Source organism: Phodopus roborovskii, unplaced genomic scaffold (genome assembly GCF_943737965.1).
Source record: "Phodopus roborovskii unplaced genomic scaffold, PHOROB, whole genome shotgun sequence".
Taxonomy (NCBI): Eukaryota; Metazoa; Chordata; class Mammalia; order Rodentia; family Cricetidae; genus Phodopus; species Phodopus roborovskii.
The window spans coordinates 15,932,420-16,037,845 of NW_026126540.1; the positions used below are offsets into that span (position 1 = coordinate 15,932,420).

Consider the following 105,426-nt stretch of genomic DNA (forward strand, 5'->3'; position numbering starts at 1 on the left):
ACTCACAGTTGGAATCTGCTAGGTCCTTCCTCATCCTGGGCGGCTTGCAACCTTGACATGATGAGGGGCTAGGATGCAGGGAATGAAGATGAGAGAGACACTGAAAAAATGACAGACATGGACATAGAGAATCTGAGGTCAGATGAAATGTGTACACTATTAGGAGTGACATCACTCATGGAGAAACTTGGAACTTGTGTTCATTTATTACATACAGCACCTTGGGATGGAGTTATCTAGTCTAGGTAAGAGCTGCCTCTCTATGAGCAGACTCAGGTTATAACCATCCAGGAAGGGAAAACTGCAGTTACTCCTTTTTGCACCGATTGCAATACTTGCATCCAGACTTTGCTGTTTCTGAGATTGAGCCTTATGGGAAGGATTTATCAGTGTTTCATAAGCCTTGGCATTGACATGCATATGTCAGATCATTCACTCAAGACTTCATTTGCTCTTTACATATTCACTCAAGGCTTCTTAGGCTCGCAATATTCTTCTGTAGAAAATTAGAGGATGCATAGCGTTATAGCCAAATCCAGGAGTATCCTAGCAACAAAATGCTAAGCACTTTCTTTGCAGCAAGCTAATAATGTTAGTATTTTCATACATGAAGGGAAGGAAAACCAGTGCTCTGACAGAAATGACAAAATTGATAGAACCTGTTAAATGCCCACTAAGTGTTGGACTCAGGGAGACCCTGAAATTCAAGTCAGTGTCAGCATGAGATCAAGTACCTTTTTTTTTTTTTTAACTTTAAGGAAAAGGGAGTCATGGATCTTTATTTGAAAGAGGGAGTAGAGAAACATTGAACAAATGGGTTAATTGACAAGTCCTTCCCTCAAAGGCATGAGAACCTGAATACTCACAATCCTTTCAAAATAAGCCAGATTGATGAGCCATGGCTTATGCCTTTAACTGCAGCACTTGGGAGGCAGGGATAGGCAGATCTCTGAAGGTCAGCCTGGTCTACAGAGTTAGTTTCAAGACAGCCAAGGCATCATAGAGAAACCTTTTCTCCAGGGGGAAAAAATCATAATGGTGGTATAAACTTGTAACCTCAGCATTGGGGAGAGATTAAATATGTTATTGCAATACACTATTCATTGAATTGATGCATGCTATCAACTTATAAATTAATGTACAAATTGACCTTTGCTCTTAACTGAAAATGTATTAAAGACAATATGAGTTTCCATTACTAAAGCACTTCAGAGAAAGACAACCAGTCTTGTACATACAAAGAGACGGCCTTATTAAAGGCATAATTTCATACGGTTAGGAATGACAGCAAGTCCCAGGGTCTACAGGATGAGTCAGCAAGGAGGAAGTTTGAAGATCAAGACTAGCCCCAGTTCCAAAGGTCTGAGAACCAGGAAAGCTGATGAGAAATTCTAGTCCAAAGACCTGAAGGTGTACATCTGGGAAAAGCTAGAGTTCATGTGTGTCGAAGGTCAGGAAAAAAACAGTGTCCTATATTAAATGAAACCATGTGCGGAGAGATCTGATGTCCAAAGGATCGACCTTTTATTATTCAGACTAACCGCTGACTGATGTCTAACCCACAAATAATGGCAAGTGTCTTTATTCAGCCTATCACTGCAAATAGCTCCAGGAACAGCCTTACAAAAACATCTAGAATCAACTCCCTGGCTCTGTTCAGGTTAATGCTTAAACTACCTACTGCAGGGTACATTTGCAAGACTGTTGTGGTGATACTATGGTGAGTAAAAACCAGGGCAGTGAAGAACTGGATGTACAAGTAAAGGCCTGCCTGAGGCAGAGGGGTGGGCGGGGCTCGGCTGTACAGGAAGCATTTTCTATTTAGCTCCGTTTTCCAGTCAATCTTTAATTTACCTGAGAAGTTTTGAAAGGGGGTTTCTGAGAAAGACCTAAGACACCTACACCTACACCCCCGGTATTCCAGCCATGATGCTACTGGTGGGGCTTTCCACAGTTTTGACTGCATGTGCATGCTTTGTATGTTATATAACAAAGGTGTGGGTATGAAGAAATAAAAATGAGGAATGTCTAGGCAGAACTCTACTATGCCCTGTTCCCTAGCGTTCTGCTGTTTCTCGGAAACAGTTCTGTCATTTTCAAAGAACTCACAAAGGCATGGTTGTGAAGAAAATGCTAATGAAGACCCCCTAGAAGAACATGCTTCAAGTTTATCCTGAAGTCTTTTGGAAATGTTATTTAATCATTTTATTTGTCTACTCCAGAAAAAAAAAAAATTCTGAGGCTAGTTCCTTATTGGAAATATTAAATTTCAGGCATAATGTTTTCACTTGCAATATCAGTGTATAATACAAAATCTCTTTAAAAAATCTAAGTGCTTGGTTAATGTAATTATTATTGCCACTCAATGTCAAATGGTTCTTCACTCCACCTTCAAAGACATTAATTGTGTGAGGGGACTTGTTAATTGGTCTCCTTGGACCTCACTTCCTTCTGTTGGAAAGTGAAAGCTTGGATAAAAAGACCATTATCGAATCTTCCAGCTTTTATATTCATGATTTTTACATGGCCTTAATGCCAGATTTTACCCCTGCCTCCACTTGCTGTCTTAAGAGATACTATGCTGCCCTCATGTGGTCAGCCACGAAGTAGCACAAACTACACAATAAAAAATATCTTTGGCCAGTTTAGTCTCCAGATCATGAATCAATCCTTTATAACAAAATTAATGTGGAACATATATTTGCAAATTTCTAACATTTCAGTAAACAATAAAGGTATAGATTTTCACAAGGAACATAACATTAAACTATGAATACACTAATGTTATTTAAAATAATTCATTTGGTTATATAAATATATGTTTCATATTTGTCAAATCTGTAATATTCAAACCATGAGATTAAAACAGTTGTGCAGTGTTCTGAGAGACAGATGAGACATAAGACCAGCATCAAGTTTATGCTGATTAATTCCATTTCTTGAAATATTTTAACATTGTGTTATCCTCCAACACCTTAAATTTGTAACATCTTGTTCTCTTATACTCCTTTGTTTCTGGAGACATCATCAAGGAAATGGCATAAATGCTTAAAAATCTGATGAGATAATATGTGGTAACTAATAACACAATGCCTGTTGTGAAAATTGGAGTGCAAAGTATTAAGTTTTTATTTATTTATCAAATTGTGAACAACATTCATGATTAGCAGTAATGAGAGTTAATGGAGACCAAAGGTCTGATGCCACCAATAAATGACAGTTTTCTTATCACTTCAATTATCACAGTAGGGTAAACCTGTGGGGGGGGTAGGAGGAACCCAGGGTAGGGAGGAACACTTCTAGTCCCTCAGTTTGACATTTTATAACCAACAGGAAGTTACATGGGATGATTTCTGGAACAGGTAAACAGCAGCTGCAATTTTAGTTCTTAAAAAAAAAATAGTTGGTGGCTTTAAAATACTTATGTCTTAGAGAAACTACAAATCAGATGAAACTAAGAATCAGATGCCAGAAGAGCCTCTGTGGGTCCAAACCCTGATGGGTTGCCTGAGACACTCTTCATTGTCTAGGGAAATGTGTCATCTAAAATACACAGACAACAACAAGGGATTTAGAGAGGCTCCCCTGGCTCCTGGCTCCTGTTTCCCAGTGATTCTGAAAGTCTTGGTTTCTGAACCACACCCACCTCTTACCCAGCTCTGTTGAATCGCATGACAGCCTCTCCCTGATTCAGGCAGCAGTCAGAAACTCCCTTATCAGAGGATGTGTGCTTCATGAAAATCTTGAACTTAATTTGATTGTGTCAGTTCCTCTGTAAGACACAAAGAACTGCCTTTTCCTTCCCCAGTATAACTTAGTGTGTCTGCAGGTGCCATCAGACCTTCTGAAAGAACTGCCACAGACACAGGATCCTGCAGGACAATTTCATATAACATTCTTTCTCCCAAAATTCCAGGGCAGAAAACACAGTTCCAGAACTTTGGTTCTTACTATCTCATTTTGTTTTTCTATTCTAAATGCCCAAATCTTATGTCCTTTTATTTATGACTATAAAATTAATAATAAAAAAAATCTCTCAGTATTTTATGGATCAATACAAATATTCAAGGGAAATTTATTAGGGTAGAATTATTATGTTTATAACATCATCAAAACTCACATTCCCCTTATATTAAGGATAGACATCTCAGCATTATATAACTATGAAATGTTACCTTTGACTTTCTTTCCTCATCCCTCTTCTTCTCTTCTTCTTCTCTCCCTTCATGTATGACCCCCCTTTTCTCACAGCCCTTTTTCTGGATAATATGGTATTTGCACAGGGAATGGAGGTCAAAAATATGTGATACTTGCAAGCTCTATTTTCAACTGAAGAACACAGATGCCTGCTAAACCAGAATGCAACATTAATTAAATGACAAATACAGGATAAAAGACACCAGAATTATTTTCTTGAACAAAGAAAATATCACTTGTTTGTATTTTAAAATAAGAGAGAGAAGCAGGGGAGCTCACACTGTTGTGGTAGTCAATGAAGCTAAAGTCAAGCCTTTAGAATACCATCCCCACCATGCATACACACAGCAGCCTAAAGCTTTCCTCTCCTCACATTTACTCAAGTGCCTTCAGAATAAAAAAAAAGGACTGCAGTTTCCATAGAAACCCCTCATGATTTCAGGTGTTTCGCTGGCATTTTCCCCCCATTAGCTGTTCAGAGAAGAAGGTATCCATTAGGCTTTTCATTAATGCTATTCTCCCTCTTTGCTAGAGGTGGGCTGTAGAAATCCTACATTCCCCTAGGTTGGCCTGCATTTCTGACAACCTGTCTTGCTGCCTTTCATTGTGCTTGAGAAAATGCCAAGAGCAACTTTTGAAGGATGGCAAATCCTACCCACTCCTGGTGCCCATCCTAAAGCATTTCCTTCCCTTCTAATCAGCAAGGAAACTAGAATATCACTTCCCTAGAAATTCATATGAAATGCTTTCTTGTTCAGACTTTATATCATCCATCTAGAATGTTACCAAATATAAGAGAGTAAAGACAATTGCAATGACTGTGGAGACCCCATTCACACCAATAACTGTAGTGAGATATTCACTTTGTCCCCTTCTGTGGCACTGACCATGCCCATTTGGGGGTGGAGACAGGGGCAGAAGTGACCTGGGGAACTAGGTCTGAGCCTGGGAGCACTTCTGACACCAGATATCATGGCTTAATAAGGATCAGGATAAACAAATAGGCCGAATAGATGTTTATTCAGGGAGAAAAACTTACAAAATAGACAGATGAACACCAGCAGGTTACTGGTCCCAAGGATGCCTCCAGATGCTCTCCTGTCTGCTGTCCTCATTCTGCCACCAAGACAGGGCTCCCAGGCCCCTCCTCAGACCTAGTTTCCCAGGTCACTCCTGCCACTGTCTCCACCCCGGATGGGCATGGTCAGTGCCACAAAAGTGGACAAAGTGAATATCTCACTAAAAGTAACAGCAAAAATAATAAAAGGACCTGTCATAGTGTGATGTTTAGTATTAACTGTCAACTTGACACAATCTAGAATACTCCAGAAGGTGTGCTTATTGGCATGCTGATGGGAGCTATCTTGGTTGATTTAATCAAGCTGGGAAGACCAACTCTCTGTAGGTAGCAGTTTTTCCTGGTAGAGATACTGGGCTGTATGAATGCAGGGAAGTTGCTGAACACCAGCCTACATCATTTCTCTCTGTTCCTGACTAAGTGTGATGCAACAGCTACTTCAAGCTCCTGCCTCCTGACTTTCCCTCCAAGATGGACTGAATCTTTGCACTTTGAGCCAATACAAAACTTTTCTCCTTGAAGTTACTTTTGTCACTGTACAATTTTCCCAAAGCCACTGGAAAAGTAATTAATGTGCTTGGCATTAGTAATCATCTGTGTGTTGATTTATCATATAATCCCAGTACTCTAAGAGAGGAAGATGTGTTATGGAATACTGGTTTAAGATGCATTACATTCATTTATCCTGTGGAACATTTGCTTAATAATTTGAAAATGTGTTGCATTCTTTTATGTTGCATTTGTTTAACTCTATAAAGCTGTGTTACTTTGTCTATCTAAAACACCTGATAGGCCTAATAAAGAGCTGAATAGCCAATAATGAGACAGGAAAATGATAGACAGAGCTTCCAGGCAGAGAGAATGGTTAGGAGGGGAAATCTAGGCTTGAGATAAAAGGAAGGAATGCAAAAAAGAGAGGAGGACCCCAAGGGCAAGCCACCCAACCACACAACTAGCCACCCAGTAAGGGGGGGGGGAAGATATATAGAATAAAGAAAGGTGAAAAGCCCAGAGGCAAAACATAGTTAAAGAGAAACAGGACACTTTCCGTTAGAATAGCTGGCTAGAAACAAGCCAGGCATTCATAAGTACAAATAAGTCTCCCTGTATGTACTTGGGAAGTAGGTGGCAGTCCCTAAGGAGAGAACAAAATGAACTACAAAGATGGAAGAAAGTGAATTTAAACCAGCTTGGACTACTCAGTGAATCCCAGGGCAGCATTAGGCTATACCATGAAACAGGGTCTGAAAAAGTAACAGATTAGCAAGAAAAACAGATAAAATAAAATCTTTCACACAGACTCTAGGTAATTAATTCTTTAAAGGAATATTGCCCTCCCCATAATATAGGTGACAAATTAAACAGGAAAAAAACAATTCAACACATGGAGGATCCAATTACTCACATGTATTCTCAAATGTCAGCTTCTTCTTTTCTAAGTTATGTGCAAGCATTGAATCATCCATGGCACTCTACACAGGTGTGGTAGATAGAGAAACAATGACACAAAGTAAAAGTAGTGACAGAAGTAAGGTACTCGCTGGGGATCCCCAAAGCACCCTGGTGCTGTTGATAGGCAGCTGTGGGCTCAAGGGAAAACAGCTCAGAAAAAGCTCAGAAGACAAGCAAAACCTTGAAAATACTCCTGAACACTATAAGGAGTATTCTCCTCTGAAAAGTGAGGCTACCACTTCACAGGCTGGTGTAAAGATCTGGTGATGGACAATTTTCTTTCTTACCAGTTGTCTCATTATGGCAGACTCAGTGGTGCCAAGGCTGTGAAGGAACCCAAAATTCTTGAAATCATGGACACATCAAATAACGAACCAATATGTCTTTAAATTAACAGTCCTTCCAACAATGACTCCACTTTCACCCTGTATCATCCGTCTCAGATTCAATCTATCTCACCATCTTTCTTTTATTTTGATGTCCATAATATGCCATTTAACTTCAGTGGTCATTAATTGCAAAGTATAATGTATAGTGGGAAGGTGTAGGGCTTTACGAGGTATGTAAAGTGACAATGAGAAACTGACTGGTGGTGTGACAAAGACTAGTGTCAAGTCCACAGATTCCAATCTCAGACACTAGTGATGGACACATAACCTTAAACAAGTTGCCTAACTTCTCAGTCTTACATTTCTCATCTTCAAATGAAAATGGTAATGCTAACCTCAGTAAGGACTTACTATAAATGAGAAATTTAGTGATTGATTAATCACTATAAATACTGGTGCATATTAAATAACATCAAAAGAAGACAAAATAATATCACAGAAAAGGTACTTAAGATTGAAATAAAATTATTAATAACTAAAGAAAATATAGAAGATTCCAGAGAGTAAAAAATACAGTGAATATGAATTTGAATATAACAAAGTTTGAGGAAGCATTAAGGAAATTACTAATGTCGTAGAAACATTAAACACTGAGACAGACAGAGGGAGAGAGGGAAAGAGAGAGAGAGAGAGAGAGAGAGAGGAAGAAAGAGAGAGTATCACTGATGGCAAGCATTACATAGAGGCAGGGTAATTGGCTTGCGAGACAGTAGTAGCTGGTGGCCCACTTCACCACATATCTGTGGTCTCCCTGCTGCATTGTTTTTCAGGCTTAGCCTCTGTGATAGACAAAAGAGGTGCTCTGCATGGAGTTACTAAGGACTCTGCTAATGTCACATTCTAACTCTTTTGCCTAGCCTCTGCATCTGCACTCATTGACTCCATAGGAAAATACATCTCGAGAGAGGAGAAATGGAGATGTTATTGCTTTGAGGATTTTACCCAAACCTGAGGACAACTGAGAAGTCTTGCCTACAGATTGCAGAACCAAGTCTTATGAACTTCATATGACTGCAGCTACATGTTGTGAGTGTCTGAAACCTCAGCATTGGCCCTTAGCCATCACAGCCCTGTCTGCACATTTCTCAGTCAACATAAATGAGTACACAACATACAGCATTGTGAGTTTTACATTTGGAGATTATTTTTATATTCAGTATAGGTAACTAATACATAGTTGAAGGAACTTTCAAGTGCTATAGTGCAAATCTAAAAGGCTTTTGCATGCAATGCTGATGCTGTACTGAAGGTCACAAGGAATGGTCTTCAGTATCACCTTTCCTCTAAGCAAGGTGGAACCAGAGCTGTTTGGATGCGTAAGTCCCCTAGGGGTCTCCTTGTTAAAGTCTTGGCCTCTGAGTGATGCTGCTAGAAGACAAAGAACACCCTAGTGAACATTCTTTAGGTCATCATGAGCATGCCCTTGACATTTTGACATTACTGTCTGTCTCCAGGCTCATGCTTGCTACCACATCTGCCTTGATCTTTTATCTATGAAAAATGTCCAAAGGAATGAAGCTGACTGCCCAATCTTGGACTGAAACCTTCATAAATAAGAGCCAAAATAAGCTATTTTTCTTTATATATTGGTTGTGTCATGTATTTTGTTATAGTAATAGGAAGCTGGCTGGCACAGCGGGGTTATCAATCTCAGAGAAAATTCTGTCTGCTTTTCTGAACATTTCACCTCTGTTTATAGCCTTGTTTAAGGAGTGGTTGCCAAGGAAGAATACTGTCTTCTCTAAGTCACAGGGATGGCTACAGAAGTTGTAATAATAAAGGGAAAATAGAGACCTCTTTGCTTCTGAAGTATTATGACTATTAACTCAAGTGATCGTTACTTCTAGCATCCACATTAGCACTCTTACACTCCATGAACCTGGTTCTCTGGAGCCCAATAAAATCTATTTTAAATAAGGTTTCCAGATGTCTTCACAGTAGATACCATGGCCCTCTTACCATCTGCAGACCTGACGTCTGATTTACATCTTTAGTTTTTATTAGGTACAGGGAGTAACTATGTTCTCTGATGCAAAATTGGTGATTAAAAAGTATGATCTAGGCATTTAGAGAATCGACAGGGAGGTTTTCCACACACTCCATGGTAAAATGATGTTCCTCTGGGAAAGTTTAGTGGTGCAGATGCAATTGAGATAAGAAGCCCACAGATTCCTGCATTGCTAACCTCAGCAATGCTTTCCTGGGGATCCATCCTAGTGGTTCACTCATCTCGATGCACTCTCTTTCAATACTATTAAACTAAAGTTAGTTTTCTGGTGACCATGCTTTCTGACAATCATTTGAAATAGAACATTTACATTGCAGTGGGCAAGCTATAGATAATCACTGTAGTTAAAAGAAAATTAATTTGAACTAAATCATTAAGTTCATGTAAACAAATGCATATTGATAGAATTTCCACCAAATGTTGTTGGTGCATTAATGACTAAAGGACTGAAGCCTTTGCCTCCATGAAGCTGGAATTACAGAAAAGTGCTACAGATCAAATAATAGAGATGTTAGGAGGCAATGTAACAACATCAGAAGAGTGGGGTGCGGCTCAGGGGTTGAGAGGGGAGTTCTGTTTAAAGTAGGGCACTAAGGTAAGCCTGGGGAAGAGGGGACATTTGAACAACGGCAAGAGAGAGAAGAAAATGAACCATAGGGTTTTTCACGTACATATAGGGACAGAAACTAAGGCAGAAATGATACAAGACCTTCTCATTTCCTGGAACCTGGTCATCAGCAAAGGATCTGCTTTTCAACAAGAGAAAGAAGAGCAGAGAAGGAGAATGGGGAGGGGTGCAGGGGGAGTGCATGTAAACAGAGAGGGGAGAAAGCAGAAAAACACAGTAAGGACTCACTCCAAAACCAGAAGGTGCATTTCCTGTTCATGTGCTCATGCCATTCTGAGTAGCAGTTGCCTTCTCCCTAGCATTCCCATTGATGTGTGATATTTGATCAAAGATTTTGAAGCCACCTGGTCTCCTTAAAGGAGAGCCCTGGCATACTCCACTAGAAACCCCTTAATCTGACATGTTCAACCAGACTGAGATTGTGACTATCTCGAACCAGTTGCCTTTGTTCCTTCTGCACTCTGTTTACCAGCCCTGCGGGGAAGGGAGGCAGTATTTTTTTTAATTGCAACGATTAATGAAAGCAGGTGGAAGAAAGTGTAGTGAGTGGGTTATGAAGTAAGTTCAACAAGAGGAAAACAGCATAATAAAACAAGAAAGAAAAACAAAAAAACTACCTTAACAGTGGAGTAATTAAAGAAGCACATAGAATGTGCCCAGCATATAATGATGTGTTTAGAAGAATTACTTCAATTAAATTTCATCACAAACTTCAAAAGTGGATGCAGTTGTCTGCAAGCAAACAAGGGCCACACTATTACAAAGAAACTTGTGCAAAGAAACTTTTGTGCAGCAGTACAACTTTGTCATGTATTTGCAAGCCCCCATAGAAGAAACGCTCAGTATAAATTCGCACACATTACATGTCTACACAAAACCTGCTGAATGAAATTTACACACATTTACACATGTTGTACAAACACATAATCAATTTGAAATGATTGGAAGAAAAATAATGGGCTCAGTCCCACAATAGTTGGTATCTTAACACTGATGTATGTATCACGCCTTGGTCTCTTTCCTACCAGTTAAGAGGCTAACCCCAGAAGCTCAGTAACAACACAGTGTCCGTGATGATCCTAAAAAAGCATTAAACAACCAAAACAGCAGGGACCCCGGCAGCTTCCTACTTTTGGGCTTGCGCCCGATTCCGGCGGTAGGTGGAGCCAAGGAACCGAAAGAGAAAGAAAGCAGGCCGTGCTTGGAGGACCTCGGGTGCCGGGATGAAGCCACGGTGGGCGACCCTCTTGCTGCTGTGCTGCTGCTGTCTGGGCCGCGGGGTTGCCCGGACCTGGCCACGGAGCCACCAGCGGGAGGCGGCCGCCTTGCGGGTACCAAGTTCCCTCCTCTACCTGTCCCCTGCTCCAGGGCTCCTAGGGAGGCACCCATGCTCCAGGCACATCTTTCCCCAGCAGCGCTGCTGCCTAAAGCTTTGATTTCTCAGCATAGAGATTTTTTTTTGTGATGCGCCCCAAAGCACCAAAAAATTGTGTCCAAAGCAAAGCTAATGGAAACTGCACCCTCGGGATCTCAAAGCTGTTCTTTCCATTTCTCCTCTCCCATAGTAAACCTGTCGCTTAGAAAGCTGCCTGCGGGGGGCGCTAGCTCCCTCCTCCAAAAACTGGAAGTTCAAATGGCCAAGAGCAGGCTCATTGATCCACAGACTGCTGTGCTGGGTTAATGATTTCCCTATCCTAGGGACTCTGTACCGCATTACTGAAATGTGGTGGAGACTGAGGTAGAACAGAAGAAAACATTCCAATGTCTTTAATTCTGGTTGTTCATAAACAATTTTCATAATAATCCGTCAATGTTACTACAGCCTTAAAATTCGGAAACGGACCGATTAGCTGACTTTGGATACATTTTTCCCAGTAACTAGGGAAACTGACTGGTATGCAGACTCATACTTGGCCTCAGTTCCTGTAGCTGATGCTAACTGACACATTTTTAAATATGAAAAGATGTCATCACGATTTTTATTAGAAAAGAAAACTCACTTGTCTAAATCAAGACTCAGTCTGAATTCAGTGAAGCTGCTCACTGGAGGTGTATGTAGCTGGTGTTTCTTCAGTTAGCTTCTTCTAATGTTGTTTTCTGAAATTTCCGTGGGACTCCCTAGCTCTGCTCTCTTCTTTGGCTTTGAAAGCTCCAGTAGTAGAAGACTTGGTCTTCTTTGGCTCCAGATACCCTTGGGTTTTCTCAAATCAAAATATGTGCTTTTTTTCTCCTACTGTCACCTCTGAGCTCATTTATTGTTACCAAACCCAGGAGCACCATTTCTCACCGAAGTCTTTGGACTGTGTATTACTGAGTCCTGCCCTTCCTTCACTTCATCTCCTCATGAACCAGATACTGGGGTGTGATAGTCAGTGTCATGGTTGTTGACAATGTGTTCCTTGGTTAAATAGATGATTGTTTTTTAATCTTGAGTATTGGAAGCCAAAATAAAATAGCGGGAAGAGCAAATTAAAGAAAGAAGGGTACATTTGGCTCACACTTCCAGGGGACAGTCCATCAAGATGGGCATGTCCTGGTGGCATGAGTGTGTAGCAGCTGGCCACACTGTATCAACAGCCAGGAAGAAAAGGAGCGTGGATGCTGTGGCCTTCTTCACATTCTCATTTTTATTCTATTCAGGACCCCAATATATGATGTAGCACCTCCTTGGTTTAGAATGTCCTCTCCTCCTCAGTTACCCTAGTCTAGAAACATCCTCAGTAATATGCCCAGTGGTTTATTTCCATGTTGATTCCAAATCCCAGTAAGTGGACCACTGCGATTAAAAATCACAGTCACTGATAAAACAGAATTTGTTTGAAATTGTAATTTTCCTTCCTACTCATACTTGACTTATAGGGCAGTTGTAAACGAAACAGATATCTACACAATGCAAAACTTAAAGAGAAATGCAACCAAGAGCCTATATGGGGAAGTGGGAGGGTGGAAGTTGAAGAAAACATTCCACATCTTAGTGTAATTTTAAAACTTTGGGGTAAGAACACTACGAAAAAGTTTCCAAGCAGTCCCTGCCAGCAGAACTTTGCTTGATAAGGTAGATGCCCAATTTTCTGAGCATTTAGTCTTTAATTATAGTTGCAAACTGTGGGCACTCCTGAATGACACTGGCTGGAGAGTTGGGTACGGTGGGCTGTGTTTCTTTTGTGATCATGGGTACTAAGAAGGATCTTTCTGACTGTATGGATTAAAATACATGGTAAGTAAAATGCAGCATATAAGTCTAAAAATCTTTATTTTTACAAAATAGTTTTAATTATTGAATTAGTTGATTTGAGACTATTTTCTTGCAAGGCAAGTTGTGTGTGGAATATAGAAGCTTTCTTTGTTTCATAATAAAGTAATTTAAAGTACAATTGAGTAATGAAGCACTGTAAGTTCCACAGAATATCCCATAAATGAGAGCTCATAGCAATCCCACCAGACAAGACTCCTCCTTGGTTTATTATGGGATGCCCTGTAAGATACCCCAGAAGGGAGGGACAGCATACTCCCACAGGGTGGAGTTAGTTGGCTTTTGCCTCTTAGCTGGGAATTCTAGGTATGAGCATTAGCTGGTAGTCTTTACTTACCCTCTTTACTTACTTTCATTTGTGTTTTCTGTTGAAGGCACACCCAAGACTCAGCTTTTTGACACTGTGACAAAGGACCTGAGATGACCCACTTAAACAAAGGGAGTCTTTGCTTTTGCTCAATGTTTCATTCCATCCATAGATGGTTTTAGCTTTGAACCTGTAGCAGCCAAGAACTCCATGGAGCATGTGCTAGAGGAGACCTATCCATCTCACTGTAGCTGGGAAACAACAGGGAAGAAACAGGTCTAATCACCGTCCAATGTAGTTAACATTGGGTTAAAAGGCACTCTGCATTCTTACTTTATAAGGTGAGGGATACTAGATACCATGTTGGATCAAACAAAAGCTTTATTTATATTCCATTCAGAATGATAATGACATGCCACTGAACGTGTGGCTTTATGTACAATTTGAGGAACTTTACCCCAACACTGTAATGGCTCATGCTACATCTTAATTAAATTGTGCATGCATCCTATCTTATTTACATATATGTAGATTATTACAGCATTTTAAAATGAGTGATTATGTTGAGTGAGCCTCAGATACCTGGATTATCTCCTCCAAATACACCTCATCCATGGCTACATGAAAGCTATCATGAAGAGGTGACTTTGAGGGTAGGTAATATGGCTCCCCAGATATTTTCTGATGATTTTTAGCTTAAACCACATAGTGTCTAAGTGGAAATATAGCAAAAATTTAGACCAGATTATGTTTGTTCATTTGTCCTTCTTACCATCTACTTGTCCAAAAATTTGTGTCATTTATTCTGTGTTAGGAGCTGGTTTAGGTTCCTTTACTGAAAAATAACATATGTGGAGGACGCTAAGAAGTTATACTGCAATGACACATCTCACAGTAATATGTAAGCTGGGTGTGGCAGTGCACACCAGAAGTCACAATACTTAGGAAGCTTGAGACAAGCTCATGCAATTATATATCACTATAATTCATTCCTAATAAAGTATGAAGTACTATAAGTTACAAAATAGTTTCTCTCAATTAATGAAACACATGTAAACCACCCCCATTGTAATAAGGAATAACCTAATTCTCAGCTGAGAATCCTGAATTCAAGGTTTATAGTTCCCATATCTTGAGAGAAATTCCCAGCAATGATTCCAAATTGAGTATAGGCTTTGTTCCTGCTTTGATTTTTCTGGACCCACTGAAACCTAAATGATCTCCACAGAAAACATTTTACATGCATATGTGGAACTGATTTGTTGCACACCACACTTTAGGATTTTCCAGTGAGGATTGATAAAAGCTTAACAAATAATGAGCTCAGAGTGCTGAGGGGAAAATGGCCTTACAAATGGGCAATGGAGTGAGTTCATGTAGCCCTAGTGACTTGACAGGCTGAGGCAGGAGGGTCATTGGAGTCATGGAGTTCAAGGCCAGCCTTGGTGTATAATGAAAACCCATCTATGATTTTTAAATAAACAAAAATGAAGGACATGTACATTCGGCATGTGCATCATGACAAATGAATGTCCTTGCTTATACTAATATGGACAAAATGTATATGTCCCTCCAACCTGTGTCTTACAGGTTGAATGGCTGCATCCATGCATCATGTGCTGTGTGTGTGACTTTTGGAAAAGCATATACCCATTTATGCCTCAGTTAATTAATCTGAGAAGAGACAATGAAGTGAGTCAGTACTTCATGCAGAACTAGTAGTTCATAGAAAGAACTTAGACCAGTACTTCAGTTTAGTGTGCTTGGTAGCCGAGAACATCCATCTTAGAGAACAGAAAGCCCAACCAACTGGTCCTCAGAATTTTCTTCCTTCTCTAGATACTATTGAAGATATGAACAGGGAAAAAAAAGAAATGGTGAAATTTATGTATTTAATTTATTCTTATTAACAACCAGCAAGAAAATGTCCCTAAGCATTCTTCTCTTGGGGTTCAACCAAGGACCTTCCCAACACCCCATGGGTTCCTAGCCTTACATAATTTTAAAAAGCACTGTGCCTGTCAACTATCATAAACAAAACAAGCTTCTGCCACTTTGTTTTCCATATTTAGAAAGCTTTGGATAGTCAAGATACTTGAAATAGAATGAGAGGCTTTCTGATTTCTCAGGAAAAAGTTGGTTTCTAAAGAATTTTAAAACTTCAGCCTAATCTCCATTTGAGACCAGTTTAGGGTTCTTATCAGCAGAGTTGTCTTTTATCACTACCAGGGTCAGCCCTTTCTGCTTCTGACTTTCAGTAAACATCTCTTCAGTAATTCCTCTCTGATAAGGGCTTGGAAGCATTCCCAACAATTTAGCTAGGCCAGTAAATCTGCAAATTAGAATATGTAAGGGACTGCATAGGAATACCACACAAATTACATTTTAGTTTCAATATGTGATCCCCATAAGCATGTATGCATGCTTCATACATGTGCATGCATGCTGAAACACATATACACACACCCACATGAATGCTGGTACATAAATACAGATGGATGCATACCTATGAACATATACATATCTATACATTTATGCACCCATGAATACAGATGCAAGGTTAACTGGCTGAAAGTTGTAGAAGCTTGGCTGTCAGAAGAAACTGAAAGGGTCAAAAGACAGGGTTTTTCAGAGTGAGGATCTTATGAAGCAGTGTTAATTGTGGTTGTTTGAAGATGTGTGGTACCTACCAATATCCAAAGGGCAAGTTTTCTCCTATTTTTGTAATAACTGGAAATTTCCCTCATGTTCTTTAGCCTTAAATTCTCTTCCACTAAGGAATCTGATGTAACACTGTACATCAATCAATGAAACCCAGCTAAAAATAAGACAGACTGTAGACAACAGTACTTATTTTCCCATTGCATCTGTTCAAAGGCTTTTATTTATCAGCTCTAATTTTTCTTTATAAGGTCTGTCTGATTTCCTCTTCATGGCTTCCCTCCTAATGTGATTCTGATTGAAATCTAAGAGCAGGGGTGCAGATCTGCAGTAGACTATGTGCAATGTGTTTGTAAGGCCTCAGATTCTACCCAATGCCAAGGTCTCTTTAAAGGCTTAAATCGGTGGTTCTCAACCTTTCAAGTGCTTTGACCTTTAATACATTTCCTCACGCTATGGTAACACCCAACTGTAATATCATTTTATGCCTCCATCATAATGGTAATTTTGCTACTGTCATGAATCATAATGTAAATATCTGTGAAAGGGTCATCTGACTTGCAAAAGGCTTGTGACCCACATGTTGAGAATCCTTGGCTTAGATATTTTAGCATTATATGTTGTTTTAGAGGTTTAGAGGTTACTGTGTACCTGCAAACCATTATATCCTCTGTTGCTTTATGTTAGAATTTACTAACTGACCTTTGGCCTGCTGTCTGTCCTAAGACACAGACTTTTGATGTGATACAAGGCATATGTGGACTCAGAGCTGCTGAGGCTGTAGGAAATTTGCTTCAACAGCCAAAATTGAGGGCCACAAGGAGAGAGCCTGGAAAGATAATTCTGGAATAAAATAGAATTTTAAAAAATATGAGTCTTCTGTTAAGTAAACTACAATTGAGTTCTAGTAGGAGAATAATACTCTGAGATAAACTGTCCTGTTGGTACTGTTTTATTTTTGATGCATTATCAAATTGTTGGCAATAGCTCGTCTTCATTTGTAGTGCTATGAGAAGTACTTGCTGTGTTGTAACCCTGGAAAGGTGAAAGCATGATCTTTGAATGATGTTTTCTATAATCAAAATGTTCTGCTTCTATGGTAAAGATATAGCTTGGGGATGTTTAACTGAATACTCATTCTTCCAGTTGTTGAACTATAATAGTCCCAACAGCATCATATTTAATTAGTCTCTGTCTTCTGGCAGTGTAACCAAATTTGTGAGTGAAGACAAAGGGGAACAGAGAAGATGAAAATGTATCTTTAAATTGCATTTCAATGTTAAGATGTTTATTTCTATTTATTTCAAAATCAAGTGTGTTTATGTTTATGCACACAGGTATGTAATAGAATTATGATTCTTCAGAAGCTGGTAAGGGAGGAATTTTCAGTGTTACCAGTGTTCAAAGGAGAAAGGTGAAATTAGTGGCAAGAAGGAAGTGACGCAGAACATTTTGTTCTTGGCAGGACATCAGCAATGACAAGTAGACTGTCCCTGGCATGGCTGTAGAGAACTATGAAAGGGTAGGAGTAATTGCAGGTCTGATAAACAAGACTGACGTGTGGAATTCTGCAACTAGTATCTGGTTGAGCAAAGTGAAAGTTGATAGGAACCCATGCAGGAGCTGCTATTTCTGCTGCTTCTGTGAGATCCATCTTATGGGAGTTCTGTCCATTGCCGCCTCTTCATTGACAGGTCTATGAGTTTAAAACGGATCAATATTATATTGTCCTTTTTTTTCATTACTGTTACTATAATTACTTGGCAACCAGATAGACTTAGCTTTACAACCACAAGCAGCTATCAATTCAAGGTAACTCATAGCTTCTTAGGGAAGAAGATCATGTCCTGTTGTCTCACTTTATTCTGTTAAAAAAGATTCATTATGGTGATATACTTTTCTGTGCTAATAAGTATACCATTTTTTTTTTTTGTATCTGCTCCACTTGATCATGATGTATTGTCTGTCTGAAAACTGTGGTGTTTGATTTGATCATTTCACTAAGGATTTTACATATATATATTTAGGGGACTTACTTGTGTATAGTCCTGTTTTCCTGGGATGTTCTTTTCTGGTTTAGAATCATGCTAATGTGGTCTTTTTAAAGTTGAGACATATTCTTCCTCCTTGCTTTTTATAAAATCATCGTTATTTCTTTCTTAATTGTGTGGAACTTACTACAGAAGCCATGTGGAACTATAGTTTTACTTCTGGGTCAGTTTTCAATTACAATTTTAATGCTGTGAGTTATAAAGATGATTAAAGTTTTCTATTTCTTCCATGTTCAGTAAATGTGTTTCTCTTCTCAAGTAGTTTTTCCATTTCATGCAAATTATAAGACTTATTATCAAAAGTTGTCAAAATAATTAGAATGCCATAAGCACTGTAGTCATGATCTTTTCATTCCTGATATTCATAATTTATGTCTTATTTTCATTGTTTGCCCTCATCATAGATGCATACCTATGAGAGAATGGAATGAGGAGAGTGCCAGAATCAACTGTTAGACTGTAACATAACACTGACTTTGAGTGATATAGGGAAATGGGGAAAGTTGTGAGAAAAGTCCTGAATTTTTCTGTTCAGATCAAGGGATGTTTGAAGGATTTTAGAAGTCACCAGGTGTCTGTTACTTAATTTTCTATCAGGGGGTTCTTTGTGTCTCCCCTATATAACTAACCTTAGTGCTCAGGCATCAGCTGTTGGGTTCCTGACAGTTCAGCCACCAACAGCTGAACTCCCACAGATGGAGGCATGTCATGCTTGTTCCCATGGCTTCCATATGCTACAAACATCATACATTCTCCATTCCTGCCCTGTCTTCTCCTGCTTAAAAAAAAAATGGTCAATCTGTCTTATGACTGATTTTTGTAAATACCTTTGCAGTTACCATTCAATGGCTTATGATGTTATTTATGTCATGCAAAAATGCCTATAAATTCATTTCTAATTTTCAATGTGTAAGTGCAGATTACATTCTAAGCCTTACTTCACCAAAAGTTAATAACTAAAGCTCAAAAGAATTTATACAGTTCTCTGGTTAGAAGTCCTTCTAGTCATGTTCAATAAGAAAGAATGAAGAAATACTGTGATATGTCTTAACCATGGCCTTGCTAAAAGCAAACTGATGAAGGGTATTAAGAGAAAGTCATATGGAAATATCACATACGTCATTATTAAAAAGCAGATGGTCGAGGATGTATTGTGTTCCAGGGATGTCTTCAAGTTCAGGTGACATAGTATTAAGTTAGACTGATAGATGTGCCCTGGTTTTGCTTATTGGTTTCTGAGTTATATATACACTCAAGTGCATAAGTGAACATGTACACACACTACCATGGAGAACAGTGGTCTTCTGAATTCCCACATAACCTCCAAGATTATCCATTGTTGGGGAATATAAACATCTTCATAGAAAAGGCAAACATAAGGTTGATTATGATGAAATACAGAGTTATAGTTAATTTTTTCTTCCATGGAAATAGGAAATCCTGGTTTTCTTCTGGGGAGACCCACAGGACCGCATCCTTTCTCAAACCTTCTCTTCCAGGTGAAATAAACCTGGATCCAACCTTGACAGACTTGGACTTTTTCACTCATTTATTAACTTAGGCCTTATCCAGGCGTCCTTACTCTGCATGAAGAAAAACAAATATGTGAAAGACACATTTCATATTCATAATTATTTAATTACAGTGTGTCACCAGTGTCTAGTGCTTGTCAATACTTGAAAAAAATATGTGTGTGATACTCTCAGCACGTGTGGGGAAGAAGAATTACAAATACATAAGGTATACTTTGCTCAGCCTGGAAATCAAGTCTGTCTTTTGTAACCCAAATACCTCCAAGTTAGTTATACATTTATGTCTACTGAAAAAGTATTTATAAGAAATTTGTTTTCAATCTTTCAGGAAAGTCTTAACAGACATCGCTACTTGAACTCTTTCTCTCATGAAAACTCCACTGCCTGCTATGGACTAAATCAATTTTCTTATCTGTCTCCCGAAGAGTTTAAAGGTAAGGTCGGAAAGTACTATTGATTAATTTCCCAATTCTAACTTCTTTCTCTAGTTAAGGAATGATCCATTGAAAATCTTGTAAATTGTGTGATGATTAATACTTTTTAAATGCCAACTTTGAATTGTGTACCATGTGTTAAGCATGAGGAAAGTGAATTAAGGATGATTCTCTGCAACCATTGCTGAAGGACAAAATATGATTTCATGCACATCTGTACAGCACATCCATGCAGCTGCAAGCAAGTTGTCTCCTCATGTTGGCAGTTTTCTAGCACCAATTCTGTTAAGAATATTCATGGTTTTATGGGTAGTAATAAAATAAACAATGTCAATTATGCATATTTTTCATCCCTGGCCTAGTTCTGTCAAACATGTCATGTTACATCACCTCCGGTTCTACTATTGAAATTTACATTTACAGCTTTCAGGAAAATGCATTTAATGTTACAGAAAAAAAAGAGGAAAAATTCCAATTGACAGGTTAGCTAGCTAGCTACTCTGTTGATTTTTTTATGTTTTTTTCCCTTGACAATGTGCTCACAATAAAAATAATAAAGGCTCCAGAGAAGCCCTTCATGTAATGAGTTCTCCATTCTGCCCTCTTCTTTTTCTTCAGCTATGTATTTAGGCAGCAAACCAACCTGGTCTCCCAGATACCCAGCAGCAGGACAGACACCCATCCCCAATGTGTCTTTGCCATTGAGATTTGACTGGAGGGACAAGCATGTTGTGAATCAAGTGAGAAACCAGAGGATGGTAAGCTCTGCATCCATTCGTTCTTTGTTGTCTGAGCATTAGAAAGCAGCTCAAGTTCAAGTTCAGTCAAATTTGCCAAGGAATCCATGGGGTTTTTGTAGGTAAAAGTCGCGCCTCAGTTATCCAAAATAGAAGAGAAGGCTCTTGGAAGGATGAGAAATAGATATCCAATCCTGACTTTTTTTTTTTTTGCATTTTTAATTTTAATTATTTATTTTTTATTTTACATGTCCAGTTCCCTCTCCCTCCTTCCCTTCATCCCTCCACAAGGTCCTTTTGTGCACCAGAGATACATCCTGGTTCCACTCTCTGAGGTCCCTTAAACTGCTCAGTCCTTCTAGCTGAGACCCATATTCAGGGGGTGTCTGAGTCAGTCCCATACTGGATTCCCAGCTATCAGTCTGGTGGCCCGTTAGCTCCTCCTTGTTCAGGTCAGCTGTCTCTATGTGTTTCTGCAACCTGGTCTTGTCCTCTCCCTCTGCATCTGGATTCTAGTTCCACTCAGCGTTTAGTTATGGGTGTTTGTTTCTGTTTCCGACAGGTACTAGATGAGAGCTCCATGATGGTGGATAACTTAATTGTTGATCTCACTATCCGGGAAGGGCATTTATGGTAGCCTTTCCACTGTTGCTCAAATTGTTAGTTGGAGTCAGTCTTGTAGGTCTCCAGACCTTTATTTAGGTTCAGTTTTCTCTTCCAACCAATAATGGCTCCCTCTTTTATTCTCTCTCTCTCTCTCTCTCTCTCTCTCTCTCTCTCTCTCTCTCTCTCTCGTCTTCTATTCCTTCCCTGACTTCCTCTCCTCCCCTTCTCTTTCTCCTACTTCTCTCTCCATTCCCTGCCCTCCCCCCACTTCCCATGTGCTCTGGGGACTTGTAACTTCCCCCTTCTGTGAAGGACTTTATATGAATCTCTTAGAATACACCTTATATCCGAGTTCCTCTGGTGGTGTGAATTATAGGCTGGTGAATCTTTGCTCTGGGTCTAAAATCCATATATGAGCGAGTACATACCATGTTCCTCTTTTTGTGACTGGGTTACCTCATTCAGGATGGTTTATTCAAGTGACATCCCATTGCCTGAGAATTTCAAGATACCATTATTTTTTTTTTCTGCAGAGTAGTATTCCATTTTGTAGATGTGCCACATCTTCTTTATCCATTCTTCAGTTGAGGGGCATCTAGGTTGCTTCCAGGTTCTTGCTATTACAAATAATGCTGCTATGAACATAGTTGAGCACATGTCTTTGTTGCATGGATGCAGATCATTTGGCTATATGCCTAAGAGGGGGATTGCCGGGTCCTGTGGTAAACTAATTCCCATTTTCCTGAGGAACCGCCATACTGATCTGCTCACTCGTCCATGGTCATTGCCCTCAGCACACTGCCTCAGGAATACATCCGAGTAACCATACTAAGCAAACCAGGAATCCTGTGGACTAACAGGTGGAAAGTCAACACAATTACTAGCTGTGTTAAGTGATTCAAAAGTAAAGTGCAATAGTAAAGTGAAATGAGATTGCCCACACAGTGTCTGGATTTTTAACCTCTACTTCATCCAATGAGCTCCGTCAGAAAACCTGGTCTGCATGCCTACTCCCTATAAGGCCATAACCACCCAACCTTTATCCTTAGAAGTCCAGCCAGTATAGTTTCAAGGCTACATATACTTATTGCAGATCAGCTCTGTCCAAAGTCTGATAGTAAGCAGAAAATGGATATGGGAGAAATAGATCATGTCACAGTGTGTAAGAGCTACGTGAAGCATTTTACAAACAGATAGAAAAAAACTCATAAATAAGGTGATACTGTTTTTTGCTTGTTGAAGAATCAGTAAATATGTAAGTACAGAAATGTAAGATAAAGCAGTTCAGCATGAAAAAGATCTACAGTATGCTTTTTGATATGGATACTGAGAGGGAAATTTTTGGAGTATTGTGAAGTTATGGGTGCAGAGTTATCTTAAGGCACAAGGAAAATGGTAGCACTGTGTGGGATGGGTGTAACGTGTAATGTGTACTTGGCCGCCTAGTTTGTAGAAGTTTAGAGTATGTACTACTACTACTTACTACTACTACTTTTTCCCCACATTTCCTACTACTATGTATCCCATCATCAGCACAGGTAATTTAGCCCAAAAAAGAAAGTCAAGTCTACAGCCACAGGATGTCACTTACAGGGTGACATTAGAAAAATCAGTAGATCCTCTCCTCTCCCTATGGAAAGGAAGTGAAGTGCTTTGCACACTCCACTGTGCTGGTCTCTATCTGGTTAGAATGTTTTTTTTTTCCTAGTACTCAGGTTTGATGTTCACGGTTGTTTATTAAAATTTACTACCATGGCATTCATGGTGATGGTAAGAAGTGGGCGTGAGTCCAGTTCTTCCCAGAAGGAATTTACATACTCAACAGTGGTGGGATTTTTGTAGGAGCTGCCTCAGTGGTTTGACTCATGCTAGCAGTGGGTGTGGTGTTCCTGGTCATAATCACATTTGCAGATCAGTCCATCTTCAGTTGGTGACTATTTTCCTGTGCTGCAGGCACTGAGGTTAGAGGATTAAGACCACTTAAAACCACTGTGTTGCTTAGAGCATCAGTCACCCCATAAGGACAAGCAAGACTTCACTTTGCTGGTTCTGCAGTACACGCTCTTATGGTTAAGCCGGGTTTTAAATCTCTCTTCCCCTCCTCTTTCTCTCCTTCCTCCCTTTCCTATGGATTGTGCAAACTTTTATGTGGCTCTTATTCCATCCTTGGGTCTCCTTCTTTTCCTTAGAAGCAGTTCATTTACTCTTTTCTGAAATACAGTGATTCATAAACTGAAGTTACTCACTAATCATAAACCAACCAGTGTCTCTAAATGTTTTGTTGGTCTCTCTTAATTCATTAGTCTGGATAACTTACTTAGTAATAGTGTTATTACTGTTTTAGTTTAATGTTCAAAAGAGAATTTTAGTTTCATTTTGAAATTTTGAATGAATGGTTGTTATGTATGTAGACACTGAGTGTTAGTTTATACTACCCCTGTCTTTTTGGTAGTGCGGAGGATGCTGGGCCTTCAGCGTGGTGAGTGCAATAGAGACGGCTTGTGCCATCCAAGGGAAGCCTTTGAACTACCTCAGTGTACAGCAGGTCATCGATTGTTCCTTTAATAACTATGGCTGCAGCGGTGGCTCTCCTCTCAGTGCCTTGAGCTGGCTAAATGAGGTAACCATCTCAGCTTTCTGAGTCGTTGATTTCCTCTTGTGTTCTGGGTACACAGAATCCAATCACTTTCCTATATTTAGAAAGGTTCAGTGATCAAAAATCTCAAAGTTTAACTGACTTAATCAGGGGAAAGGTGCACAGCAGAGACTCAAACCAGGGCCAGCCAGGTTTGATCAGGCCTGTGCCTCACTGAGGTATGCCACAGACCCTGAAGATACTAGAAGTAATGGTTTCCAGACAAATTAGCCATTGATATATCAGTGAGTAAAGATACCTTAAATACATTTTCAGAAAGAAATTATTAAGATTTCTTCGTTTGTCTTAGTAGGTAATATTTATGTGGAAACCAGTCGCATAACTTCTCAGAAGGATTAGGACATAGATGTCCTGAGTGACTGTTAGGAGAGACACCACAGGCCAGCCAGAGTTATAACTCTTTATAGACAAGAAATAAGCACTGAAAATTGGAATCATGTCACCAGACAAAACTGGATGCTAAGCTCTTGACCTTCCACTTCAGGGCTTTATCCCACTCTAGTTTCTACATTTTTTTCTCCCTGACATTCTTGCATATCCAGCATCAGTGGAATAAAATAAGAAAATAAGGGGCCCTTGTAAAAGTCATCAAGTCAGTTTTGTCCAAACCCAAATGCCCTCTCGTTTACAGGCAACCACTACACACAATAGTGGCTGCTCTAGACACATTATAGAGAGCAATGATTGTGCTTCAGTTCTTTGAATAAGCCCAGCACATTTGCCTATACAGACAACTGTATGGCATCATGAGATGCCATAGCAAGAACATTTGGCCACGTCTGGTCTTAGAGCTTTGGTAGCTCAGTATTAGGTGCCTTGGGAGGAAAATACATTACCCTAGCATGTCCATAGGAGAAGACTGATGAAACATTGTTAACATACGTATGGTGGTTCTAGAATAAAAATGTATAAGGAAAAAAATCAAAAGAAGTTAAAGATCCATATGTTCTCAGATACATGGTACAAGCACCTAATGATTTCAGCTAGAACCTTAAGAGCAAACTATATCCATAGGCTGCTTGGGTGCAGCCTGACCTCTTTGCCTGCACTGAAGTAACCTCTACTTAACATTTAAAACAGCTGGGAGTGATCACTTTGTGACTGCTTCCTCCAGACACAGGTGAAGTTGGTGGAAGATTCAGAATACCCATTCAAGGCAGAAAATGGCCTGTGTCGATACTTTCCCCAATCACAATCTGGAGTTTCAATCAAAGATTTTTCTGCATATGACTTCAGGTAAATGACTTATTTTTTGTGTCTTTATTTTCTACACAATATGTACTGTTTTCAGAATTGATGACATGATTGAAGGCACCCTTGCCCTTATATACTTTTGGCTCAGCACTAACTTCCTGCTGAAGAGTTCAACTGATGGTCACAATGGGGTGCCATAGAAGCCTCCTAAAGAGAATCTGCATATTCTTTTATGTATCATCACACTAAAAATAAGAAATTTAAATGAATAACTTACAAATCAGTTTAAAGCTATAACATATGTCTACAACCATTCAGAAAATTCAGGTGCTAAGACATAGGAGCTTAATTTCAGTCTTAATATTTGAGTCTGTCCAAATTCACATTGCATTGCTCACATATTATATAACAAGAAGCCTTTTGGATCACTATATTCTGGCAATTCTAAGTAAGCAGCTATTGAAAACCCCAAGCCTATCACATAAAAGCTTGGAGCTAAGACTGTAGCACTGAAGATAAGTTATGTAGCATGCATGCTGCATGAATGAGATGGGGATGCAGGGCAAGTAAACTCTGCCAAAATGGAAGGAGTAGTGCTGGAAATTAAGAAATGGTGTAACTTTGGATGAGTTCAAGTATAAGTAATCATTAGAATCACATTAAAATAGGTGTAGAATAGGAATGTTATAAACAGAAGAAGCAGCCTACTCCTGGTTGCATTGATAAATGTGATTTGGGTTATTGTGACATTATTGAAATATAACACATAATAAAAGAACTCAGTTCAGACACAGGTATAGAATATCCTGTGATTTTTCTGATGATTGATGTGGATGGCATTTATCCATGGGAAATAGGCAATCAAAGTAAAATTAGATCCCTGAACAAAGTATAACCCTTTAAATCTAGGTATAAGTGCCCAGAGCACTAGAGACTGTCAACACAGCTCCTATTTGCAACAAAGCCTCTGGAAAATGACCCTAAAAACCAGAACCTTTCTTCCATAACTGGCTACACAGGGTTCTGACTACAAGGACATTGGCCACTGTCTCCTTTGGGAGTAAGGTAATAATACACTTCCTGAAATAACAAACCATGTCTTTATAAGTTGCCAGTTCCTGGGGAGTATACCTGAAAAGGTATTCACAAAGGGACCCAGACTTGCACAAGTAATTAAATTGCATCAAGGGAATAACTATTTGCTAGGTGGTTACATGGTAGTAAGTTGAAAATATGGAAGAGACAGAGAATCATATCACTCTGAATGAATTGGAGAACAAGTAGAATAGAGAAACAGAATACTCTAGTGCTAAGCAATGCCTACAGCCCAACAACTTCTGTATTTAAAAAAATTTCACAGAATCAGACCTCAGAAAGATCATGAATTGATTGATTCATTCACTCATTCAGATATCTACTGGCTAGTGTTTATTGTTGGGGATTGGGTAATGAGGAACATGGACAAACTCCCATCCTTGTGGACTGCTCTTCGATGATTGAGACAAACAAAACAAATAGGAGTATTTGATATGTTTGGTTATGGACTTTTAAATAAAACAGTGGAAAGAGAGAGCGCCTGGAACAGTGGTTCTCAACCTGTGGGTAAAGACCCTTTGGGGCTCAAATTATACTTTCACAGGTGTCATCATATATTCTGCATAGCAGATATCTATGATTCATAACTAATAATTTTAAGCATTGGTAGATGGGACAGATTGAATTAAATATGAGACTACAATTTTAATTTGCTCTGGGTTGAATTTTAAAAACAATAAATACTCTCACATTATGAAAACTTTCTAGATGACATGCAATGGTTGGAGAAAAGCATGCCAATGAATGTATCTGAAAATACTGACAGGAAAAAAATTATGATTTATACTCACCACAACCTAAGGAGCTATATTAAAGGGTCATAACATTAAGAAGGTTGAGAACCACTTCTTCAAGGAAAAGGAGAGTATATAGACCTAAAAAGAGCTGCCAGAAGGAGCCTCACTGAGGAGTGACTTTTGAGATAATGTACTCATGAAAACAGCATTATGAATATTGCTCCAAACAGAGGAAATGTATGCAGAAGTCCTGAGACAGAGGCCTGCTTAGCATGCTTACAGAGAAAGGAGGAGACAATGTGGTCCAGGGAGAAAAGAGTATGGTCAGCATATGAGCACTCTCCAGGGGACTAGAAGAGTGTGAAGGTGGGAGTCAGAGCCCATTCTTCTCATGGGGTCTTGGTACTATACACTTCTCTATGGGAAAATCTAGGCTTTTAGGACTGAACAACTTGACTGATTGAGGCAATAAAGTCTAAGTCAAGAAGAGCTGCAAGGAAATATCAGAGAAGTTGAGAGATATAGGCAGTGGCCACAAAAGTCTCTGACAGTGTGAGAGGAAGGAGACAGCAGGGAAAAAAATTTGGCTTCAGCCAGCATCATCTGTAACTTGAGGCCAATGGCTGAGGAACTTTGGGTCAGGTAAGATACACACGTCCAAGCCTCATCAAAACTGATTTTCATAACTTTATAAGAACCTTTATCTGAAAGTGTCACTGAGGTAGAGTGGCCATACTGCCATGATTCCTGGGTTTATTACAAGTTATTATAGAGTCTGGAAGCTAACAAAGAGCTAGAGACTCATTATTGGAAGTAGAGGTGTACACTAAATTGCTGAGTGCTGGAGATGGTGGGTCTTCCTTGGTATCTGCCTCAGCTATTATGGGCCAGATCTCTAGTGTGTCTGCTTCCATCAGATGTGTGTCTGAGACTCCAGGTCTTGTGGTTATGGACTATAAGGCTAGGATGAAGATCATGACTATTTGACTGTAAGCCCATTCATCTCCCTCTATAGTTCTAAGATCACAAACTCTAATATTCAGTTCTCAAAACATGTCATTCAGTACCCAATGATCTACCCAAACCTCCACAAGACAAGGTATAGAAATTAAAAAGAATCACTGGGGGGGATTAAATATAAACATCACCTAGGTTTAAAACAAAACACCATTATGCTAGGCATCTTCCATGGACTTTTTCCCTCAGAGCCAGGCCTTGTATGACTCAAAGTGGCATGTGAGAATAGCTATGCAGATAAGAAAAGGGAAGGAAGTGTCTATGCACTGCAGTGGATCCAGACAGAGGACATGACAAACTATCTCATCAAGCTCTCAGGAAGAGGAGATAATATCCACAAAATCGCCACATGTTAGAGAGAGTATTTGCCTTAAACAATAAACCTTGATGACAATAAAATTTAGGAGATTTCTTTGAAGGCTATAGATTTTATAAATTGTTAATTTGTGGACTAAAACCTAAGCTCATGAAATCTGGTCTGAATACTTAATGGTTCTCAGCAATGCGATTCATATGGGATTGACTGGGTTGGGGTGGGGTGGGGGACAGATGCTGTTGACCACAGAGTTTAACTTGGAGAAAGCTACACCTATGAAAAACGAATGATGACAATGTCGCTTGATCAGATATCTGAGATCAAATGGAGCAGTTATCTGCTGGCCATGAAGGTGGTCTAGCCTATATGTAATTTGCTAGTACCTTCTCTATCTTTTCCTCATCCTGCTCAGGCACAGATTGTTACTAAATTATTTCAATGGCTGAATAATTGGTACTGTAGAATGGTTATATGCTGAGGCTTCTCTGCCTAAATCCTTACCCTGTCTCCTGGTGTCTCCTGGTGTCTTGACACTATATTATTGATAAGAGGGATTTACTATGTAATTTTTGTTGTCTTAAGTAGATGGAGACAGTCATATTAGGGCAAATATAGAGAATATATTTGAATTACAAAATATTCAAAGAATTTCAAAACAAAAGGAATGTATTATGTACTACAACCTAGGCCAAGGTGAACTAAGTCTTGAGTAAGATAGAATGCAAAGGAAAATTATAAACTGCATGAGATTTATTATATTTGAGTACATATGAGTTATTATGTATTCATGCTAGACATGCTACAGAACATAAAGCCTATCAAATCCTATAACGTATGGTTGTATAGAATATGGTAGATGGTATAATAAAATATGCATCTGGGTTTTAACCCAGAATCGGAGGAATCCAAGGCCTATCTTTGGCCATGATGCCTTTTTATGCCTTACACCAATATCTAATAATTACTGTTCACCAAACATTAGAGCAGAAATTGAAAGTGTACAAGCCAAATCTCAGGTTAATATTTTGGATGACCCCCTTGTGTAAAATGAGGGCACGGTTTCTATTGCAGTCAATTCCACTGTTAAGCTTTCAGAGTGACTTCCATCTGTGGAGTAAGTGTTCTCTGGCTGGAAATTGGCTATAGCAGCTGCAGTAAGGAGGCTTTTACTCTGAAAGGTGCTAATCCTTAATAGTTTGCTGTAGCAATAAGCTACCACATGCTATCTTTACGGCCAGAACAATCAAGTACCATGGTTTCAGTATCCTTCACCCACAAGCTGGCCTTTAAAAAATGTAAATAGTGTTTGGGCACACACATTTAGGATAATGTTGTATAACATTAGATTTTGCTGTAGACAAAAGTAAATGTAACAACAGTTTGCTTTGCGGTCTTGGTAGCGCAGCACCTAGTTCTCCTGGCATCTTGTTATTTCTTCTGATTTTTGTGACATCTCTTCCAGTGTTTTTCCGAGTCAACCTTCTTTGTATTTCCTGTATTTAACTTTCACTAACAAAAAAGTGGACATGGTTGTTTGCCAGATATTCATCTCTTGGAGGTGATGATGTATTTACAAATACCAAAACCTTTACATGTTAGTTGATAAAAGGAACTCTGTGCTCTATCAGGATGCTTACCAGATTTTAAAAAAAAAAAAAACAAAACAACAAAAAAAAAAAAACTCATTTTGTAGCTTCTTATAAGCCAGAGTCATTCCCATGACAGTTCTGGCCAGTGAGATCCATGCACACAGAAGTGTTACTTCCTGGAAATCTCAACAGAGACATGGAAATTCTCCTTCCTGTTTTGTGTTCCTTGAAATACTTGTTAAATGGCTGGAGGGCCAGAAACCTTGGACCAGGAGAAGACCATAGAAGTGAATCCTTGCTTAGTATGGGATATGGAAAGAAACTGAGATCCTAACACCCTCAAGTTCCATAGAGCCCTGGACCGTCAACCTCTCTTGTCTTTTAATGTGTATGCGTACATCCTTTGTGATTGCTACCACATATACCCCCAATTTAAGACAAATTTAAAAGATCGTTTCTTTGCTTTTACCTTAAAAGTTAAATGCATACCTTCCTTCCACAGTGGCCAAGAAGATGAAATGGCAAAAGCACTTCTGAACTTCGGCCCTTTGGTGGTGATAGTTGATGCAGTCAGCTGGCAAGATTATCTAGGGGGTGTAATTCAGCATCACTGCTCCAGTGGGGAGGCTAACCATGCAGTGCTCATCACAGGATTTGATAAAACAGGTAAGTCTGGGTGCATCAAATCCCTTCCCAGATGGAGCTCTGAACCAGGGCTGAGATGCTCTGTCTGCTCTGCCTCAGAAGCCTCTTGCCCATAGCCTTCAGGGAACTGTGTTGGCAGATCCACCAGGGTTTGATAATCTCCATCCAGCACCCCCCAACCCTATATGAGTGGGGGGTTGTGCTTTGCTGAACATTCAATCCTGTGACTTGCATATACAAGGCCAGCACTTTGGCACTGAACCAGACCCCAAACTGTAAATGATAAATTTAAATTCACATGAAGGGAATACTTTTGGGGTAACTGATGCTGGGAAAGAAATATCTGATAGTTTATCATATGTGTGTGTGTGTGTGTGTGTGTGTGTGTGTGTGTAACATATCATCTTCTAATTCCCTGGGAATGAGTTTATCTTATCATATCTAACTCTGTATTAAATAAAATGAACTCAGACAGATTCTACTGTGTAGAATGAGACAATAAGCACAATTCAAATTTGCTAAGCTATGTAGACAAAATAATTTAAAGAAAGTAAATGTAAATTCTTGTTTTACATTTATATTTTTCTCATAGTACAACTCTATTTTAAATACAGACATGCACATGCTCCTAATCAATATAAGTTTATCGGGGTGTCTTAGCATTTTACTTTTGTAGGAAATACTCCATATTGGATTGTGCGAAACTCCTGGGGAACCTCCTGGGGAATAGAAGGCTATGCGCATGTGAAAATGGGAGGTAATGTTTGTGGTAAGTCATGAACTTGTGTTGAAACTTCTAGGATAATATGAAGGGCTTTTTGAATATACCATCATGACAAACCTGAAATCTTTCAGTGGGTTCAGCGCTCTTTTGTAATATTAAATTTTTGCTTACCCTGTTAATAAAAAATAAAGTTTTTCATAATGCACTCTTAAACCAATATTCATTTCAAAGTAAAAGTTGGGTATATGTATTAAAACAAAACTATAATTTAACAAAGACAACTACTTCAAAAAGCATATTATACACCCCATTTAGGAGACTGAAGTTCTCTAGAACCATGCTCTACTTCAAATTTATTTTTTATAATGTATAAATTCCCCTATTGCTTAAGACAGTCAAGAAAGGCTAAGGATGTGTGTCATGCACAGGATGCTCAAGGCCGTGAGCGTGATCTCTGACATTGCAAAGGCAAGAGTAACATGAAAGGAAAAAGCAATTAGGAATTATTTTTTCTTTGTGTGAAAGTATGAAAAATCTGAGTGACCATAACACTTGTTTTTACTTACTTTGCAACCTGTCACCTGCAAAATGATTAAAAAAAAAAAAATGCCTACAGAAACTGCAAAACTTACCAGTACACAGATGTCATTATATTGTATTGTATGACAAGCCTAACAAAAACAAATTGGGAAGAACTGGCTCAATATTCTATGCTGATGCTGAAATCTATATTCAGGATTGTAGTGTGAGATTCAGTCTGGAAAATCATCACATTTTCTAAATCTACTTAGAATTAAGCTAAGTTGCATATAGAAACACTTCTTTTCTCATTATAATGAGTTCTAACATTGTGACACACAAATCTTCTCAAAGTGCAGGCCCTTCAAGGTTGTAACAAAAGTAGAGTGTAGCAAAATTTAAGTGTAGGTGCTTCCTTTAATCTAGTGATTGCCATGTACTTATTCCACAGCATAGAATCTATGAAAATCGTTAACTATCCTGTCCTATTAGACAGTGAAATGGTTTCCACATTGGAAACAGCCAATGTCACAGAGTACAGCCAGCCACCTAGGCCCCCGTTGCTCAGTGGATATCATGGCTGCTTTTGTGTCACTGGAACTTAAAAAAGAAATACTGCTGAGGATGCCCTCTTCTGCTGACTCTCACAGTCTCTTAATGTGGCTAGTATGTGCACAAAATTAACTGTGTTCAAAGCTCTGACCATGACTTGGGCTTGGGGAGCCCAATGGAGACACTGCAAATGGTGGTTGATAATTGCCTGCATTTCACATTGGCTTTTCGAGCCACCCAGGTATTTTCTTTCCTCTACCTGCTTTCACAGTCTGAGCCTTCAGAGACCTTCCTGGTTACTGGGTCCAAATCCTTCCTGAGCATATACCCAGTGTTGTCCACATTATTCCAATAAACAGTGGCAAAAGGCAGTGATTATTCCATGATACAAGGAAATTTCCTGATTATGGGTCATTAAAATTAAACCCAGTTTTCAAATGGGCAGTAAGAAAGCCTAAGACATTTAGGATTCATTAATATGTAGTAAACTTCAAATCTATGAGTTTAACTATTTAGGTTTTTTGTTGTTGTTGTTGTTTTGTTTGTTTGTTTTTTGGTTTTTCGAGACAAGATTTCTCTGTGTTGCTTTGGAGCCTATCCTGGAACTCACTCTGTAGACCAGGCTGGTCTCGAACTCACAGAGATCTGCCTGCCTCTGCTCTCCCTCCCAAATCCTGGGTTTAAGAGTATACACCACCAACACCTAGCTAAGGTTTTTATATATTTTAAAATAAATTCTTTATGCTATTTTTTCTTTTAGGAAATATATGTCAGGGTGACACAGATTGTATATACATCCATTTATTCAGCTAGCAAGTAGATTGGGGTTTGTTTTTTGTTTGTTTGTTTGTTTGTTTGTTTTCTTTTTTTGAAACAAAAATTTTAAGTATCTTTTCTAGTGTTTGCCTTTAAGCGTACCTTGCTTTTACTGGCAGCTGAATATAACCATTAAATTATTTTGTTAATGGATACTAACTCATTCTAAACATAAATGAAAATTAAATTTTGTAAAGCAAACCATATAAAGAAAATTGGTTGCTATTAATATCTTTTTTTCTGTTTTACTTTTTGCCTTAGGCATTGCAGACTCTGTTTCTGTTGTCTTTGTGTGATCATGCAATATTTTGGAGTCATCATGAGACACCATAAAAATGAAGCTCTTCATAGTAAAATCTAATATAATACTTAATTCTAAGCAGTATTCACTGTCAAGTTTCAACAACTGCCTGCAAGAGTTTCTAAGTGCAAGCTAGCATTTTTGTAATCAATGGTAGGTCATCCCATTCTTGCAGAAAGATGGACAACGAAGTTCATAGGAATCACCTCCTCCCTCACCACCTCCATCACATGGGCATGCAAGGAAATTTGGAACAGTGTGGAATTCTGAGAACTTGTTGGGGTCAGAAGTCGCATCAAGCCTTCCATATCTAGAAGCAACTGGGATTTTTGCTTTCTTTTTTGTCTTTCTGGCTGTTTATTGTAATGGAGTACTTTGCTCAGGTTGGATCAAAGAAATGATCAGAATTTGTTTTCCTTTGTGACTTATAGTCACAAGCCATAGATGACCTCATCTACTAGAACTCTCAGCCTAAGGTGGTATGTATCTTACAATCACAGCAGCCTTATGAGAGGGAATGCCATCCTTATGGATTTGAAATATCAGTTGTTTTACTTCAGCAAATGGACCTTACCCTAAACAGTTTAACAACTATGCATAAAGAAGAAATGTGAAACTCCCTTCTTCAGAGAGACAACCCAACTGAATTTAATTGAAGCACATGGCATCTATGTGATAGGAAGTAACCTATGGCACTTCCAGTGAGGAAAGCTTCACTGCCAAGGATCCAGTACATTTAGCTTCTTGCTTTCTTCTCTCAGTAGAAGAGAACGAAGTATTTTCCACATATTTCTACCTCCCTTTTTCTTACTGTAAAATTCCCATATGTTCCTTGTGGTCACCTTCCAGTTCAAAAGAACTCAGACCCATTGTTGGCATTCCATTTCTATTCCCGATTTCTTATTTAAAAAAATTCTTTGACATCTGCTAGCCCCACTCACTCTAATGAAGGACTAATGTGCCCTTCATTAGAATACTAGAATCAAAAACAAAGCTCCATATTCTTCTTCCTGTCCCAGGAAGAAGCAATCTCAAAAGAATTTCCAGAGACTGGAGTATGAAAAAATAGCAGAAGACAGGTCTTAATATTTTGAATAGAGTACTCTAATTATTCAAGGATTCCAGAAAGGAATTAAGTTCAGCTATAGTTTTGGTTACTGACTTTCAATATATTATCAGTGGTTTTCTGATACCCAATTTCAAATGCAAAAGAAGTTTTAAATCCTCATGATTGTTACCTCTCAAGTATTCTGTATTTTGATAACATTTATAATAAAAATCAATATTTGACTTTGAATTAAAAAGACCTTGTTTATAAATGTGTGGTTTATAATTTACCATTATTTGTGAGTACTAATAGTTATTAAAATTGATATTTATATGTTTTACATTCACTGTCATCTTCCTTTTTATGTCCATGAAATAGTAATTCCAGGAACCCTGCAGGTACCAAAGTCCATATTTGCACAAGTGTTATACGCACATTGTCTTTTGTTTGGATATAATCTAGACATGCCTTCCTCTATACTCTTATTATTCCTAGGTTAGCTGTAATACAAAGAAAAATGTGTGCTATTATTATGTAGAGAATACTGACAGAAAGTCTGTACAAGTACTGTATTTCTTCTTTCTCAGTTTAAAAATTGGAAAGTAGATAAATCCATAATGCAGAACCTAGGACACAGATGGTCCTAATTTACATGCATACTAAGTAGCTAAGCATGATCTTTATGTTATTTAATTGAGACTGATTTAGAGTGTGCTTTCAAGAACTTCCTACTTCTGAGAAATAACTTGTTAATTCTAATCTTGAAGCCTTAGAAAACTTAGCACAATATTTTGCAGTCGTTTCCATATCAGCAACTTAATGAAATGCTGTTAGCAGCCAAGCCAGGCTAGAAAAAGGATGACAAAGACTCAAGTCTAATATAAATCCTGTGCATCATGTTATTGTTAGGAATGCATGTTTGCTGTTTAGTCAGTTGGCCTATTTAGTGGGTTGGAAAGATCTTTCCTCCCTAGAAAACTGTCACTTAATTCTATAGCAGTTGTGTGTGTTAGCACTGACCACACCCCAGTGCAGCCATTGTGACAGGGAAAGATCAATTTTGTCGCTCTCAGGGCCCATAGCGTAAGGAAGAAAGTTGTCTATGACAGCTAATACTGACACAAAATAGAGACGAACACTTCTGGAGTAGCACATTCCAGGAGCTGGGTTCCTGTGCTGTATTTCTTAAGTGCCCTTGAGTTCTGGGCTGGTGAAATAATAATCCTATAATATCCCTCAGATCAAGCTTCAGAAATGTTTCTGCTCCTGCTCAAGAATCCCAACAAAGCCATATTTTACAAGCAATGCACAGCCAAAACCTAAATATATTATTTGAAGTTTTATTTGAATAAATTTTAGATGGAATGATAGTATTTATTGCACATATAATATAAACTAAGTGCTCAATAAGCTTTATAAAGCATGACACAGTGAGGTAATAATTATATAAAGTGGCTCTATGAGGTAAGTATCAGGGTAAATTGATTTTTAACAGGAATACATTTTATATATTATGATGCTAATATTTTATTGAATTATTTCTCATCATAGTACTTAATTTTACATCATCACAATACACAAAATTATAAAATTGTTTCTGAGATTGCACCAGAACACCACATCACTGAGCTACATGTATAAATACATTACTCAAAACATGCATTCATAAAAACTTATAAATTAAAAGACAGACTAAGAACACTGTAGGGTTCCCAAATGTTCAGAAGAACTTAATCCGATTCATCACTGCTGAAGTAAGAGCTGTCACAGTACTCAGCTGTGTAAAGGAATTTGTGAATGATTGGATTCATCTTTGGTATCCAGTGTCGGGGAACCAGGTATGTTGAGAGGTTAAATAAATCCACAAACACTTTGTACCTGTCACTGGAAACATGCATGCAATCTACATGTTAGATTGTTGATATGAAAAAATGTTCTAATTCATAATTTTTCTAAAATATTTCCCATACACAATTAATATTCAATCTTCTATGTCATATATAGCATATATAAGTTGGCTTGTAGGTAGCATTGGTACTAACATTATGTAACTTTTAATCACATCTCAGATTAATATTTATAAATAGCTGAGTGTTTGCCTCAGACCAGAGTGATCCAAATTAAACCTAGATTGAATGTGAAATTTTTTTCATGTAATTAAGCTTGTACCCTTAGTTCTTATTTGTTGAAAGAGTTAATTTAAAAACAATGTTTATGTGCATGTCTGTATGTGGGTAAATGCATGTGAGTGCAGGCACTGGGGAGGCCAGAGGTGTCATCTCCTGGACCTAAAATTACATGCAGCTGTAAGCTAACTTACTTGAGTGTTAGGAATTAAATTCTAGAAGAGCAGTAAATATTTTTAACTACTGAAACATAGTTCTAGGCCCTCATTTTTTTTATTGTAAAAGGTGTTGCATAAAGTAATATGCAAAGTATTTCCTAATTGCAAAGTAGCTGTCATATGACTTCTATGAAGACTTAATCAATTTAAATATCATCTTGGCTTCATTACAAATATTTAAAGAGTGGTTTTCATATGAAAGTTGCTTTTCTGTTTCTTAGTCAGCTACTTTAAATGATAGTTTTAAAATAGCAAAATCCGGTAAAGTTTTATAAAGGAATAAAAATTGCCTTTGAAGTTAACTAAATCTGGTTTGGAATTCTGCTTTAGTCACTTATAACATATGGTACCATGGATATGAAGCTGAAAAGTCTAATTCTATGAAATAAAATCTATAATACTCCCTCTTGCCAGGACTTTGTGAGAATTAAAAGATATGAAATATTAGAAACATTGTCCAGGTTAATCATGTCCATGTAAATATGCAAATGTAAATAAATATCTGTTTTTCCATGGTCTTAGGTGACCCCTGTGAAAGGGTCCTTGGACCTCCAAAGAGTTGTGACCCATGTATTAAGAACAACTGCTCTGCACAATTGTCAGTTTGGCAGCCATTGATCCCAGAACACCTTTTTGTCACAGGATGGAATGATGAGTTCTGTAGCTGAGAATTTTATACAATCACCTCGAGTTTTCATAGGAATATTGGTATTTAACTAAATGTTTTGTTATCATTTCAGACAGAGGGAAGTGTAACTTTTCCTGCACAGACCTGTAAATACCAAGATTTGCTAACTTCCACAGGGTTGGGAGGTCCCATCTTACCTCACAGTTGAGCGTAGGTACTGATAGCCCGAGGATCCCCCAGTGCCAGTCTTGGTGCCCAGCATCCTGTGCACCATGCACACATGATTATCTAGGCAAACATACAAATTTACTGCATGAATATCTTTCTGCCATTAGCTCCACAGTGTTCTAAAACCAAAGGGTTGGTAATGATTATTGCTTCAGCAGAAGCTGACACCTTATCACTTAGCCAGATGGAAAGGTCAAATATGAACACCAGAGAAGAGCATCGGTTTACCTAGCAACCCTGTGGCTTAGGCTACATGCCTTCTACTTCATTCTTCATTGCTTTTAGACTGTGAGCACAGTAACAGGGAGACAGGGCCACATAAGAGCTTTCATGAGTCCTTTACAATTTTTTTTCCCTGTGGGATCCTTCTTCCAGGAAAAATAATTTTAAAAAATTGAAATTATGCACCAGAGGTCATCATGTAAAGTTACAAGGAGGGATGGAGAACCTGGGGCATGAGGCAGCCCTAAGGAGTAATTAAGGAAAAGAAAATACTCTATGCTTTCTCATATTCTGGCCTGGTCTTAAAAACACATACATGAATTTGCAAAGGTGCCCATGTGCAGGGTAGAAGGCACCAGACAGGAAGGGGGTGCAAAGATGAGGTTGGTGGCAGTGACAATGTAAGGTAAAATGATGTGTGAGTACGTAAATATAATGAAACCCATTAATTCAAACCAAACCTAAAAATTAACTAAACATTTATGAAATAAAATACAGCAAATCATTTTATTTTTTAAAGGCATTGGCATTCAGATAAAGACATTTTTATATTAACAATGACACAAATTTTACTTTTCCTTTGGATTGTAGAAGGAAATAAAACATGTTCTCGATCCCTGAAATGTGGTAAAGATACAAGGGGAGGGCAAGGGGACCTGGTGAAGAAGTACTTACATCTCCATTTGGTCATGAGTGTGTCTATATCCATAAGCGAGGTCAGCAACTGGAAAGGGACCTGGAATCGAGGCTCCTCCCTACAAAAAAACAACAGTAGGAAGTCCTACTGAATGAGAAAACCCAATGCTGTGTGTTAGCCCTATTCAGTTGAGTCTTTAGGAGCTGTACTACCTTTGGATTCTCCTCTCAGTCTTTGTTTTCTTACCTCAAAATGGGGAGGGGGGACACTATTCAATGCTCAGTATTTGTGTGAAGTCTAGAAAGTTCCATGTAATATGTATAAGGAAACCAGCCAGAGACTCCTGCCTAATACTATCTTACTGGAAAAGAAATATATACAGTATCTTAAATAGAATGCTAACAAAAAAAACATGCTTTTCAACAGATACCAAAACAAAACAGATAATTTCTATGGCCCCTACTATGCTTGAATTTCTTTTATCTGAGCCATCAACATTCTTGATACACATTTTACTTAGAACATCCATTTATTTCAAAATGAGAAAGCAAAGCTAAAATATCTTGTTTCTTCTGATTCTGAAGAAAGAGATCTGAGAATATGTGCAAAATTAAAACTTTCAACTAAAATAAATTCAATAAACAGTCCCTTGAAGGTTGTTTGGCATTGCAGTCCTCACTGGGCTGAACCCATATTCATGGGCCCTTAGGAGAAGGTGAACAAAACACCCAGGGGACCCTGAAAACATTTTAGAGAGTAAAGAAATTTTATATGAAACCATTGGCCAAGAAGACAACTGGTTATGAGACGTTCTCAACTGACACTTTTCTTTTAGTTTTTAATTGCATTTTCTTTAATGTAGGCGTGTGCCAAATTATGTGCACTCCATGGCTGGAGCATCTTTGGAAGCCAGGAGATAATTGGAGGGAGTCAGTTTTCTCCTTTACCATGAAGGTCCTAGGAATCAAGCTCAGATTTTCAAGCTTAGTGGCAAATACCTTTACCCACTCACCCTTCTCACTGCCCTCAACTTTTTATTTGATAAAACAGACAAATCTCTGAAACTATTTTTAATGAAACAGTTATTTCATAATTGGACTTCTAAGAAAAGATTAGCTTTGGCCTTTTGGGGGCACTTAATGACTGAAACCCTATGCTTTCTGTCATTAGAAGACAACATGTATTAGGTTGTGTGCACATGCGCATAAACAACCAACTGCATGAATAGTCAGACTTCTCATTTACAACAAATATTTTCTGTGTGTTCTCCAAAAAATGAATTACTGTATTAAATTTTGATTGCACTTTATAAACCATATCCATGGCCATATCTACTCTTCAGTTTCCTTTCTATTTTCTTTTTTTAAATTTTCTTTTTACCTGTAGAAATATATCATCAGTGCTCCCTGGAGTGCACGGTATGACAGTCTTCGTTCACCTGTAAGACATGCAGCAAGTTTTCAGCGTTAAAATCTCTTTTTTGCACAAGGCCTTAGCATGCCCTAGGCTAGGACTTTTTACCACTGAGCTAGAGTTCACAACAAGGCTCATCTACTTAGGTAATTTAAGACAATCGTGTTAATTTGAATTACCATCTTAAATAGTTAAACGCTCTGGGTCTTTTCAGAGAAAATAAACTGTTGTTTAGTTTAAGGTTTTTTTCCTTAGCTTGTACTTAGTAATCTATGATTCTAAAAGTAAATTAATACATTATATATATATATATATAGATTTAATATTATACATATATATGTATTATTGTACAGTCTCAAATGTGTTCAGTGATATATTAAGACAGCCTGATTTAATGAGTAGGTCACTCCCATGATACAGGTATTTTCCAGTTGAAACAATACAGTTCTTCACTATTCAAAAACTAAACAATATTTACTTTATTTCCCATTTGAAATTGTTTTGTTGTTTGTTTGTTTGGTTGTTTTGGTTATGGTGGTTCACATTTGTAATCCTAGTACTCAACAGCTGAGATAGGATCATGGATTTGAAGCCAGCCTGAGCTACATAATAATATCCTATCTGAAACCAAACAAAAAGTAATTTTTTCTAATTCACATAAAATTAGTTTCCTTGGTTGTAGAGGAAATGCTTCACCCCTCTTTATAAGAACAAAGGATTAGCCATGTTCTATTGAGGGTTTATAGATAATGGAGCCTAGCAACTGTTTCATGCTACCCTCATTCCACTGCTACAGTCTGTACTGTACAAAAAAAATAATAATAATTACATCTGTATTTCTTGTTTCTAAAATCTTTTTTGTGGTACTTTACAATAAAACTTTCCCTTGGTACCCTTACCCACAGCACTTAGTATAAAAATGTTGGCTAGTGTCTTGTAACTATAGCAACCTAAAAGCTTGTTAATGAAGAGCTGTCAGACAGAGTATTTATTCACGCCTTTCTTCTATAAGTAGGAAAACAATTTTTATCCATTTCCCCCAAGTTAGGCTTCATAGTCAGGTGTATAACACTCTATTATTTGTTCTCATGCATATACCCTTGAGGTATAAGACCCTTAGAACAATACATCTACCTTTACTTAGGAGATGTTCATGGTGCTTTTCATCAAACAAGCATAGTAACACCTCCTTCTGCTTCCGGTACTCAGCCATCTGTTCCTCTTTCTCTTCAGACTCTTCCTTAGCCTTAAAGGAAAACATTGCTTTAATATTCCCAAGAAGAGAACAGATTGGTGTTTTAAAATGTTTCCCTTAGGAGAAGTAGATCTTCAGCTTGTAGCAAGGGTGTACCTTAAGTATTTATCATTACACCAAACACTACAATGTGAAAGATAAGGTCTTACAAGAAGGAATCTTCCATATACGTGCTGTTCTCTCATTTTGCTTCTGTTTAAATAATTTAATAATATCAAATATTCTTCACAAAAGTCTTAAAAATAGTACTTCTTAATCAGAAATCTATTAATTCTATTTAAATTCTGTATTGACTATTGTAGTCTATAAATGCAGTTTCTTAAATATGGCTTACATTGCTTTTATGTAGCTGCTATCTTTTGACTAGTTATCCGCACACCCTACAGTTCTACTTGCAATTGGTGATTTGGACTGCAACAGACCAGTTGGCCCAATCCGTCAGAGCAAGCACCTGGTGATGAAAGCCTGCATTCAGTGTTATTGCCGTGATTATTCATTTATAAATAAACGCTCATGGGAAAGTGGTCGGCATGAATTGTGAGCAAAAATTGAATCTCCTCACCTCAAAGACATATCTTGTGATGGAATTAATCACCCAAGCACAGCATTGTGATCAAGGACAGCACTATACAGGAACAGGAGCATCACCATAGGGAGTAACAGCAGTAAGAAGGTTGGCAAAGATGGAAAGCTGTGCTGTGACAAACATTTTAAACTAAGAGGATTCAGAACACTGAGCTCAGCTCATGGGAGGAACCCAGTAGAGTTCAACCATGTAACATGAAAAGTCTTAGGGTTGATGTCATGGTCTTAGACAACAGGGAGAAGTCACCAGGTTTGCATTTTAAAAAGGAAACTAAGACCAAAGCATGGAGAATAAACTGAAATGTTCCTACAATGGGGATGGGATGGGGCAGTGAAGAGACTTTTTTTAGTGGCAGTCCGTACTTGAGACATGGTGGTAGGTGAAAGAAAAAAATCTGTGAAAGCTATCAAAAGTTAAAGTTGGTAGTCTTCAAAGACCCCTAAAAACATTGTGGAGGAGCCTGGAGAGATGGCTCGGTGTTTAAAAGCACTTGTTCTTGTAAAAGACCCATGGTTCACTGTTATAGAAATGCTTTAAAACAAGAATATATCATGATAGTCCTTTGAGGTAGATATCCTTACTTTCTATTTTGCCTATAAGGAAAGTTATACAGAAGCTACAGAGTTTATTTATTGTCACAGAGGTCCATGGTGAAGATGAAAGTTGAGCCCATATTACATGATTTTTGTGCTTTCAAAATCCCTTCTCAAAGTGGCAAAGTTGAATGACTAGAGATGCTGAGTCATGAAGACAGGGTGAAAGAATATTCGAAACAATCTCATGAAATAAGATAGAGAATAAATTGATATTGCCTGTGGCCAATAGAAAGGATCTAGCAGAAACAACAAATATTACAGGGTTAAATACATTTGCCTAATTTTTCTCTTCTATGCCAGTTGTGCTTTGAATTTGTCACAATATATAATTTTCAACAAAGATAAAAATTATATCAATACTAGCTGTTTGCTACAGATAAAAATCTTCATTTATTATAACATAGGTCTTAATTTGACTTCACATTTATCTATGAAGAAAGTTAAGTCAGCCATGTAATATATAATCCAAGAAGATGCATTTATAAAAGCCAGATTATAAATAAAATTATGACTATAGCAGACAATTTATGGTTGAATTTCTAACCCTTTTCACAACAAGTTTATGGCATGAATTCATAATTACCTGAATCCTTAGGAATTCCTCTTCCAGTCCTTTCAGTATATTTTCTTCAAACTTCCCCCAGAAGTTAAATCCATGTGGCTCTAAACCAGGTGTCCTTTCCAGCCATGCCTTAAGTAAATAATTATTTATGTGAGTACCTGGTAAACATAAACATTTAACATATTCATAATTTTGAGGAACTTGTAAGATTTTGTGCAATGACCACTAAGGCCAGAAGAGAACACTAATTTCCTAGAGTTGTTCACAAGGTTGGGAGCTACCCTGTGCAGGGTGCTGGGAACCAAGCTGCCATCCTTTGGAAGAGCAGTAACTGTTTTTAACCACTAAGCCATCTCTCCAGCCCCTGCTACAATCATTCAGAGACTGCAAATGACCTCCTAGCCTGGAAATTGATCTGACTTTATAAATACTTATTGTTTCTTACTCATGCTGCATTTAGTTTTGAAGTTGACTTTTTATTCACTTTACTTTGTTACTAAGTTTTCCATTAATAAGTAGGCAATAGTGATCTAATTACCTATACTAACACCACTCTGAAAATTAAGGGCAGAATATAATTCACAAGAGAAAAAAATAACTAACTTTCAAAAGGAAAAGCTTAGCGACAAAAATCAAGACAAATTTTCTATTATGCTACCACAAAAAATTCAAATTAATCATCCACAAACACTTTTCATAAATTCCCAAAAAATTTGAATAAGAAGGAGATTTTTATGAGAATATTCTTAGCAATTTAATTAGTAAAAATTCTCTGTATAATTTTCAATTGAGTTACATTTCAGAGAAACAAAGTTGATTAAATAATCAAATAATCAAGGCAAAAAATCAGGTAATTGCATATTTGACAGGGTAATTTAATGAGATAAAGTTTTTAGACACTGACATACAATTATATAAATCTTGTTTAATTTCCCAATAAAAGTCTTAATATCTTAAATATTTTAGTAAGATTAATTACAAGTTTAGTATGGTTGCTTTCCTGTCTTTGTTTATCATGAAAGTAACTCTGTTTTGATAAGAGTGTTTGAACTCTGATGCAGCAGAACCTAAGTAAGCAAGAGATTGGAGCTGTACTCAGGAGACAGTGCAGCTGCTCCTACCTCCACCAGTTGCAGCAGGGTCTGCTCCTGCTCAGATCTCAGCAGCAGGTCACTGTCCTCATCTCTGAAGTTATTGCGATAGTGTCTCCTGTTGTAAGGGACTCTCAGGCTCTGAAGAACACCTATCTTATTTTCTAGCAGTCTGAACTGTAAACTCTGGAAGCCTGATGCTGGAGATAGGTACTCTCTGAGAATAAACAAGAGAAGGGGGGAAAAAGAGATTGTATAACCATGTATGGTTTCTTCCAAAGAGAGGGTTTGTCAGAGTATCTATCAGAAGCAGAGAGCTGCCTGGAATTCTATCTAAGGAGCCCCTCACATTAAAAAAAAAAAAAAAAAAAAGGCACTTAAGCATCATTGTCACTGTGGACTACTTTAAAGCTGGATAGTTCCATAGTTATAAAATGTCACATCTCTTAATATGTGTAATATGTATTTTATCATGATTAATTTATAGACATAGTAGATTATATAATTTTTCCATAAGAATATATTGAAAAAATATACACATAAATAATGTGCATCTATGTCATACATTTCTAAGAGAAAAGACAGGTGGACATTAAGAAAGTGGACAGTGGCAAAAGATTGTATACAAATATTATTTAATCCCTCCTACCAGGGCTAATCATGGATATTGTCATCCATCTTCCTACCCAGATGAGTATAAATGAGATAAAGCAAATATAAGCAATGAGATGCTGCCTGACACAGGCTAAGATGTGATTAAACCATCAAGAGCCTTACATCTTCTAACTCCATAGGTGATGCTGAGCTTTTAGTTTCTTAAATTCTACCAGAAATAATTGGACTTCTGTTTCTCCCAGCCCTGCTCTGTCTTTCACTGTCACTTTCTTTGCTTTGAAACTTGTTTGGAGTGTTGTGTACTGCACTATATGATGGACCTAGCTTAACTTTCTTGAGAAAATTTCTTCTCTAATTTTAGAAAACAAAAACTTGCATGTGTGCTTTTTAAAGATGTCAATTCATATTCCAATGGAGATATAAATACACACACATATATAGATGGTCATGTGTGTTTGAAGGGTTAGAGCTAAAACTGACAGTATATAATGAATACTGACATTTTGGTTGATATATTTATTTACATACCACTGCTATTTCTTACATTTTCATATTGTGAGCTATTTAAGCCATTTCATGTTTAGTAGCCTTTATTGAGAAAAACCATGATGATAAACTGAAATTAGTTGATCATCACTTTTGTATCTAAAAATGAGACATGGAATGTTTTTAACCACTTCTAAAGTATGCTGTGATGAAAGCCATCTGTATCCTTCCAGTGCTAATGAAACATGTTTCTCCTTTCATTCCACACACATTCTTCTTTTACAGAGCCAGTATGAGAGAATGAACCCCATAATTTTCTAAATTGGGAAGTGGACACCTGAAGTCATTGAAATCCAAGGCAGTCATTGTTTCCAGCACAGAGAACTGCTGCACCAGGAGCTTGAAGATGACCACCACACGATGCATCCGAGTCATCACCTTCAGCATATTCCTCTCATCCCTGACCTGATGTGCAAGGAAGAAACCGTGAGTAGTCAATCAGATTGTGAGAAGGTACTGAAAAGATCATGAATGGCAACATATTTCTATCAGCTGTCTGTATATTAACAGAAATAGCGGGAACTAAAAGTTACCATAAGCGTTTGTGAGGGTAATACCATGCTGGGTGGCATGCAAGAGATTTCTACAAATTGGAATTTCTTTCTACTCTTAAAGCAGATGCATGCTAGAAGCTATCCAGAAGAACCACTCCCTCTTATTTCAAAGCATGTTTTTGCTTTTTTGTTTCAGAGAAGAAAGTTCAAAGCACCAGAGAGACTTCTAGGAAAGGATTGGATAAATGGTAACCCTGTTAATCTATTCTTAATTGAAAGATCACATCGCTACTAACAAGCCATGGTGTTGTATTCACATGAAAGGGTGGAGTGAGACAGAGACAGAGAGATAGAGAAACACAGGGGCAGGGGGGGGAGAGGGGGAGGATAAACTGAAGCTTATAGAGTAGAAGCTCAGAGCTGGAACCTATGGTAGTGTCTTGAGCCTCAGGGATGGAAGGAAATGGGAGATGGGTGAGTACAGTTGCTCTTCTAGGCACTGAGTGCTGTTCTGTCTTCTCTCATCTGTTGTCCTCCTACCCTTCCCCCTTCTTTTCTTCCTCTTCTGACTCTTTCCTTTTCATTTCTCTCATTTAGCCTACCTTGCCTTCCCTACACCTATCTCACCATAGGCAAAATTCAGTAGAAATAGAATTTTGTTACCTGTTCCAGAATCATTACAAATCAGACTTGTAAGTTGTAGCAACTTCTTAAGGAGAGCAGTGTGTCATGTAAAAGGGCTTTAAGACTTGAAATACAATAAAACTTCCCAGAGAAACTCTCCAAAAACTCTTCAGTCATTTCAATATTTTGTCAAATATTGACAAATCTTCATGTCATGCTTTCTATACACTTATACAAGGTATACAAAATAAGTTTAATAACATTGAAACTTACATGGCCATTTTGAAAAATCTCACGAACAGAGTCTAGTTCCCATAGGATTTGTTTAAACCAGAGTTCATACGCTGAAATTTTAAGAAGTCAGTTAGAAAGTTACAGGTACCTCTTTGACTATCATTATATGACCATTACAGATACTTATAAGACATTGGGGAATGTAACTTTAAAAGGAGTAAATGTAATCATAGATCCATTTTTATAAGTTTTAATCATCTCTATTTTTCAAATTTCTAATGTACCGGATACTTTACTTTATTCTATATTTTCATTACTATCACAGTGGCTTCTCCTAACAGACCTATTTGTTTAAGTCTTTTAGGATAGCACACATAACCTATTCTCATTGCATGGGAGGACACCTGGTCCTCAGCTTCACCCCTCCACTTAAAGATTAGCAATCATAAGTTTAGATGAAGGACTGTAAGGTCTTACATTTGTAAGACAGGTTTTATTGTTGTTTGATTGGGAGTTGGGGGGGTGGATATTAGTTGCTTGCACAATTCCTGGGATTTGTAGGCTCAAGACGGATGAGAAAACAAGACAGAGGACTGATCAAACAGTAATAGTTAACCTTCATTCAAATCACACTATGAACTGAGAGAACCCCTGTCTTCCAAGTGAGTCAGCACATCCTTTCTGAGATTTCCCACTTCAGTTCCAGGCCACTTCTTTAAGCCTAAACTTTGCCAGAGCATTTCTGCTGAGGAATGTAAGTGGGAATTGTCTGTGAGAGCTTGCTTTCCCCTTCCACAGGAGTAACCAAATAATACCACTAACAAAAGGTCCTACCGCCTACCCAATAGAAGATGTACAGTTAGGACCAAAACATTTGGTTACTAAAAATGTCATTTGGGATAAAGAACTGAATCTTCCTTAAATTCAGTCAATTACCCTATTTGTTCAGTGATCAAACATTATCTTCCTTTAAGTGGGACCTTGTGCTGCAGGCTTCTAATTTATAATTTATAATAAGAACATGTCAGACATGGGAAGATGGGTTTGACGCATGTTACCAGACTATTAATGGCAAGCAAAATGGTTCTTTCCCATTAGCTTGTCATTCACATAGTGTATAAACCACACAAAAGAAGGATTTTCATCATAGTCACACATAGCATTGTGTGTTTACTTAATGAATACATGAGCTAAGTCATCAGTGTAATAATTAGATGAGCATGGAAGGTTAACAGTCTGGTGTCTCTAATCTATCCCATGTGCTATCATTATATGAATAAAGGCTGTGTTGTGATAATTAGGAAAGTGCATTATTTTCAGTTATGCTTAGGAGATCAAATTTTTATATTTAGATAATGAGGAAATCAAATGTTTCCTGATCATTTTGAATGCCTCTTTCCAGGTTTAACTTTGTGTGGGTAGTCCTGTGAGCCACTGCCAGCATGCTGTAACAAAACTGTGGAAGACATCAAGTCACATTGACACCTTCTTTTACAAGCTTACTATGTGTTATACTCTAAGTGTTTATTAGAATATTGTTTCATTCTTCATCATGGAAAGAAGTAGGAACACAGAAAAATTGTCTTCATTCAATGAACAGGTCTGAAATCTAAGTGATCTGACTAAGATTATGTCATTCATAACAGTAGAGATAGGATTCAAAATTATCTTTGAATTCTATTTATGGTGACTGGCCAGGATTCCTCTCTTATTGATTTTAATTTAGTGTGAACCACCAATAAAAATTTAAGGAAAAAAATAAACAAATACAAAATAGACAAAATACAATGAGCTGACATATTTATCTCATTAAGTTCTTCATTAAAAAGGTATTCTGATGTTTGCTACCCAGGGAAGTAAGAACTCATTTGAACCAATGACAAGAACTCATGGAAAGGGAAAAATATTCAAGTGTGTAGAATAGAGTAGAGCTCCAGGACAGACACAACATAACAAGAAATGACAACCAGACATCAAGCATTCTTAATATTTGGGGGTAGTGGGTCTATAAACATACATGTTTGTAAAAATGTTCATGTAATCTCAGCACACAAGGCCCCTCTGGAGATGCAGATTGCTAGCCTGAATAGCACTATCTAGAAATCAGAGCTCTGAAAAATATTACCAAGTACAAAATTATGTGTTTTTGCTTAATACTGAATTTTTATACAATTATATGTATTTGTAGAAACAAACAATGAATGGATTTGGGGAGCAGTGGGGAGATATGGTGAGGGAATGGAAGGAAAGGAGGAACGGAAAACAAATTGGGATGCAAAATAAATGAAAAAATTAATTAATAAAATTTAAAAAACATAAATGCAAAAAGACTTTGAAGTATTTGTAATAAATTAAAAGGACTTATTTCTGGAAAGTGCTGCCTTTTATGTATTCATGAAAACAAGAAAAGAATAGCCTATTAGCTTACAAGTCCTTTATAAAATTTCATGAGCCAAAAAGTCTCTCCCAATTTCAGAACAAAGCAGGAGTCCCATATACTCTGTGGTCTATACCCATATACCCATATGCTCAAAGAGGTTCCTATCCACCATCATGGAGCCCTCATCTAGTACGTGTTGGAAACAGAAGCAAACACCCATAACTAAACACTGAGTCAAACTAGAATCCAGATGCAGAGGGAGAAGACAAGACCAGGTGGCAGAAACACATAGAGACAGTTGACCTGAACAAGGAGGAGCTAATGGCCCCTAGACTGATAGCTGGGAATCCAGCATGGGACTGACTCAGACCCCCTGAATATGGGTCTCAGCTAGAAGGACTGAGCAGTCTAAGGGACCTCAGACAGTGGAACCAGAATGCATTCCTGGTGCATAAAAAGACCTGGAGGACACATCCCCCAGGGAAGGATACTGCCTTAACCTAGAGACAGTAGAGAAGTCCTAGTCCCTACTTCAAATGACTTGACAGATTTACATGACGCCACCTGGATGGCATTGCCCTACATGTGGAATTGGGGTGAGGGGATTGGAGGGGAGGGTGATCAGGGTGCATGTGAGAGGGGAGAGAACATAAGAAGAAGGGGTGGAGGGAGGGAGAGGGGACTGGGATCAAAATATAAAATAAAAAAAAAATTAAAAAAAAGTTTTTATATGACTGAAATTTTTCAAGTGTATCTAACAAATATGATTCCTCAGTCTTTTACTATCCTACAGATAAAGTGGCTATGCCTCATTGGTGATGAATCATTACCAAAGTAGCTAATTGCTTCCCAGCCCTTAGGTCTTACCTTGATGGGTTATAATAAACAGGTGTTCATCATGAATTTTATTTCCTTTTATCTCACTTTGAAGTTCTTGTGCATTCAAAACTTTTTCCAACTTTAAATAAGAAAATGAGAAGATAGATTTTGAGATTTCAGATCTGGATTTCAAACCTACACATTACTAAGGAGCAGTTTGCAATCCTGTCTAGAAATGCCACAGCCCTGAAGTGAGTGTGGTAGGATTTGACCCGTTGCTTGGCCAGCTGCACATCTGCAATCCTTTCCTCTCCTTCCTCCAAAAAGTTCCTGGAAAGTTTTACATTTTTAAATCAATTGTTTTTACAAAGCCATTTAAAAATGAATCAAGATCTTTTTCATTTTAAATTTTTAACCTGAATATTTGCCATAATGACCTCCAAATTCCTCACTGAAAGCTCTCTGTGTACCTTCAACATTTCTGTTTTGTATTGAGGAATTTGAAGACTCTTTCAGCAGTCTGGGATTCTGACCAGATCTTTTTATACGTGCTGAGTAATGCCCGTCTGTCTTCTGCATCATAGTTTTTCTTTCACAATCTTCTGTCTAGATATAGAACTTTCAGCCCTTGCCTTACCTCTTCTAGGGAGGTACATTTCACATCTTAACTTGCTATAGCAAATTTGAAAGGATATATCTATGTAACGAATAATTGACTCCCAAGGTTCAGAAAACTGTTGATGACTAAAAAAAAAGACAAGCAAGGGAAAGGCCATGGACCCAAAGTTAGCAGCTGACAAGAGCAGTTAACTCCAGTAAAAACTTGCCACCTACCTGCAAGTAGTTCCCATAGATAAGTCCACCTTTGCTGGCTCTGTTTACACCAATTTGAGCATTGTCTTCTTCGCTGTCATTTACAGATAATTTCTTCAAAGAATATCTGCAGTTTGAGCAAATTACATTAAAGAAGAGTTTGAAGAAACACAGTTACCATAATAGAAGCCATTATAATTCTGTCACTATTTCTGTTTGGTTTATAAGTGAAGAAAATAGAAATAATTGAGGTAACTTTTAAGCCCAGAAATGTAACTGCTTACAGGCCAAAGTTCTGGGGCCCCCTCTATTTGTAAAGAGATAAACACTCACCCCACAGTGTTTCCTAAAAATGGGCACCCACTCATGGTACTGAGGTGTCTCTGGAACACACGGGTTTGCTAGGCCAGCGACAGCATCTACCTTCCCAGATATTTTAGTGCTGCCTTTTATGTATTCTGATTACCAGACTCAGCCAATCATCATTCAGCTTACGCTCTTAGCCAGGCTCTCATTTGAAGTGGTTCATAGCTGAACCTCTCTCTGTAACTGGAGGGTGCATTTGTGTTGGGCACAGCTTGTTTGCTAGAAGAGTGAGCCAAATCCAACCCTTTGACTAGCCAAGTTGTGCTTTTATATCCAACATAGAAGGCTACAAATAAATCAATAGAGACCAAGTCAATATATATTTGCATTTAACTACTTAATTCCAGAAAAGCTTTTCTAATAATGTAACTTCCCTAAAGATACTGAGAGTATAAGCAAATTTAATCTGTTCAAGTAGGATTGTTTTACATTTTCTGAGGAACAAGAACTGAAATGTCCCTGGAGAAAGAAACAGAACAGGCCAGTGCTGCTAAGAGCCACAGCCAGTCCACGTCAGAGCTCATCGGACTTAGCTCTTCTCTCATAATCAACAGCAAGCACATTGTACTGAACTCACCTGAGGTGTGCCAGCCACAAGATTAACAGTTCACACTCAGTTGGGGCATGCCAGTCACAGGAAGGATAGATCCATCCACACTGGTGCCTGATGCAAAAAGAGCAATTACCAAGTGCCCAGGGTTCTGAAAGGTAACATCAATGTTCTTTCTACAAATCTCAGGTATTGGTGTCATAAACAATGGCTTTGACTTCTGTTGAGCCAAGACAGAAGCTTCATCACCCTGCCCTTAGTTGATTTGTGCTACTAGGAACTTGTCATGAACATCATTGCCCATTTATCCCACTTAACAAGAGATACATCATCATAAAACTTCTTAGACTAATCAGAACCCAGAAACAGTTTCTAGGCTAAGCTATAACCATAGCTGGGTAATAATATGAAGGAACTGATTTAAATTTTATAGCAGTTTCCTCTAGAAAAAAAGCTCTTAAGTTATAATTTAGAAGACTCTGAAGTACATTTAATTCTTTATTATGATTTAGTATATTTGAATATTTAATTGATAACTATTATTGTATAATTACATGTTATGATACTGGAGAACTTAGAAATCACCAAATTCTGCTGTGCCAGTCTTATAAGCTTTGTGTTCTGACAATGGCCTGATCTTTACTTATACATGAGATAGAGACCTTGAAGAGGGAGGGGCTGACTGCTCCCTTCATGATGTCCTAGTCTGGAGGTTCTGAGTCAGAGAATACTCAATTAATACCACTTATTGACTTGCTTTTTCAACTAGGTAGGTACTTACAAGGATGAATGATAAATGATGTATTTCACCCTCTTTAAGGCCTTGCACTGCAAAATGCTCTTGGCTTATGGGTCATCATTCCAGCACAAAAGGTAAGAAAAGTGATTCTACTCTTTAAATTATAGAAAGTAGATAGTTTAAGAATGAAATAGTTTTATTTTCTTAACATTGCATTATGCATTGTTCTTCCAGGAAGTATCAATTTAGTTTATGTTCCCAAGTCTAGAGAAATCACCCAAAGATTTGGGTAAATGGATGGAAAGTAATTTGCTTCTTCCTCAGAAAATGGGTAAAGAGATGGAGAGTAATTTGCTTCCTCCACTCAGGGTGGAGAGCTATTGCTACAACCCCTACATACACTCATTCTTAATAATGTTTGCCATAGCAACCATATCAAATTTATGAGTAGCTATAGTCTGAACAATAATGAATTGTTTTTCTACATGGATACATTCTCTAGTTGATGCCTGTTTCAGGCTAGGAACATTTTTTCTTCATTGTCCTTTTTTCTCAATATGGGAGGAAGAATGCGGTGCCTTGTGTAAGCTAGGCAAATTTTCAGTTTCCGAGCCGCTTGCCCAGCCTTCTTCATTATTGTATTTTAAACTTACAATTAACAATATGTATCATTCCAAATACATTTTATAATCTCTCTGTCTCTCCCTGCTTCCTCCATCCCTCCCTTCCTATCTTCTCCCTTCAATTGCTTTTCAGTACTAGGGATGGAAGCAAGGGCCTGAAGCATGCCAGACAAGTTCTCTGCCCTGAGATTTACCCCAGCTCCTACAGTAGAAATTTTCCACAGCTCTTGAGAAAGTATACTCTAAATCAAAGTGGCAGATCTAGTGGTGAAATTTAGGGATTTTGACAGATTCAAGAAATATATGGGTGGAGGCAATGATCTCTGGGTAATCTTTGCAACTCTTATTCAAAATGCATGTAACTATATATGCATGGATTACTGAGGAAATTTGCTAGAGGGAAAACTGAAGTGCATACTTTGAATATTCAGGTTTTAGCTAATTATCGGCCTGAATGGTTCCCCAAAACCATCTGCTGGAATCCTGGGGACAAAACATTCTTCCATCCTGGTATATAGTAACAGAATGTCAAGAATGTGAAACATTGAGCATTTTTTTTCTTTTTATTGAAAATAAACTTTTTCTCTCACATAATATACCTTAGTTATGGTTTCCCTTCCCTTTACTCCTCCAAATTACTTCCTACCTCTCCTCCCAGCTGGATCCACTCCCTTCTATCTCTTATTCAAAAACAGCCAGGCTTCTAAGTAATAATATGATAAGATAAAATAAAAACTAACATATTGGAATTGGACAGCACAAACAGAAGGAAAAAGAGGTCAAGATAAGGCATGAAAAACAGAGACCCACTTGTCCACTTGTTCCCACACTCAGAAATCCATAAAAACACTAAACTGGAAGCCATAATATATACACAGAGGACCTGGTACAGACCCATGCAGGCCCTGTGAATGCTGCTTCAGTCTCTGAGTTCATATGAGCTTTGGGAAAAAAAAAAAAAAAAAACAGTGGGAATCTTTAGGGCAAATCATTTATCTCTAGATCTTCTTTTGACATTTCAAGAGAACAGACATGATCCTGTGAGAGCAGAACCAGGAAAAGTATTTCTACGAAACTGTGGTGTTGGGCTACATTTAGACACTAAATACAAATGATGTAAACCACTAGTTGTATTACTTTAACAAACATCCATTTACTCTATTATATACTTCATTATCTACATTTACTGCCTCAACATCCAAGCTTGTATGAATACTGTGCATAAATTCTCCAGGGTCCTTAATTTTAAGAAGCTAATTCTGAAGGATGTTGAAATTTCTGTTCAAATATTTCATAAGGAACCCTTGACTGCTCAGATTCTTCATATGGTTTGGTAATTTACTGAATGATTGATAGGTTGGTTGATTAATTTGACTTATTGACTGACTGCAGCCTACAGAGTGGGAAAAGACCTTCACCAACACCACATCTAACAGAAGGCTGATTTCCAAAATAAAGAACTCAAGAACCAAATATCAACAAACCAAATAATCCATTTAAAAAAATGGTGTACAGATCTAAACAAAATTCTCAACAGAAGGATCTCAAATAACTGAGAAACACTTAGGAAGATATTCAACATCCTTAGTCATCAGGGAAATGCAAATCAAAACAACTCTGAGATTCCATCTTACACTGATAATAATGGCATGTGTGTGTGTGTGTGTGTGTGTGTGTGTGTGTGTGTGTGAGAGAGAGAGAGAGAGAGAGAGAGAGAGAGAGAGAGAGAGAGAGAGAGAGAGTTCATGCTGCAGAGGATGTAGTGCAAGGGAAACACCCTCCCATTGCTGATGGGAATTCAAACTTGTACAGTCACTTTGGGTGTCAGACCTGACACCAAACATTAGACAGAGTTTGGTGAATCCTGCAGAAGAGAGGGAGAAAGGACTGAACGAGCCAGAGTGGTCAAGGACACAACAAAATACTCATAGAATCAACTAACCTGGGCTCATAACGGCTTGTAAAGATTGAGCAGACAACCTGAAAGTTTGTGTGGGATATACATAGGCACTTAGTATATCTGTTTCAGTTGTGTATCTTAGTCCTCTTTAGGGACTCCTAACAGTGGGATTAAGAGCTGTCTGTAATGAGATATCACCCCACCCACACCTGTTGTACTGACCACGCCCATGTGGGCATGACCAGTGGAGTCTAGGTCTGGATCCTGACCTGGATGTGCTTACTTACTTACTTCCAGGTCAGAGACCGCGGAGGATCCGAGGAGATCCTTGGAGCGGAACCGGAAGGGGTCCTTGGAAGGGGTCTTCTGTTTCTTGTGTAAGTGAATTCTCTCAGAATAAACCTCAATCAGCCAGTGTTGTGTCCTAGAATCTTATTACCCACATTGACTGTCTGACATTACTACTGTGATTTATTCTTTTATAGATACTGTGTTATCTTGTGTAAGAAAAATTCAAACTTATTTGTTTCCCTAAAGTCTTTCAACTTGCTGTGACCTCTCTTCTCAAAATCAAACTACTGGGTTTTCAGGAGTAGTTTCCCTTCTAAGGAAACATTGTGAAGTGCATGATATTTTTCTCATTCTCACTGTGTTTTAAAATATTCATTTACTTACTTATTTATGTATGCATGCATGTGTAAGTCAAAGGACATTTCACAGAAGTTAGTTTCTTCCTTCTACCGTGTGGATTCCAGGGAGAGATTCAGATGGCTATCCTTGATAACAGGTGTATTTACTCACTGAGCCATCCCCATGGCCATCTGTGTGGACTTTTAACAAGTATTCAGATAGTTAATACAAAGAACAACCAAACCGGGTAAATAATCAGTAGCAATTCTGAGTGTTCATTGAATACAATGCAAACACCAGATTTCATTCTGAGATAGGAAAACACTGGATGCAGTAGCAAAGCAAACATCTGCAGATGAATTCCTGAGCAGAGACCCACTGAGATGACAGGAGTTCCACTTCATTGTGGACAGACAACACTGGAAAAATACAACAAAATAGAAAATTATTTTATCAAGGCTGTTGAGGGCTGTCTTTGTTGGGCTGCAGTAGGAACCAGCAGAGTAGGTTCCTACCTGAGAGGGGGAGTGTGGATGAGAGAAAGGCTAGCTGAAGGAGTTAAGAATCCAAGACAAGACACAGGATAGCTGTCAGGAGGACCATTCACCCCATACCTAATGTGTCCTTAGTTTATTCTTTCATGTTCTTATGTATTCAACCAACAGTGAGGACAAAATGACAGAAATTTTAAATTATCATGTCTAAGGTGCAAAGAGATTTACTTCCCTTAATTCTCCAGGTATTTGCTAGCCAGACCTGCCGTTCAGCCTTCAGGGAAGAGAGTGAACTTCCTCACTTGGCCTGAGCCTATTGTTATTCAGGTAAGAGATATGCACTGCCAAGACCAAAACATCCTGTAGCCACCAAACTAATGTCTTATGGATTAAAAGACAGACTTGAGCTTTCTGAACTTGTGGCAAGATGTAATGGACTCCTTTTCATGGGTCCTGGCACAAGGCTTGAGATTTAAGGAAATTTTTAAGATGCCTTTCTCATAACATGTTAAGCAATTGATTGTTCCTTAGGGCAGTGAAAGAGACTACACCCAGCAATCTCAAGTTCCTTCTTCCTCTAACATCAGAGACTACAGTGAAAGTTGTTAACCCACTTTCACTCTTGCCTCTTGGGAAAAAGTTACAACACTCTTTCACCAATCCGTAGTTATTATTGTATAGTTGTGTTTGTTATTTTGTTGTTGCTGATGTAATAGAGTACTTGAATACAAAAACTCCCAAGCAGCCTGACTAAGTCTAATGGAGTCTTTATTAACTGATGGCAGGACTGTCCCAAGCAGACTAGCTGGAAATATCCTAGACCTCCAATTGATTTGGGTTTTTAAGCCCCCCCCCCAAAAAAAAAATTGCAGTTGTGACATATACAGAAAGGCAGCAAGAAAGCACTGAGTAAAGAAGTTAAAGAAAGAGCAGCTAAACTGTCAGGCTGTTAACTTTTAGCTCACAGTCACATTGAATAGGAATTTAGTGCGGATCCAAAAATCAACTTTACCCAAGATAGTTTATCACTTAAAATATTCTTAGGAATACTTTTATGAGCAAGCATAACTATAGTTCAATAGCCCACTACAGTATGATGACTAAAGGCAACTTAAGGAAGAAAGTTTAATTTGGCTTACACTTCCAGAGAGCTGGATGCCGGTATGGTGGGGAAGGCACGGGGAAAAAAGAGTGGTAATGAGGTGGGGTGGGCATACACATTGGAAGAGGGAGAAGCGGCTATCGTTTAAATCCTTCCTCTGTCCTCCATCAAGGCTCCACATCCTAAAAGTTCTGTGACCTCTCCAAACTATGCTACCAACTAGGACCAGGGATTCTAATTCACGAGTCTGTGAAAGATAGTTCTCATTCAAACCACCACGGTAGTCATGATTTTTTTTTTTTTTTTTTTTTTTTTTTTTTTACTTTGCCAATTTATTTGACCATTTCAGTTCCGAAAAACATACATTGATAAGTGAAATGTTATGTTCTGAGGAGAACATGTGACATTCAGTGTTTCTAGCTCAGAACTTCCCAAATTGTATTCTATATACTAGTTACTTGACGGATTTTATTTTTTTTTTTTTTTGGATCTTTTCATTGGGAGTCATTTAAATCTGAGCCTCTCCATCTGTGTGGTCTACCATATGTATGTATGTATGTGTTTTTCCTAAGCCCTGTGGGTCACAGAAGTTCCCTTTAGAACAGATAATGTATAGGCAAAGAAAGAATAACTGTATTTTTAATGAGCTACCAGCATGCATCAGTTTTCTTTAATGAGCTTTCTCATCCTAGCACTATTGTGAAACACAAGAGAATTATTGGAATGAAGAGATCTTCAAATATTAGATAAATGCATTTATATGGTATTCTTAAATAATTGAGCATTCTCTTCTCTATGAGTGAGCGATCAAATTAAACCATTTTCATTAAAGATTTCATACTAAAGAGTTTAGATTGGCAGGTACAAGCAACTGTTGCCTGTTGTGGAAGAGAAAATAAACCCTTTCCTTCCCAAGTTGCATTTGGTGATCGTGTTTTACCACAGCTACCCTAACATTTCACCATGAAACTCCTCGAAAACTATGTCTCTTTCCAAATATGTTGGTATGTACTTTTAATTCTACAACTGGGGAAGCAGGGTGAGGAGAGTTCTACAAGTTCAGGCAAGCCATGGCAACATCATGAGACTCTATGTTAAAAATCAAGAGCAAAACCAAAGCAAGCAGACAAACACACCACTTTGCTCTAACAATCTCACCAACTTTCACCTCTTATCCCCTTGATCAAATAAGTTCTGAAAGTGTGGATAAATCATAAACAAGTATGCTATTATCTCTAGCTTGTAAAACTTATACTGATCACATTTTCAATACCAGGGCCACCTTATTGCTTTATTTAGAAGCAACATTCCTCCAGAAAAGCAGTTCATGTATACTACATCAAGGTTCTTGTGGTTTGAATGAGAAGGGCCTCCATACACTCAGATATTTGAATTCTTGATCTCTAGTGGTAGAAGATTTGGAGAAGGATTCGGAGGTGTGGCCTTGTTTGAGGGGATGGGACTTTGAGGTTTTAAAGTTCACACAATTTCCACTTAGTACTCTCTGCCTTCTTCTTATGGATAAGGATGTAAGCTCTCAACTATGGCCCCAGCACCATCCCTTCCTGTCTGCTGCCATGCTTTGCCATGATGGATACATACTCTAGCCCTCTGCAACTGTGAGTCACTAAGTGAAGGTTTATTTTTATAAGGTGCCTCAATTATGGTGTTTTGCCACAACCATCAAAAAGTATCCAAGATACAGTTGGGCTATTAGTGTGATAAACTTTACCAATCTGGTTTTTGGAGAAATGTGGAAAACTTTGGTACTTCAGACTAGAAAGCAGTTGAATACTTTAAGTGGGCTTAGTGGCCCACCCTTGTAGGAGGCTGGTAGGCAGTGGTACTGAGAAGAATGTATTCTACAGAAGCCCAGCTCAAGAGTTTTGGAGGGGAACAATATTAACAACTAAGCTAAATTCTATTCCTCTGATATTTTGACAAAGAAAGTAACTACTTTCTGCCTTTGTTCTAAAAATCTGTCTAAGGTCAAATTAAAAAGCTTTGGACTAATTTCATTGGGAGAGGAGATTTTTAAAGATAGCCTGATATTGACTCTATTTCATGGTTATTAGTAATCACTCTTAAGTCAGTCTACAAAGAAAAGGAGAATGTTTGGGGCAGTGGGGTATTCAGGGCAGGACTACACTCAGCCAAGCTTCTGACTTACAGGAAGTAAAGGCCTGGGGAATTTTTATACTCCTAAAAACAACAACAACAAAGATTATGTAAATATAATTCAAGAAAGGGGTCAAACTCCATGCTAGGATGGCCAGCTAAATATTTCAGAGTCATGTGCAACATTAGTCATGAGGGATATACAAGTAAAGGGGTTATGTGTCTAAGGAGAGCCACTGAAACCAGGCATGTGACAGGCTGCCCCTAAGAGGGTGTTACTTGAAGCTGTGAAAGTAAGCCTGTGGGTTTTTGAAGACTCCAGGATGTTAAAGGTAGTAAGTCTATTTTATCTCTCAGGAAAAGCTGTAGACAGGGAGAAAAACTAGCCTTTCAGTGAGAAGTGTGTTACAGTTAGCAAAACTGAAAGGGCAGAGATGTTTAAGCCCTTCGGTTCCAGTCATGGAAGTACAGCATTTGGAGTTTTGTGCCCTCTATTCTTGTCTTTCTGTGGTCCAGTATTTCCTCGCTATTCCTCATTCTTGTCTTTTGCAATGGGATATATGTTTTATGTTGGAAATATGTAATCTGCTTTTTGATCATACAATTAAGAGATTGCCCTGAATTTCAAAAGAGATGAATTTTTAAACTGTGTTAAGGCTGTGAAATATTATGGGGACTTTTGAAGTTGGAATAAATGCATTCGCTATAGAGAGTAGTAGTATTACTTTTAATGAGAACCTCCACAAACTAATTTATTTGGGTGCCTGATTCCCAATTGTTGGTACTATATGAACAGGATTAGGAAGTGTGACTGTGTTGACAAAGTTGTGGTACTGAGGGTGGGCTTTGAGGTTTCAATGTCTTTGTTCATGTAGGCTATATGCACAGATTCCTGCATCATACCCATGAAGCAGGAAATACAGGCAGTGTGAACTGGCCAACATAGGTGCTGGAAACATAACTATGATCATCTGAAAAAGCATGAAGTACTCTTAATCACTGAGCTATCTTTCTAGCCCCTGTTCTCAGTTTTCTTACCTTAAGTAAACCTAAAGAAAATATTTTATAGCATGCATCTACCAGCTTCAGACACCATTGCCTCCTTTTCTGCCCCTCATGAAGACTCCAGTGTTTGGATTTAGGACTGTCTTAAATCCACAAGTATCTTATTACAACACTCTTAAATAATTATCTGGCAGGAGTCCTACCCAAGTGGAGTTACATTCTGAGATTTTGAAGATACATAGATGTTGTTTTGTTTTGCTTTGTTTTGGGAGACACTATTTATTCCACAGTGGTGTGCAAAATCCACATGATGAAACTTTATCAACTGTCGTGTATAATTTTGCGTGGTTTGACCTTGTAATTTTCTAATTTTTATTTTGCCATCTTTAAGTTGTTGTTGTTGTGTTGCATTTGTTATCTTTAGTTTTGTTTTGTGTTGCAAAAGAAACATTAAGCATACATTTTAAAATCTCCATTAAAATAATGTCCAAATGTACTACAATAATGGCAATGTTTTTTCTAAGGTATTAGAGCGCAGGCAACTGTTACATAGATGTTCTATTGCACAGAACTAAAAGTTCAGAATTGAGAAAACAGAAAGGACCATAAGATTTCAGGGTGAGTATTTGAAGTAACCTTTTTCTGGCAACCTTGACCCACAGTGTCATTTGCTGTATGGACACATCATTTGGCAATCTCACGGGCTTGCAAGTTAAGCATTAGTGGAATCCTGCCCCCTCTGTTGACCAATGACAGGGGCATTTTTGATAACTGTGCATGAAATACCTCTTAGTTTTTAAGGACAGCAGTGTCCTTCTTGGCCAGGATGTAGCTAAGTGATAAACAGAACCCTCCTGCAGGCTGAGCCAATAGCAGGCCACCATGGAATGATGAATGAATAGCCAATCAGCATTCCCCCAAGTGCCTTTTGATTTCAGAAGACGTTTTGTTCCTTATTTCTGGGAGACACGGGTATGAAATTCATCACAAATCATCACAACATAGTTGCTCTTTGTTTCCAGTTTCTCTTTCATCTTTATAACAAAGTCCAAAGGAAAATAACAGAAGGTTGGAGATTCCAAATTATGAAGACAATATATGGGAGAGTCTTCCTAGTAGCCAGTTGTCCACAGGGACCTTAGAGTCGGTGGGTTATTTGTTGAGATGAAATGAGGGCAGCACACAGACTGTATACTGAAGAACTAGAGTGTGTGCAAAAATTTTCTGAGCCTTAACTCTATCCTCAGGCAAGTGCTGGCATTGAGATAGTTTTTTATGACAATGGCAGCTTACCATTTTGATTTTTGCCCATGCTGGTCTCTTGAGTGAAGGCTGCTACCCTGTTACTGTTAGTTTTTTAGACCATTTCTTTTCAAGAATGGAATCTGGCTGTGAGTGTTTATGGAAAATGTGTTGGATTCTTCCTACTCCTTATTTTTCTTTGTGATTTTTCTTTGTGGAAGTTTCACTGTCTTTCTCCACAGGAAATGCCTCTGAACCTGGCATGTTCTAACTCACTTGTCCCTGTAGTCCACTCCTATAATATACCACTTTCAAATCATTTTAGTATGTTTCACCTTTCAAAATAAAATGTTGAAAAGCTTACAGGAATTTTCTTCTAACATAATAAATGAAACTAGTACAAGGCTGTGACAAATCACTTAGTCATCCATCTAATATTTGCAGATTGCTGCCTACCTATGTTTCCAGTAAACACATTAGATAGCAAACTAAACAGGCTATGAGTCTGTCTTCATAGACCTTCCATTCTAACCCTGTTTCTGAGCTGTCTCCTCTGTTAAATGACAGAGGCTTGTGCTGGTCAATAAGCTGCTTTTGAATCCTGTGGTCACGCTCTATATTATGTTTTCTCTTCAGACATGTGATTTTTTTTTAGTAGATATGGCATACTGGCTAATTGCTTCTATCTTGTGTCCTATAAAAATAAAACTGAATGCGCACGTGAACTTCCAGGAAGCAATGAGTGAATGCACAAGACCTGCAGAAGATCAAGCCAGCCCAAGTCCCAACATAGATGAGGGAGGGGCTCATGAAGTCCAACCCTAGCTGAGGAACTGATGGCTACTGATGGCTGTTGGATGAGGGAGAGTCAATCCTCTTTAAAATGCAGTAACTAATAAGCTATTCATGCTCTCTTAGGCAGTCCTATATTCAAGTACATACTGAAGTTGGGAGAAAAAAAAATGGTGAGAACTACATTTACTCTGATCCAGTCCCAGTTACAAAGATAAAATACATGTTCTTAAAAATTTGGAATTGAGGCAGTGGGAAATGAATATAACAAAAAACATGATATGCATTTATGAAATTCTGAAACAACAAAAGAAAAATTATCAGTCACTTGAAGAATAGCAACCAGCATCGATATTAAACATTCCACCAAAAGAACATTTGTTACCAACATGCAATTCAAGCTTTCAAAAGAATTAGTCACCTTAATTAAAAACGACCTTTATGTAACCTGAAGTGAAACAAAACAAAGCTACTTCACCTGAACTTGTTTCTGTTAATTTCAATTTTGTCTTACTTCAGACCCAAACCAATAATCTATTAAATTACTTATTCTCTGAAACACATAGTAAATTGGGAGTTTATTTTAGGAAATTATTGAGTTTAAAACATCTATTTTAGGTAAAATTAAAAAAAATATACACCTAATCTGTGTATCTGTGTGTATGTATGTATATACATACATATATATGGAAGAAGGCAGAGGAGGGAAGGACAAGGAAGAAAAGTCATCTTGAGTTACAGGCATATTCCCCTAAGAGAAAATCAAATATAAAAATTTTACTTCATAACAAAATGCAAAGTAGGAAGCAAGTGGCAGAGTGTCAGTAGTCAAACAAGCAATTTGTTTGAGCAGGGACGTGGGCCCCATCACCACATTCACATTAACGGAAGAGAGTAGTGGCCAAAGATCTTTTAATACAGTACTGTTCATGCCAACACAACAGAACTAAACTTTTTGTTGAGAAAATGTCAATATTTTCAGAAATAAAATTAATGAAAATATTCTTCAATAACTACATAAGCAACACCAACTGGATCTTTGTAAATGGGGCCGGGCCAGAGTAAACACAGTCCTCTAGACGGTGCTTATTGATTTCATTATCACTCATGCCCAGAATCTCAGTGAAAGGTCACTTAGGTTTGATGTTTGCTCTTCTGTCCAGTGTGTTTTCTTCAGATTTTTTCATTTGTCAGTATTAATAAGTCATCCTTTGCTGATGGTACTGCAAGTGCAAGGGTAGGAGGAAACGACAACTCAGTTCTCAATGGATGTATTTTATCAGCTGATTCCCTAGCTTTATGTTTGTATGTGAGAAGTGGGGAAGGGCAGAGAAGGGGAGCTTGCAAATCTATCTTCTGTCCTATACCCTTATTTCAAATGGCTGTCACAGCCAGAGGAAAAGAAGTGCTAGCATCTATGTTTATCTCTAAGTAGATATTTAGAACGTGAACAGACTTTGATTTCAAAAAAAGAAGGTGAGGAAAAATGGAGAGGGGATCGTAACTGGACAGGGACATTGGAACTCAAATTGAATTCAGTCACTAATGAAAAGAGGGAGAGAGTGACTTCTTGATTAAAATACTGTCAAGGAAAGTGATGTTGGGAAGCCCATTTTAATGTACTAAGGAGGAGGGGAATTCCCCTTATCAGTGTGACAAAGAGCAAATGTTGCCTGTTAATAGTATAAGAAGGAGGAACACAGGTCAAATGCACTTGTGTCGTACAGCTCAGTTTTCTTTCTTTGTTGTCAAATAAGAAATTGACAGGATGTAGGGACTAGCATTTTCCTTTTCTGTCTTTATGCAAAGACACTCGAGAAAATAACAATACATTTTGGCTTAGAAAAGAGAACATGAATGGAAAAATGAAAATGTGAAAGTGGAGGTTAAGAAAATTTGTGTTTATGCCTTAGTCTTGGTCAGGGTGTGAAGCAAATGGGGTGTAGCTCGGTGACCCTCCCCTCCTCTTTCTTTTTGTTCCAGGTGTTTCCTTTCCAGGAAGGCCCATCTTCTTGCTGTCCTTACTCTCAGCCAGTGAGAACCGGCTTTCTAACCACACTAGCAATAGAAGATACCTCCTTAGTAGCTCAAGCTGTGTGCATCTGGCAAGCAGGCCTCCTTGGTTCTCTGATAGGTACTAGTAAACAAGGCTGCTCTATAAATCTTGCAGACAGATAGTAGGAATGATTTATATCTACAGACAAGGGAAGAGTGGGTGCATTCCTACTCTCAGGAGATCCTGAAATCTGCGACTGTATCCCAGTCTGCAGTTTAAACCGGAAGAAGAGATACTCATCTCACTGAGAAATTCATCTCACAAGACTCACCCTGTTCCTCATGATAGTGAATGGAGAAGGGCGCCCAAATCCATGCCCTTCCATCACCTGAAGGCTCTTATCTTGCCATACAAGCCCAGTTTCAACTATGCTACTGAAGTTTTCAAATAGATGTCCAACGAAATTAAGTTGAAGTGAATATGTGCCTGTGAAATACTACATGGCAATGCCAACAGGCTCTAGCAGAGATACATGTAGTTTCTAGAATTGGACAACAGATGGCAGCATTTATACATGTGAATTCATATTGACATGTATTAGTAAAAGTAAATGGTAAGTTCTCAAAAGCGTTAGTATGAAAAAACTAGCCTTTGTGATTTGGCAAATCTGTACCATTTCAGTGATCATTTCATCATCTTTAGTTAGTGTCTTTTGTAGTTTTATCCACTGGTCATTCTATTACAAACTGCTTTATCTCTTACAAAAGAAACTCCAACACACACACCTCAACTTGACTTGTATAGCGCTGAAAGAAGTAAAATGTGAGGAGATCAACCCCGAACACCCACCAATGTGAGCAGAGATCACAGTTTTTCTTCTTTAGAAAATGGGTTTCCAAGGATGCTTTCTTGCATCCAATCTACAATGGCCTCTTGCCAGTCTATAAATGCCCATAGCTGGTTCTGTCAATGGTTTTTGATTTACAGACTAAGTGCTTTATGGGGCTTAACATAGCAACACAAATATTTAAATTGCTCCTACATTTTACAACCTTAACTGCTGCATTTTATATAAAGGGCCCAAAATGAATATTGTTATTGATAAAAATTGGATGTGCCAAGAGGACTTAGGATCACTGAGTCAGAGAGAGAGAGAGAGAGAGAGAGAGAGAGAGAGAGAGAGAGAGAGAGAGAGAGAGAGAAAATGGAACATACTGAGAAATCCAAGCTGCATGATGAGAAAGGTAGGAAATCCTCCAACAAGTATATCTGTCATCCCTTAATGTCAGCAATAAGCAGAGATGGGTTTATGTTTGATCCTTCAGAAAACTGAACTCCCATTATTATTTCATAGTAACAAATATGAGTTTTAAAATGAATAGTACAGTTTGGGAAGCAGAAGAGTAATTTATGGGGATTCCAAAAAATGTGGAAATATTGCTACCTGTTAGAATCAACTTTTGTCATTTGTTTGTTTCTAGTTAGTATGAGCCAGTGTTCCTAAACTGCTTCTGTGATGGGCAAGCTTCAATGTTAGGTCCCCATACTTTGCGTAGATGCACTGGGCAGGATAGAACTCAGTGAGGAAAGTCCAAAGCCTCAGCCATGAGTTGGTGAAGCTGTGTTGCAGGCTCTGGGCTTCTAGACAGATATGCATTGCCCTGCAGTTTTATGTGTCATCTGAAGTACCCACTTAAAAATGACCAGATTTCTAACAAATAGCAGAAAATGCTTCAGTAAAGCTAACACAAGTGTCAATGAGTATGTCTTTATGAAATGGTCTGGTGTCTGAAAGTAAACCTGAACTGTCTTACTTGGGGTAGTGTTTGCAGCCCTCCGCATTTTGCCTGGCCAGGTGCTTCCTACTAGAGTACTCTTCTCACTAACAGCCAGATCCCTTCCATAGGAAAGGTGTAAGCTGCCGGGAAGCTAAGTTGGTTTTCCAGTCCTGGTAAAGACTTCATAAATGCCTCCAAGCAATGATTAAGTAATAAAAATTGATTGCAATTAAAATTAACTTGATAACTAATAATAACAGTAAGTTCTTTTTTCAGCCTTCTGATTTTACTTGAAACTTTGCCAAATGTTTTTATATGTGCTGGTTAACCTGATACTAAAACATCATATGATGCTGTTGTAGATTATGGTATTGATAACATGACTACAAAGTTTATAATAGCTTTAACGTTGTAACATTAGTTCTACATTTCCAATTAGGAAATGTAGATAAATACCTTTTCTATCATTAGTGATTCAAAACTGAAAAAAAGCTTAACTAACTGATTAGAGACCTGCAAGGTATTAAAATCTAACTTAATGATAAATAAAGATTAGAGCCTTTGGGGGGATACTTCATAGTTGAAAAAATATATATTGAATTGAAGAAAAGATTTAAAATTTTAGCTAACTTTATTGTGAGAATTTAGGAGGATTTTAAGATCTCACCTTTTCTTTTTTGAGGTGTGTGTGTGTGTGTAAGTTATGAGATGGGTGCCTGGGTGTCATTGCACATACTGGAGATCAGAGGACATATCTGTGTAGTTACTTCTCTCCCTCCACCTTTACATGGGTTCCAAAGATAAGACTCAGGCTTGACAAACACCCTTTCCCATTGAGAGCCAGCCAGTTGGCCATCTCACTTGCCAAGGACCCATTTCTTAAATGAGAACCTGAAAGCATTTCTTAAAACTGAATATTTAACCACTCACTGCACCACTATTAGACAAATTAAAAATATAAACATTTAATAAGTTGAGTACCTCTCACAGTCTGCGTAATACACCGTAAGAAGCATTATGCTATCAAACATGAGAAGTCATAAGGCAAATGTTGTTGCTGTCAGTTAATAGAAGCAGCGGCAGGAGAACTTAGCTGAAGTTGCTGAGGTTACAAGGATGGAGACCTCGACTATAAGTTGAATCCTCCAATTGCTGATGGACCTCCTCCTCTTAACTTGTCAGAAAGGTTTTGCATCATATATCACCAGATCAAAACGATATTAACCCAAGGGAAATTCTGGGTGGCTATTTTATATATTATCAAATACAATATTAATGAAACTCTCACTGCTCTCTACTAACAAATATCAGTAATCATTATGGAACTGATCATTTTCTAAACAGGTAGGAAACTGATCATACCACTGAACTGTAAACATCCTGATGAGGGATAAAGCAGCTGTGTGCAAAGCATATAATGAGTGAAAGTCACAACACCAGAAGTCACACCATTTGACAAAGATTAGCTGAGGAACTGATTGCTTGCAACATCAATTAGGATACTCCAGAGAATAAGCCTAACACATCTCTTCATGATTCTTCGGGAAGAAAGAGTGATTAAAAACTAGGACTATTTTTTTAATTAAATTATTTTTTCTTATTTTACATATCGATTCCAATTCCCTCTCCCTCCCATCCTCCCATGCTCCCCGACCCCCCTCCCATCCCATTTCCCACCCACTCCACAGGGAGGGTGAGGACTTCCAGAAGGGATCATCAAAATCTGTCAAGCCATTTGGAGTAGGGACTAGGCCCCACCTTTGGCCTCTAGGCTAAGGAAGTATCCCTCCATGGGGAATGTGCCCCCAAAATCCTTTCATGCACAAGGGATACATCCTGGTTCCACTATTAGAAGTCCCTGGTTCCACTGTTAGAGGTCCTGTAGACTGCCCAGGCTTTCTAACTGACACCCACATTCAGGGGGTCTGAGTTGGTCCAATGCTGGTTTTATAGCTATCAGTCTAGGGGTCCATGAGCTTCCCCTTGTTCAGGTCAGCTGTCTCTATGGGTTTCTGTAGCCTGCTCTTAACCCCTTTGCTTATTACTCCTCCCTCTCTGCAACTGGATTCCAGGAGTTTGGCTTAATGTCTGCTTCTATTTCCAACAGCTAGTATGTGAAGGTTCTAGGATGGCATATAACTTAGTTATCAATCTCATTATCAGGGAAGGACATTTAAGGTAGTTTTTCCACTGTAATTCAGATTGTTAGTTGGGGTCATCTTTGTAGGTCACTGGACATTTCTCTAGAGTCAGTTTTTCTCTTCAAACCTATAATGGATCCCTCTATTATGGTGTCTCTTTTCCTGTTCTCCTCTATTTGTTCCCTGACTCAATTTTCCTGGTCTTCTGTTCTCCTCCTCTCCTGTTTTCTTTCTCCTAACTCCCTCACCACTCACTGCCCCTCCCCCAGCTCCCAATAAACTCAGGAGATCATCTCCCTTTCCCCTTTTTGAGGGACCTTGTATGAATCTCTTAGGTTCCCCCATGTATCCTAGTTTCTCTGGTGTTATGAATTGTAGGCTGGTGATCCTTTGCTCTATGTCTAAAATCCATATATGAGTGAGTACATACCATGTTCCTCTTTTCATTACTGGATTACCTCACTCAGGATGGTATCTTCAAGTTCCATCCATTTGCCTGTGAATTTCAAGATTCCAATGTTTTTTGTTTTGTTTTGTTTTCCTGCTGAGTAGTATTCCATTGTGTAAATGTACCATATCTTCTTTATCCATTCTTCAGTTGAGGGCCATCTAGGTTGCTTCTGGGTGCGTGCTATTACAAATAATGCAGTTATGAACATAGTTGAACAGATGTCTTTGTTGCATGGATGTGGATCGTAAGAGTGGTATTGCCTGTAGTAGACTGATTCCCATTTTCCTGAGGAATTGAAAAACTAGAACTATTTTTAAAAGATACGAGCTGTCACAAACAACTCATTCGAAGTTGCTCCTGCCACTAATGCCTCTTTGGTAAGCAGAGCTGATGGCATTAGCAGATTATCAGCAGATTCACATAGTCAGAACTGTTACTGATCCCTAAATAAATCATCTAATGCAAATGACTCTGGGACCTTTATGAACTGAATATAATGAAGGTAACCAGTTTAGTTATTTGTGAATTGTAGTTTTTATGAATAGCTTTAAGTTTTCCTAACTCATTGACTTGTTTTTGTCTAATATTTTGTCTAAGGACTCTTAGGAAAGATAAAGTGTTACCTCTTAAAGAGGCCACTGCCATCTTCAACTGACCGGAAGAAGTTTGATCATGAGTTTGCCATCTCCACTTCCTTTCATGGGATACATAACATTGCCCAGAACAAGAGCAGGGTTCGAAAGGTGATCTGGCTGTCTGTGGTGCTGGGCTCTGTCTCACTCTTGGTGTGGCAAATCTATAGTCGCTTGGTCAATTATTTCACATGGCCAACTACAACATCTATAGAGGTTCAGTATGTGGAAAAAATCGAGTTCCCAGCTGTGACATTCTGTAACTTGAACAGGTAAGAATAATTGCTTTCGTCATGATTTTTAATTAATTTTAGTTTAAATGTATTTGGGTAATTAACATAAGGTATTCTGATGCAGTATTTAACATAGGCCAAAAGCATTGGAATTTTTAAATTGAAAAGAAACTTGCTAATTCCTTCATCCATTCACTTTTTTTTTATTTTCCCCCCTTTCCCTTGCACAGTAACATGCTGGGTAATTACAAAACTCTATGGTTAAGTAGAAGTAAAATAACGTGTCTCCCTGAACTTAAATATGTTAATAAGAGAGGGGAATCTTTATGTAATAGAACAATTATTAAACACAGAATAGATATATACCCAGGCATTCTATGTGGACTGTGCTGGAAATAACTGGAGGCTCCAAGAAATAGATGAAGAAGAACTAAAAAGGGCCTAATACACAATACATGGAGATATTGGGTTTGGTTGATGATATGATGGGAAATCTTAGTAAAGGCAGGGCTAGCTAGAGACCCAGAGGTATGTATCTTGGTCCATTGCTTAGAGCCATGAGATCTGAAGACCATTACACTCTGCAGAGTTCTCTGAGGACAATCTCAATCAAGCTCTAGACTGCAGTCTACTGCAGAAAGTTGCAATCACTGTACAATGTCAGCAGCTGGAAGGACAGCTTTCTCCTTTAAGGCCTTCATAAACAAAGCCTTAGAGCTGTCCATAATGATCAGATCTAGGAATTTTGCTGGAGTCTTAGAGCACCTTTTAAAAAAAATATTTATTTTTATTATTTTACATATCAATCCCAGTTCCCTCTCTGCCCCTCCCTCCCACCATCCCATGCCCCACCCTGACCATTTCCCCCTACTCCACATGTAGGGTGATGTCTCACTGGAGGTGTCACCTAAATCTGTTAAGTCATTTTTAGTAGGGGACAGGCCCTCCCTCCTGCCTCCAGGCTAAGGGAGTATTCCTCCACAGGGAATTTGCTCTCCAAATCCTCTCTGCACCAGGGACACATGCTAGCTCCACTGTCAAAGGTCCCCCAGACTGCCCAGGCCTTCCAACTGAGACCCTTGTTTAAGGGGTCTAATGGTGGATTCCCAGCCATCAGCCGGGGACCCATTAGCTCCTCCTTGTTCAGGTCAGCTATCTCTGTGTTTCTGTAGACTGGTCTTGTCCTCCCTCTCTGCATTTGGATTCCTGTTTGGCTCAGTGTTAGCTGTGGACATCTGCCTCTGCCTCCATCAGCCACTAGATGAGGGCTCTATGATGGTGGATAAGTTAGTCATTAATCTCATTGTCAGGGAAGGGCATTTATGGTAGCTTTTCCACTGTTGCTCAAGTTGTTAGTTGGGGTCAGTCCAGATGTCTCTGGACATCTCTCTAGAGTCAGTTTCCTTTAGATACCTACAATGGCTCCCTCTGTTATGGTATCTCTCTCTCTCCCTTCTTCCCTTCCTCCATCCTTCCCTCTCTCTCTCTCTCTTTCTCTCTCTCTCTCTCTCATCTCTCCTCTATTCCTCCCCTGACTCAATCTTCCTAGTCCCACATGCTTTACTCTCCTCCCCTTCTCTTTCTCCCAGCCCCCTCTCCACTCATTGCCCCCCATATACCTCAGAGCACCGTTTTAAGATTTACAAGTTATTAATGAATTAACTGTGGACAGATCCCTTCATCTGTGTGTGTGTGTGTGTGTGTGTGTGTGTGTGAGAGAGAGAGAGAGAGAGAGAGAGTGGAAGAGGAGAAAGAGAAAGAGAAGACTAGCTAGATGCAGAAAGATATATAATATATTCATCTGTTTATGTATTTCTGTCACATAAGTTCAAGTAATGCAGTCTGTTTCTTATCTGGTGCAATTCTAGAACAAGTATTGGATACATTGTACATGTTATAAGGGGTTTGTGTGACTGGTCAAACTTCTTCAAAGCTTCAAGTTAAGTTTATACATTTGGATCTCAGAAGACAAAGAGAGGACAACTCTCTCAGGAAGGCAAAGACCCTCAGGGTCCATTACTTCACACTATTTATTTTACTTTTTATTTAATTTTGTATTTACATGCCAACCCCAGGTACCCTTCCCTGTACTTTTCCTGTCCCCCCACATTCCCCATCCTGCCACCCATTCACTTCTCAGGGGCAGGTAAGGTCTCCCTTGGGAGTCAACCAAGTCTGGCATACCAAGTTGAGACAGGGCCAAGCCCTCCCTGCCTATATCAAGACTGAACAATGTATCCCACCATAGGGAATGGGCTCCAAAAAGCAAGTTCATACATCTGGGATAAGTCCTGGTCCCACTGTCCAGGGCTCCATCAACAGATCAAACCATACAACTGTCATCCAGGTTTAGAGGGCCTAGTTGGTCTTAAGCAGATTCCCCAGTTATCAGTCCAGAGTCCACAAGGTCCCATTAACTAGCTCAAGCCATCTGTAGTTTTCCCAATCATGATCTTGATCCCCCTCCCCTTGCTTATATGATCCTTCTTCCCTCGCACTCTTGGAACTTGGCCTAGTGCTTGGCTGAGGGTCACTTCATCTGCTTCCATCACTTACTAGATATAGCTTCTGTAATGACAATTAAGGTAGTAAATAATCTGACAAGGGAAAGCCAGTCCAGGCACCCTCTCCACTATTGCTGGGAGGCTTATCTGGAATCATACTTGTGAATTCCTGGGAACTTTTTTAGTTTGGGGAAACCCAGAGTGGCTAGGTAAAACTGAGGACCCTAAAATGGATACATGGAGGGCCCCATGAAGGGGAAATAATTAGGATCTCCTGGGTAAAATGGGAGGGGGAGAGAAGGGAGGGGATGAGGCATGGAAATGTGAGGGATCAAAATGGCTGAGTTGGAGTAGGGATGTAGAGAGAGAGCAATGAAAGGTATATCTTGATAGAAGTCACTATGGGGTTAGGGAGAAGCCTCACACTATTAAACAGCATACATTCTGACAAAGACAAGCCTGGTTTGTGGGTACACTTGAAGGTGATAATGCTGGAAGAACCATGTTAGGAGATCCACAGTCACTGTTCCCAGAGAATCAACTGTAACTGGTGGGCAAAAACATTTTCAGAAATGAACTGTTAGATGATTTAGCATGAAGGAAATATAGACTATGGAGACATGATCTGTCAAGGGTATTTGTTTACTTAATGTCAACACTAATGGTGAAGTTCTGTACAGCTTAGACAGGTCTCCTCACTATTTTACCTTTTAAAATTTGCCCTCTTGGTGGATTGGGAAAAGAAGCCCAAACCTCCGCATGCCCCATGTCTCAGCCATGGCTTCCAATGTGTCCTGCGAAATTCAGGCTTACATGTTAGCTCTGCCAAGGTCCATGTGGCAGAGGTTAAAATTTTGATGACTGTGACATGGAAGCCAGAGATAGCCTACATCTTTTTTATTCCAATGTGTCACGTGGAAGAAAGGGTGTGTGTGTGTGTGTGTGTGTGTGTAGGCTAGAGCTCAAACTACAAGCTTACCCTATCCTGACCTTACTGAGAGTTCTTCCCACTAATAGACATGTTTTGAAGCAGAAAATAACGTGTTTTAAAATGCTGAAGATGAAAAGAAAAAATAAAAATTTAAGAAAAATCATATAATAATACTCTTATTATTGTTAAATTTTTGGAAAAGGAATACATTCTTATCAGTTGCAAAATTTAATAGTAGCATTGCATTTCCATTTAAATAGTAATACAAAGTTGTCAATAGTGCATTAGTGTTCAGTATACTCAATGCCACACTCAATATAATTTTCAAATATTAAGCTTAATAGATGCATGTTGGAGTTTGCAATCCGTTTCACTTGCAGTTTATTGAAAAACCTATTAATTTCAATTATGAAAAGTTTCTTTACAGAAGCACTGTACAGACAAAGAAGTAATCTCATAAAGGTACAGAGTCATATAAATTAAGTTGTACAATATTCTGGAAAATGAGCTATTATTTATGGCCTTTTTATCTGGACCTAGCCTAGTAAATTATAAATAGCAGGAATCAGATTCCTGCTAAATATCACCATTATATAATTCACTGCAGATTTCCTTTGCATCTTGCCAAAACTCTCCATATCCTTTCCTTCTACTAAAACTAGAGACAGTGTCTAATGGGTAAGAACACATGTGCTTAAGCATTGTTCCAAACACACCACCCAAGTTCTTATGTCTCTTCATCTTTACAATCACTGTGCTCATTTATTTTCACCAAATCTTTCTAAATGTGTGTGTGCACATGTGTGCACATTATGTGTGTATGTGTGTGAATGCATACATGCAGACTAAATGATTTTTAATGAAATGTGTTAAAGATTCTTTCAGTTAATGAGAGTACCAGTAAGATGTTACATCCAGCTCAAAGCAGAATCCAAACGTCATTCTCAGATTTCTTTAAGTTTTCTGTAAAGATATATTGGCAGGACTCACTGAAAAGCAGAACCTGGCATTAATTCAGATATCAACTGAAACTTTTTAATTTGGGTGATCTGATTTTGGAAGTGAGTTTAGAGCCACTGGTGTGTGAAAGAATATATTTAGCAATTGCTATTGAGGTAAGGAATCAATTTATTTTGCTACATTTTACTGTATATGCTTCATATGATAGGCTCAATAGATAGCATATATATGTATAAATATATGCATCCATATAAATATGATTTTTGAAAGGATATGTTTTATAAAACATTAAGTAAAACATTGTGGAAAGAAGGAGAAACTTTGTCTTGCAGATTCAAGTTCTGAATCCAGTCTCATGTATGGGGAACAAGTACTCTACTTTTGACCTATATTCCCAGCCATCAACAATTTTTCTTAAAAAATTGTTTTTTAAGGTGTGTATTAAAGTTGAAAATAAACTCAGTGCAAGATGTTTTGGCTTTATGTTTAATATTACATCTTATAAAAATTTCATTTGTTTATTTTTAATATTGCTAGGCTTTGTATCATTTAATGTGATAAATTACAAGTATGGCCTCAATTAGTGTAACAAACATAGTTTATGAGAATATTTTAAACTGAAGGCTTTCCTAATAATTTTATTTCCTATATGTATGCCACCCCCAGGAGGGCTAGATAATTCTTTAATTTCACTCATTAGCTCATTGCCTCATGGCTTCTATAAGAAATCAAAGTTGTAGAGTGACTATTGATTCAGGGTGAAAACTGTGTCTCTTTCCAAAATCTGTTAGCTACTAACATTGGAAAAAATAGTTTCCAGAAATGCTTTTGCCTAAGAAAATGGAGACTGTGAACCATCACAAAACATCAGACATGTGTATCAGAGTGAGAAAAGTATCTCAGAGTTTTGAAGTAGGATGTTTGTAGAGTCAGTATGTAAGGCTGACCATGAGTGGACCAGAGGCAGTGAAGTAAGACATTAGAATATGTTAGATGCTAGCCAGGAAACAGTTGCAATCTTTGACATGTTAGAAAATATCACATATTATTAGCTTGAAGTTCTCACTTGTTTCTACTGGAAAAAGGTTTAATATGGGCTTGTATTAGAAATTAACTTCTTTTTGTTTTGTTTTGTTTTTTGAGACAGGGTTTCTCTATGCAGCCTGAACTCTACTAGAACTCATTCTGTAGACCAGGCTGGCCTCAAATTCATAGAGATCCACCTGCCTCTGCCTCCAGAGTGCTGGGATTAAGGGTGTATGCCACCACCACTACCCAGTGAAAGAAAAATTTTAAAGGCAAAACATTATATAAAAAAGCTATATTGACTCATAAACATACACACACTAAAACAGCAATAATAATTAAAGAAGAGATTATAATTTTTGGAGGTAGACACAGTAAGAGTTGGAGGGGAAGAGGGTGGCATGGAAATGATATAGATATAGAGCTGATATAAGAAGTTTCCCAAAAATTAAATAAATACTATACCATAAAAACAAATAAAGCCTAAAACTTCAAAGAAAATATAACAAGACTATTATCACACAAAGATCATATCTATAAATATTCAAAATGGGAAAATATACTAAATGCAGTAATCATGTCAAAATCATGTAATTTTCTGATAATCATTGTTAAGTAGCTCAATAGAAATTACTAAGTAAATAAACCCCCTCTTTAAGTCCAAGCGGATCAAAGTCCTCAACATAAATATCCCCTTTCAAAAGGAAAAAAATGAAAATGAAATCTAGGTCAGGATCACCATGAGCTATCAATACCCTCCATGTGAGAATGGCTATTTCTGAAAAAAACAACCAATAATAATTGTTTTTTTAGGCAGTGGGGAAGAGTAACTTTTAGATATGGTTGGTAGGAATTAAGTTATTACATCCATATGGAAAGTAGGACTGTGCTTCCTCAATAAACTATAGAACTGCATGACATGGAACCCTACCAAGAATAGACCACCATTCAGTTCTGTGCTGTAAGACAAGGAGAAGAGGAAAGCTGCTCATTTTCAGGTTTATAGACTCAAAATATGAAATCATTAATTGTATTTTGAAGAAATGTAAAGGATGCCAATAAAAATCTAAACATGATGCAACTTGAGTTCTAATTGGTCTTAATAAAAACCTGGAGTGAGATATTAGGGAGTGAAAACTGAAAGATCAGAGAAGTAGAGCAGCCAGCCGTTAGAGTTCTTATCTCTACGAAATCCTCAGACTGAAAAGCGGCTAGCTCCTGTCTCCTCCCACTTTATATTCTCCTCTCTGCCTAGCTATATCACTTCCCATTTCCTCCAACATATGGGTGAGATTAAAGGCATGTGTCTCCCAAGTAGTAGGATCAAAGGCGTGAGATCCCAAGTTCTGGGATTAAAGGTATATCACCACTGCCTGGCCTCTATGGTTAACTAGTGCTTTAGCTCTATACACTGGTCTCCAGGAAAGCTTTGTTTGTTTGTTAGATTACATACAAGATATTGCCACATTTCCCCTTTATTGTCTAAATTAGAAAAATAAAGTTATAACTATTATAAGAAAAACTGTATACGATAAGTACTATAACTATACATAATATATATATATATATATGTATGTATGTATACATTAATAATGTCTAGTCTGTTACCAATTGACAAATTCAGAGGAAATACTCCATAGATATCCTGTCTTTGTGAGTCCAAAAGATTATACCTAATTCACTTTCTATTCTAACATGCATTGCCAAATTTATCTTTTAATGTCTCTCAACCTTATACATTTTACATCTCTTTTGTGAATTTCTTTTTTGAATCAGGTAACAGGAAAATTGTAATTACAACTATAAAGTCTTCAACTCTATCAGAGACCCAAGAAGGAAATAATATAACTGAGTAAGCAGAAAGTGTAAGCAAGCGACTTCCAAAAAATGTAAAAAATGACAGAAACAGCTGGAGGCCTGGACAGTCACCCAAGGTTCCTGTGCAATGGTGGGGTATCCATCTTCAGCCTACAGGCCTAGCATGTCTGACAGACTTTTTCTGCGAAGCAGAATATTCTAAAGGACTTCCCTACCCTTCTTGGCAAAGTTTGGCACTCACTTTCTTTTGTGTTCTGCTTGTCCAATTTGGACAGCATACTGTCAGCAGTCAAGGAAAAAGCACATTTTTGTCCAGTGGCTAACTTTTGCCACAAAGAATGAAAACTCCATATGGAGTTTCTTCAATGCCCTTCATCTTTTCTGAAGTAGATTGGTGTTGCCAGGAGCAGACATGACTCACTGTCATTAAAACAAAACTAAACAAAAACAAAAACAAGAAAAAATGTTATTAAGACATTTTAAATGCCATATTCTACAGATCTCTGAAGTGTTTGAAGACAACCTGCCTTTCTAAAATATATCTCTGTTTGACTTTGAAAGCATAACTAATGTGACTACAAGTTTGATTGCCAAAGCTAACCAGTAACTTGCATTTCTTTACATCCTAATGATAACTTTCAAGGACTAAAAACTTGTATTACATTATTAAATGACTTGTATAGATACAATACCTTGAACAAGAGTAGAAATGTATGATCTAACAAATATAATCTCAATTTTGTATCAACATACAAATATTTGCTTTTTAAAAGTAGATTCAATAATCTACCCTTTCAGCCTATCATATCTACATCTCTTTTTTTCTTTCTTTTTTGTTTTTTAGTACAAGAACCCTGAATTTAATCTCCTTTGTTCAACTTTTTAAAATCATTACGAATAACAACATGTAACCAACCACCCTAAATAATGACAAATATCCATAACCCATTGAAGGACCAAAAACTACCCACCCACTTCTTAGGAATGTAGACATCCTGTTCTTAAAGTTACTTCCTTTTGTCTGGGGATGATGACATCTTTAGGAGATCCTGAAAAGAAAAATTTGAGATAATTGTCAAGTCTTGGGAGAGGCAGCTATATAATTTGTTGTCCATTCTCTGCACAATATAAACTGTAGGGCTTGTCTCAAGTCCTGGCTAGAATAGTCTCTGAGGCCACCTTGCAATGGCCCTGAGCAGTTTGTAGTCCAAAGTTGATCTTTAGGTGATTTTTACTGCTTAGTGGTGTTATCATAGTCCTAGTAGAATCATCATTGTGGGGCCTAATCATCCTTGTGGAGACTTCAAAGGTCAGTCTGTTAGGTGTGGTCATAGTATACTGCTGAATACTTAAACATTTTAAATGTCATATGTAGCAGATCTCAGAGGTTGACGGATCAATATTTGTTACCCACATCCAGAGTACAAAAACTTAGTTCTTATTTACCTGATAGAGATTCAAACCTGAAATCATGTACAGAAAGTTAGATGACTCCTTTTTCTAGAATTTGTTAGTACTCTATATGACCATTAATATGACAAAATGTTTAATATATATATATATATATATATATATATATATATATATATTAGATAATATTTATACTTTAAGAAAAGCTTTAACGATTCAAAATAAAACCAAAGGATTATAAGATTGGTGGCAATACAATAGTCCCTTAATTTTTGTTTTTCTTATGTTCCCTATCAGGTGGCTCTTCTGACATGAAATAGAGATTTTGGATTTTACATTAACAAGCAAGCTTGGGCGTAGAGGAAAGAGCTATACTTCCAGCTCCAAAGCCAGACTTAATTTTTACTTGGACTGGGACAAAAAAAAATGCACATGCATTATATGTCTATAGAGAAAAGCAGAAACAAACACTGGGGGGGATTTATGAAATTTTATCCTGTTGGAAATGTGATATGCTTATAGACCAAATAGCTAGAAAATTAAGTTTTATCATTCTAACCAATGCCTTCATTCCTACCAACAGATTCCAAACAGAGGCTGCATCAAAATTTAGCATCATTTTCTTCTTATGGGATATAGTTTCCAAAGTCCTCCGCCTTCAGGAAATTAGTGCCAACAACACTGACTCTTTAGAGACTTTAAATTTTGTTACAAGTCACCAAAACTTCAGCATTACAGAATTTGTCAAGAAAAATGGTTTTTATCTCAATCAAGACACTTTATTGCACTGTAAATTTTTTGGAAAACCATGTGGTCCAAAGGTAATGGTTGAATATTTCTCAAAATCTATTCAAGATAATAGACTATGACTTCATTTCAAATAAAATTGTTCCCTTGAGAAATCAACCTGTTTATATAAGTACATTTCATTAGACCTGCTAACTTCTGCTTTGTAGTAGCAGGATATGTGGGATTCATTTGAGACAAATTTCTTCCTTCAAGATGTTTTATAAGGAGTTGGAGAAATGGCTGAGACAGGAAGAGCATTACTTGCTATTGACCTGAGTTCCAACCCAGCAGCCTTAGAAACTGGTGATGCTGCATGCGGGGCAGGATGGTGGGTGGAGATGGGTACCAGCCTAGCTCCAAGAAATAATGTGGAAAGTGGCAGATACACAAAGTTGTCCTTAGGCATTCATCACACATTAGAATAGCATATGCATGTGCATAAGCACAGGGGCACATGCACACACATGCATGTGCATGCGCGCGCGCACACACACACACACACAAACACACACACACACACACACACACACACACACGGCTCAAGTAAATGATAGATGACAAAAGTTTTAAAGACCCTTTTTGAAGCATAGACTTTTCTCAAAGTAAAAGAACTTACCATAGTAGGACTCTGTAATTTTCCCTTACCTTTCAGCAATTTGGAGAAAACATTTGTGTCCTCCATAAGCGACTATCACACTGTTTTTAAGATAGTGACATTTTACGAGAATACACAGAAATGAGTCTTCTAGTCTTCAACTAAGATTTCTATGTCACATGCACAATATGCACAGTGAGCTTTATATCTACATATATCACATCTAAAAATCTGCATCAGTCACTTTTATAATTAGTCTAAGATAAAGCACAGCATACCTGATATCTGATGTGTTATTTCCTGCCTATCCAATCCCTATTCTATGAAAGAGATTCAAAGTGAGTGTCAAGTTCATAGTCCAAGGAGACAATCAGCCTTCTGAGAGGCACACAATGGATATTCTTGAGAGTGGGCAGGGATAATGACAAGCAGCAAGATGGGTTGAATTCTAACCTAAAGGGGCTTTTCTTCCTTGCTTTGTTTTTACTAATACATTTAAATTCACTACAAAGACAATTTTCACTAGTGATAATATACATTATGAAAAACTAGTAATCTACAAAGTCAATATATAAATTGGCTTAGTTATCTGGATAATATAAAAGCAGGACTGACTTTAGAAAAGACTATATCAATGAGCCTCCTTACTTTGATTCTGCCTCCTGGTCTCTTAACTTTTCCTGCTTGCTTTTGGGATGCTGTCTCCCCACAGCAAGCCAAAACTTCAGCCACCAAAATTTTTCTCACATTGACACATTAACACTCAAGAATCCAGGTGAGAATCCAATGGCAGGCTCATCTTCTGTTCTTAAACGAGTTGCTGAAACAAGAAGTTGGGTATGCAGATCAACCCGGCTTGTATAACACATACACCTCTGTGGAGGATGGGACAGTTATCATTAGAGGTCAGTGGGAAGCAGAATGTGACTGCCCCACAGAGAACATAACGATGGAGCAGTAATGTGTCAAAGGAGAGGCATGGAAGCCATTCGTCAAAGCTTAAAACATGTTTCCATGAATCATTATTTAAAAGGTGAAACAAATTATTTTAATTGTTGTATAAACAATATTAATTACATGTGAAAATGTCTCATTTAAAAATAACATGCAAGTTGACCTAAATGTCCATTATACATGTGAAAACTGTTGGTGAAACACATGCATAAATTGCCAGATTATCAAATCTTTCTAATATAAGAATTCTCATTTAAATACTTGCAAGTGTAGAAACTAATAGAGTGATTGGAACTTTGGGACATTGAAAAGTTCTTCACTGATTGTGTTCTATTTGGTTCATTTTCATATTGGAGGATTTCAAACACGTTTTTACTGAATATGGAAATTGCTTTACTTTTAACCATGGTGAGAATATCCAAAGCAAGAATAAAGTGAGTTTGTCTGGAAGAGGCTTAAAGCTGCTCTTCAATGTCCATCAGGTATTCACTTCACTTCATTCTAGTTTGAGCACAGTACTCAAATTTTAGTAAGAATATCTTCTCTGTCAAATAAGTTCCACCAGCTGAGTTTATTTCACCCTTTGCCAATTTACGCTAATGCCCCATGAATTGTGGATTACTGTTGTCTTTAGATACTCCAGGCATAGGCTAAACAATGTTTGCTGTTCTACTACCTTCTATTATCATGATTCCAGGAATTATGTATGCAGTAAAGAAATGGAAAGTTCTGTCATACCATGTATGTCATTATTACTAAAAATACAATTGTGATAGGATTTCCTTCTGAACATGGAAATAGTTTTTGAGAAGAACTCTATGTATGTATTGATTCATCATCGATTTTTGAAAAAAAGAAAAGGCCCTACTATGTAAGAATAGTACATAAATGCACTTTACCTAAACCTCCTTGTTTGTTGGGTTTGCTTTTGTTTGTGGTTGCTGTTTATAACTGGCCTTGGAAGTTCTATTTGATCCTAGGACTCAGGTGTCTCAACATCTAAGAATTGCATTGTGGTTATTTCAAAGGTGCTAGGTGATTAACTCCCATACCTGCCCTCTGCTACCAAAGGTGTATAAATCAATATTCTGCCATGCTGGTATAGTAAGTATTGAAAGACAAACAGTGAATGACAAGGAAATATGGTAACCTCATCTTGAATCACAGAAAATTACTATAGCATCCATAAACATTAATGAGACCATGACTGCTTTTAAAGAAATTCTGTTATATATCATTTTGATAATTCCCTCCTGTGTCTCACTCAAAATAATTGTATTTATGCCAAAGCACAACCTTGTACTCAGAAACTATTTGACCAATATTTAAACTATTTAGATAATAGCCCTAGGGTTAGTTGAAACAAGAATAATACAGTTGTATTAGTGTAAAATCCAACATATTTGTATAATATAATTAAAGCCTACAAATATAATGCAATGTTCTATAAGCAAAGGATACCTAGATATTTATTTAAATCAACCAAGTCAATGCTTCTTAGAAAGTTTTAACAAGTTCAGGACAAATGGGCCTCTGAGTTCCAGGAGTTTAAAGCTTGTTCTTCAAGGATAATTACATAACAGTGAACTGATTCACTACACAATCTCTATATGTGCACATTCAGCCTTCTTCTTATACCCTGAAACTACAATATCACTAGCAATTTACATGTTGGCATCTTTACCTGATATAGATGTATACATATTTTTAAAAAGATGTTAAAGAAATAGTGTGAATTTCCACAATTATTGAAGAAGGCATTTGAATTTTTGAACAAGGCTTAATTACCAAGATACCTGCAGCAGAAAAGGAAGAGCCAAATAGGAACTTCCCGAAAGGCACCTAGAAGATAAGACAGTCAGAGGAAGTGAGGTCATCAGCCAACACCACTGTGCTTGTGGGTTTATTCAGGAGCAACTGACATGGGTGTATTTGTATACTTCCTTGGGAGCAACAGCCTGTAATACAGCCTGAAAAGCAGTGTTTTAGATCCTAAATTTCAGCACCTCTCCTACACAGTAGATTGAAGCCTACGATGATATAACTGATTTTAGGAAGTTAACCATGAGTTAACCTTGAACTCTGTGTGTATTCTCTTCAGGAGGAATTTACTGATAATCCCATGCCTGGTTTTGCTGATGCTGGCATCATCTTTGTTATTCACTCACCAAAGAAGGAGCCACAGTTTGATGGCTTGGGTTTATCTTCTCCCGTAGGAATGCACGCACGGGTGACCATCCGCCAACTGAAGGTAAGAACCTGGGAGATATGGAGAGAGAGAAGGAATTAGCTGGTGATGAATCCATTAAACATACAAATGACCTTTTCCATGAGAGACACTTTTCTCCTATGAGTTCAAACTATGTCTGGAAAGGTCAATACTTCATTTCAATTCTTTTCCTTTATATGGAGGTTCCTCTGTAGCAAAAGGCAGTGGATTCCTATGTACAACCTAAGTGAGCATGGGGAAGCCTATTGAATCCAAGGCAAGTTCAGATGGAATTAAGAACAGGACCATAAAATAAACTTTAGAATTGAATGTTTTCTCTGTGATGCCATCTGCAAAGAAGGAAAAAAATAAAGAAAACAACTAAAGTGCAAGATCAGCAGTCATGGAGACAAGCTGGTGTGGCAGGCTTCCATGTGACAGACTTAACTCAGGAACTTCCTTGATTAGCTTTCTGAATTGCATCCACTCCTTGTACTCTTGGCGAGTAGACAGCTATTCCTTCCCAGAGATAGGATGTTTAAGTGAAGTAACATAAAGAAAGCAAAGTACTTGTTGCATGTTAAATAAAGGATTAATTTTTGTCATACTTGTTGATGGTTTGTGAGTCAACTGAGTAATATGATGACATAACATTAACATAAACATTTATTTTCTTACATGAATTAATTTAAAAATGGTTGACCTAGCTGCTGTTTTCATTAACAAGTAGGTTAAAAACATAAAGGCTGCTATTATAGTGGCCTTCAGGTACTTTCAAGATAGTAGTATGGACAAATGGGTAAATTTAGTATATTGAAAAAATGTTTAAAAACTCTGAGATAAGTAAAAGTGTACATCATCCTTTAAAGGAAATTGTGAATCAACTGTCTCCTAACCTTGGCATCTGTTGTCTTCAGACAGTCCATCAGGAATATCCTTGGGGAGAGTGCAATCCTGACATCAAATTGAAGAACTTTACAACCTATAACACTTACAGTTGTTTAAAGGAGTGCAAAGCCCAGCACATACAGAGGCTGTGTGGATGTTTGCCATTTCTGCTTCCAGGTAGGTAAAGACTGTCAACTCTTCCACACACTCCTTAATTGGAAGCATAGAAAGCTTGTGTGTATTGAATTTTTTTCCATTCTCATGAAAGTTCATGAGGGAAAATGGTCCACCTGCCACATTTTATCTTAGTCTGAAAGCATTGGAACACCACAGAGGTTTCTGGGAAAGAAAATGGTGCTGTCAGTCTATGCCCTCAATCTTAATTAGAAGATTAAAGTCAGATGTGCTTAAATACCTTAAATTGAATGAATGTCAAGGATTTTGTAATTCAAAATTAAAAATTATTTCATGTATTCATATAGCACTGCAGACTCTAATGATCTCACTATTGGAAAATTCTTTGCCTTGTGAATGTGGAAGAAATGTCAAGACTTCTTTTCATACAGTTTCATGTATTTTCAGGCCCAGAGATACCTCAAGCAATTAATGAGCAGAGGCTAAAACTTGGGTCTGATTTCACACATTCTCATCTAGCCAATGCCATAACTTTCTGTGCTTTCTATAAAATGAGGAGAATTATGTCCTCCAGAGCAGGCCATTATAAGGATGAGACAAGCAACAGAAAATACAGATTAGAATTTATAAAAATGATAGGCCATTGAATGTTTATTTATTATGTTGTCTTTCCTTAGTGTGCTCATAAAGAGATGTGAACTATTAGAAAAGTAAGTAATGGAAGAAATAAAACTGAGCCCTCTCTAAATCTCTCTCTCTCTCTTTCTGTATCTCTCTCTGTGTGTGTGTGTGTGTGTGTGTATTTACCCTCTATCTATATATTTCTATCTCTATCTCAATAAAGACTCACAGACATGTTATTTCAATAAAAGGTAAGGAAAAATAAAAGTGTTCACTTCCTCTCTTCATCTTTTTCTTCCTCCCTCCCTCCCTCCGTCGCTCATTCCTTCTGCCAGGCCCCCCTCTGTCTTTCCATTCCTCCTCCTCCCTCTCCTCATCTTCTTTTAAATTTCTTGAATTTGGGACACAGTCCTCCCCTATAGCCTCAAAAGCATTCTGAAAGCAGTCCATAGTTCTCACAGCACAGTCTCCTTTAGATTTTGAAGATTATTGAGTAAACATTGTAGCTACTAACCTCAGAGACCACTTGTGCGATACCAATGAACAAATATCTGGTTACAGTCAAAGGCCATGGCTTTAAAAATTAGCTCATGGAATAAACCTAGGTAAACTATAAATTGTTTTTCTTCTTTGTCTCAAGTTCTACAGCAGGTGCATAAAAAACTTTGACACTTACATGGCCTAATCCAACCCCTACAGCAGTTCCCAACCTTCCTAATGCTGTGCTCCTTTAATGTGGTTCCTCAAGTTGTGGTGATATCCAACCACAAAATTATTTCCATTGCCTTTTCATAACTGCAATTTACAACTGTTGTGAATTGTAAGGTAAATATTGTAAAAGATAGAGATTTGCCAAAGGAGTTGCAACCCATAGGTTGAGAACTCCTGCCCTCCAGGCAGTTCATCAATGTGTGTACAATGACAAAACTCCATGGCTGGTACAGTATATAATTTTTAAGCCACACTAAATGCTACAATCTCTCAGGTCCTGAGATAACAAATACCAACTCAAAGTTTGTGTTCAGGTCCAGTTTTTAGAGGAAACCCCCCCCAAAGTTTTAAGTCATGCAATTATTAGAAATACAGCATGTATTCCTTCGATTTAGCAAAAATACACTTTTCCACAAGCAGATGCAGTACAGTAACTGGGGTCTTTCCCTAAGGACATCAACATCTCAGGCTCTTTTCTTAGAGACTGGTTTGCAAACACGTTAGCATCTGTGTAGGGTGGAGCTGACTGAAGAGGAGGAAGTGTTTCCCTAGTGGGGAACAGCTCTGCACAGCTGGCACTCATGGCATAAGTAATTATTCTTCCTTCTGCTACTAAACAAAAGTCTCCCCCTGTCTAAACTTTAATAGTTCCTTTTTTTGATTCTGACTTTTTTGCATGTTTATATCAAAGAATCAGAAAAAAATGTCCATATGATATGAAGAATGTATAGAGAAGAAGATATAGAAAAGAAATATACTTTTAAATTGAGTTGCTAATTTTATCAAAAATCTGGGCCCACATGTAGCTCAGTGCTGGAGGTGACTGTCTGTCTGTCTGTCTCAGTGCTGGAGGTGACTGTCTGTCTGTCTGTCTCAGTGCTGGAGGTGACTGTCTGTCTGTCTCAGTGCTGGAGGTGACTGTCTGTCTGTCTCAGTGCTGGAGGTGACTGTCTGTCTGTCTGTCTCAGTGCTGGAGGTGACTGTCTGTCTGTCTGTCTCAGTGCTGGAGGTGACTGTCTGTCTCAGTGCTGGAGGTGACTGTCTGTCTCAGTGCTGGAGGTGACTGTCTGTCTGTCTCAGTGCTAGAGGTGACTGACTGTCTCAGTGCTGGAGGTGTGCTCAGAATATTTGAAGTTATGAATTCAATCAACTGCATCCTCAAAAATAAAGGCGCTAACAAACTCAAATAACAATCTCCAGAATCAGTCCCCGAAATCACTTCTCCAAACAGGTGCACATTCCAGAGGTTCACTGTCTTTTCAGTGGGAGAATTTTATTTCAAGAAAACCCTTTATATGTTACACTTACTGTTTTTAAGGAAATGGTGTCGAGTGTGATCTACTAAAACACTACAACTGTGTTTCTCCCATTGTCGGTAAGTGGCTTGAGTTTTTTCTTAAACTTTTGAGGATTATATTAAAAGTATTTAATTCCAAGACATGAAATTACACTGTGGATATCATCCTGAGATGAAAAAGAAGTTATATAAAGAGTTTTTAAAAGTTCTTTAACACTCACTACATAACCACAGTAAAAGAAAATTCCCTCTGACTATAGGATATCTCTCAGTTAAATGCACAGGACAACAGGGTACCCGTGAGAGCCAGAGGCTGATTTCCAAATCTTTATGTTGTATCTAACCTCTGTTCTCTATGTTACCAATATACCCTTGATTTTTATTTCATAACTGAAACATTTTAATAGCTAAATCAAATATTCTGAGTTAGAAAAAGAATCATGTAAAACTCAGTAGAATCTTGTTAGTTTGAAAATTATTAATATTTTTGAGAACTTCACTTTCATTTACACATGTCACATATGACATTTTTGTGTAAACTGAATCATAACCACACATGTCTTATTTATTGACAACCTAAACAGATTTATTTTGCCTAAACTTTGCATAGATCCCAAATTATTAATATTACATTATATTCTTGTATAATTTTATCCTTACACATGATATCATATTTGTGTTTGTAAATAATTGGTTGCCCTCTTAAAATGTAATATATTACATACCCTTTGGTTTTTTTTTTTTTTTTTTTTTTTTTTTTTTTGTGGGATATAGCAACCTATCAAAATAACCCAGGGGACAAAGGATTTATTTTAACTCACAGTTCTAGGTTACATATATCCCAGGACTGTGGAGAGATTAAGGTAGTAGGAACTAGGAAGTGATGGTCGTATTACCTCCACAGCTAAGAACAGAGAAGAGTGAATTGAGAAATGCACACTTGTTCTTACTTTGCTTTCTCATGCAGTTCAAGATCCCTTAACTGGTTCCACCCACAGTGGGAGGGTGTTCCCAACTCAATTAAGAAAAATGATGAATAAAATACCATAGACATGCCCACAAGCCAACCTGATCTACAGAACTCCCAATTAGAATTTCTGTGCCAGATAATTCTAGATTTTGTTAGTTGACAAAACTAACTATTGTACTCTTCTATGAAAGTCTTTTATTCTAACCCATTGTAGAAATATCTTTAAAGATGGCAGCAGTAGAATAAACATTTTCTTTTAAATGGTAATAAAATATTTCAAGGTGTGGGTATGAGGTAGATTTATATTTCTCTTTAGTTTTCAGACCAATTATACAAATGATGTAATGACACACTAAAAACAAAAACTATGGTGTCAAGCTTTTGTTTTCCTGTCACTGATGAAAGGTAGAGGAAGAGCCGGGGGGAGGGGGGGATCATGCATACAGTAGTTTGGGGACTACTGTGGGATAATAGGATCACAACACTGTGCAAGCAAATGTGGGAGTATAGCGTACACATGCATGTGCTGGAATATGTGAGTATGAGTGTGGGGATAAATGTATTGTAGGCTATTTGTATATATGAGTGTGTCAGAGCACATGCATGTAAGTGTCTGTATGAAAATAGCATATGTGATCATATGAATGTGTTAGATTGTGTGTACCAGGTGAGAACCTGGTAAACAGAGAACCTCACTGACTGCCTGGAATGCTAAGGGGATAAAGGGAACCTTAAACTAACAGTATTGCACACAAATTTAGGGTAAATCTAAAGATCAGTGAAGTTTAAATCACTGACCTTCAGAATTGTATCTGCTGGCTCCTCCCAAGGGGGTATGGAACACACCACTCTCGATTGTGTTCTGTCCAAATAGTTGATCTTATATAGAAATAGTCCATGAATGTCCTGGCATTTCTCATTCCTAATGAAGATCTGACCCCAGTGGCTCAATGGATCAAGGATTACAGCTGATTTCTGTCTTGTTGGTTGTATTAACAGTAAATTAATATGATTTACTAAATTAGTAGGGATATTTAACTACCTTTTAAATACAGAAAAAGAAATGATGAACTTTAGAATGTCCTGTTTTTCTTGTTGTGAAGTCTGTTATGGTTTCTGTTTCAGACCACATTGAGATTAAGGGACTATGCACAATGGGGACACACAACTCCAGCTGCCCTGTGTCATGTGAGGAAACAGAATACCCAGCTACTGTTTCTTATTCTACTTTCCCAAGTCAAAAAGCATTAAAATTTCTTGCTAAAAAATTGAATCAAAGTCAAGAATATCTCAGGTACTCAGATTAGTCTTATAAATTATTTATGATTAACATTAAATTTTCTTTACAGAACACTTAAAGTTTCAGGAAATGACATGGTGGTCAGTCAAGGGAAGCAGTTTGGAGGTCATTGAGTTAACAATGACAATTATGGGAATTTTGGGACATACAGTCATTTCTGTTAGCCTCTTACTTTAGCTTAGAAAGTTAGCCCATATTATCAGTGTGTATGCAAATCAAAAGCGCAATGGAGAACATGAAGTTGGGAATGCTACTAAAATTTCTGGATTTCCAAGACAACATTATGACTTCTTTCATTTTGATAACTGTTTTATCACTTGTAAACATTACAACTTCCACTGATGATCTGTTTAAATATTATACATTTTCCTGTTACCTAGCATTAGACTAATGGAAATTAACAAAACATACTAATGGTGTATAAGTATTATACACCATTAAGTATATTAGAGTGTATTGATTTCTCCAAACTGTAAACAATAAGGGAAGTGGTTTACAACTGTGTTCCTGAGACATGTTAGAGAATGCCTTCTTGTTTTAGGAAAAATTGCCAATAGGGTCCATTCTTCATTAAAATTCTTATTGCCATCTGAAAATCATGTAGTCCAGACAGATTAATATTCAGCCACTTGATTGTTGGCTCCACCTTTAAGTTGTTGCAATTTTAACAAATATATAAAAAGTATGTATTTGGTGTTGGGATTCAAAGGCTATGGTAGGCATCAGAATTCCTTGATGAACAAAATTTACAAGCCATGCCTTATTGAACATGTTTCCATTGTGATGGAAATGAATGATAAATATGTGAGTGATATAAAAAGGTTCATGATGCTGTAACAGAAAAGACAAAGGAAAAGTCATTCAAAGAAGCCAGAGTGATAAAGAATTGTCTTCAGATTTATGGACTTTTGGTGACAAAGACCTTGAGCAGAAGTGAACAAAACTCTACAGCCATGGGTCTCCAAAGTCCATGCTGATGTTTCATCATGAGTGCCCTGTGTCAGGGGAGTACAGCCACAGTGTCCTAATTCAACATATTGAAGAATTATTATTTATTGTATGAAGCAAAGAGGATATTTGCTGAGGTGTGATAACTCAAATTGAAAGCACAATCCCGAGCCAGACATCTATAACAAAACTCCTAGGGAGATTATGATGGCTTGTGTGACAGTGAGAAGAGTAGTGTGTCAAGCAATGGGACTCTGTCTAGACACTAGTGGTTCCACAAACAGGGTTGCCCATTAGACCGCTTAGGGGTGCCAAATGGAAAATATCAAGAGCTTGACTTGGAATATATTGGAGAGTGTTAAATTATTAGACAAGCAAGTGGAGTTATTAAAAACTCAGTCAACTATATGATTGGAATTCAAAGGAGAGGTCTTGATAGAGAAGAGAGAGAGTCAGGGCCATCGGCTGTATCAAGAGTATAGATTTCAGGTGGTATTGAGCCATTCTTGACATGTGTGAAGACTTATAGAGGACACTAAGAAAATAAAATCATTGCTCAAGTTTGTAAACAATAAATGGAAAATTGCATTTGTCAGCAGGGTAGCTCCTACTCCAGTCCATGTTTATTTTCTCCCTAAAACCTATGAGCATAGCTCTCCCATACTAACCTTGGACAAGGTAACAGCCCAACTTCTTTAGAATCAACTAGACAACTTGGAAATGTCAAGAATTGAATTAAGATTATAATCCATAATTTTTAAATATAATGGGCCACAATTAGAAGATTACATGTATTTCTTCAATTTTTTAAAGAATAAAACATGGAAATGTCATGGGGGGCTGTTTTCTTCCTCTCTCTCTCTCTTTCTCTTCCTTTATTTCTTTTTTTTTCCCAAATGTTACCAAGGCAAGGGTGCCTTCAAGATAATGCTAAGGGGATTAATACTGAACTAACACATGCTGGATCTAATGCAACATTAAAGAGTTTCTGAATCAAAGATGGGGATTAAAAGTAGTAGTGACAGCTATAAACTATGCTTATTCTGTTTCATATCCAGGGAGAATCTTGTGAACATTGAAATAAACTATAGTGACTTAAACTATAAGATAACACAGCAACAAAAGGCAGTGAGTGTACCTGAGTTACTCGGTAAGTGTGTTGACTCCTTCCTCAGCTCTCATTTCCTGTCAGACTAATTTCCTGATCAGGGGTTAGTAGAGGAACAAGAATCAATTGTCCTTGTCTCCTACAAGCCACTAAGTGTTTTTAGTCCCTGAGAAACACCAGTGATGCCACCACACAGTATTTTGCCAAAACAGCCACTGATGCCTATCTCAGAGTTTCACTCACAGTTAAGTTCCCTTCAGGCTGCCACCTCCCCCATGTGACTATTGTACAGTGTTTCAGGAGGTTCACATCTTTTGTCTTCATGCCAGGGAGAGGTAGGAAAAATCCCAAGCAAGCAAGCTTATTCATTTCCTGTACAGCCACTCTCTGCTTTTTCTGCAATTACGACACGGAGTCCTTAAAAAACTACTGATTTCCTAGATCCAGTTACACACTAGAGGAACTCACATAGGAGTCAGAGGAAAACATTTGATTCAGGCATAAGTCTTCTCAGACCTAAGAGCTGAGATTGAGATTATGACCTATGCAGTTACAGAAGAGAAAAAAGAAAAAAGAAAAGAAAAAAGAAAAAAAAAGAAAAAAGAAAAGAGGTCCTACAAAAAATTCACTTTCAAAGAACATTTAACAAATATTAGTTTTCTAGTAGACTATTAATAACATGTACTTCCTTAGAAGGCAGTACTAGAATAGCAATGTTCACAGGGGTTAAAACAAAGGGTGACTGCTAGGGTCTTGTGGTGGAGGGCACTGAAGCATTAATTTTTTTAAGGAGTTCTTCTGGGGAATGTGGAAAGGTTTTAGACATAGTAATGGTGAAGGCAAAAAAGATAAGAGTACACATTGTGCCTCAGAACTGCACACTTACAAATTTTTCAGATGTAAATGCTGTATATATCAATGCAAATTAAAAACATTTTAAAAATGCATTGTTTTAAATATATTTTTTTGGCTGAAAGAGAAATGATAAATGCTTAATTCAAAATGTAATTAGGACACTAGCAGTGCAGTTTGCATGGAAATTGTCTCCTTGCAAAACAGCATAATCCTTCAAGGCCATATGGTACCAAGTTCCAGTTCTGCTTTGCATTTCATGAGTGCATGTTACATTGTAGTTAAAATTTTACCTATCATTCAAATCTTCTAAAGTCTAAATTAAATTTTGGGGAACATAGTTTTATACTGTTTCCTTTTGGAGATGATTTTTATGAATACTATTGTCAGGTACTACTAGTTTGTATTGCACTATACTAAATTTCAAAACAGTATGATTAATGTATATTCATATATCAGTCATGATCAATTTATTGGAGTCAAATAATGTAGACTATAATGATGTTTCATTTTTGCCTTATAAATTAGTAACTTTTAAATGGATTTTTATTACAGCCGATGTTGGTGGTCAGCTGGGCCTATTTTGTGGAGCGAGTCTGATTACAATTATAGAAATTATTGAATATATATTGACAAATTTCTACTGGATACTCATTTTCTTTTTGCTGAAAATACTTGAAATGGTCCAGAGGACTTCTCCACCTCAGGCAGTATAGAAGGAGGCTAATATTGTGTTATAATAAAAGTATCTTTTTTTTAGTAATACATATAATTATAATGACTCTTTCATTGTTAAGTGACTTTATGTCATAGTTCGGAAAGTCTAATAAAAATCATTGAAGATTCCTACTCCTGTATACATGCATCTCTGCCTGTATTGTGTGTTGTCTAATTATTTCTCTATTATAGCCTGAGTACTTCACATAGTAATAATTACAAGGTAGGCATCTTTTACCTTTTTATAATAATGAATGGAAAATAGGTTTAGCTTTTAAATAACTATGGTAATCACACCTATTGAACTGCATATGGTTGTGAGGGTTATTTAAATGTCAACTTGCCACAGTCAGTACTCACTTGGGGATATACAGTTTGCATTAGCAAATGGCTATATCTGTTGGGGATTGTCTTGTTCGTTAATTGACTCAACTCAGTATAGGCAGCAACATTCCCTGAACTGTTAAAGATTGAAGGAAGCTGCTGAAGGCAGCAAACAGGCAAGCAAGAAACCATGCATTTATACCCACTCTGTTTTTGACTGTGGATGTAATTTTTTTAACTTCCTGCCTTGACTTCCACTCAGGAGTGGACTGTTATCTGGAATTGTAAGTCAATAAACCCCTTCTTCATTAGCTTTTTTCTGAGGGTATTTTTATCATAGCATCAAAAGCAAAGCTTGAACAATGGATAATCAAGACAATTGTTCATTTAGAAAGTAGTGTGCATAATGTATGCTTTATAAACTTTCTAGGAAATTTTATTTTCCCTAAGCCACAGAACTTTTGTTATTTCTTCTGCATAGTTTTGTTATCACTGATTTGGGGGAGGCAGAAATCTGAACCTTTTTGTAAGGCAAATTCATAAAATAAATGTTATTGAAAATGGAGCTGAGTCTGTGGTATAGAGAGACTATGCAGCATTTCCTCATTTCTTTCTAATAACTCCTATGTACTTATTTAATCTAGACAAAAGTTTAACAGTTCCATTGGTTATGCTTTAAGCAATCAACTACTTTCAGCCTCTCAGAATTTCAATGCATTCAATGGTGAATTGCTTAAAAGTCTTCTTGTGCACACTGAACAATAATCAAGTCAAATATCTCTAACTCCAGGGCTGAGGTTACTCTAGCTTAGCATGTATGAACACCTGGTTTCAGTCTGCAACACAAAATAATATCAATCTAATTCCCAATTCTTTCTGTATCATATTGTTTGGTTACATTTTCTTCCCAATCATGCAGCATCTTCACTCTTTTTTGCTCAGGTGATTAAGAGAGAAATGGCTTGATAACTAACACATACAGACATGAAAGACACTGTTCGGAACGTACATTAATCTGCAACTGTTTACACTGGTGCCCAGGATCCAGACAGCTCCTGGCATTTAAATGTATGAATGCTATATCTTTGGGAATTGGTAGCAAGAAAATAAAATATTTGTACTTTGAAAATAAAATGTCTAAATGTTGCCTTGAGAAAAGTGGAATAACCTCAGAGCATTATGAAATCTGTGGTAGGAACAACCATAGTGAATGATTACAGCAATGAGCCACCCCCCAAATGATACAGTCTTGACTCAAACAGAAGTGGATGCAATAACAAAATCAAGCACCTTACAATCTCTTATCAAGAAGGGATGGGTCACCGGACCCTTTCAATCTGTGGGTGAACTGCTTGGCAGAAGTCATATGTACATATAAATACAGGACAAAATAACTGAGTTAACCCAAGGAGGAACCTGTATTACAGCAAAACATGATGAATAATTAAAAATAACTAGGGGAAAAAATGTTAAAACATAAAACATTTGAGATGTTTGAAAGGGAACAGGGAAGAAAAGAAACTGGCAAGGTCACTATGACAGAGGCAGTGACTTTTTCTTTTTTTGTAGGGTGGAAAGGGACTCCCTCCATAGATCCAGCATCATCACAGTTACAGTGCAGAACATTTCCTGCCTTTCCCCCATGGGATGAGTTTTGTAACAACAACGCAAAAGCAAAGTGGGGAGGAAGGAGTTAAATGCTGAATATCCTCTTCTCACAAGTTGACAGGAAAAAGAATATTGGCTTGATAATCAAAATCTCTGTTGTAATAGTTATTGCTAAACTTGAATGGGCTGTCAGATGTAAACAAATCAGTTCACTTAGCCTTACAAAGAAGCTAAGGTAACTTTTGAAAATCAAGAGCAGTGGTTGGAAGATGAAGTTGGTATAGTTGATTATCAAAGCTAATAAGTGAAGTCTGCAAATTACAAAGCAGGAGATAACTGTGAGAGCTATAGATACACCCAAGTCTTCTGGAAAACACTAGCTGGGTAGACACAAGACTTACTGCCTCTGTTTTAGAGTCTCCATTATTTCTCATTTCTTCTCATACTCCACTAAACATCTTCCTAACCTGTGATTTCATCCCTGGAAGGACAACCATCTCTTAGGACTCTACACTGCTTCTCAACAAATGGTATCATGGGGTACAGTGCTGGAGTGCAATTTCTTAATTAATTCTACTGTCATGCAATTTCTCTACTCCTATACAATTCATTAGATCTTATGGTCATATGATCTCTTGCAAGCTAATCACCACATTGTATATTAAGTATCATTTTTCAGCTACTTCTTAAACATTTTTACGCAAGATAGTTTGACAAGGCAGGATACATTCCAATATTTAAATAATTTCTTCTCTTTTCAGAATAATTTCGTTTTCATAAAAATGCTTGTTTCCCTGACTTTTGATTATGAATCCTCTGACAAATTCTCCCCACTTTCTTTAATCACAATTTATATATTTCCTTCTAAATGTAAGACATCTGAGCAATAGGAAATATTTACTTACAATATTACAATGAGTCAGTAAATTCATCAAGACAGATGAATACATTTCATACAAAAATTAACACAGAAAAATATTTGCATTCACTTTCCAATTTATCTTTTGAGTAGTTAATGTTTCAGAAACTGGAAACTTCAAGTAAGAATGAAATGAAATGAACAGCCATATATTCACTACTCAGTTTTAACCTAACCAACATTATTTGGATCACTTCCTTCTGATTTTACATTCATGGAATTCTGTGTCCATATTGTTCTTAACACAATGTTTATGTCCACAGACTAGAGCCACTTTCAATCTTGGCCAGAAGAGCCACTTTTGGTTTGGGAAACAACACAGAGATTCATAGCTCAGCACTAAATGAGCCATCTATTTCAGCCCTCTTACTCTGCAAGCACATGTAAGAAAGGAGCAAGACTAGGAGATCCAAACCACAGGAAGGAATTCCATGAAATGCAGACATCTGCACATGACATGGTCATTGCACTTGTGAACTCCCTGAAGTTATGATTACTTGCACAAGATCTATACAAGGTCAAGTCAATAAGGTCGGTCAACACCCCAGCAGACATCACTAACAGGACTCAGTGGATTACAGCAAAATAAATTTAAAAAAGTACATGAAAGTTAGAAGGTACATGTTTGGGTGAGTATGGGAAACATAAGGAAAATAAATAGACATAGATATGATTATGATACACTGTGCATGCATACAATTGTCAATGAATACATGAAACATACTTTAAAATTTTTCAAAAACAAAACAAAAGAGAGGGCTGAATAGCAGCATTCGCATCCCTCTGATTCTTGACTGAGGAGCAATTAGACCCTGTGTTTTCAATTCCTGCTGCCATGGTTTCACAGCACAGTGGTGGACTGTACCTTGAAATATGAGCTAAAATGAAAACCTTAACCAAAAAAGGGAGAAAAGAGAAGAGAAGGAGGCAGCAGAAGAGGAAAGGATGGAAGGGAGGAGAAGGAACAGAAGAAGGAGCAGGAGAAGGTGATAGACTGAGACACAACTCTCAGGATCTATCAGGGCAGCAGAGAGAATCTGGGGTAAACTAATGTAAGAGTCTGGGGGAGTCTGATGAAGACAGGCCCTATGGATAGCAAAAGATCACCAGGTTGTAAACTATAACCTTTTCTAGCACTCAGGGTGGAAGATAAGCAAACATCTCCCTTTGAAGAGATAAGCCTGTATGTTTAATTTTTATGGTTTCCCTAGTGTGTATCTGTGTACATGAGGACTTGCAACCTCTCCACTTATGCTGGTTAAGCTAAATTATTGCTTATAATGCTGAACAACATTTAAGGAGACACAATTTTCTAAAAGGAATGGTCTGACCCACAGCTAAACACTGAGCTGAACTCTTGGAATCTCGTTGCAGACAGGGAGGAGTGATGAACAAAGGGGTTAACACCAGGCTGGAGAAACCCACAGAATCAGCTGACGGGAACAAGGGGGAGCTTGTGCATCCCAGTCTGATAGCTGGAAAACCAGCATAGGATTGACCCAGACCACCTGAATGTCGGTGTTAGTTAGGAGGACTGGGCAGTCTATGGGGCCTCTGGTAGTGGATCAGTATTTATCCCTAGTGTATGAATGGACTTTGTGTGCACATTTCACATAGAGGGATACTCCCTCAACCTAGATACATGGGAGTGAGCTTGGGCCCTGCTCCAAATGATGTGACAGACTTTGAAGACTCCCCATGGAAGGCCTCACCCTCCCTGGGGAGTAGAAAGGGGGATGGTGGGGGGGAAAAGAGAGGATGGGAGGGTGCAAGAAATGAGATTGTTATGTAAAACAAGTTTGTTTCTAATTTAAATAAAAATTATATGTATGTATGTATGCAATGGCCTGACTTAAAATATTGATACTATTATTTTTTTTAACAAAGATACACTAAAAGGGCATTAAATGTCAAGATATGCAAAGATCTAAAGTCAAGGCATTTTGAATTTCAAATGCTGATGAATCAGAGAAGAGATATTACAAACTTCCCAGATAAAGGTGTTAGAAGTATGTTTTTTCCCCCACCGGTCTGACCCCACTGCTACGCCAGCCCCAAATAATACACTGAGACATGCTGTTGGCCAGATACTATCATTTCTTATTAGCTAGCTCTGTCTTAAATATTAACCCATTTCTATTAATCTAAGGGTTTCCACATGGTCTCATCTTACTGAAGAGTGGGGCCAGCGTTCTGCTCTCTCCAATCTCTATATGCTGACTCCTCCTTACTCCTTCCTTGAATACTCCTTGTCTCCTAGTCCCACCTATCTTGCTTTCCTATTGGCCAGCAGTGCTTTATTCATTAACCAATAAGAGAAACATATTTACAGAATGACATCTCCCATCATAAAGGCACAAGCTTGGTATGATAGAGACAGTTGCTTCCCGAAGCTGGAAAGGTTCTTGTAATTCTGGAATGTTTGATTGAGCACAAGTCCAATAAAAATGTGTTTATATGTGCATAAGTATGCTAACCCTCTAGTAGTCAGCACTGCAAATTTTTCCTCTCTTCACATTTTTGCAATATTCATGTCAAGTTTGGAAGGATAGGTTGAGTTGACCATCCTTAACAATAATAATAATAATGATACTGATAATAATAATAATAATAACAACATATCATGTGGATATGGACTGACTGATGAACTAGATATTTACAAAAAGCCTCAACTTTGTCATTGGATAAAATAGGTGCCACTTAGTGTCTCATAATTACACTTCATTAAAAAATACCGTAAGAATTATCAAGTGGAAATGTAAGGTCTCCTTTGACATCTCAAAACATTATGTTTCTAGTGTTAGCAACTTATGAAAATGACCAGTTTATGTTTTTGTATTTTTCTAAAACTCTTTCCTCTAGAAAGCTTTATTTTCTTTCTCTTCTTGCTACTGTATATTATGTCGTGGCACATAGGATGTTAAAATGCAAAACAAATATTCAGTTCAGATCTATATATTACAAATCAAAATTAAACTATAAATATAATTACGATTTTCTCTATTGAACAGCTACTTCCCTTTTCAAATATTGTTATTGTTTAGATGTGAGGTTTTCCCTAAATGCTCATATACTGGTTCATTTTGATGGTCAACTTGACATAAACTTGAGGCACTTGGGAAGAAGGGACCTCATTTGAAGAACTGCATGGATCAGATTGGATAAGAGGCATATCTGTGAGAGATTGTCTTGGTTGATCATTGATATGTAAGGACACAGCCCACTGTGGGCAGCATCATCCCTAGAAAGTTAAGCCCAGGCTCTCTAAGAAAGCTGGTCTTCTGGACACAGCAAAGGTAGTTGATTTCTGGAGAAGTTCAGGGGTGGAATATGACCAAAATACATTATATGACATTCTCAACAATCTAATAAAAACATTATTTAAAAAGTAAAACAGTCTAAAGAAGCCAGAGGGAATAAGGTAGTAGCCAGTATCCCTTTATGGTTTTTGCTATAGGCCCCTGCTTTGAATTCCTGCCTTGGCTTCCTTTAATGATAGACTGTTAGCTGGAACTGCAAGCTAGTTTAATCCCTTTCTCTCCTCAGTTGCTTTTAGTCATAGCATTTATCACAGCAACAGAAAAGCACACTAGAACGGCTCATGTGTCTTTGCCCCAAGGGACTGATCTCAGCAGTGAGAAGTGATTGAGTCCAAAAAGCTATGACTTAATTACTGTATTAATACATTGTTGGACCAGAATTTGATATCATTATTGGTAGGTGGTAGAAAATTTTAGAGATAGGGTCTAGTTGGAGCAAGAAGATAATTAGGACACGATCTGGCTTTGTATCTTATCTCAAGCTCCTTTGTTCCTTCTGTTCTTCCTGGCCACCATAAGGTGGGCAATTTTGTTCTAACAAGCTGTCCTTTATGATGTCTTCCTTGCTGCTAGTTGCTTCTAATGAAACCTTTGTGAGTATCTGTTGTTTTATAATTGGACACACTGATAGCAAAGAGAAAAGAATATTTCAGACCACTTCAAGTTTTATAGAAGAGATGGGCAACAGCCTGAATGTATTCTTACCTCATACAGAATGATAGCTTTGTGTGACCTTTGAACACTGAATGTGGCTGATTTTAGATGAGCTGGGAAGTTTAGATCTCGCTATCATTTCAAATTTAGAAAGAAACCAAGCAACTAAAAGAGCTAACAAATTTCTTTCCAGTGGGAAAATATAGAAGCAGTCTTATTATTTAGCTTATGTGAACTCCTTCCTCCCCTGTTTCCAATTTTATTTAATGAAATATTTTTAAAGAGCTGTGAATCTTTTACTATTGTATAAGCAGGGTTCTTATTTAATCATGATTGGCTTTCTTTTTCTTACCATGGTTAACAAACAATGTAGGAAACAATTAAAACAGTCTCTAGAATTTCAAAATCATTTCTAGATTTACAATTAATGTTGAGATCATGATACTAAACAGAATTTTTCTTTATGATATGAATGTACTATTAATAATGCTTTATAATATGCTATAATAACTTAATGCTTTTGGGCTGCTGGTGGTTTTATTTATAAAGACCATTGCTGTCTCAGTTAAGGTTAGTATTGCTGTGCTGAAACATCATGAGCACAGAAACTTGGGGAGGATAAGGTCTATTTGGCTTATGCTTCCACATCACAGTCCATCATCAGAAGTCAGGGCAAGAACCTGGAGGCAGGCGCTGACGCAGAGGCTATGGAGGGGTACTGCTTACTGACTTGTTCCTTGTGACTTGCTCAGCCTGCTTTCTTACAGAACCCAGGATCACCAATCCAAGGGTGGCAACCCCCACAATGGGCTCAACATCCCCCATCAAACACTATTTAAGAATTCCCCACAAGCTTCCTACAGCTAGATCTTATGGGGCATTTTCTCCACTGAGACTACGCCCTCTCTTAGGACTCTCATTTGTGTCAAGTTGACATAAAACTAGCCAGTACAACTGACCCCTTGTCAACTTGACACACAAACACAAATACTTTCCAATTAGAACCTTTCCTTCCTCATTTATCCTGATACGGCATGTTAATATTGATATTGTAATGCAAAACATAAATTGATTTTAAAATCCTACAGTCCTTATGAATTCAAGTACATTAAAACCTCAGTCTCAAATCTGTCTCAAAAACAAAACAAAACAAAAACTCCAAAGCCAAACAAACCAAAAGACCCAGTCTCTTTAAAATCTCTTTAAAAATGCTAAATATTTTTTACAAATTCAAAGTACTTTAAGCAGTGACCTCCCATAAAAATAAAATTAAATGAAATACCTCCTCACTTCAAAAGATCCAGAACACAGTCACAATCTGAACAAAGCAAAACCAAACTCCAAAAGTGAAGAGAACTTAGTGTATGATTCTCTAAGATTCACTCAAGATTCCTGGGCTTCTCCATAGGGCCTAGGTCGTTTCTCTGGCTCCAATCTCTGCAGCATACACATCTTATCTTGTAAGCTAAGGCAGGTTCCACTCTAAGGCTGCTGCTGTTCTCGGTAGTCAACCCAAGGTACTGGAATCTCCATAATGCTTGGGTCTTCTGCTGCAACTGGGCTACGCTTTCACCAATGGCTGTCCATAGGTTTTCTTCACGGTGACAAGCCTCAACTTCTCTGTATGACTACGTTAGTACTGGGCATTCAACTGCTATCAGGCTGTACTTTCACCATTGAACTCACCTGGCCTCTGCTGCTCTCCATGACCCCTTCATGCTTCAAAACCAGTACCATCTGGGTGACTCTTACATTATCAAGTTTATCTGTCAATAAAAGGTACAACCTTGACTACCTCTGGAACATAGTTTCTGGAGCTAACAATTTTAAAGGTGTTGTACATTGGAATGATAATGCTGGGTTTTATAAAATATATATCATTCAACTGTTTATCCTAATTAATTTTGTGAATAACTACTAGAAAGTTTTGAATTTTAAATTCGTGTGCCCTAGGCAACTGGCTTTGTATCATAAATTCTATTATCAGTAGACTTGGAGCTTTCTAACTAAACAAAACTATTGTTATTTGGATAAGAAATTGTTATAAAATATGCCAATTTATTATTTTAATTTTGTTCAGTGCTTATAACCTAATAAGACAACTTAATATATGATTTTTAAAAATACTATAGTACACTTAAACTGGGCAAAAGGTTTTAGAACTCTCAAACCTAACAGCTCTTTAGTATATTGTAAACATAATAATAATTATGATTATGGCTATGATGATGATTATGAACTGGGGAGATGGGTAAGTGGTTGTGAACAAATATTTCTCTTGCAGAAGACCTAGGTTTGCTCCCCAGCACACACATGGAAGGTCCACAGCTGACTGATTGTCTCTCTGTCTGCAAATCATGTCCAGGAGATCAGACAATCTTTTCTGACCTCCATGGGCTCCAGAAAGCATTTGGTGCATATGTATCCATATAGGCACACACTCATAACACATATAAAATGAAATAAAAGAAGGCATGACATTTGGAAGAAGATAGTAGATATGTTGAGGTGATGTGGAAGCTAGAGGCACAAAATGGTAGGATGTGACCAAGATACATTGTATAAAAAAAAAAAAATTGAAATTAAAAAAGGCCAGTTAAGCCTCTTGACAGGTTCTAAACTCCAATTTTATAAATTTCCTCAGTTTGCATTTTCTTCTTACCTGTCTCAAAATTTAGGACACAGACTCATCATAACCACCTGTGTATGCCCCAGTATTGGCTAGGGAACAGAGGGCTCAGTTGCAGGTTTGGAACATGCTGAGTGGAAAATGAAAGAACTCTCAGTTCTGTGATTTGTAATCACACATGGTGCATTACATAATCACGAAGCACCAGCTCGAGTACTGTGGTCCTGCAGTTTCAGAGCAGTGTTATCTTTATGGAGATGGGTTATTCCACTGAAACTTGTTTTTGTGGGGTAGAAAACCACAGAAGGAAACGAATTGAAGGATATATTTTATAAATTAACATTTTATTTTCATATGACTCTCTCTTCAAAGACCCAAAACTACCTGGTGGGCAAGTGTTATCCTTCCTGCATGAATGGGCATGGAGGGCCTGGAAAGATGGTTCAATAGAAAATTGCTTACCTTACAAGAGATCCAGCAGAAGTTTGAATGCTGAGAACCCACATAGAAGCCTGATGTGGTAGTGAACACGTGTAATCTTGGTTCTTCCAAAGAGACATGGAAGGAAGAATCCCAGTATTCACAAACCCTCCAAGGAGACACAAATTTGCCTTAGATTTCTTTGTTCTTTTTTAAAGTTAAATTTTGTATCTCTCCATTAGACTGTTAAAGTTTTTGCAGTAAAATTTTTAGATCTTATTCCTACAAGGTCTAGATGAAGTTCACAGCCTGAGTCCACAAGTCTTTTACCAAAGAACTGTTGTAGTTGTAAAGTATGACTTAACTGTTGACCAGCTCATTTTTACAGATTAGAAACCTGGGTGCAAATAAACTGAGCTGTGAAAGCAATGGGGAGAGGGCCTTGCTGTAACTGCATTCAGGGTCTTTCTTCTCTGTAGACATTTTGTTCTATTTTGGTCACAGTCACTGTATTCCTTCTGTTTAATATGACAGAAATTCAAACTTAAAGTAAAATTAAGACTTTAAAAATTCTCTTTAAACAAGCAGTATTTTCTTGTTTCTATTTGACAGCTTTCGGTAGGAGGTAAATGAACTCTGCTTACAACAGCATTGTGTTACAGTTTCCACCACAGTTTGCTTGTTCTAAAACAGTTATTTAACTCCCTACAAAATAAGCAAGGAATCCTTGATCAGCATTTGTGGGGAAAAAAAAAAAAAGATATCTAAAAAGAGATTTGATATGTCATGACATGTAATAGTGACTGTTTTGTGGCATTCTTTTGAATTTGTGGGAGAATGGGAGTGAATTAAAGATTGCACAAAGGAAGTGATTGTTAGTTGCTAGCCACCAAGGGTGAGCAATTTTGTTCTTCCCTTATTCTCCATGGTCTTGATGCCAAATAGCATTCTCTGCTGCCCTCTAGAGGTTCATCAACCATTATTGCCAATGACGTATAAAGAAATCTATTCAGGTAAGTAAGTAAAGCTTGCAAAAAACAAAACAAAAACAAACAAACAAACAACCTCTTCTCTCTTTCAAGGACAAAGAAAACAGCACATCACTTGGTGAGTCAATTATGTAATCAATTGAAATATTTAGGAAATATGAAACACACATAATTTTATGTATTCATGAAAATGTCTTTTAAATCCAAACTGACAAATTGCCATCTTTTAGATGTGATTTAGCTCATAGGAAATTTTCATTGTGTTTGAATACTCAAACACTGTCCATGTTTTGCTTGTTGACACTAGTGCTGTCAGTGATTTAGCATCCACAATGTATTACCAATGATTTGTGAATTTGCATGTCTTTGGTTCTGTTTCTACTATCTTCAAAATGTTGATCCCATGTTCCTACTCTATGATTTCTTCATGTCTTAATATAGCAACAAATAATTTTGGCAATGATTATTGTATTCCCACTTTTAATAGTGAGAAAACCAAGACACAGATTTGGCGAAAGCATCATGGTCTCAGGCTGCTGAAAGACTGTGTGTGAAACAGAAGCTATATAGACCCAATGTTATTTTTTACACTTACTCATCATGACACCTTGAGAGAGTAGCCATTACTCTCTTAATGGCAGCCACAGGCACTTTATAACCATGTGTAATATTATCACTACCTTTCCCCAAAAGTCATACTCCCTTATGCACCCTCTGTCATTTTTAGTGGTTTTGTCATCTATCAACTAACTGGTCAGGTAGCCTTTGCTTATCTTTCTCCGCTTCCCCTTTGGCCCATACCTGACTACAAACTTTGAGTTATGAACCTTGAGTTCTCAATTGGCCTTCTGCCCTTCCATCATTTTAATGCAGATGCCAATGGCTATTGAGTCCCTAAAACCACACACTCCAGTTCTCTGCTGTTAACTCAGCTCATACCAATGACAGCAGGACTTCCTTCAAGGACCGGTTTAATAATAGCTTAATAACAGCTTTTCTGTTATATGTTTTCTTTTCGCTAATCTCATACCTTTCCTACTCTCCCTGAAAATCTAGTTCCTTCCTCCTCCACAAACTGCTCCCTCTCTCTGTTCCTTCACTCAGTGAGTATCAACTGCATGTTTGTGGTGGGTTCAGGTGACATGTAGGAAAAGAGGAAGTATTTTGGCTGTAAGATTTACAGTGAAATAGAAAGATACACAGACAGAAAATGTGCTCTGTTGAGTACTGTGGGACCATGGAGCACACGAGTCCTCTTTTTCTCTAAGGAAAGGCTCTGGAGTTGGGTGACAGGAGGAATCTGACATCAGAGCATGGGTAAAGGCCTTCCAGACAGACCAGGTACAACCTTGCAAAGGCAGCAGCTTGCAGATGACCCTGGTTAAGGTGACACTGTGCTTTCCTAAGGCATAGAGACAAAGACTAGATATTAAGTGAGTTTAAATAGGACAGAAATTTGAGAGTGTGGAATGAAGAGGGGAAAGTGAGAAACGGGTCATTTTAAGGAAGATTTAATCACTTTTCAGGTTGGGTGGTTTGTACCTATTTGACATTTCAGAACAATCAAGGGATGAAATTTTGCCTGTAAATGTTTTAAAGACAGAGCTGTTTTGCTTATAACACACCTTATGTTAGAGCTCTGCTACTATAACTGAATGCCTAGAAAACCTAGAAGGAAATTTTTGCTTTGGATTATGACTGTGATTATAGGAGTTTCAGTCCATGATCTTTATTGTTTTTGCACCTGTTATGAAGTGATACATCATAGAAAGAGAGATGTCACTCACCTTATGACAGCAAAGAAGCCAATGGGAATGGGCATGGGTGTTGAATCTCTTAATCTTTTTCAAGGGTGTTACCTCCATAACTAAGTTCCTTCCACTGGAGATTTTTTTCTTAAACAGCACCAAGATGAAGACCAAGGCATCAGCATTGGAGTCAGATCCAAATAATAGCATGCTGCTAACACTTAAGCCAGTGTAAAGCAACAGGAACCCTCAATAAATGGTTGTACATTAGGCAGATGATAATGTAAATGTTATTTTCTTTAATATTATTTCTCAAGTTATTCATTTAGTATCATTTCTTTATATTACACATCTTTCATGGTTATGAATATTAAATCTCTTGATTATCTATGTATACCTCTCCCACCTTAAGAAGAATGTGAAATATTTCAATGGAGGCAATTTTCATGCTTGTCTGTTTTTCTTGTTTTATCTTTCATTCTGTTTCTTTGTTAGTACTGAAAAATATTCTTTAGTGGAACATGCTTATAATCCCAACAATAAAGCAGGAAGACTGCCTAAATTCAAGGACAGCCTGGTTAAAAAGTGAGACTCTGTTTTAGGCCAACAGAGTCTTAATAAAAGTAGCTATTAAGATTTATATCAAGATGG

The 105,426-nt window shown here is 37.7% G+C and overlaps 3 protein-coding genes across 3 annotated transcripts; 2 read left to right on the forward strand and 1 right to left on the reverse strand.

Annotated features, from left to right (window-relative positions):
• The first annotated feature begins 10,975 nt into the window (after window positions 1-10,975).
• Window positions 10,976-34,793, forward strand: Ctso (cathepsin O). The gene is made up of 8 exons (XM_051199188.1): window positions 10,976-11,083; window positions 19,885-19,990; window positions 20,609-20,748; window positions 23,786-23,953; window positions 25,104-25,225; window positions 30,440-30,603; window positions 31,259-31,351; window positions 33,455-34,793. Exons 1-8 carry the CDS (start codon window positions 10,976-10,978, stop codon window positions 33,487-33,489), a joined length of 936 nt encoding a protein of 311 aa, XP_051055145.1. The 3' UTR covers window positions 33,490-34,793.
• Window positions 34,794-35,866: 1,073 nt separating this feature from the next.
• Window positions 35,867-51,044, reverse strand: Tdo2 (tryptophan 2,3-dioxygenase). Its single transcript, XM_051199225.1, has 12 exons — window positions 50,963-51,044; window positions 50,651-50,756; window positions 49,865-49,955; window positions 46,657-46,727; window positions 45,543-45,670; window positions 44,135-44,321; window positions 43,035-43,142; window positions 41,149-41,260; window positions 39,982-40,039; window positions 38,640-38,719; window positions 37,712-37,802; window positions 35,867-36,426 (listed from the first exon to the last, which is right to left on the reverse strand). The coding sequence occupies exons 1-12, from the start codon at window positions 50,995-50,997 to the stop codon at window positions 36,273-36,275; spliced, it is 1,221 nt and encodes a 406-aa protein (XP_051055182.1). The 5' UTR covers window positions 50,998-51,044; the 3' UTR covers window positions 35,867-36,272.
• Window positions 51,045-51,448: 404 nt separating this feature from the next.
• Window positions 51,449-92,165, forward strand: Asic5 (acid sensing ion channel subunit family member 5). The gene is made up of 13 exons (XM_051199237.1): window positions 51,449-51,577; window positions 55,105-55,184; window positions 56,177-56,258; window positions 64,174-64,324; window positions 69,154-69,460; window positions 78,654-78,891; window positions 80,765-80,890; window positions 82,510-82,659; window positions 83,535-83,682; window positions 86,291-86,347; window positions 88,365-88,533; window positions 90,546-90,637; window positions 92,003-92,165. The coding sequence occupies exons 1-13, from the start codon at window positions 51,449-51,451 to the stop codon at window positions 92,161-92,163; spliced, it is 1,890 nt and encodes a 629-aa protein (XP_051055194.1). The 3' UTR covers window positions 92,164-92,165.
• The last annotated feature ends 13,261 nt before the right edge of the window (window positions 92,166-105,426 follow it).

Bases quoted from the DNA above. Each gene is read 5' to 3' on its own strand.
- Ctso (XM_051199188.1), top strand. From the start codon at position 10,976: ATGAAGCCACGGTGGGCGACCCTCTTGCTGCTGTGCTGCTGCTGTCTG. The intron at 20,749-23,785 runs GTAAGCTCTGCA...TCTTTTTGGTAG, and splicing joins AAGTGAGAAACCAGAGGATG to TGCGGAGGATGCTGGGCCTT. The intron at 30,604-31,258 runs GTAAGTCTGGGT...TTACTTTTGTAG, and splicing joins CACAGGATTTGATAAAACAG to GAAATACTCCATATTGGATT.
- Tdo2 (XM_051199225.1), bottom strand. From the start codon at position 50,997: ATGAGTGGGTGCCCATTTTTAGGAAACACTGTGGG. The intron at 40,040-41,148 runs GTAGATGTATTG...CATGTCTTACAG, and splicing joins TGAACATCTCCTAAGTAAAG to GTGAACGAAGACTGTCATAC. The intron at 37,803-38,639 runs GTAAGTACTTCT...ATGTTTGCCTAG, and splicing joins ACTCATGACCAAATGGAGAT to ATAATCATGTGTGCATGGTG.
- Asic5 (XM_051199237.1), top strand. From the start codon at position 51,449: ATGTCCCTGGAGAAAGAAACAGAACAGGCCAGTGCTGCTAAGAGCCAC. The intron at 55,185-56,176 runs GTAAGTGAATTC...TTAATTCTCCAG, and splicing joins AGGGGTCTTCTGTTTCTTGT to GTATTTGCTAGCCAGACCTG. The intron at 83,683-86,290 runs GTAGGTAAAGAC...ACTGTTTTTAAG, and splicing joins TTTGCCATTTCTGCTTCCAG to GAAATGGTGTCGAGTGTGAT.